Genomic DNA, 144,179 nt, shown 5'->3' with positions numbered 1-144,179 from the left:
GAAGTCGTTAGGTCATTGTTTCATGCAAAGCACTTTATATACATGATTTAACTTAAACCTTATAAAATTTTGGTTGGTGGGATTATTTTCTCCATTTTACAGTAGAATAAACTGATGTATAAGATACTTGTTATTTTTTTCATGATTACCAAGCTATTAGCTAGTGGGGTCAGGTTTCAAAGTCAGGTTTGCTACATTTCAGAACTGAAACTGTTAACCTCTCTACAATATTGCTTTATATTAGTGATGTTGCCCAACTTCTCTCTTCCCTGTAGAATAGATTTACTATTCTCAAAACAAAGATGAAACCGAAGTTCAAAGAGGTTCAGAAATTTTCTCATAGTTAAATTATATACCCAGGTTTGAAACTAGATATGTTTAGCACCCAATTCAATACCATTGCAATGACAATGCCTTCCCAACATTTGAATCCATCAATTCTGATGACAGTGGTCACAGTGCTTCATGAAACTTCAACAGTTGAAGAAAACCAGATCAAAGCACAATTTCCTGGATTTTAGAGGAAAGATACTCCAATACAAACATCTGGCTTTTAAAATTCAACTTTCTCTGGGAAACGAGCACTATCATTCTCAGCACCTGTTCATTGCTAGGCCACATAGACATGATTAGAAATATTTGTGTCATATGAGAATGCATTTATGTATATGTGGTAGACTAAGGAGTTGAGATTACCAAGCGGTTCACTCTATTTAGTTTTATCCAGCTAGTTAGTAGACCAAAGTAAATGAATACAGCACGCCTGGGCTATCAAACCAATCTCTTTGTTCCAAAGCACCAAAATGTGTATTATTTTTCTCTCTTTCCTCTTCAGTACTGGTCAGAGGCTCCAATAATGCCAGCTGATAAAGAAGTCAAGGTCTTTTAAAATTAATGTTCACATGCTCTAAGATATCTAGTTCTCAGTTTACTTTTAAAACAGAAGTTCTTTTCTGTCTCCTTTTTCTTTCAAGGACTTTTCCTATTCGAAAGCAGTCAAGTGTGTGTTATCATTATACTGGCGGTTTCTAAATGATTTTGGAAAAGATCAAAGTCCTTTGTTAATTGCTAAGGGTAAGATATTTAATCATTTAATTTCGATTTATTGGGTGAAAATAGAATATGACAGACTCTTACAAAATTACAGGTTAGTAAGTGGATGAAATAGCAAAATGTAATAAGATTTCCAAATGCTGAATCAACATAGATTGTGGAGAAGCTTGTTAAATTCGGTGCCTTACTTTCCTTTTCACTTCCAAGATTGTGAGATTGGTTCAGTTGACCCTGGGAAGATGACTTGTGCAAATACATATTTCTTTGTTGGATCAAACAGATCACAATAAAAAGGAGATATTATTTTGCTTCACAAAATCAAGAGTTATTTAGTTGCACAACAAGAAGTTTTTTCACGAGGAGTTCTTTCACTCCTACTGTCAGCAGTCAGGAAACAGTTGGCTGGGAAGGTTTTACACGTCCTCTGCTTTCTTGTATTTTTAGTTTTGATATTTGAATCTATGTAACTGAAAGCATACTCACCACAGTGTACTAAATCCCAAGTGGATTTCCATTTCTTTTTCACCAGAAATTTTCCAGGGAAGCTTGGACTAATGTCTTAAATATGGGTTTTTGATCCATTTAGTCCTGTGGTTTGATGGGGCAATGTCTGTATTATGCTATCTACAGGGATTTATCTAGATCAGGCCATGGTTGGCTTTTCGTACTTTTTCCACTGACTCAATCTTGGATCACTGAGGATAGGATGGAATCGGTCTTTGAAAATAAACTGGCCATTCACTTCCTATAGCCTGGCCTCCATGGTTCAGACATTCTAACCCCCATGATTCTTATGGTGATAATGATAGTATTATCTCAGAGGGTGGTTTTGAGCCTTAAATAGAATAATGTGCATAAAGTACTTAACTTAATACCTGGAATTTATTAAATACCCAGTAAAGGTTAAGTATTATTATTTACAATATTGTGAGTAATACCTTTTTGTGTCATACCATTATTACAATTTACTTCAAACTTTCACATCTATTATTTCCAACACTTCAATTTGGAGAAACAATTCTTCTCTGCTGGGCTTATTTAATTGGTTCAGACTTGAATGTATGAAAATGAGTTAAATAATGTAAAGCATTAATTAATGGAAATGAAGAAAACTAACATTTTAATTTAACTGGAGTTCTTTGCTCTCAACTTGCAGGAGAAAGAGAAAAGGTGAGAAAGTATACTCAGATAAAATACTTATTTAAAAATATAAGTTTTAGAGACATGTACTAAAGATAAGACAGATTCATTCAACATTGCTGTTTCACATCCCTGTTTAAAACACTAGTCAATGCAAATTATTGTTTACAATAAATGTTGGAAAATTAATCCATTTACTTATTCATTTTACTATAACTCTTGAATACCTACTATGTGCCCCATGTTGTCCTAAACATAAAAGTATGTCCATTTTTATTCAACTAGTAAGTTAGGAAGGTAATGTATTTCTTAAAATATTTCAATAATAAAAGATAATCCAAAAGTATTTTCAAGATACCCTTATTTAATGAGAAATGACATTAACAAGAATTCTACTCCACCTTGACTATTCTAAATGGTTTTATTATAATTAGGGCATACATTAGCTTTTCCATAAAGTGAATAATTCAGATATTTCTAGGACAATCTCATTTAAATGAAGAAGCAAAATTTTTAATGCTGTAGGGTCATTTGATGAAGCCTGTTACCTAAAATAATGGTACACATTAAAAAAATGACCACTGATATAGAGAAACAATAGTTTCCATAAGTAGGAAACATAGAGATTTGCGTAAACTATTCTGTAATTAATTTTTAAAATAGCTTTAGTGATATTTATGCATTTGAATAATTGACTCCTCTTGTCAATCAATCATCTTTTAAATAATAAATTAAATTCTAGTGATACAGATATTACTTCAAATAGTATTTGTAAACCTTTTAAATAATTGAACATTAAAAAAATTCTCATTTGTAGAAAATTTTCACTCTTTGAGCCCAAAGTATCTGTAACTAACATTTAAAAATAATACATAACTAATATATATGATGTCATGCTGAAGGAATTACTCTAGAGTTGTTGAACAACCTCAAAGAGTCCACAAGCTTTGTTAGAAATAAATGAAAGAGATTTAATCAAGGATCTTGTAGTTTGCAAACTGGGAACACAGCTAGACAAAAACCCAGAAGTGTTCCAATGAGGAAAAAATAATTAAAAGTTTTTATAGTATAGAAAATACATTCTTAAGAATTATTAAGCCTGCATTCCTAACCTTAGGATTGGTCAAGGATGGTTATCAGTCAGATGTCAGGCCGTTAAGATGACACATACCAGATGGTCCGGAAGATGGGAGCCAGGAGGTCTGATCATGTGCGGTGGTCTGGGTAACGGATGTCAGGTGGATGTGTGAGTTCTTTAGGAGGTAATCTGGTGGCCTGGATACGTGGGTCCTTCAGGGGATGATTGGAGCGTTACCTGGAGGTCCGGGTTGTCTGTCCAGGCCTTGACGCGGGTCTGGAAGAGTCAAAACATTTTAAGTTCCCTGGCTAGTTAGAAAAAAAAAAAATGGAGTTTTTCCCTATGTTGAACCTTCATAACATTAATAATAATTATAGCAGCTTGGTTCAAATGACTTCGTTCCATATATTCCCTATCTTCATTCTTTCCTCAGAATAATATAAATCTGTAATTATATTTAAAAATAGTATGTAACTAATATATGAGTTATTATACTTGAGGAATAATTCTAAAATATTTTATAAAATATGAGTAATGTTCACTTTTCTCCTGCATTTAAAATATTTTTTAAATTTAATTTTTGATTTCCTTGTGATTTGTAATGCAGGATAAGACTTCATCATGTTCCTTCTAAATTTCCTCCTCCCACAAAATGTATTGAATTAGTTATTCTGTCTTTAGTGGTTTAAGATGTCACCCATAGAACAGGTTTTGGGAAGAGACTTCCGAGCTCATGATGATCACACTTCTCTGAAAAGTGCCCCCTGAGCTGTACAGGTGAATCAATGTGTTCTGTCCGCCTGAGCCAATCATATTTCTCCAGGGAATGTGGAATTGGGACTGACAATTAGGTGGCCCCTGTGTGCATCTGGAACTGAGAACATCTAAATAGGAACTGAGGATGCCTGTGTGCATGGAGAAGGTGGTCTGTAGAGAAAAAAGAAGAAAGCAGAAAAAAGAAGCAGATGTGCAAACACAGTGGTGCAAGGCCACATTGTAGGAGTTAGAGGTTGAGGATAAAGTAAGAGTCACTCAGTCCCAGTCACTGCTTTTGAGTGTCAGAAGAGTAACCTTATGGTAAAATGTCAGTTTCTTTCTCAAGTTAAATAGAATTGTTTTCTTCAACTGCATTAAAGAAGTATATCGACTATGGTAATGGTTGAATTGTGTTCTCTCATACTTTATGTCCAACTGGAACCTGTGAATGTGACCATTTTTGAAGTAGGGTCCTGGGTAGATGTAATGAAGTGAAGAAGAGGTCTTACTGGAGTAGGATGGACGCTAGTCTCATGAAGAGTGTTCTCACATGGAGAGAGAGTTTGGACACAGCACACAGGGAGAAAGCCACGCGACTCTGGAGGCAGAGATGGGAGGGAATGATGCCTTCACAAGCCAGTGAACGCCGAAGATTGCCCCAAAGCACCAGAAGCTAGGAAGAGGCGAGGAGGACCCTTCTCCTATAGCCTTTACATGGCCCTGCTCATAACTTGATTTTGTACTTATGATCCGCAGAACAACGAGGCAATAAATTTCTAATGTTTTAGCTACTCAGTTTGTGACAATTTGTTATGAAAGCCCTAGGAAACTAATAAACTAATGAAGTACTTTTAGCACACAGTAAACTCTAGTTTTTATAGCTGTTTAATTGCTATTTCTGATTATTCCTACAAGAACATAACATTGCTTTGTTTTTGCTTTTTAGTATTTTAATATATGGTTGGGCAATTCTCTCTCAGTATTCTTCAATATTTTCTTGACTATTATCATTAGCTTATCATTTTACAAAATTAGACTCACTTTGACAACATCCAGGGAGCTTTTAAAAACGTTAAGTGGTTCCATGAGTTTTTGTTTAGTTTTTTACTCTTAATTTGTAAGATGATTTCATGGTGAACCGAGAGAATGACAGCCACAGTCCCTGCTTTGGGGCATTTATTAAGGTTTTTCTGAGGCCTTCTATTCAACTATGTTGGTGAGGGAGGACTAAGTTTGCCACTCCAAAATATGCCTTTTGGGATATTGATTTTAAGCTGATTAAGAAACAAAAGACTCAGAAAGAAATTTTGACACTCCCCCTTACCTGCCTAAAAAAATTCAGATAGAAAAACCTGCTTAAAGAAAGGGAGCATCACCTTATCATTATAATATAAACTAAATGTGGCATACAAAGAGAAATCTAGCAAAGCCTGTTTATTGGGCTCCTTCCTCTCTGAGTCTCGTTGTTTCTGGCTGACCCAGCAAGAATTTGTTTACCACATATTTGCTCTTCCTCATACGCCTGTGAATTGCCTGCTTCCCTTTGAAATGCTGGACAACTCCTTCCTGCTCTTTGTCCAGAATGGCATATAAACCTCAACTGCCCAAAACATCCTTGGATCTCATATTTCTGTGACACCACCGCATGTACAGTCATAATAAATTAGGGCATTTTGTCCTGTTAATCTGTCTCACATTAATTAGATTATTAGCCCAACCAGAAAAACTTAGAAGGGTCGGAGGAAAATTATTTTTTGTGCCCCTACATTGGCATATGTTTTTGCATGTTTGGAAAGAGGGTGTATCTTTTCTAAAGGATACAAACTAGACTCATTACTGGTAAGCATGTGACTTATTAATTAGAGTCCTACTTTGTGCTGTTATTTCTTATTTCCCCAGTCTGTCAAAAGCAGTGAGGTGAGTAAATATCTCCTAATATAACTATAGTTTTCCTAAGTATACTTTAAATTTTGGTTTATGTATTTAGGTATTACGTTATTTAGTGCATAATATTTATGTCATTTATTTTGGATTGCACTTTTTATCACTAGAGGATATTTATCTTTCCTTGATTGGCTCCTTGGCTTGAATTCTGCTTTGTTTTCTATTAGTATCATCAGCATTTGTTTTGTTAACATTGGTTTACTGTTGTCCATTCTTTTATATATTTTTTTTGTTTTTAATAACAAAGACATGCGATCTTGTTTTTAAAATTCAAACAACGTGGAGTGTGTAGAGAAAAATATGCAAGTTCCCAGTTCATTAGCCAGCCGCTGCATCCTCTGCCTCAATGCTAACCCTCTCCCCCAAGGTAACTAATGTTAATAATTTGGCAGGTATCTTCTCAGATAATTTTCTGTTTATTTACCACTATATATTTATTTCTTTGTCTACACAAGGATACTATAAAATAAATAAAAATGTTACATATAAAGTGTACATTTCTAAGTATATTATAAATAATAAACATACAAATATGAGCTTTTACATACATTTAGTCATACTGCTCCACTTCCATATGGTATGAAGTTGCTAGAGGCAAATTGGGGAAGAATATCTCTAGCCCATTTGTAATATATAGAAATCACCTCAGAAGACAGAGGAGAGCAATTTAGACAGTTTGAACTGAAAGACCTTAATTTTTGGAGAGGGGGAAACCTCTAGGAGACAAGCCAACCTTTGTAGCTTTAGCTCTTTGGCGTTTGCTAATTTGGGGAATAAAGAGGAAGCTGAAAATGTGAACTTCTTACCTACAAAGAACTACTTCTGGGGAGTGGAGCTTTTTATGTAGACTTGTTGGGTCTCAAGCATAAGGCTTGTGGTTCGGGAGTGTTTTTAAGTGTATGAGTAATGTTACTTTTAGAACACATACTAAATGTTGAGGCTCAGTCTAAATAAAGTAGGAGCATTTCCATGGTTCCATCTCAATCTCAACTCAGCAGAGTTCCTCACTGGGTTAAGGTAACCAGCCACTACTCTATTGGTCTGAGAGAGGGAGAGTGAACGTTTTCTACAGGAAGAAAATATCTATAATTTTGAACACTCCATATGCAGCATTCAAAAAAAAATTACTAGACATGCCAAAAAACAGGAGTGCATGACCAGAACCAAGAACAAAATATGGACAGTAGGAACAGATTCATAGGCAATCTAAATATTGGAATTAACTGAAAAGAACTTTGAAATTATCATAATTAATACAGTCAAGAAAATAGAATGATGGAGAACATATATAAAAGATGGTAAGTTTCACTGGAGAAGTGGTAACTTAAGATCCAAAGGAGATTCTAGAAATTAAAAAAATGGATCTTGCTAAATAATTTTTTCTGAGTTATATTCTCATTCATTAATTCCTAATGACACTTTCATGTCAATAAATAGTTCAGTACTTTTTTCCATCTTTTGTTTGTCAGAGGTCACTGTATAACAGTATACATAGGCATTACTTATTATGGCTGCACATCATATGGATACACTATAGGTGTATTTAGTCCTTTATTGAGGAATATTTGAATGATTTCTTATCTATTGTTATTACAAATATCAAGGTAATAAGTAACTGTGTCTTTGTATCTTTTCCTATTTTTTACTAGTATATCTTTTCTTTGGGATATATACAAAGGAGTGGGATTGCTGAATAATAGAATTATATTTTTAATTTTTGGATGAATCTCCATATCTCCATAATGTTTCCATAGTTGCTGCACCATTTTATGTTCCCACCAACAATCATAAGTGTTCCCATTTCTCCAGAACCTCACCAGCAGTTTTTATTTACTGTTTCTTTATTCTTCATAGTGGCCATCTTAATGGATGTGAGGTACTATCTCATTGTGGTTTCCTTGCATTTCCCTGGTGATTAGTGATATTGAACATCTTTCATATTCACTTGTTTACTTCTTTTGAAGAAATGTCTATTCAAGTCTTGTTCAATTTGAAGTCAGGTTATGTTGGATTTTTTTGGTCATTGAGTTGTAGGAATTATTTATGTATTCTGGAGATTTCTTATCAGATATATAGTTTGTAATATTTTCTCCTATGCCTTTTTACTGTTTATTGCTTCTGCTACTGTGCAAAGCTCTTTAAAAATTTTATTTATTTATTTATTTATTTATTTATTTATTTATTTATCAGAGAGAGGGGAAGGGAGGGAGAAAGAGGAACATTGCTGGCTGCTTCTCATATGTGCCCTGAATGGGACCAAACACATAACTTAGGCATATGTCTTGACCAGGAATTGAACCAGAGATCTTTCACTTTGTGGGCTAACACCCAGTCAACTGAGCCACACTGGTGAGAGCATGCTGTGCAGAAGTTTTTAAGTTTGATGTAGTCTTATTTGTCTGCGTTTTCCTTTTTTTTTTTTTTTTTTTTTTGGCCTGTGGTTTGGTGGTGTGCCAAGAAATAATTGCTAAATCCAATGTCATAAAATTTTTTCTCTATGTTTCCTTTTAGGAGTTTTATAGTTTCAGGTCTACATTTAGGTCTTTAGTCCATTTTGAGTTTATTTTTGTACGAGGGGTATGTTGCAGCCTCCCTAGGCTGGAAAGGTCCGCTTGGGGCTCATGTAGACGGATGAAGATGCATGGAGCCTTGGGGATGCTTGACATGCCTTTATTCAGGAGAGTCACACAGGCACGAGCCCAGGTCTGGGGAAATCACAAAGGCCACAAAGCCTGTGTCCACACCACACACAAACCACAAGTCCGTGTGGAGGGAGTCACACAAGCCACAAGCCCATGTCCAAGTCGCCTCCTCGACTCCCCACCTCTTCCAAAGCTCCTATACCTTAAATACTAGCCCCGAACAAAGCAGGCAACAAACCAGAAAGGGAGGTAACTATCATGAGCTGTGCATGCGAGCCTACTCAAGGCTACAGGGCAGTTTATCTCATCCGGGCTCAAGGCTCTGGAACACTGCTTTATCAGACTCCTTCAAGGTTGTGAGGAGCTGCTCCCTCTGATTACCCATGCATCTGGATGAGGGAGCCAGACCGCCTCCACATACCCTTGCAAGGGGGGACCCAACAAAACACAGAATGATCTTCTGGGGGGTGGGCCCTTTGTAGTTCAGGCTTCCCCTACTAGGTGAGTGTTCTAGGAACCCAGCTGTATCCGTGTACCAGCTGGCATTGTTGTGAGAGGCTACATTGAGCTTCAGTGAATTTTTCTGGAAGACTTTCAACATGTTTGCCCATTTCATGATGGATGATTTATGAGCACACTTGCCCACACTGCACTGAGTGTTTAGCAGTTTTTGACCAAAAAATGGCATGACCCCTGTGCCCACCCTCCTTATTCATCTGATCTTGTCCTGAGTAACTTTTTTTGTTTCCCTGGATGAAAAAAGTCCTCAAAGGGAAATATTTTGCTGTTGTGGAAGTGGTAAAACAAACAAACAAAAAAAAGGCAGCAGCACCAAAAGCATCAAAATCAATGAGTTCAAAAACTTTTGAGTAGTGGAAAAAAGTCTCAAGAGGTGTATTGCATCAAATAGAGAGTACTTTGAAGGTGGCTGAAGTTTAAATGTGTAAGAATAAATACACAATTTTTAATAAATAAATTCCATTTTGGAGGGATCCTCCTATATTGTGTGGTAAGATCCAACTCATTCTTTTGTATGTGGATATCCAATCTTCTCAACATCATTTGTTGAAGAGACTATCTTTTTCCCATTATGTAGTCTTGCTGCCCTTTTAAAGATTATTTGATGATATGCAAAAGGGTTTATTTCTGAGATCTCTATTCTGTTTCATTAGTTTATATGTATGTCTTTATCCATACTGTTTTGATTATTGAAAATATGTTTTGAAGTCAGAAGCATGACATCTCTAGCTTAGTTTTGCTTTCTCAGGCTTGGCTCTTAGGGATCCTTTGAGATTTCATGTAAATTTTAGGATGGTTTTTCTATTTCTGCAAAAATGTCAGCAGGATTTAGGTAGGGATTGTGTTGAATATGTTGATTGTTTTGGGTGGTATGGAATAATACATTTTTATTTTATTTGTACCTTCTTTAATTTCCCTCAGTATTGTTTTACAGTTTTCACTGTACAACTCTTTCATTTCCTTGGTTAGGTTTATCACTGTGTATTTTATTCTTTTTGATGCTGCCATTGCAAATTGGATTTTTTTCTTATTTCGCTTTTAGCTTTTTCATTGTTAGTGTATACAAATAAAACTGAACCCATTAAGGTTCCCTGTTGGTGTTATACATTCTATATATTTGGACAAATTTATAATGTATTTATTCATAATTATAGTATTTTAAGAAATACTTTCAGTGCTCCCTGTTTCACCTATTCATCCCTTCCCCCACCTCCAAACCCTGGCAAACACTGTCTCTATATAGTTTTCCTCCTCCAAAATGTCATCTAGTTGGAATTACAGTACATAGTCTTTTCATATTGGCTTATTTCACTTAGTAATACGTACTTAAGGTTTAAGGTCCCTCCAGATCTTTTAATAGCTTGGTAGATTTTTTTTTAAGCATAGAATAACATTGCATTATTTGGATACACCACAGTTTATCCATTCACCTACTGAAGAACATCTTGATTGCTTCCACATTTTGGCAGTTATGAGTAAGGCTTCCATATACATCCAAGTGAAGGTTTTTTTGTGGGCATAAGGTTTCATCTTTTTTGAGTAAATATAAGTCAGCACGATTACTGAATCTTATGGTAAAAGTATGTTTAGTTTTTTTTCTTGACATTTTTATATTCTTTTTTTTTTAATTTTTATTTTTTTATTTGTAAGGGCTATCTACTTCTTATTTATTTATTTATTTATTTATTTATTTTTATTTACTTTTTAAATACATTTGATTTTTAAATCATGTTTATTTTATTACAGTTGTCTCAATTTTTCCACCTTTGCCATCCCCACCCATCCCACCCTGCCCCCGTCTCCCACAGTCAGTTCCCACTCTGTTGTCCATGACCATGGGTCATTCATACATGTTCTTTGTTTAGTCCCTTCTCCTTCTTTCCACCATTGTCCTCCTTCCTCTGACCCTTTGGTCACTTTCAGCCTGCTCCATGTTTCCTTGCCTGTGGTTTATTTTGTTCATTAGTTTATTTTGTTGAATAGATTCCATTATAGGTGAGATCATATGGTATTAGTCTTTCACCAACTAGCTTATTTCACTTAGCATAATATTCTCCAGTTCCATCCATGTTGTTGCAAAAGGTAGGAGTTCCTTCTTTCTTTCTTTTTTTATTTTAATAAAGATTGATTTTACTTGTTTTTTAAATGTCAAGATCCCTTATAAAATATTAAAAAATTTACATGCATTATAAAATTTCAGCAATTAAAACAACATGACACCAGTGTAGAAATAATCAAGTAGATCACTGAAATAAAATGAGCATTGTAGAAACAAATGTATATGTCCGTCTAACAATGTAATGTATGAGTAAACTGATATTTCAAATCAATGGAGAAAATAGGCTTATTCAACAAATAAGGGGCATGAACCACTATTACTTGAAATAAAACAAATATAGAGCCCTATTTCACACATTATACAAATAATATTCAGGTGAGTTAAAAATCAATATGTGAAATCTAAGGAGTTTTAGAAGAAAATACAAATTAATATTTTTCTTATCCTGAAGTAACATATTCAAACTTAGAAGCTATAAAGTAAGATATGGACGATATGACCATATTAAACATTTATGACTATATAGTAACATACATATAAAAAAAGTTAAAGGACAATTAAAGGATAGGAAAATATTTGCAACACATCTAAAAAAGGATTAGTAGTTTTGATTTTTTTTTTGTAGGGAAAAAATTCTACAAACATTTAATCAAAAAATGGATAAAGAATACAAAATAGTCATCTAAGACTTTAAAAATAATAGAAATAGGTAAGAAATATACAAAAACAGGTTTAGTTTCAACAAATAATAAAGTAACAATTAAAATAGCACCTTATTGTCACAATCAAATTAATAAGTATTAAAAATATTGGTATTATCAAGTATCCATGACTGTGAAAGGAACCAGGTATTCATAGACTCTTTTTCTTCATCCTAAAGCAGTCCCTTTAGCACGTCTTGCAATGCTGGTTTGGTGGAGTTGTATTCTTTTAGCCTCCTTTTGTCTGGGAAACTCCTTATTTCACCTTCCATTTTAATTGAGAGCCTTGCTGGGTAGAGCAGTCTTGGTTGCAGGCCTTTGCTTTTCATACCTTGGAATATTTCTTGCCATTCCCTTCTAGTTTGTAGTGTTCCTGTTGAGAAGTCAGCTGCTAGCTGTATCAGGGCTCCCTTATGTATTACTACCTGTTTCTCGCTTGCTACCTTTAGGATTCTCTGTTTGTCTTTGATATTTGCCATTTTAATGATGATATGTCTTGGAGTGGGCCTCATTGGGTTCCTCTTGAATGGGACCCTATGTGCTTCCTGGACTTGGGTGATTTTTCTCTCCTCCAATTAGGGAAGTTTTCCATCATTACTTTTTTAAACAGGTTCTCTATCTCTTCCTCCTCTTTTCCTTCTGGTATCCTTATTATATTAACAACATTTCAGGTTGTCCTGCATTTTCCTAAATGCCAGTATGTTTAGTTTTATAAGAAACCACCAAACTGTCTTCCAAAATGGAATGGCTATACCATTTTGCATTTCCACCTGAGAATTTCTGTTGTTCCACATCCTTACCAGCATTTGGTGTTGCCTGTATTTTGGGTTTTGGTCATTCTAATAGGTGTCTAGTGGTATCTCATTGTTTTAATTTGCATTTTTTGATGACATATTATGTAGAACATCTTTTCATATACTTGCTTGTTATATGTATATCTCCTCTGGTGAGGTGTCTATTAAGGTCTTTTACCCAATTTTTTATAATCCAGTTGTTTGTTTTCTTATTGTTGAGTTTTAAGAGTTTGTATTTTGAGTTCATGGTTTTTTATAAGATGTATCTTTTGCGAATGCTTTTTGTTACTCTGTGGTTTGCCTATTCATTCTCTTAACAACGTCTTTCACAGAGCAAAAGTTTTTAATTTTAATGAAGTCCAGCTTATCAATTATTTATTTATGGATCATGCCCTTGGTGTTTTATGTAAAAAGTCATCATCATACCCAAGGTCATCTAGGTCTTCTACTATGTTGATTCATCCTTTTAAAATAAGAAACATTAAGTACTTTTTACCTTTCTTAAATGTCTCTCCAATCCTTCTGACTTTTAAAAAATAATGTGAAGAAGTTCTATACCTAGTTTTAAAAATATAGTTTCTTCTCTTTTGAAAATAATTTTCTACATTATGTATTATCTCAATTATGTATACATTAATGACCTTATTTAATAATTTCAAGGATGCATTTCTTCACTTGTATCATCTTTAAAATCAGGATACATTTCGGAGTCAGTAACTTTCAAAATTCATGTGCCAATTATGACATACCTGTGTGGAGAACTTCACGACATTTTGGTGAAATCAAGAAGCATTAAATTTAAGCTTGCTTAATTATTAATTGGTTGAATTTTTCTTTTTCTTTCTGTTTTACTTCTACCATTTTTTCCTAATTCTCTTCTCACTTAACGTCACTTTATTTTTAATTGTTAACTAAAGTTTTTGAGATGTCCTCCTCTCTTTTAAAGGAAATCTATGTTTATGGACTACTAAGAACATGATTTTGTGTCTGAGAAAGTCTTCTGTCTGTTCTCCTATATAAGTAGCTTAACTAAGTGTAGAAATCTTATATTATAGTCTTTATTCTCAAAATTTTATAGATTTCACCTTTTGTCATTTTATATTGAAGAGGAAATTTTGGTGTTAATGAGTTTTTCCCCCTATCATGTAGGATTTGATTTTTTCTCTCTAGCTCCTCATATTTTTCTAATACGTGGAGTACATACAGGAAACACCTGGAGTCCTGATGAATGAGTATTTTATTAATGTTCCCCAAACTTGGAATTAATCTTTTGATCTAAAGAATTAGTCCTTCTTCAACTCAAGGACCTTTCTTTCTGTTATTTCCCTGATTGTTGCTTTCATCCACTTACTCTCTTCTTACTTATTCTATATACACTCTCTCACCTGATGTGTCATTTATTCCTTTTTCTTTTGTTCATTTTCTCATTATCTGCAACTCTGCTGAATTAATGGGAAAAAAAATGTTCATATTCTAATCCTATCTTCTGAAACTTGAAATTCTCTGTCATCTTTCTTCACTGTAATTTTAATAACTACAGTCATGTAATTTTTAAATATGAAAGTAAAATTTGCTAATCTCATGCTGTTTACATTTCTTAAACTATTTTTCTGAATTTCTTGACATAATTGAGATATAATTTTTTATATAAATCTATTTTCTTAGAGCAATTTTAAATTATATATACATATATGTATATATGTATATATGAAATAATATATGTATACACACATAAACTTATGTGCCTATTTTTGTCTATCTCTATCTCTCTCTATCTCTAGCTTTATCTTTATCTCTATTTTTACCTCTATCTCTATTTTTACCTCTATCTCTTTCTCTTTCTTTTTAACTACTGAATTTTTTTAATATGATTGGAGCTTTTTAACTGTTTGTCCATTCTCATGGGAAGAAGATTTCTACATTTTCCAACTAATAAGAATTGAGGTGAGTTTTGTGAAAGATTATGTGGATAAACTCTCGAATATTTCAGGCCCAGCTAATGGATAAAGGAACAATTTTTATTTTCTGTGGTTTTATTTTCACAGGTCACGGGTCCATTTTATCCTGTTAGAGAGTGTGAAGGAAGCAACGTTCAAAAGTAGCTAATTGGCAGAAAGTCTATTATGTGCCTAACTGTTTGTTTTACATGGCTGTCCCTGTGGCCAAGTTAGTTGGAGCCAGCTGCTCCCATTCTCCAACTGCTAAATTTCCCTTATGAGAGCCATCTGCCTGGTGGACCTGGGGTCACTTCCTCAGAGGTTCAGGTAGGACTGGATTCACTGGATTTTCTCCTGCCAGACTTTTTTAATCCCCACCTCCATGAAAACAGTTTCACTTATAGTAATCCCACAATGTTCTGGAACATAGTGTCATTGTTGAAATGATATTATAGCCTCTTAATATAATAATTTCAAGATAATATTCATTTTGATAAGTTTATCTGAAGTGTTCATTCAAAATATGTCTCATTATTTTGTGGTCAGATTTTTTTACACCACTGAGAAAACTATATACCTATTATTGAACCAAGTTATCAGTTATTAAGGCCAATGAATTTCCTACTGATTCCATTGGATACCTCTCAACCAGAAAAATGGAGAGAACTAAATAATGGCAAGATATTTGCTATTTTCCCAGGTACTTCCCCAGTGCTATATGACATTCCCAGTCATTCTTTTATACAGTAAATATTTATTAAGTGCTAATAGTTCCTATATATAAGGCATATACGGTATAGGACAGATTCATTTCAACCAGTTTAGATGTTTCATATGATTCTTCGTCTCATTATTCATGACATAGTGACAATAGCTTAAGGGAGGCTTTTTTTATACATCTTCAGAAAATGCACATTTATAGAAGCTATTCTGGACAAAGTAAAATGGCAAGATCTGGGCATACTCTACCATTTAGGGAAAGGAAACCTTCAATATCTTGAAAAAATTACTTTTGATATAGCAAAATATAATATCTATACATGGATATATTTAAGAAAATGATATCTTTGGTTGGAAATGGTTCAGAAATTAAGACATGTCACCATGAATTGTTCTCAGTCAATTTAAAAGAGGTAGACAATGATGAAGTAGGAAAAAGGTAGGCATTGGAGCCATAAGGGTCAGTTTCAAATTCTGGATCCATCATTTTCTGCTGTGACCTTGTATAAATGTCTTAACCTCTCAATTTTCTTCTCTGTAAGATGGGAGTGATGTTATTTCTGTCACAGGGCTCTGGAGCAATGGCTAAAGCACAGTCCCAGAGGCTCCAGTACAATTTTCTTGCCAATAGCAACACTCAAGGGAAGTCTTTGTTTTAATTCCTACTTTCCCCCTACCTGCCAAATCAACAGTTATTTACTTACTAACAATGCTTTTCCTGGAACTTCGAGCAAGTAAGTTGCCCCTGTGATACTTGAACCTCATATTTAATTAATAACACCATCTCAATACTTAGTCCCTTGTTATGTAAGGCTGCTGGAAGAGGTTTGACAGTATTTCTTCTCTGTGCAGGTGAGCCAGTGTCTATTTATATTCATGGAGAATTCTTTCATAAGCACCTCATCCTGTAACTGTCTTATAATAACCACGCATATACCCACCTATATGAAGGCTGTGACTTGGACATATGACATATGCTCCAATTAATGTAAGGCATTATTGTGAGTCATCAGTCACCTGAAAGTCCATTTATATAACATCTCTTCTAACCTCTTGTGAGAATAAATGTTCTTGGCATATTTAGTAAGTCCCTTGTCAAGGAAGAAAAAAGAGAGCTCTGTACATGGAACTGATGAACTGAAATAGTTATATTCTTCCTATTATTTATTGGTCTTAGGTTTTAAGAAGGATTCATTCTTTAACTGACCAACAATCATTGTTTTGCAGGGACAAGAAGCCTTAAGTTCTGTGTAACTTCATTGTTTATTCTCCCCTAGGAGACTTCGCTCTATCATCCTGTAGCCTGGGAAGCACAATCAGATGTTTTTTTGTTTTTGTTTTTCTGGAAGTAGGAAAGAAATAAATTGATGCTCATTAGCCCAAGAGTCTCAATTCCAAATAGAAATATAAATGCTTCTCTCCATGGGAAATTTGAGAATTTGATAGACATAGCCAACCTGGGCACTGAGACCAAGGTATTCTCCAGATTTTTCTGTGACTTCTATTCAGATTTTAATCTTATCTATACCCAATAACAGTCACCTAATGGCTTTCTTTTCTCATAGGGCACACAGCCTAACTACACTACTCATGCTTTTTTGTAGTCAAGTATGGCCATGTGACTGACTCCTGGGTAATTGAATGTAAGAAGTGATGCATACCGCTTCCAAGCTGGGACCAAAAAACCTCCTGTGAGAGTTCCTATTCTTTGTCTTTCCCTGTCTGACACTGAGAATACAGAAGGTCACTTTGTGGCACCTAAATGATGTTTGAGGCACAAGATAGAAGAATCCTGGGTCCTTAAATTAACACATAGAAGTGTCACATGAGTTATAAATTAATTCCCCTTGTGTAAGTCCATTCAGATAGCAGGGTATTTTCCAGCAGTCCGTCTATGATGACTAAAATACCACCCAGACGCACAGTAGCTTCATTCTACTCAATCCAGATTCCAAATGGAAACCACTTGAACTTTATGATCTGAATCCAATCATCACTGTTTCCTTTTATTTCCCTCCCTCTCTTCAGTGATAGCTTTCATGTTGCTTAAAATGCATTCCATTGAACTCTAATATCTAAGAATGTTAGACATTGTATGTGTAACACTGGCTCAAATACAGATTAACTTGTTCATTTAATCTGGGACATCTCAGAGCCTTTATATTTCTGAGTCTCTAAGAGAGACCACAATAAGCAGTATTTTTCAAGCATATTTTGGAATTACATCACTTCCCATCTAGCTTCTTTTTATTAATGTCTCATGGAATATACTTTAAGAAACACTAGTCTAAACAATTAGAGTTATATTATAGATTTTCCATATGAATTTTCCTCTGCCTCTGCATTGTTCCTTTCAAGCTCAGTGTGGTTAGCATTCACATTGTTTGCCATATGTGAAGAGGCACATACAGGCAGTTGGTACCTAAATTGTATAGCAATGTTTTTTAAAATTAAAATGGGATGTTGATAGAAAAGTACTTTCCATGTGTGTTGGTTAGATGATGGATGGAGGCCTCTCTGCTTCCCAGAGATAAACCCAAAACTGAAATATTTCTCCCTCTGATTAACGCTGGCTTCTGAAATCCCCTTGGGAATATTTAAAGGCTGTCATGTATCCAACCTGAATATAAGACAGTATGCTTTTGGTGGAGAGGTGACAATTAGCTGGCTAACATTTTAGTTGGGATAAGTTGCTGTAATTAATTTATTGCCACAGTACTAATCAAACTTTTGGCAATAGGACACAGCATAGTGGTTTTTTGATTACAGGTATGAGAGAGAAGAGAATGACAAGTTAAGTCTACTGTTACTTTGGTGTGAGGTCCAGGCAGCCAGGAGAGAGGCAGGCTATGAATTCAGACACATTCATACTGTTTTATCACTTATAATTTGGCCTCAGATAAGTTGTTTTACTTTCTTAATCTTCAGTTTTATGCAAAAGAAAGATAATAAAAATATCTTACCCCATAGGGCTTTGAGGATTAAATTAGAAAGTACATAAATCACGTCAGCTTTCTTTTTGTTATCACCATTAATCCAGTCTTCGGATGGTATACCAAAAATAAGGCAGTTATTTACCCATGAATTATATGCTTTTGTTGAACAAAGGAGACTCAATGGAACATTGTTGGGAAGAGGAAGTGAATTCTTTGTCAATGATATTCAGTCTTTCATGTACTCCAAAACTGTGGTCCATACAACTACATTTATTAATGTATCACAACAATCAAAAGGGAGAATAGGATTTTTTCTATTGCCTAGAAAATTGATGGATCTTGTGATTGATGTAACCTCTTCAATTTGGAGCAATTCAATTTTGATCATCTCTTTTTGGAGTTCAGGAAAGATAAGCATTACTTGCATTGTGTTTCCTAGGTTTTGTTATTAGTCAATATTTAATTTAATGGAATTTTACCCTATCAGTGATTTTTGAAAGAAGGTACTCCCAAGCTGGAACTAAGAATTATTCTTGAAAAATTCATCCCCTCACTTGTTAACACAGCTGTTGTGTTTTATCAAGGACTTTCTGGTGAGTACATTTTCTTTGTGAGGCTGACATACCTTTTTAGCTCTACTTTAAAGCTATTAAGAGGAGAATCTTGCTGACATTCAATACCTGATATAGAAATACACTAAGAAAGAAAAAAGTCCTTTTGGAACAAAAATAAAGATGAAAATGTCTTACGGACAGTTTGGTAAAATATAGGATTATTTTTATTGATGTGTCAAATAGTAGGCTGCTTTGAAAATATTGTCTTCTTTATCTTCCCCCACCCCTGACTACTTCTCTGGTTTGTATTCATTTACACATTCATCAACAAATACTTACTAAACACCTAGCACATGCAACATTCACTGTATAACTCCAAGTTTTGGTTTTGGTTTGGAAGATGATTAAAGTATATATCTATCATCTGGTTGGGGAGTTAAAACAGAGAGATGCATTAATAGACAAAGTATAAAAACCAAAGGAGGAATATATGACTAAAATAATAGTTATCATTTATTGAGCACCTACTATGTGCCAAACATTTTTCTGTGATTTACAATTTATTAGCTCATTTAAACCTCACATTTTATCTGATAGACTTTTTCACATGGTTCTTAGAATATGTAAATGCAGAGAATATAAGAATATCAAGATAAATAAAATTAATTTAGGGATACTATAAAAAGCAAAGAGAAATATGTTTATCAAACAATATAACACTATTATTCTGAACATGAAGGGGGATCTGAGAATTTGGCAATATCATGTTTCTACAGTTGACTCCCAACCTTGATGATATGGCAGGATAATTAGATCCAGGTACATTCACCTCTGAACCAGACAACAGAAACGAAAGAGAAGGCCTGAAATCTGAGGAGAAATATTTATGTGACTTCATCTCATAACTGAACACTCCTTCTTAGCTACTAACTTTGAAAATGTTCCCTTTTAGGGACATTTAGGCCATTTACGAGAAGTGAGCTCTACAGTTGCCTTAACTATATGCCTGGAAGCATTTTCAAACCACAGTGTAGGGAGTGGGAATCCAATCATGGTCAAGAAGCATAGGAGCACAGGTTCACTAAAGGTCTGAATCCTAATGATAGGACTATAGAATGCTTTCTCTCCCCCTACGTGTTATGAGGGCATCAAAGAAGACTATTTTCCTTAGTTCCTTTTCTTCAATTCATCATGTCCAACTTTCAGGAAAAAATTACTAGGCATTCTAAAAGAGAAAAAACACAATTTGAAAAGCCAAAGCAAGCATCAGCATAGACTCAGATATGGCAGAGGTGTTGGAATTAACAGATGAGGAATTTTTAAAATCTGTGATTAATATTCTAGGGGTCCTGTTGGGAAAAGTAGACAATATACAAGATATGGACAATGAAAGCAGAGAAATAGAAAGTTAATATTGTTAGGACAGCAGAAAGAATCAAAAGGAAATGATAGAAATCAAAGACTCAGTAGTGGAAGTAAAGAATGCCTTTAATGGAATAATCCATAGACTAGAAGTGGTCTAGGGGGAAAAAAAATCAGTGAGTTTGAAGAAATGGCAACAGGAACTTCTAAAATTAAAATACAAAGGAAAGGAAAGAATGCAAAAGGTAGAATAGAATATCCAAGAATTTAAAAAAGATATGATATGTGTAATAACAATACCATAAGGAAAAAGACAAAAAAAAGTAGAAGCAATATTTGAAGTAGTAATGATTGCCAAATTAATGATAGATACCAAGCTGTATATCCAGGAAGCTCAAAGACTACCAAGAAGGATAAATACAATTAACTTAAGCATAGCATATTCAACTGCAGAAAATCGAATACAAAGAAAAATATCTTGAAAGAAGGCAGAGGAAAAAACACCTTGCCTGTAGAGAAGCAAGGTAAGAATTTTATCAGAACCATACAAGCAAGGAGAGTAGAGTGAAATAAAGAAGAAAAACAAAACAATAATTTTCTCTATAGTGAACTTACTTTTCAAAAGTGAAGGAGAAATACTTTTTCACACAAAAATGGGGGAATTTATTGCCAGTAGACCTGCCTTGTTAGAACTGTTGAAAGAAATACTTCAGTAAGTAGGAAAATGTATGTCAGAAATTTGGATCTATATGAAGAAAGAGAGTTAGAGAAGGAAAAATGAAAGTAAACAATTTTTTCACTTTATTTTTAGTGTTAACACTATTACAGATGTTCCCATTTTCCCCCCTTTGCCCACCTCCACCAAGCCCCCACCCCGCTCCCTTCTCTCTGACCACCACCACACTTTTGTCTGTGTCTGTTATGTACATGTTCTTTGGCTAATCCCTTCACCTTTCATCCAGCCTCCCCTCCACTCTGACAGCTGTCAGTTTGTTCCATGTGTCCATGCCTCTGTTTCTATTTTGTTCATCAGTTTATTAGATTCCACATATACATGAGATCATCTGGTATTTGTCTTTCTCTGATTGGTTTATTTCACTTAGCATAATAATCTCCAGGTCCATCCATGCTTTCGCAGAAGGTAGGAGTTTCTTCTTTTTTGTGGCCACATAGCATTCTATTGTGTAAATGTACCACAGCTTTTTTTCTCCGCTCATCTAATGTTAGATATTTAGGCCATTTCCAGATCTTGATTATTGCAAATAATCCTGCTCTGAACATAAGGGTGCATATACTTTTTCTGATTTGTGCTTTGGGATTCTTAGGATATATTCCCAGAAGTGGGATCAATGGGTGAAAAGCCAGTTTTAAAATCTTGTGTTTTTCTTATTCTTGTGACTTAACAGATAACAGTTTGTTCAAAATAATAATAGAAACAATATATTAAGTGTATATCTTATAGGTAAGTTAAATGAATATAGCAATATTATGAAGGCTAGGATGGAGGAATTGTATATACTCTATTTAAGGTAATTATACTACCCACAAAGTAATATAGTGTTACTTTGAGAGAGGAATTGGATTATTTTTAAATGTGTGTTGCAAATTCAAGGTCAACCACTAAGAAAAGCAAAACAGAAAGCATAATTGGTATTGATAATTGGTATTGTGGAGTTGACATTCTAATGGGAGAATCATAAGTTAATGAACAAATAAATTAAATATGTAGTATTTTTGAATGGTGATTTGCTATGAAAAAAATAAAGCTATGTGTATATTTTGTTTGGTCCTTTGTTCAAACATTTTAACTGTACCAAGGTATCTCTGAGACAGGTGGGAGATTAGAATATGGACTGATAACATATGACAACATTAATTTGTTAGATTTGATGACTGTGTTTCCAAAAATGAAAGTGCTTATCATTAAAGATATAGTGTGAAGTACTTACGAATAAGGTAGAATAAGATTTCAAAAATATTGATGATTCTTTTTGGATGATAAATATGTGGGGAAGGGTTTTTATACTTTTTTTTTTTTTTTTTTACTAATTTTGTGAATTCCCAGAATACAAAGTTTATTTTTTTTTTAAGGAAAGCAGTGGATGGGGGTACGGGATAGTTTGTGAAAGGAGTGTTGCAAGGCCAAATAGATCACTGAGAAAGTGTCATTGGAGCAAAGCCTTGAAGGAGGTGGAGGAGGGAGTTAGGTGGACCTCCAGGGGAAAAGCTGTAGGCAGAATCAGACTCAGTGCAGATCCTTGAATTGGGAGGCATGGGAAAGGAGGAATCTACTGCAAAGAAGGATGGGCAAAGCTGTAAATAAGACACTAAAATATGATAAAAGTTTTTAAAGCATTTTGCCCCATTTGAGGCAGAGCTTGTCAGACTGGATAAAAGTAAAAACCAAATATATGCTGTCTATAAGAAACTCACTTTAACTATATGGAAAGAGATAGGTTAAAAGTAAAATGACAGAAGAAGACATAGCATGCAAACAGTATATATAAGCTATATTATGTGGCTCTTCTAACATAAGACAGAGATAACTTCAGGACAAGAGTCATTATAAGGGATAAAGAGGAACTTTTAATAATAAGTCAATTTATCAAGAAAACTCAATAATCCAAAATATGTAGGGACCTAATAACAGATATATAAAATACATGGAATAAAAAGTGATAGAATCATAAGGAAAAATTGACAAGTCCACAATAATAGCAGATTTCAGAACTCCTTTATTATTATAACAAGTAGTCAGAAACATCAATAGGTATTTAGAAGACAATGCTATCAGCCAACTTGACCTAATTGAAATGTATGGAACACTTCACCCAATTACAGGAGAATGCTGCTTCTTTGAAAGTGCACATTGAGCATTCAACCAGATAGATTCTATTATGGACCATAAAATAAATCAACTAATTTAAAATATTTTGAAACTAATCTAGAAGTTATATATGAAATTAAATTAAAAATCAGTAACAAAAGAAAGACACCTAGGAAATCTCTACATACTTGGAAATTAAGCCATACATTTCTAACTAACTTATAGATAAAGGAAAAAATTCCAAAAGAAATTAGGAAATATTTTTATTTTTTTTTTGTTTTATTTTTTTTTAATTAATTTATTTACTTTTTAAATACATTTGTCTCTGCCTTCCCCCCCCTCTTTCCCTTGCAAATATTTTTAGAAGAAGGAAAACACAGCGTATCAAAATTTGTAAGATGCAGTTAAAGCACTGCATAGAGGGAAATTTATGGCTTTAAAAGCTTATATTGGAAAAGAAAAAAGGTCAGAAAGCAATTATTTAAGTTTCCACTTGAAGAAGACAGAAAAGGAGAAAAGCAAGCCCAAAGTAAGTAAAAGCAAGGAAAGAGTAAAGAGAAGAGATCAGTGAAGGTCCCAGAGGAAGACTTTGTGAATTCTGAGAGCAGCCATAATTTACACTGCCTGCAGGTTCTTTATGTTACTATTCTTGTCTGCTCTCTCCTGTCATCAACACATGTGAAGAGCTACATCTTCGTCTTGTCTTCACAGTCATGGGGAGCTGCAGGAAAGATCTGTTACCAAGGTAGAGGTAAAATGGCTCAGTGTTAAGCAACAGCAGTCTGACAGAAAATGATTTCAAGATGGCGAGGAGAGATCTGTGGAGGAACGGAACAGTAGGTGAGGCCAGACGGTTGGTTGCAATGGAAAGCCTTAATTAGAACAGATATGAGAATCACATGAAAAAGTTTTAAAGATTCCTAGCAATATATAGACAAGGAGACCTGGGAAAACATTGGACTTCCTGCAATCAGTTAGGATCAAGACTCAGATTTAGGAATTAATGAACCCTGTTACCTCATAGGCTACTGAAGCATGGAATATTTGAGTCCATAGTTTTGGTAAAGATGTTTTATCTTTTATCAATGGTTAAGAATGGGCATCATTAGAAGACATTTTCACTGTGAGGACAATGGTGATGTGCTTATTAATTCAGGAAAAGATTGATTGGTAGGAATTAAAGTTCAGGGAGAGGTAGCAAGTAATGACGTAGCTGACCTAGACTGCCTCAGCCATATAATGCCATCCAGGAAGCAATATTTTAGGCCATGGTCACGTTTAGATAATGGAAAGTTTTTCTAGAATCCAAGTCTTCTGATTTTCCATTCTGGAGCTTTCCCATATATGAATTTTTTCCTGATTAATTGTATACTATAAATTATTGGGAAGTCATTTAGTCAACAAATATTTATTGAAAACATTCAATGTACCATGTACTATTTTAAATTCTGGAGACCCTGGTATGAAGAAGAGAGACATCCTGTTGGCTTTTGTGGAACATACCTTCTAGTAAGAAAGATAAAAAACAAACATCAAGAAAAGTAAATAAAAGATAATTTCAGTGCTGTCAAGGGGAAAAGTGTGATGCGATTGAGTGACTGGCAGCGAAGTGGGGCAACAAAGACCTTGTTGCACAGATGGCAGCTGAGTTGATGCTGAATGATGAGAAGACAAGTTCCTTCTTGGCAGACAAAAGGACAGTCTCCAAGCTGGAATATTCTGAGTGAGGCTGGGTTTATCTGGGAGACGTTGTCATGAACAGCAAAGGAAATCTGAGGGATGACTCAGGAGAGCTATTTCTGGTCCTCCTTTCACCACTGTTTAACCTGGTCTTCTATTTTTTTTTTCACCTGTTAAAGGGAGGTAATCAGTCCAGCTTTTATTCCCAAAACTTACAGGACAACCAGAAACATTGGATAAGACCATGTATGTGACGACAAGCTGAAAATCTAAAAACACATCCTCCAGCCAAAGAGAGATTAGGATTAAGATGAGAAAGGCCGCTGAGAGCTGGAGAGCTGCCTGGCACCCACAGTAGCCAAAGGAGCCCCTAAAGCTTTCTTCACCGTGGCTTGCTTGCTTACACATGCTTGAAAAGCAATAGTAAGGAATGGCTTGCCCTTTGCCTCAGGATTAGGATAAATTTAGGAAAACAGGTTGTTAGCTTCCCTGAAAGGAAAGTGCTAGAGCAGAGTGAAATGTGTCTAATACTACATTATTCCTTGGAACAGTGGGGAGTAAGAGACCTGTCACTTGGCAACATAGTATAACCCCAAACCCTACAGGCCTACCTGTGCCCAAACCCAGAACCACATTCTGCTTGAAGTGGGACAGAATGCTTCAACAATATGTTCAAATTGTTTCCTTCAGGCCAAAACCAATACATGCATTAGGGAGCTTTAAAAAGTTGTTTCTCTTGTTTATGAAAAAGATAAATAATTACATTTGAGTTTATGACCCCAGTTTAAAGCCAGTTTCTGGTCTCACAGTGATGGTAAGGGAGCGTGTACGTGTGTACCTGCACACTCACACAAACAAACACGCTGGCATTTGGAGAATGCCAGCCTATTATTCATCCAGGATGAGACTAGCTCAGCGAAATGGAATAGGAAGGAAACAGTTTCCAGAAGACACAGGTACACCAAAAGAAACCCACTACTTTGGGAGAATTGAGGAAAGGTTAGGGAAATTACACAGACGGTCTACAACTCTATTGATGAATAATTCATGAGAAAAGTAAAAATAGAACAGCTACATAATACTGAGTATTTATGAGGCAATAGAACATGTACCATGTACGTAGATCGCTTATTGGGGACATCTCAGGCAGTCTGAATGGTTATCTCATTAAGGGAAGTAGTTGGTATCTGTAAATATATAGACGAGGGTATAGCTCTCATTGAATGGTGTAATTTATGGAACTTAATGTAACATCTTTAAACTAAATCTTTTAGATGGATGGTAGTAATTCTTTCTACCCATTATCTATGAAATGACCTAGGGTCTGTGTACCCATTTAGACAGGTGACAGAGAGCAAGCTGGGCTATAACACTAGGTCCTGTTCTCAAAGGTCTTCGTGCCTATTTAGAGAAGAAGTGGCAAATCTGCAGACCAGCCCTTGGGGGGCATTTCTGTTGCTTTGTACCCTCTTCACCCCCATTTAGGAAGATTAGATTACTTATCAATATTCTAAAAATGGGACATCACTTGAATTTCTCACTTCTCTTAAGTAATAGAAAGACCTATGCTAGGCAAAAGAAGCCAGTAGGCGAAAGAAATATACCATATGATCTCACATATAAAGGACTCTAATGAACAAAATAAACTAACAGACAAAATAAGACCACAGGCATGGAAACATGGGACAGATTGACAGTGACCAGAGGGGTGGGCAGGACAATGGTGGAAAGAAAGGGAAGGGACTACTCGAAGAACATGTATGAATGATGCATGGACATGGACAACACAGTGGGAACTGACTATGGGAGCAGGGGATGGGTTGGGCAGAGGAGGGCAAAAGGGGAAATATTGGGACAACTGTAATAGAATAACAATAAATGATGATTTAAAAAGAGAGAGAGAGAGAGAGAGAGAGACAGACAGACAGACCTTAGTAACACTAGGCTCATGTTCTTGCATGGCTATGATTATTAGGAATTGGGTAGCAATGCCCAATTGCTTTTAGTGTGGACATGTGGGATTTTTCCCCTAGGTTCTCTCCTGGTCCAATTACTTACTTTTCCATTTCCTGGCCCAATTACTTACTTTTCCATTTCCTGGCCCAATTATTAACTTTTCCATTTGATTTTGTAACCCCTAGTTTGGAGGCATTACGTGCTATTGTCCCCTTACTACCACTCATTGCTTTAGGAGAGAAGTGTGAAGAGGCATGGTTTGGTACATTGAGCATATGTCCTTCACGTAGATCATGTTAAAAAATCCAGATGTGTGTAATTTTTCTGGACCACTTACTCACTGTAAAAATATTAATTCAATTTTATAAATATTATTCAAATACCTTTATTACTGGGCAAGGCACATGGGAAGGAGGGTACATGGAATGAAAGACATGGTTCATGTTCCCAAGAAGTCCAGGCAAGATTGCTAATGTTTATTTAACACAATGCATTTGAAATGAAAATGTAGTGGCAAATATAATTTACAGTCACTTACTAGATTATATAAAAAGGACAATTTTATGTACATGTTTTATCCTGAAAGCTGTTTCCTGTAGATAAACAAAGAAAAGAAGTAGATGGTGAATATTATTAGTATTTTGAAGGAAACTTTTGAGCAACTGTGAAGAATTTAATAGTAGTTGTAGTAGTTAATAGTAGTTGTTACTTTGGCAACATTCTTTTAAAAATACTTTTAGAAGATTTTGAATCACTCTTTTTTCTATATTTATTTTTAGGGAGATGCAAAGTGTAGAATGGAAGAAAAAGAGAAAGGTGGATAGGGAAATAGAAACTGGAAGAAATAGAAAGAAAATAAATAAATAAAGATAAGAAAGGGTTAAAAAGGATATGACTGCCCATGTAAAAAATAGATTCCTGTGTTGGAACTAATTGAACTGTGTGTGTGTGTGTGTGTGTGTGTGTGTGTGTGTGTGTGTGTGTGTAGAGAGAGAGAGAGAGAGAGAGAGAGAAACCTGTGAATAGGTTTTTGATCTGAGTATTAACAAAGAAAGATATAGACACTTCTTTCATCAAGATCAACAATGTCTTTCATATTAGGAGATCCAAAAATCAATTCTCAGTCTTAATCTTACTTGATTTATCAAAGCCGTTTGACACAGATGGTCATTCCATCCCTCTAGAAATACTTTAGCTTCCAGGGTACCACACACATCTGGTTTTCCTAACTTACTGGCTGCTCCTTTTCAGTTCCTTCTGCAGATTCTTCCTGAGATCCACACCCACTCCCCTGCCTCACCTAACATCTTAATGGTAGAGTACACCTAAAGCTCACTGCTTGTTCTCATTTCCTTTTCCACATAACTGTATTCTTGGTGATCTCATTGGCCTCAGAGCTTTAAATACTATCTACATACTAATGATCCTCAAATATATACCTCAGCTCTGAACACACATTCTCAATAACTTGACGTGAGTGTCTAATAGGTATCTCAGTATTATGTTGTGCAAAACTGAATTCCTCAGCTTTTGTCTCAAAGCTGCTACTCCCTCAGTTTTCTCCACTTTGGTTTAGGCCAAAAACTTTCACAACCATTTTCCACTTGTCTGTTTCTCTCACCCCACATCTAATCTGTCTGAAAATTATTTATGTCCTTAAATAATCAAATTCATCTAACCTCATCACTTCCATTATTGTTACATTGGTATAAGCCACCAACATCTTCTCCCTGGTTTATGGTATAACTTTCAGGCTTCCATTCTTATCCTACCAATAGTCGTATCTTCAGAGACCAAATCAACTAATTTCACGTATAAGTAAGATCATGTGCATCCTCTGCTCACAATTCTCCAATGGCTCTCTATTTTACTAAGAATGAAATTCCAAGATTTTACAATGGCCTCTAAGCATAAAGGTCTAGTAGTCCATATCTTTCTGAGCTTACCTCCAACAACTCTTCTATGTCACTATAATGCAATTCTACTGGGTTTTTTCCCTATTCTTTGAACATTTTAGGCATGCCCACTGCCTTAGGGCCTTTGCATTTGCGGTTTCTTCTCTCTAGAATATTAATATCACAGACATGTGCTTCAATCCTTTGCTTAAAAGTTTACTTCTTGTTGATGTCTTTCCAAACTACCTTATTTAAAACTGGACTTCTGCTCACCTGCCAATCCCTCTTACTTCTTTATTTTTCTATATAGCACTTATCACCTCTGTATATGCTATGTCTTTGACTTGTTTATCTTTTATTCCCTCCCCACAGAAATGTAGGCTTCTTGAAGGAAATCTGTTTAGTCTATTTTGTTTATTGCTGTATTCCCAATACAAAGTAGAGGCTCAATAAGTAATTGTTAAATGCATGGAATGAAAGGAAATTAAAGACTAAGTCTTCAGTTAGGTAGCAACTTGGTTTAAACTTCAGGTGGCATCATAGTACCAAGATAATCAGCTTCCTAGATCGTCAATTAGCAGAGGAGGTGGGAAGTACAGAGCACCTTGATGTATGTCATCAGAATAGAAACAATTTAGCCTTTTTCCCTTCTTTATTACCAGGTCATGTGCCATCCTCCATCTCCTCCCCACCCCCATCATGGAGACAAATGTGGAAGCTCAGGGAAGTGTCCCGCAAAACAGTGGGGTTGGGCATGGGGGCCTGGCCCCATGCCCATGGAACTCACTGGTGCGCACTGAACTTGCTCACATCTGATAACAACGGTGCCACTTCCACCTTACCATGTATCACTGCCGAGCCTTCTGAAACTTATGACTTGCTGGATCTGGCAACCCAGTTTCTGATTGGTCTCTCTGGCCAGGTGGGTACTTGATGTTCCATGGTCCAGTGCTCCATCTCCACTAGGGCTCAATAACATATGAAAAGCTATTTTAAATCACCTAGAAATCTGTGCAGTAGGTGGAATGGTCCTGGCCACAAACATAGACAGAGGGGTCTATATTATCATTCTTGTATTAGAACTTACCATAAACTAGACACAGCATAAACTATACACAGTATCTATTCTCAGTACAGATACTTCTAAAGCATAGGATCTGCTAGATCTAATGTCCCAAGTGACAAGGCTGCCTAAACTATACTTTGGACCTGTTGCATACCTCTTTATTGTTCTGGCACACATTCAATGCTGGAAGTCTTCCATGTTTCTTAGTAAAGGAGTGGAAGCAGTATTCCCCAGCATGAAACATGCTACACACAGACCTAAAAAGGCCTGCCAAGCCTTGAGCTTCCTTCAGAAAGGTGGGATTATGACATGCTAAAATTCGTCATTTGCTCTGAAGGGGCTGTCCCAGCATACTCTCTTAGCTGGGGAGGGCAAGACAGTTTCTTAGTCTCCTACTTGGCTTTTCCAACTACAATAGTATAGACTAAAGAAGCTGTATATAGGTTGAACTACCAAGTGTGTATGTTCATGTCAATTTTAAATTCAGGGGCAGAAATGATGATGGAGTAAGTCAATGGACCCCAGAAGGTCCACAGTAAGCAGGACCTGGGCCAGAACTCCATTTATCACACCCATACAGCCCCAACGTAACAGAAGTCCATGATGATGCTTAGGGTCACCAGGTGTCAATGTTAATTTGGACTCTGTATCTAACAGTTCTTGAAATGTTTTGCCATTTCTCTTTCTCTGGTGTACTGTCTTTTAAGTAAATGGACAGAGGTCCCTTATGGAAGAACTGGAGGGATCATCGTTAATTAACTTTGTTATGGTGTCATAGGATTTTTTTCCTAGGGACATGAACTTTCCATCAGTCAATGTATCCCAGATCTGAGAATGCCTCAGGCCTAAACTTTGGACAAGATATTATGAATTTTTATTTATTGAGGTATCCACCCCAAAACTCTCGATCATCCATTCTTGATTTCTTTTCACTGTAAATCTCGAGCAATACTCTCAAAGACAGGCCATTTATCTTAATATTTGGAATATCGTATTTTATTAACCATCTCTGTAGCTCTTTGCAGGTCTGCTTCCTTGATTACCACTTTGACCTTACTATTCATTATGATAATTGTATTCACCTTGTTTTTTTCAGCTAAGTGCAGCCATCTGGTTTCTCTTATTTCAGGATCCTCTCATACCCATTTTTAGCATGGAGCCCATGTCTTCAAGAGAATCTCTTTTTGCTACGGTCTACTAAGGGCAGCTGTCACTGAGCTTCTCCTTGATGCTAGTACCCTTCTCACTGGCATGTTTCTCAACACTTAGGTAAATGGATTGTCCTTTAGGTCCTTGCACAGAACATTGTTTTGGGTTTATTTTTTAAGATTTTATTTATTTACTTTTAGAGAGAGGGGATAGGAAGGAGAAAGAGAGGGATGGAATCACGGATGTGAGAGAGAGACATCAATCAGTTGCCTCTCGCATGTGCCCTACCCGGGACTGAACCCATAACCCAGGCATATGCCCTGACCTGAAATCAAACCGGGGACCTTTTGCTTTGCAGGACAAGGCCCAGCAACTGAGCCATACTGGTCGGGGCCATGGAACATTGTTGATGGGTGGGTTTTCTGTAATATCGCTGTGTTCTAGCAGGCTTGCTTCTCTGAATCTTTTGATTACTGCCTCCAACATCTGCTACATTTATACTTCATTAGGTGTAGGTTATTGCTTTGTCCCAACTTCCAAGAACCATCCTGCTGGCATAATAGCACTGTCTCCTGGGGTCCTTTATGGGGTGTAAATCCTGGATCACAGGAGAGTGCTCACATATTGATAAACTCTTCCCTTTCCAACTCATTTTGTCCTCCTTGATACAGCGTCCTCAGAATGCCATCACGTGTAAACTCTTCTAGCTTCTGCCAGTACAGGTTGGCTAGGTATTGCAGCTTCTTTGATATACAGTCACTAACCTATCTCTATATAGTCTCTAACCTGGTTCACCAGGCCCATACCTTTCTCAGATGGATTATGTTATAACTTTTCCCATGATCTGGTGGCCAGAAGGGACGGTAGGATAGATCATAAAGGGATTTGTATTATTTTGCAAGACAAAAGCTTCTGCACCATCTTCAAGGAAAAGTAGGGTGGGACATGCAAGCCTGTAAAGCTTGAAGAAGAAGTGGAGGACCACTTCTGAGTAACTACAGAACTCAGGGGAATCTGAGGAATCTAAAGATTTAAGATTTTCTAGAGCAGCAGCCAACATGTTCCCATCTCATGTCTCCACGTACTACTCCTTCCCCATCGGGTCCCTGCACTTACTGTAGAAGACATGCTGGTGTTGAGAATTAGCCTTCTCTATAGCCCTGCCAGATTTAAGTCTCAGCTATTTATGCACTCTGGCTACAGGAGATGAGTATCTGTTTTTATTTTTGTTTGTTTGCTTGCTTGTTTTATTACCAAGAAAGCTCTTAGGTTCTCACACTGCCTTATGTTGGTGATATTTCACTCTTAGGCTCTCTTTTTCATCTCCGCTCTCCATTAGCGGGATTTTTAACAATTGCACCACAACTGCACACAAGCGATGAGATTTTCATGTTAGAACTAGGTGATCCAGCTTCTAAATCCCATTCTACAGTTGTCATCCCAGAATCTCATTTGTCAGGAACTGTCCCAGCTTGTCTTTCTCAGGTGACAAACTCTCAGACTTTGAGATTTGCATGCAGGAGGTTTGTTGAGGAGTGCTTTTGGTAATGTCATCTGTGATGAGTGGCAGTTGCAGGACTGGGCAGAAGGAGAAGGTGAATTTTGATGGTTGCAAAAGAGGCTTCAGTTGATCCTACAGTAAGATTTGGAGATTTGATAATACTCACAGTTGCCCTAATTAAGTCCAGAGCCTTTGTACTCCAGTTCTTCCAGTCACTGGATTCAGATGTCTCCAGGAAAGGAGGTGCGTATTCTTTTGCCTGCACCTGTTCCTGGAGAGGACAGAATCAACTGTGAACTATCAACAGTTTCTACTTCCGGCACCTGGAGAAATCAGTGCCTCAGTTTTGAAGGTCTATTTGGGCAGCAGACCACAGAAGCTACCAGAGTTGCCAATAGAGACCTGAATGGATGACTGAATGGTCCTTTTGGGGTTATAAGTGTTTCGATAGTGGATTCCTTTTCGGATTCCTTTTGGATTACAATATAGGAATTAGCATAGTGCCTTTCAAATAATAGTTGATTGATCAACATCTGTTGAGTGAATAAAGAAGGAATGAACTTTAGGGTTCTTATCCATCAGCAGGTATTCTAAGACCCAGTCAATAGTTAGACTATAATCCTTCTGCATGGCAATTTTATAAAAATTTGTCACTCCCACATAACATGATGATGTGGGTTTACTGTTTGTGTGGAATAGTGACTAGAAATATCCTTTTGAAATGTGGTGGTGTGAGTGGGCTCTAAGCTGAGCCCAATTTAATGACTGCTCTGCTCCTCAACCATGTTATAGGACTCATTAGTGCCTGGTTGATGGCAATTTATTGGCATCCACTGCCTTAGATGGAGGTTGAGTCTTGTGTGCTGTGGAAATGCCAATTAGCTTCATTCTGAATACTTAAGAGTATACTAGACATGCTTAAAAATTCTTTCTTGGAAACAGACTGTTGGTAACTGCTTTATTTTCTCTCTAAATACATAGTTTGTCACCACATTTCTTCATTAAACGATGTCAATATTCCACTCAGTAGAAATAATTGTACCCTTTTCTTAGGTGCAATTATCCTGATGAAAGTAATTAGTCAACACAGCTACTTAAGAAGGAGCCCTGCATTTGGAAGAGATTCAACTCACATGTACCATGTGGTAGGGATTTAGCTTGGCACTCGATTCATCTTGGCAACATGCACAACTTCACAGAGGATTCCTTGGGGTGTTTTTTCCCTGTACATAGGTGATGTCCCAAGAACACCCAGTACAAAGAAAACATACTTACATTATTATGACCCAAAGCATACCTGTTATTCTGACAAAAATCAGTTCTATGTATTATTTTTTAAAAATCCACAAAAGAAATCAGGATTCTAATTTTGCTTTATTCTCTCCTGCCTGTTTGCCAACTTATCGGATATTTAGCTAATGTTGTACATCCACATAAAGCTGTCCCCTGCCATCAACTGTGCATTTGGAGTGTGTATTTTGCTAAAACAAATAGAGGAAAGCAACTCTATCATGGCTTGAAATCTGAAGCGGTTTGAGAGATTTAAACTCTTTAAGTTATCCCCAGACCCATCTCTTTCTGGGTAAAGAGGTAAAGAAATTAATTCAATGGCTCTCAAATCTCTACTACTAAAATTTCTGGGGTGGTGGTAATGTTCTGTATCTTGATAGGGGATTGAATTACAGAAGGGTTTGCATTTGTTGAAATACAATGAATGATCACTTTTACATCAAAGGAAAAAATTTAAATATTGAGCATTGAAGATATATATGATGAGTATCTGTGGAGAAGAGTACCAGTGTCTGTAATTTAATTTGAACTGCAGAAAAATAATATGAGTTGTTAGATGAATATAGAGATGGATAGATAGACAGAGAGTTGGGTGATGAAATCAAGTAGGGTGAAATGTTAATGATAGAATCTAGGTCACAGGTATAGGGGTGTTCCTTGTAAAATTATTTACACTTTTTTATGCTGGGAATTTTTATAATGCAGTATAAAAAATAAACATTTTATAATAAAAAATAATCATCACCATTGGCAGTCCTCCTGCAGTGCCCTTGAAGCAAACTTTAATCAAAGTGGGATGACAATTCGATGTATCAATATTTATCAAGAACCTACTGTGGCAAAGCTTCATGCTGGGTACAAGATTTCATTGGAATTCCATGCTTAGCAGACTTGCTCTGCTCTTAACTGGGGCTAGTGGAGCAGTTCCAAGTTCTCCTCTAATTCTAATTCCAGCAGAAAAAAAATATAGGCAACTGTATCCCAACCCTCTGGAATTCATGGATTGATTTATCCATTCTTCTATCCATCTGTCCATCCATTTATCTTTTCATCCATCCATTGGTGTTTACTGTATTTCTCTGTTTGGTGAAAGGGATTGTAAAAGTGATCAAGACTTAGTTCTACAATCAAGAAGCTTAAAGTGTCACGGGGAGTGTCAGCATGAAGTCATTATTACTTCAAATTCCACTCTGACCTTGTTTATTCATTCAGTCAGGAAAAAAAAAAATCGCTTCAAGACCAGGGATGTGATGTAAGATATTGAAAATATACTTGTCTGTGTCTGGAAAACTTCAAAAGTAGCATTTTTGATTTTTTGTGGTAATTTCCAAAGCCACAAAATATTCCAGTCACAAATAAAAAAACCAAGGCTTTCCTGTGGGAAACTTTAGAGGAAACCTAACAAAACTTTCCCCAATTGGAATAAACCATTAAATACTTAAAAGCATTTTAGTAGCCTATAAAACCAAACCAAGTCCTTTGAATATCATGGGGCCAAATCAAATGTTAAGTTTTGAAACGTCCCAAAAGAATGCAGCTCACCCAGGTCCTATCAAGAGACTCACTGCTCCCTCTAGAGCTGTCTCCTTTTTTTTATTGGTATTAATTAAGTCTTACAGAATAAATTAGTTCACCATATTTGAATCACATTTGCACGCAGGGATGAAAAGGTCTTTCCCTCTTCCAAATCAGTGCTTTCCCACTGAAATAGCAATCTGGGTGATGCAACTACTACTGAAATGCCAGTCAATAAAAACGTCCAGTAAAGCGGGAGGGAGAGGGTGTGGGAAAGAGAGCCAACGAGGAGACAGCAGAAACAGAGGAAGCAAAAGGAGGAGAGAGAAGACAAATGGAAAACAAAATCTAGGGAAAGTGGATGAGGCCAGAGGGCAGCCAAAGTGAGTTGGTATTCTCAGTTAGAGCCAAATGCTGGAAACTCCCTGTCGGATCCTAAATGTCTCAGGTCCTCCTTGCCTCCACTCCACAGTCAGTGAACTGTTAGCTGAAAGGCTTCACATCCCACTGCTTGCTGTTTGAACCAGGAGTGCCAGGAATGCCTCAATCTGAGACTCAGCGACCTGAATACCTGGCGCCTGGTCCTTTTGTATCATCTGCAATAGGAAAAAGATTTCTCTCACTTCTGTATTGGTATTAGAATTCCTGGAGGTTTTCTTTACCTGCCTTGCTGCATTTTAGGCACAGAATGAGAAACCAAAGAAATAAACACAAAACAACAAACAAGCAAAACGCCCGTGTTACACCAAAGAGAGAACTTGAAACTTAACAGTGGTGTGTCCTTCCACAAGATGGTGCTCATCTTTCTCTGTTTTTCTTTTCCATCTTGAAAACTGGAATGACTGTGACTTTGGTTTCAAAATGATTTCGATGATTATACATACAGATTTCTGAAAGCATCATAGGATTTTAGTCATTGAGATATCCAAGTCCTACAGTACATTAGGGGAGTTGGAGATGAAGGGTGTAGAGGAGTTTGGGCATTCCTGGAAACAGACTGAGGTGGAGACTAGCGAACAGGGAATGTATTATGAAATGCTCATGAGATTGACTCTTGAATTAGAAAAGGGAAGGAAGAAGGATTGGATTGGGCATAGGATGTTGTTGCGATGCAGTTTAAATGCAGGTCTAAGCTAATTCACAGGGCTCTGAAGCTGGGATGACCCCCTACAGCTGTTCTTTTGGGCACTGGGGGCCAGTCCCTTATACTTATATAATGACCAGTTCCTGGCTGTGGGCTGCTCTGTGAGGCAGCATACTGTTCAGTGAGATCGCTCTCTTCAGCAAAGGCGCTTCCTGAAAAGGGCTGAGGGCTGAGAGCTGTCACCAGCAACATTCCCAGGATTGTAGGAATAAATCCCGCCTTTCTAGAGGGAGATTTCCTGGCACATTACAGCATCCCCTACAGGGGCACCTTTTTTTCCTTTTTGTTTTCTTTGCTTATGTCCGCTAGCATGTGGCAGCCACGGTCCCACATGGTTTTTCTCTCCGAGTTTCCCCATAGTCATACAGTTAGCCTTGGCTAGTCCATCTTTTTTTTTTTTCCTCTCTGTTTCAGCTTGGTTCCCTGAGCAGCTATAGCTATGGCTTCAATTTTCCTAGCAGCTTATCTTTCAACTTTGGTTTGAAATTGAGAAAGACCAATGTGCCTCGATGGGGAAATTTCACCTATCTGATTCCTAGGCTTGGGAGGAGCATACCATAACCCATCAATGAAAAATGTCCAGGCACGGGATTGGTTTCTGCTAATTCTTCTGATCTGTTTGCTAGTGCAGAAATGGATGGTGGTTGCTTTTCTGTTTCTTGTAAGGAACGTTAATAATGAGTTTCAAGTCAATCCACTGGTGGATCTATACATTTTCCTTGGAGAGCTTAAGAAGGGCTCACTAAATAATATTCTTTTCCACCCATCAATCTGTGTTAGGAAGATGTATGACTGGTATCTAAGGTGCTGTCAGTGTGTTATTTTCCATGTTCCTCTCACATGTCAAATATAAAAATACAGCCTGTCAGTGTAAGTGTGATATGGGGCATTGTTCAGAGAGACTGTGAAAAATCCTGCAGCGCTCCCTGATTCATCATTTCAACAGCCTAATCATTTCATAGCCCAGTCTAAACAAAACAGTTAAGGGCATTCCGACTTAGGGGGTACGGAATCAGGGTCGATTCAGAAAGGACTGAAAAATCCCAAAGAGAAAAATGTTCTGGGAAAAATAAGAGGAGCCTTGTCTTTGTACCCAATTTCATAGTTACTGATCTTTTTCTGAAGGTTGTTTATTAGTTAATTATTCTCCACCACACCCTGCACCCTGACATTTTGCCAAAGCGGCTGGGAGGCCTCGTTAAATCAGAATTTCTACTTTCAGCTCACCTGTCACAGCTAAAGGCTCCCTCAAATGCATTGACATCGATTAATATTTAATGGCTGAATAGTAGAAATATTGGCTCAGCACAAACTTTTCTTCCTTTAAATTAAAAAGCCTTTAGAATGGACTCGGCTTCATACACACCTAGCTCTATATTTTACAGTGAGAGATTTATGTGGGTGTCAAAAAGGGGAGAAGAACCTCACCCTGTGTAAAGCAATATGTGCTCCAGGAAAAGGCTAGACTCTGTGTGTGTGTGTGTGTGTGTGTGTGTGAGAGAGAGAGAGAGAGAGAGAAACTAGCATTTAATGAGCACTTACTGTGTGTCAGGCACTGTATAAGTTACTTTCCATCATTCATCTCCAATACTCACAAGCACCTCTCCAAGGCAGATATTATTATCAACAGTCTCAGAGAAGTTAGAAAATGTATCTGAGGTCACAATTCAAGTGGTAGTCAGTATTTGAATCTTGCATTGTTGAGCTACACCATCCATACTCTTCCGAAACACATATTGCCTCCCTGGGAGACAGGAAACCTGAGGCCCATTTAACCAGTGCCCTGTTTGACTCCAGCAATCATTTTGTGTCTTTGTGACTTCATTTTTCATCTGTGAAATGAGCTATAAGTCAGATCTTGCAGTCTAATTGGGGCTCTTTTAGGGCTGAGATTCTGGTTTTAAATCAGTCAGGTTAGCTCTTAGTTTATTTATATTAGCAATACCCTAACAGGCAGATGGAAAAAGAAATTAAGAAACATTTCCTCCCAGGACAAAGTAGTACAATATATAAAATTGCTAAAAATATTAATATATGCATATGTACATTTTTAGAGAGATTGATCAGCATGACAATGACAGTGGAGAAGAGGTATGCCTAAGTGAAAAGAGAATAGACTTTGGACAAGACAGATATGTTAAATTCTGCTTCTGTTACCTGTGGGATCTGTAAACTGGGGCAAGTTTTGTGACCTCTACAAGCCTCAGTTTCTCCCTCAATGAAATGGGGATAATAATTCTTACTTCACAGAATTGTTATGAAGGGATAATATATTTAAGGAGCCTAGCATAGTGTTTAGCACCTGTTAAATAAGAGATTGGTGTTATTAATACTAAAAAGGAAATATCAGTCATAATCAATCTTCATATGTACCAGCTTAGTTCAACTTTGTCATTTGTTGCTAAGATATACTAGACATATGCCAAAAGAGAACATATAACCAAAAACACAAGGAGTAATTTCAGTAACTCAGCATCTTTGGTATAGTGATAGTTTCCTGAGTAGTGGGTTTCAGTGAGCTGAGGAAAGACAATTCAACTCTGTGGGTCAGAATAGCTTTCGTGGAGGAGATACTGTCCCTCAAAGCCTGTTTCCTTTTCTGTGCTACTGGAGATACAGCTTTGCAAGTAGTTCCCATTTTGAGAAAATGTTATCCAGCCTCTTTTGAAGCCTGGTGTGACCTTTTGACTAGACTTTCATTGGTTATTTATATGTTTAAAGTCTGTATCCATGGCTTAAAAGAAACAGCTTATTGATTCACCTATGGATGGACATTTGGGTTGTACGTGAAGTTTAATGTATACTAAGTATACTTCAATAGGTATACACCAAATATGTAGAAAAAAAGAAAATAGTTTGCCCTTCAATTTTTCTCTTTCTCCATATTGGTGGGCTGGACTACAGATGTGGTATAACTCATATTTGAAAATGAAATCAGAGACAACATTCTAGGAGACAACAGAGCAACAAGATAGCAAGAACCTGGGTCTTGACAACATTATGGCACAGAGTTGCGGTGCCTTCTTGAAATCTCTATCCTCAAACTGGTCAGTGAAGGAGATATCAACATCTATCTTATTTATGCCATTCTGTTTGGGGTTATCTTGATTATAGCAGCATAGTCTATGCCCTACTTGTACTACACCAGGAAACATTGCCCACATAGTCATTTGGTCAGTAATGAGAGTGGACATCCTTGTCTTGCTCCTGATCTTTGAGAAAAGGCTTTCAACCTTTAACCATTGAGTATGATGTTAGCTGTAGGCTTATCATACATGGCCTTTATTATGTTGAGGGACATTCCTTCTATATTCAATTTGTTTAGAGTTTTTATGCTGAAAAGATGTCAAATTTTATGTGCTTTTTCTACATCATTTAAATTTTATTTTTCATTCCATTAATGTGATGTATCATATTTATACATTTATATATGTTAAACCATCCTTGTATCCCAGGGGTGAATCCCATTTGATCATGGTGTGTAATCCTTTTATGCATTCCTGAATTTGGTCTGCTAGTATAATGGTGAAAATTTTTTGCATCTATATTCATCAGGAACATTGGCCTATAATTTTCTTGTAGTGTCTTTCTCTGGTTTTAGTGGGTATCAGGGTAATGTTGGCCTCATAAAATGAGTTTATAGTGTTCTCTTCAGTTTTGGGGAAAAGTTTGAAAAGGATACTATTAATTTTTCTTTATATATTTGGTAGAATTCACCAGTGAAACCATCTGGTCCTGAGCTTTTCTTTGTTGGGAGGTTTCTTATTACTGATTCAGCCTCTTTATCGGTCTGTTAAGAGCTTCTACTTCTTAATGGTTCAGTCCTGGTAGGTTGTTTGTGTTTAGAAATTTATATATTTCTTCTAGGTTGTCCAATTTGTTTGAGTATAATTGTTCAAAACAGTTTGCTTATGGTTCTTTGTATTTCTGTGGTATCAGTTTTAATGTCTTCTCTTTCATTTATAATTTTATTTATTTTAGTCATATTCTTTTTTCTTGGTTATTCTAGCTAAACATTTATCAATTTTTATATTTTCAAAGAACAAAATTTTGGTTTTGTTAATTTTTCTAATCTTTGTTTTACTTATTTCTTCTTTGATCTTTATTTTTTACTTCCTTCTGCTAACTTTTACTTTGTTTTTTTTTTCCCTAGTCCCTTAAGGTATAATGTTAGGTTGTTTATGTGAGATTATTCTTTTCATTCTTAAAGTATATGTTTATAACTATAAACTTTCCTTTTAGAACTACTGTTGCTGTATCCCATATGTTTTGATATGTTATGTTTCCATTTTCATTTGTCTCGAGATATTTTTTGATTTCCCTTTCAATTTATTCTTTAATTAATTATTTATTTGTTTTTAATTTCCTCATATTTATGAGCCTTTCTGATTGTTACCTGTTATTGATTTTTAGTTTTATATACTTGTGATTAGAAGAGATATTTTATCTAATTTCTGTCTTTTTTGATATTTGGGACTTTTTCATGGCCTAACTTGATGTATCCTAGAAAATGTTCCATGTGTGCTTGAGAAAAACCTACTGGCATGTGTGTTTTTTTAATTATACAATTCTAATGCATTTTCCCATGGATGTTTGGAACTTTTCTTGTATGCAGCCTATAGTTATGATATAATACATTACCAAATGTACATACCATGATGTACTAATGGATATCCTAGGTATAATACACTAATTTCCTACTCATGCAGAATTATTGTCATTGTTTTAAAAATAAATGTTTTTAAACACTTATTTAAGCAAGTCACAGGGTGGCTAATTGATAATTTTTTGACTCTATTCAATTGTTTGGTTTCTCCAATGGGACTAAGTTACCTAATGATGCCCTCTTTTTAGTAGACCAGGCAGGGGACAATCTGGCTTATCACTTAGTGGGTGTGGGGTTTGGACAGTTGAGGAAAGATCATTGAGATTCTCTCTTCTCTTTATTAGGAGTTAGTGGTATTAGAGGATTAATTTAGAAGTACTACCTGAGGTGGTAGAGAATAGTGGGTTAATATGAATTAATTTGTTGTTATTAATAATAACTTCCACAACTACAGCCATAATAACACAATAGATCATTTAATGAGCACTTTTTAAGAATTTTACGTATATTACTCCCATTAAATTCTTTTTAAAAATCATGATAAATTAGGAAACTGAGGCTTGGGAAAGTTAACTGATTTGTCTAAGATTATACAGCTTGGTGAGTGGAGCAGTCAATGTTTGCCTCCAGATTCAACTGATTCCAAATACTCCCTTCTCACCCCTTGAGATGGGGCCTTTCAACAAGGCATCCATAGCCAAGAATGCTAAGCTGATGACCAATTTTGAGGTATAAGACTAACAAGAATTCAACAAATTATGATGTGAGGAAAAAAATGGAATGAGCCAGATGTAAGATGGAGTGGATGAAATCTGAAGGTACAGGTTAATGCTCACATGTGGTGGAGGTCCATGGAATTTGGGCCTCCCAGGGTCCATTTTCCCTTCTTACTAGTGCCTTGTTTTCCATGGGGCAATTCCACCTTCCCTTCAGTATAGATTATGGTGGGATCCTAATGAGAAACCCGGCTGTCACTGATAAAAGGATTATCCCTGAGTAAATAAAGGACTTTTAGAACATCGAAAATGGCATAGCAGAATAAAATTGTACAGCAGTAAAGAATAAAATAGACACTATAGAAAATCAAATTAATGATGCATTAAACACACTCTAGATCTCTTAGAATATACAAAGAAAAGGAAGGAAAGCTAAAAATGATGAAGGAGAATGTGGCTGTACAAGGCAGAGAATGGAGATAAAACCTAATGACTTTAGATATTCAAGAGTAGAAAACAAGAATTGGAGATCAAGCAATAACCAAAGACATATGCTATGTAAAAAGTAACTTTTCTGAGTCTTAAGTTGAGTCACAAAGACTTAAGTATTGAGAACAGAAGGATTCACTGCATGCCAGACAGAAACCAAAAAAAAGGAGAACCGCACTTGACCATGACTAGCCAAAATGTTTGAATTAGCAGAGTAAAAATAAATCCTACATTCACCCAGGCAGAACGAAAAATGTTGCCTACAAAGACTGACCCTAACCTTTCTGTAATAGCAAATGCCAGAATTTGAGAAAAATCTAGTGCTTTTGCGTGAGAAGTTTGTAACTCAAGAATTTTAAAAGCACCCAGATTGTCTTTAATGTGTGACTGCAACAGAAAAACCTTCACCATTATTCAAAGGCTCAGAAACTACTCATGGATGCTATCTATCTATTATTTGAAAGTATTATTTAAAAATATACTAGAAACATGTAGGAGATAAAAATAAGCAAAAATAGAAATTCTAGACGCTGCACTGATTATATTACATTTTACACCCTCACCTTGAAATCAATATAAATTGAATTGTCTTATTTGAAGCCTACCGGGTTATGTGGCTAAGTTTAGCCTTGCAGCATTCCCTTGAACTCTTTTTTTTTTCCAGTTTCTTGGCACCAGATGTAACTCTTGAGTTGTATCATTTACTCCACTGTGCTCCTTTTCAGATGAAACTCCTTGCAGTATTCAAGGTTTGCTTCTCTCTACAAGTGCTTGTTCACAATAGATGACCTATGTACAGCGTTAGGTTAGAGAGCCTAGAAAATGACTAAACAAAAGATTCGCTTTTGTTCTTCACAAAGTAAAGCAAGTACTTATATTCTGGCCATTTTCAATGATAAAGATCTTGACTAATAGTGTTCTGTATTTTTCAAACATTGAATGACTCCAGTCCTTGATATTTAATCTGGAGAGGATTATAAACAACCCGATGGAAAATTTTACCACCAAGGCCCTCTTCACAGCTTCTTCTCACTTTCACTATGTAAAACAATTATGTATACTTAAACGTGATAAGGAAAATGTAGCTAAATGTTAATAATATTAACCAGTGCGTAGTAGGATTTGAGGTGATTTCATTTTCTTTACAAGTTTACAACTGAGCATATATTACTCTTATAATTAGCAAAGAAGTTAATAAAAACCCACAATATTCAAAGGATACAAACAAGCATCTCACAAAAGCAGAAACCTGAATGACTAGTAATATGAAAAAATATTTTTCCTCAGTAATCAAGGAAATTCAAATTAGAGCCATAACATATGTTTTTGTAATCATCAGAGTGGGCAGTGATTTAAAAGTTTGGCTACATCTGTAATAGTGAGGATGTGGTGGGAAAGTCTCTCTTCTGGTGAGAATATAAATTAGCACAATCACTTTGGAGATTAATATGACAATATCTAGGAAAGTTAACAACATATATACACAGAAAATAGACTTTTAGATTTTCTCAGCATTGCTTGTAATGGCAAAAAATGGATATAAAATCCATTAAAAGGAAAATATGGATTAAAAATTGTGGTATATTCTATACTGTAATTGAAATAATTGTGATCAACATAGAACAATGTGGAAAACCCCCCAAAACATAATGTTGCTAGAGGAAATGCGAGTTACAAAGAAATATTTATAGTATGATTCCAAATTTATAAGTTTAAAACCATAAAAACCAAACACTATTTTGTTTATGACATAAACATATGTAGCAAAATTAAAAAAGCAAACCAGAAAATGATGACTCCAGGATCATGGTTAGCTCTGAGGAATGAAGGAATGGACTTGAATTTGAGGAGCGGTTAACACAAAAGGTGCTGGCCATTCTACACTGTTTTTCCCTTGGGAAAGCATAAAAATCTAAGGCATACTATGAAGACGATAATATCTGCAAAGCTAACAGTAGATATGATTTTATTTTCTTGAAATATTTTGTAGTAAAATAAAATATGAATAAAGTGTATTCATAATATATATTTTTATAAATATAAAAAGTTTGTGCTCATAATTTTAGTGTGCTACATTTTCACAAGCAGAAGAAATATAACAAAGACTGAAAGAAAATAAAATAGAAATCAAAATACTGCTTATATTTGGATGGTAGAACTGTATATAATATTTTACTTTCTTTTTTCTAGATTTTTATGATGAGATTATACTATTTTTATAATTGAAAGCATTTACACATTATAAAAGCATGATAATAATGTAGGTTTGGGCTGTATTGTGGAGGGCCTTGAGTATTATGGTATGTTTTGGGTTTTATCCTATGGGTTAGTACTTCCCAAATTGTAAACTGTGGAATGCTGATGACCTTCAAGATGTTAATTTATGTTGCTATGAAATAAAGTTTCCAGGGTCAATACACTTTTTAAAATGATGTTTCCCATCCCTCCTGCTTAAAGAAGCACAATACACATTTATACAGTCAAGGCTCTGAGAAGTTCTGTAGTAAAAAATGCCAAACTACAAAAACTTAGCATTCATTCAACTCTGTGTTTCCCAATTACATATAATCACAGATTCTCTTATGAAGGCATATTTATTATCATTTGAGGGATATTAGTTTTCAGCAGACACATTTTGCAGAACACACTCAATTATAAAAATATCCATAACGTTATATAGAAAGTAGTATAATTAAAAGAGAGATTTTAGATGTTGAAAGTGGCAGTATTGGACAAGGTGGTTGGAGGTGACAGAGGCTGGTGTCAGAGAGGCCAAATGGGCAACGACTGCGGTAGGTCATTAACAGACGCCAAGGGCTTCAGTACATTACTGACTGCCTAAGCAAACTATCGTCACAATTACATTCCTGGCACACAGTAAACTCTTATTTCTCACATGTCGGTGGGCCTGCTGGGATTGAGCTGATGTGGCTCCAAGCTATAGTTTGGATCAGGGTCTGTTCTGTGTATCTCATTATCCTTAAACAAGAGCGTACCCAAGGTAAGTTATTCTTATGACAAATGCAAGCTTATTTCAAGTCTTATGCCATTTCAACTAATATCCCATTGGCCAAAGCAGATTACACGTATGGCCAAACCCAAATCAAGAGATAGAACATTACACTGCTTACCATGAGGCCAAAACATGTCACAGGGCCAAGCTCAACATCAGTGGGCTGGGGAAGTATCTTCCTCTCAGGAAGCTGGGTATGGGGAGAGGAGTTGAGTATTTGCTGAACAATTCTTTCATTTATGGCCTTTCTATCTAGGAAATGAACCCAGCACAGCTATTTGCTAGCTATTTGAAATCTACATGTGTTGAGTCCATCAGTAGGGTCTCTAGTCCTGAAAGATGCCAGAGATGAAAGGATGGTTTTAGCATGGCACAAACCTGAAGAGAGTTGTGTGACCGCTGAACCTTACCTGCATTTTATTTGCTCTGTAGGTGTGACAACAAGTGAGTGAGAGTATAAAATGTCTATAAAGAAGAAAATTGCTAAGAAATTAAACCAGGATTATAAGAGATTAGTCCAAATTGATGTGCCTGGCAGAGATAAGCATATGAGTAAGAAGTCCATCTTTCATAGTTCACACAGCTTTTCTCATTTAATATTAATTGATATTTAGTATTCAGAGACATGACTCAGTTTAGATCTCAGAAAATAATTTCAATTCCCAAGGGAATAAAAAGGAATAATCTTGAATATTTTGAAATGATGGGGATCAAAACTGCAGGATTGAACAAGCTGTTGCATTTTTAGACCCTTAATATTTTTACTCCAGAATGGTTCGGTGCTTGTTGTGTTCTCCATTTAGTAGGCATAAAAACCATATTATATGGATTTTTTTGAGTTATCATCTTCATATACTAATTGTGTAACTATGATACATAAGCAACTCTTCCTACATTAAAAAACATGGCCTCTTGCTCTAAAGAGTGATAGTAAGACATGTTTTTTGAGGTTTTATTTTCCAGCCAGACTACTTTAAAAGTGTAAGCCTTATGTCTAGTTGTGTTGTAGGAGAAGCTGGAGAATGAATAAATGATGGGAGGAGAGTGAGAAGGGTCTAGCCTGTGGCCACATTGTGAATATGACAAAACGGACCACGGTACTTGTTGCATTAACACCCGGACTGCTCTCCTCACTGTCACAGCTCAGTGACCTCATGGTCTTCATACTGGTTCTGGAGCAGGGAACCTGAAACTCATTGCAATCATGGCATGAATGACTTATAAGGATTCCTGTTTTAAACATCAAAGCGAAAGTCTATAATGATGAGACAAGACTGGGAATGGTAGGCAGGGAAGCAGTTTGGAAAGTGGGGATTCTCTCAGTGCTCCTAACAGACCATCAGGAAGGACCAGATATGTTCTACCTGCAGAAATACATGTGTACATGACATGTTTAATGCCATGCTGAGTATATATAGAGTACTTGATGCATAGTACTAAAAAAAAATAGGGGCCTAAGACAAGATATTCTAGACTTATGGTATGTGTCTCTTCTTTGGACTATGATCCTATTATTTTTAAAAATGTAACTCAAAATAAAAAAAATTCATAGATATTAGAGATATGAAGCTCTGTGATAATTATTAATATTTAGTATTCAATTTTATACCTGATCAATCACCTGTTGAGCATCTAGCTGAATGAATAGTTGTGCCTAGAAATATTCCTCAGTGCCGGAAACCAGGTACATAAGTTAGATTGTTTATTGTTGTCCATCCAACACCAAGTCCCTAATTAGTAATTATTAGTAATAATAATGATGATGACTATAGTATCATTCATATAAAGTAATCTTAAGAACCCATTACTGTAGTTTTGTTTTAGAATCATCTGGTCTCTGACACTTTCCAGAGGTATGAATTGTGGATGACCACCTTACCTCTTTAGGGCTCAGTTTTATTCATTTACTTATTCAAAAAGTATTATTGAGGGTCTGCTCTGTGTAAGACTTTGCTAGGTCCTACAGGATGTGCCAAGGAAAAATAAGCAAACTTTGCTGACAGTAATATTGCAATATAGTAGGGTATAATATAATTATATCATAACATAATTTAAATACTAAAATACAAGTATATCCAAAATATTAAGCTCTTCAGAAACACAAGAGCTTAACACATTTTTTTGATGAAATCGTTGGGGAGAAAAAGAGGAAGGGAAGGCTTCTTGTACAACAGAGCTTTGGGCTGGCACTGGAAGCATTGTGAGGCACTGCAAATTGAGGGAGTGGTCTTAACAGATAATTGAGAAAAAAAAGGAGAGATATTTGTCAAATGGTGAAGGTGACCACTTGACTTCATTGCCTGTTATGTGTAGGGGAGTAGAGGGCATAAAAGTCAAGAAGATAAATCGTGGACAAAGCATAGAAAACTTTGAATTTCCAGATTGAACTTTATTTATAAGGGACCGGCAAGTCACTGGATTTCTTTGAGTGGCTGTTTGGCATGATGTGAGCTGTGCTTTGGGAAACTTACTGTGGCATCATGGGTAAGATGATTTGGCCTGGAGGGAAGGGAGAGTTGTTTCAGGCAGACCAATTAAGAAGCTACCACAATAATTAAGTCACAGAAACTATGGCCTTGAACTAGGGGATGGATGGTAGGGGAGAGTAGTGAATAATTTTTCCGAATAAAGAGTTGATTAGGCCTTCGGGAGGCAGCTGGGAAGATGTCAGTCATAGCTAAATTCTTGAATCTCTCCAAATTCACACAGAGCATGTTGCCTTAACCTCAGCACTGTTGATAATTTGGACTGAATAATTCTTAGTTATGGGGGGCTATCCTGTGTATTATGGAATGTTTAACAGCATTCCTGATCTTTACCCATTAGATGCCTATGGTACTGTCCCCACCCCCATCTCCAGCTGTGACAATCAAAACTATCTATAGACATTGACAAATGTTCCCCGGGGGACAAAATTATCCCCAGTTGAGGACCACTGCCCTATATAAAACTAATAGAGCAAACAGGATATAAAATCCAACAACCCACAGACTATATCTGAAGCTCTTTATCTATCTATCTATCATCTATCATATATTTATCTCTCCATTTCTCTACTATTACTAGTTTTAAGGTATCTCTACAAACCCCAAATATGAATGGGTTAGAAAAAACCCCTGCAAGCCAGGAGACCTGTGCAGCATCAGCATCTCTGCAGATGGAAGTAAAGGGATGGCAATGTGGATTCTGGAGATCCCTAACACCAGAGCACTCTGCTATCCCTAAGGGGTATTCACTGGAGCTATGGCTGAACTGGTGGGAGTTCTACAGAATCAAATCACAAGTGGGAGCAAGGGGACTTCATTCGAAAGGTTTAGTGGTGCTAGAGCAGTCTGGGCCCTATAAAACCATTGATAATTAACAAGTCCTTCCCTTCCAGGAGAAACTATTGGGAATAGATTCCAAACTGAGCAGAACAAGAACAAGAGGGGCAAAAAAATCCAAATGAAAATGGGATTGGAGAGTAGAAAAGAGATCTCACAAACCATAAGACCATATTTCTTTTTCTTTATTTTTATTATTGACACCAGTACTGAGGTCCCCATTCCTCCCCCCGACTTTGCCGCCTTCACCCAATCCTCGCCTCCCTTCCCTCTGCCCATCACCACACTGTTGTTTGTGTGAATCATTTTGAGAGAAACAATGGCAGGACTTTAGAATCATGAGTCTAGAAGAGCTATTTTGGTCTCTCCTTCCTAAATATAAGACAAAATCTCATTTACTTATGTGTGAACAAAGGGAAAGATATGCAGCCTCAGAGAGAATGAGGAGCGGAAGTTCCCCGTGGCCGGGACTTCTTCTGCTCCTGGCACATGGAAAGACACGCCCACAGAGCGGGCGAACACCCAAACCCAGAATTTCACACTGAGCTACAGAAACCCAGCAAATAGTAGAAGCCGTAACGATAAATTAAACATAGAAAAACTCAGAAATGAGGTGCTTAAGGAAGGTCTAAAAAGAGAAACAAAATAATAAAATCATGTCTATAATGCAGTTGAGCCAAGGGCACACAAAAGCAAGTAAACAGAGTAACGCAGTGAGAGAAATAGAGCACAGATAGGAAGAACATTTTAAATATCAAAAAGATATGAAAAAAACATTTAAAAAAGCATCTGAGGGAAAGGGATGCATTGAGAAGTTTTAACATATGTCTAATACAAGGATTCGTTATCTGGAGTTGTGGCCTTCAGGGCTTTTGGATAAAATTCAGGTGGTTTATTGATTTGGTTGGGAAAATATGAGGTCTTCATTTTTACCAAGCGCTAGCTGAAATTTAACATTTTCCTTTAATTATTATTGCATACACCAGAACATAGTGCTATTAATAGTACCTGTTACTTTGTCACCAAAACTAATGACAAATGTCATTATATCAAATTACAGTTTTATAAAATGTCTCCAAATATCACTTATGTTCATCATTTTTTCAAACTTATAGGTGTTATTAATCTGCCACCAGAACTTATTTTTAAAATATATTAATAAAGAAGTAAATATATTACTATACCACAATTTAAAAATATTTTGAGAACTCTATTTCAATATAATTAATTTCCTTTAAATTCTCTGTATTCCATTTGATGCATCTAAAATATTGTTCTGAGAAAGGATCTAATGGTTTCACCAGACTGCAAAAAGTTTCCATGGTACAATGAATATTGTAATCTCTATTATATAATAGGAGTCCCTGAAGGAAAATTTTAATTCAAAAAACTTTTCTGAAATAAAAGACAATTTGAAATTACATATTGAGGGAACTAGAAATTGACTCATAATGGCCAACATTATCCTGTAAAGAAAAATCCTTTGGACATCCCAGCAAAAAGACCAATAGAAAGAAAATTAGATTGCCATTAGAACCTTTAACAGTAACACTTTTATGACCAAAGAAAATGTAGTAATATATTTAAGAAATCTAAGGAAAGAAAATGTGGGCCAAGAATCTTATGTTCAGCCAAATTGATCTTTAAGTATAAAAAGCCTCTGGTAAACTGATGTAAACACGCAGGACACAGAGAATATTGTTCTCATGTGCCTTTCCTGAGGAATCTACCAGACCACAGTGAAATGAGAATGGAATTTAATAGTTAGCAGTTTGAAACTTTTACAGCACTTTGACATTGTTATGACATCCAAGCCCATGAATCACTTCTCTAGTAATTTATTTTCATTGTACTCTACAAAAGTATTGGTCCATAAAAGATTGGAAAATTTTTTCACTCTATACTAATAAATGGGCTTCGACAACCAAATTTACCATATGGGGGACAGTGAACATTAAATATAAATTTACCTGTACAATTAGGACTAAAAAGCCGCTATAAGGGAGACAGTGTAATAGTATGTAATGTCTGTATGCTCCGGCAGTGTAGATAACATGACTACTTTAAAAAAGAGGGAGTTGGGAATAGGGAGATTATAAATAAACTGTCTCCTAATTTTGCTGACTGAAAAGACCTAGAAAAATTGAGCAAATTATTAGCAATGAGCATACATCACATGCAAGCTGTAGCCTTGAAATACTATTTCCTACTACTTGCATTTGTATGATTCTAAGTCTGAAGTAGGAAATGTTTATGATTGATTACCTGCAATGTACCAGCGTGCAAGGAAGCTCTCAAAGATTACCAAGATTGTGTCAAAAAGACTCAGGGGCTAACTTGAAGAGTCTTCTAGTGGCCAAATATGGGATAAGCAAAATGAAGACCTTGGAGACCAGAGAGTTTCACAGGCAGAAGGGAAACAAAGACCAGAGAAGAGTGGGAAACATCAACAAGATAAGGGGAGTGAAATGATAGGTGGAGGATAATTTATAAAGATGGGACCTTAAATAGAAGATCTATAAAATGCCTTCCCACAATGCCATGTAATTCTGTCCCTGCAAACATTTTTGGCCTCTTGCCCAGGTTAGTTGAGGCATTTTCTACTTCTAAGGTAAGAGAAATAGAAAGAGAGACCCCCATGTTGTGTGGAGTGACTAGAATGGATGGCAGTTAATTGATGGGCTATTGCTGACATCTCTCTTAAAGCTACAGCAGGCCCCAATCTTTATCATTCAGCCTTAACTCTTTTCAGAAGGGCTTTCCTTATGATTACTGCCATATATCATAAGAGTGATAAATCAGCTTGAATGATGGTTTACCTATATTTGTCTATGAACTATAGTCCTATTGCAATTTACAGCATAGAATGGATGACTGTCCTTAGTTTTTAAATGGGATATTTAACAAAAACCCAAAGAGTAAGAGTTTTTGAAAGACTCAAATTCATGTACTATTGAGTCCTACTCCTGAAGAAAGAAATGTGACTCTTTTTTGATACTACAATGTTCATAATTACTCTTCTCTGAGAAGATGTTAAGGGATATCTAAACACATTGTGTATATTTATCTTCCTAGTTCTTCTGTTTCATGCACTGCTACTTTTAATATTCTACTATTTTAAATCAAGATTAAAACAGGCCTTGAGATAACTAAAGAGCATTGCCCTTAAGTAAAAGGGCCTTGAGACCAAAAATCTATATAATAATCATCTCCCATTTGCATAATGCTTTTAATTTTTTTTAAACCTTTTTCCTATCTATTATTTCATTTGATCTTCACAACCACCATACTAGGCTGTTCACTTTAAAGAAATGAACTTTGGAATGTTTTACTACATTCCAAAAAATGTAGTAAAACCACAAAGAAAATTCCCAGAGCATCTATACCATAGCTCTAACTTAAACTGTATTTACTGCAAATTGTATTGACTCAGAAGAGATGGCGGCTCATAAATACAGTTTCTCTGTCCTGAACCACATTCAAACTGCAGTTGTTATGAATACAAAAGAGCTTTCCGAGTACGTAACTGTAGTTTTGCTGCATTAAAGTGAAAGGCTGGCATTTGGACTAGAAAACAGGCTGTAAGTGTGTCTGTTCTGCATGGCAAGCATCTCAGTGCCTGCCAGCAATAGGATGGATTTACATATATTGACTCAATCCAGCATATGAGTAACGATCAATTTTCTTGATCTATTCTATTCTGTCAATCTGTGCTTTTGCTAGCAAATGAGGAGACATTGCTGTCAGCCAGAAATAGAGTTTCCTGGGCTTATGTGAGCTTTTAAGATCTCTTTTCTACTTAATTAAAAGATACATACAGTGGTTGGCAGAGAGCAGCAGGCAAGTCAAAGTAACAAAATTTGCTATGTATAGACGGATTCCTGGAAGAAATTCATGAAAGATGGCTAAATAAATGCAAAGGAAGACTTATGTTTCTGAGGATAGTATATTTTATGTCAATTTTATTAATAGCAAAATAAATACAAAGGGACAAATACAATTTGTCAAAAGTAGCCAGTAAAAAGCATCCTTTTCAGGAGTCACAAATTACTCTTCCAGGTAACAATATGTAACCTGCCAGATAAATTAAGAGAAAATGCTTTCCTTTTTAGTCTCTCATATTAATGTCTCATGCCACATTAATTCATTTGGGTTTGGCCCAGATAATCTCTGCCCCTAAATTGTAATGGAGTGGTAAGTGGGAGCAGATATTATATACAAAGCAGGCAAGAAATATTCCCATAAGGGACACTAAGAAAAGCTTGACACATATTAGGCCCCTTAGGTGACCTTTAACCTCAAATGAGCTGGTGATCTCAGTGAACCCACGAGGCCCCCAGGCAAAATCTGGGAGGGTTAGTTTTACAGTAGGTAAGTAATGCAGTGTTTCTCCTGGGGGGTGCAGGGGTGCTATCCTACAGTTTCTCCTTCTCTGACTTCAAGTGTCTTGGCAACCGAGATTCTGAACCTGTACATGAAGTGGGATATCATTATTTACACATTTTTTTGCTTTCATTAAATACTGGGCTGACTGGGCTTGGCTTCTGTCTGTTCCCTAAGAGCTTCTTCAGTGCTCCTAGCAAATACCTGCAGAACTGTCTAAACTTATCAGGGGACAGATTTTAGCAATGGCGCAGCTTAGGAGGAACAATGGCCAAGGTTCTATGCTCCAGTGAAGGGACCTGGCCTTTAATCAGCAGCCAGGAGACCCCAGCTCTGGCTGGCTCTTCATGGGTGAGTCCTATGATCCTGAGAAAATCGTTGCCCTTTCTGCACTTCAGTTTTCTCATCTGTAAAATGAAGATGTTGCAGTAGGCACCCAATTTTCAAGCTGAGTCTTCTCAGGAACTATCACTGGGGGAGGGTTGGTGGGACTCTAAGATCCCCACTCCTGTGACAATGTTAGCAGCTCTGACTGTAACTCTTTTATATATTGTGCTTCCAATAAGATTTTGTTCAAACCAAAGCTAAAAGGGTACTAGAGCATCTTGAAGATTTCTAACCGTTGTAACCATCTGTGATTAATCTGAGAACACCTAAGCCTTTTTGTACATTGGGTTTTGGATTAAGATTCTCTTTTACGAATCCCAGAATGGACCTGAGCCAAGTCACCGCCAGTTCTCAGTGGTCCATCTCTCCCTAGTTGTGTCTGACAATGACAGCCCTCGTTTGGTTAGCTCACTGGTATAGCAAATGGCGCAGAAGATGAATGCAACCAGTGGTCATCAAATGGCTCTCTGGTCCCCATAAGGTTCATACTTTTAGATTTTAGCCAAAGGAACCGGTAAGAATTGGCTAAAATGAGAATGGGTGTTCGAAAGGGCAAGCATTTGGTGTAGGAGCAGACTGAGAAGAAGATAAAAATAAAATTAAGTTGTCTGATCCCTAAGAATCAAGAAATTGACACAAATTCTACATTTATTTCCTAACCCATCTCATTTGGTTTGGAAATGAAAATAGACATACGGTGCTCTTTGAAAAAGCTGCGTCTCCTTTTTGATCTCCGCCTGCACTGCCTCCCCCTTGGCACATGGTGTTAACTATCGGATGCTGAACATTTGCCCTGTGGAGACAGTGGGATGAAAGAGTTCACCTGAACCAGAACCACAAGGATTGCACCAGTAGCAACTGAGAATACCTCAGGGTGGAGGTGCAAGCACTTCCTGTTAGCCTCTACAGCCGCGCGGGCCTGTGACCTAAAATGTAAACTTCCTTAGGGCAAGACTGTCCTTTTCCCTATTGTGTCAGGTTGTTTATACTCACACTCAACCCCTAATGTGTTACAACTAACCATACTAGGAACATCCCCATTTTAATCCATTCCCACTTCTTTTAGAATTAAGGAAATTGAGACTGATGGTGGGTACAAGACTTGTAACAGGGAAACATATGTAGGGTGTGGTACCAGATAAATGTGCTTGCCCTTATGAATGTTTCTTTATGAAGAGGTTATTATCTTTAGGTTTTCAGATGCAAAATGGGTCCATGAGTCAACCATTCAACCTATATTTATTGAGAATCTACTTTGTGCCAAGGATGATGGTGCTAAGTTATTAAGATCCAGTCTGAAACCAGACACGCTTTCTACTTTCACAAAATTCACAATCAAATGGGAAAACTCTCGGTAATGTTCATTTGAGAAAGGTCTGAAAAGTAGTTCAAAGCACTGTAAACCTAATACAGTTAAGAAGAGGATCCAATCTTCTATGGGTGATCAAGAAGGGCTTCTCTGAGGAAGCAATGGTAAAGCTGAGAACTGAGCAATAAAAAAGAAAGATAGACCAGGCTTTTTCTAACACAACTCTATAAAAATCCTTCTCTTTGAGTTACCACAAATTTCCAGGCTCCTTCTCTTGGAGATTTCAATTCAGTAGATCAAGGGGCAAGACCTAGGAATCTGTATCTGTAACTCCCCGAGACTGTTCTTGCAGTCCATAAGTTTGGAAACGCTGAAGGTGGTGACGAGCATTTCAGGCAGTGTGCCGCATGGCGTGCAGGGAGGACCTGAGACGAGCTCTTTTGACTAGAGGGTAGACTGTGAAGCCAGGTGAGGATCAGAAATGCGTAGCTGGAAACATTTTTAAGATGTTGAAACCTTGCACAGTGGCTGAGAGCCTGCTATTTAACACTTACAGCACACCACTGCCTGAGAGGAATTTACATTTTTGAAATTGTGGCTATTTCTACATGAGAGTGACCCGTGGAAGTTCCTTCCTCTCTGCTCTCTTTCTTATTGTATTAGGGAGGAAAGTCTTCCCCAGAATCCTCAATATACTTTTATCCCTTCTCCTTAGTTAGCTCTGTGTCCCATGGTCATTCAAGGGAGGCTGGGTCAGTGTGTATCTGGCCAAGGAATGCAGCTTCCATACTTGGCCTAAGCAAATCCTGACTTGAACTGTAAAGCTGGATATAACAAAAGACAGGGGCTTCATCCTTAACCAAGAAATGAATAATATTTCCACACTAATAATATAAGAAAAGGATGTATGTGTTTTTCAAGATCCAGAAGCCTGAATAGTGATGGAACTGAAATAAGTCCTCCCTGTTTTGTTTGCTTTTGTTTTAACAGCTGTTGGCATTTTATACTCAGACTTTTACAGCAGTGGTCCTCCAAGTGTGGTCCTCACATCAGTGGCCTTAGCATCATCGGGGAACTTGTTATAAATGCAGATTCTTAGGCTCCAATCCAAACTCCTGGATCGGAAGCTGTAAAGGGAGGAAATAATGGGGGAGAGGTATGATTAGGGGTGTAATGTAGCAATCTGTGCTTTATAGGTATTCCAGATGCTGGCAATGGGTACTGAAACTTGGGAACCATTGTCTTAAGAGGTTTCTAACTTAATCGATGTGTCAGGTATAAAGTGAATTTCAATGAATAATGAGCACCTAGCTGGTGTTAGGCATGTAGTAAGCACAGTCACCCATTCATTTATTTACTCTTCATTTTTTGGGCACTTGTTATTGTTACTCTGTATCATACGATCCATTGCCCACTGGCAGCCAGAATAATCTTTTATTAAAAGGGTAAATCAATTGTACTATTTGCTTGCTGAAAACTTTTTAGTGACTCATAACAAGATGAAATACAAGCTCAAAGTCCGTCCCTGGCTTGGCCTGCCTTCCTCCCCCAACTCCTTCCTTACTACCCTTCCCTCCTGGAGCCTCTACCCCACTGACCTTCTTTCTGTGGTTGAACCTATCTTGTCACTCTAGTTCCAGCTCAAATTTTCTTTTCAGAGATGACTCCTGACCACCTCATCAAATGTACCCCAACCTGCCCCCACTTGTCTTCATTATGTTAATCATTTATTGCCTTTGTGGCATATAAATTTCTCATGTCTATTTATTTAGTTACTGTTTGACTCTTCTACCAGAATGTAAGCTCCGTGAAGGATGCCCTCTGCTTCTCAGTGTCCGAGTGGACCACGGAACACTGGTCTTGACACGTGTTTGTTAAATGAATTTCCAGGCATTACCTTCGATGTGCCAGAACTGAAATTTGAATTACTAGAGGAATTGAACAGCTGGAATCAGCACTTTGGCATAGGCGTAATGTACATTTTTCACACGTAAGTTATAATCTATTTCACTTTTAGAAACTTAAATTTACTTACAGGAAGCTCTTCAAAGGATCATGAAACTCACTTGTCTGGACAAGATCAGTATGCTTTGGTTGAGTAGGCGGTATGTTCATGTATTGACAAGAGATTGCCAGGAACTGGAAAAAGAATATCACAATGTCTTCTTATACCTTGCACCACATCAGATAAACAAGTAACTGACTCAGAAAATTTATGATAGTTTTTCCCACGGACTGTTCTGGAAATAGGAAGATGAAATCAGACTCCAGTGCCATCTAGTGGTCATATTCAGTTCCTCTAGAAATAAAATCCAATGTACTCTAAAACTGATTTTTCACTTCTTGTCTTGGAGGGTGTGTGATTGTGTGTGTATCTGATCTTACACATTACTTTAGTTATATTAAGTGGTGATGTGGGTTACTCAAATGCTAGGAAATTCAGAAGGAACGTTAATCCTTCATATTGTCACATTGTGATAAACATATGTTTTATAAATAATAATTGTTAGGTGACAATTTATTTTAAGCTATGCAATGCCTAAGAGAGTGACACCATCTGATGCTCCCATCTGGTGGTGGACATTGGTGGACACTCAGAGGCAACATGTGAATCCAGAATTTCTGATCTCTAATCACCAGCTGCTTCTTACTTTGTTATATACACAGATGTTCCATTCATCCTTGTTTCCCATTTTCGCCATTGGCCCATAGTAAGGCCCTTTGCAGAAGATGTCAAAACTTCAGTTGAAGAAATAAAACAGAGAAGTAATTTTAAACTAAATTACAACTTCCAAAATTTTATTTTATACAAGCATTTTCTCCTCCTATAGCCATGACATGATTTCTGGGGTCTACAGAAACTAATGGCAAATTAATATCCTAATTGCATATAAAACAGATTATGCCCTATGCTAACCATTTTATGGACATATATCTTGACACACTGAACAATCCCACACAACATGGATGGTTATACCCTATTTTAAAAAGAGGGATAGTGCTCATAGAGATGTCATTTTTTTGAGCCCCTAAAATGTGCCCAACATCATGCCAGGCATTTTTTGTGTAATCTTTATTTAATCCTACCAACTTTTCAGAAGTAGTATCATGATCAAGTGAAGAAACTGAAGCTTAGAGAAGTTGTTGCCCCAAATCCCATATCTGGTGACTGGTACTATAGTTCTAGTTGGCTCCATGCTGTGCTTTCTCTGCTTCTCCAGCATTTTAGAAAAAGTTTTGACATTTACTTATTTTTGAAACATTTCTCCCTTCCACTCCCACTCTATCAGATGATCAGCAGTTTGAGAGCAGGGGCCACATCTGATGCATGTGGCACATAAGAACACAGTCAGTATTTGTTGAATGAGTTGAAGGAGGCAGACTTGGAAAGGTTCCAGTTCTCTGGTCAATCACTTGGTTAGCATCTGTATCAGTTGTTTCTTGCTGCATAAAAGATTACCCCTCACACCTAATGCCTGCAAACAACAAATGTGTTATTCCCTAGTTTCTGTAGTTCAGGAATCCAGAGCAGGTTACCTGAGTCTCTCACAGCCTGCAGTCAAAATTTGGCCAAAGTTATTGTCATCTCCAGGCTCAGATGGGGCAAGATCTGCTTCTAAGTCCATTCACATGGAAGTTGGCAGGCTACAGGAGAACTGTACCCAGGCTCATTTGTGAGGTCCATGACAGACCTCAGTGCCTTACCAGATCAGCTTCTCCACAGTGCTATCTCACAACATGACAGCTGGCTTCCCTCAGAGTGAAGTGATCCAGGAGAGAGTGCCCAGCAGGGAAACCCCAGTCTTTGTATAACCTAGTGTCGGAACTGAAGTGACATTTCTTCACTTCTGTGTATCCTCTTCATTAGAAGTGACTCATGAAATCCTTCTTACTTAAGGGGCGGGGGCATTACACAGGGGCATGAATACTAAGAAATGGAGCTCATTAGGGGCCATCTCAGAGGCCACCAACCATGACGTTGGACCTTGAAATTACTATGTAACATTTTAGATCAATGCTTTGCCCTATTAACCAAGGATGTTTTATAATCTTGCCAAGGCAGACTCTCTTAATGCATAGGAGAGCTAGTTCTAGTGTTAGACAAACTAGATCCAAATCCTAATTCCCTGACTTCACAACTGTGACTATGTTGATATCTGCATTCCTTAGCCTCAAAGTAGGCATTATATTATAACAGTACCTACCTCGTAAGTCTGTCATGAGAATTGATGAGATAGTATCAGTGGATTGCTAAGTACAGTACTTGATGCATGAAAACAGCAATATAGTCCAGCTAATATGGTCTAAATATTTGTGTAAATTTAGTTTGAACTCTCTAGAGTGCTTTCTGGTGTATTTCATACTTTATTTAATTCTCATTGTAATCCTAGTAAGGTGGTGGGTTTGATACAGTTGTACCCATTTTAAATATTTAGCATTTCAGACATGTAAAAATTGAGCGATTAGCCAGCAGATGTTGAAGTCAGTCCTGTAATCCAAGTTTTTTTCCCAACTAATTTCTCCTTCCAAATTTATTCTATTTTTATTTAATATGTCAGAAGGATAAGCAAGGAACATTCTCACTACCCCATGCTTATATATGTGGTATTTGTTGTCACTGAGCTGTAAGAATCACAAAATTAATGAACCCAAAGTTGTCTTAGAACAGACAGAGTTATATTTTGAATGTCATAAAAGAACAATCTATAAACTAGCTGTGATACATGCACTACATTCTAAACTACACCGTTATGGTAGCTTAGGAAACCCACATCTTGGCTTTGGTTCCTCACTCTGAAAGTATGGTTTTTCTGTTAAGTTAATGAAAAAAACCACCTCATGAGACTCAAATTCTGTCCCTTAATTTGACAATGGTCTCCCAAAGGCCTAGAAGAGCTTTTTATGATAAATTCTAAATGATGTTTTACCTAAGTCAACAATAAAACTCAAAGACTTGAACCACAGATACATTCACATTTAATTCCTATTTTTCTCCAAGTCCTCAACCACTTCTCTCCTTTTCCCTCCCAGAAAACCCCAAATTCAGGCCAAACAATAATGAAGAAAAACATTGTTGACTATATGTCATAATCACATCTGTCTTCAAAAACACAGGATTCTATTCCCCAGATATCAGATTCAGCCTTGAGTCATGCTCACTTATGAAGCTGATCTATTCAGAAGAAATACCATCTTATTATTGAAGCTCAGTGTTTCCATTTCCTCTTTACAAAATAAATAAACTGCAGCTTCTCTGATGAAGCTGTAACAGACCTGTGCTGCTGATCTCTCTTGTAAATGATTATAGCCTTCTTTTAAGCCCTTGGCTGTTGGGTCTCACATAGGCATACAAGCCACCCTTTTTAAAAGACTTTTACTTATTGACATTTATAATGTACTTTGGCGGGGTTAGAAGGAGGAAAATATGGGGGAGAGAGAGGTTATTATAGATGAACAAGGGTGAAGTAATGCTTGGTGGATGTATGTCCAATTTTTTAATTTTTGGAAATCTAAGAGGAAACAAAGTTCTTAACACCTTTGTAGAGTATCAGACAAAATAATTGGTGCCACTGTAATGGTCTAAAGAGGGAAATCTTTCAAAGTCAGGATCTGTGAGTCCTTCTCTCGCTAAGAGACAGTCCTCCTGGGAGGCCTCCAAAGGCAGCAGGTCATCACTAGCACTGGTATCCATGTCCAGCCCTACAGCTGAGCAAGAGAATCATGTCATCAGTCTGACCTTTCTTGGGGGCTGACCTAATGGAGCATTGTGTTCTTCAGAGCTGTTAAAATCTAAAGAGCATGTGCATCAAAACACCAGTGCTGTCATAATAAAAAGTGGCTGGATGGACGTGTGCATGTATACCTGTTAAGTCCGTATATACACCCAGAGATACATAGATAAGCATATGTATGTATGTATGTATTTATCCTCAATAAACCAACTTTAGGCAATGACCTATGAGCAGACCACATCTGGAGTATTGTATACAGGCCTGTATCATACATTTTATGAGGGTTATAAACAATTTAAAATATATCCAGGAAAGGAATCTAGGCTATGGAAGGATCTAGGCAGCACTGGGTAGAATGAACAGAGGAAAAAAGTAGGTATTTTTGTCCCAGAGAAGTGAAGATGAAGTAAAAGCAGAGTCACTTTCACATGCTAAAGCAATGTCACCTCATGAGAGAAAAGACTGGCAATGCTTCACTCCAGGGGCAGAGCTAGAACAACTGGAAGACATGCCAGACAGGAAGATCCATCCTCAGTGTTTGGATAAATCTTCCAAACACTGCCAACTTGAAAATATGCACCAAGGCATTCAGACCAATCAACTCAGCTCTCCCACCAACATCCAGTTGAGCCAACTAGAAAAGCTTGCCCATGTGGCAGCCTAAAAAACCATGCTGGATGCAGTCTCAGAAACCCAAACTCAGGCTGTCTACCATAAATAATAATAATAATAATAATAATAATAATAATAATGGCAGTTATATAGCATACTCTGTGCCAGGCCTCATGCAATTACATTACCTATCAGAAGATAAGAGCCCTGGAGAGATCTGTAACCCCTGCTGTGAGGCAGAAAGTAGGAAAATCACTCCATTTTTTGACAGTGAAACACAAGTGGAATGTCAGATAATTCAATCAGGCAAAAGAATGTATCTTAGCTCTTTGGTTATTTTAAAATAATCTTGTTCTTTAAACAAAATGTGATATATACATACAATGAAATAATATTCAGATATTAAAGGAATGAAGTTCTGATACATGCTACAGTATGGATGAACCTTGAAACCATTATGCTAAGCCAGGCATAAAGGGACAAATATTGTGAGATTCCACCTATGAAATATCTAGACTAGGCAGATTTATAGAAATAGAAAATATAGATTAATGATAACCAGGAGCTGGTGAGAGAGTAGAATGGGGAATTATGACTGTACAGGTGAAAATTTTCTATTAGGTTGCTATTAGCCCAATTTGAGAGAGTTCCGCTTGGCCCCTCCTGGCCATGCCATCCCCAAGAGGTGAGTAATAGAAGGGACTGACAGGTCTAAAATTGCCCTCTTTCTTTTTGCTTCTCATGTGGTGAGAGCCAGCTCAATGCAGTAAGTACAAGAGCCATGAAAAAAGTCCATCTGAGTTAACTTAAAGGTATTTGGAATTAGAGGCATAAAAAGGAAGAGAGGCGTGTAAGAAGCTGACAAGAGTTGACTTTGATACTAGCAAGTGCAGGCATGAAAGAGGCCTTGGTTGATGACAGAACTGAAGTTGTGAGGAGGAGAACAGATGGAATGTAGTTTTGCACCCATGTGGTCACCTTGGATGACATATTTCTTTCTGGGGACTTAGGAGAGAGGGGGATTCTTTCCACTCCCATTCAACAGTGAGGGAAGAATATTCATATTTTGGAGGAGGATAGGAAGTTCCAGGTTTGGGTGCAGCTTAATCTATTAGGGACAGGCCTTGATTGTGCATAGCTGTGTTGGAATTCATAATCGATTTGAAGATGGTCATGCAGAACTAGTACTACAATAATTTGCCCCCCAAGAAAACTATGGCTTCTAAATTTTCACCTCTTTTCATGTATTTCTCCTTCCTTAAATTCTGCCTTCTCTCTAAGGAAATCAAATTCACCCTCCCTTTTCCTAAACTGTGGAACTGAATCAAAATCAGGGAACCCTAAGTTTGGCTGAATCGATGTCCCAGTAAATATGGAAACAATGAATTATCCATCCTCTCATTGCTGATTCGTGTGTGTGCATGCACACACGTGTGTGTGTTTGTATGTAAAAAAAGCCCTTCATTTACTCTGTCATGGCAATAACTCAACTGATTCTGAAAAATTGTACCTTAAATTCCCCTTTGGAAATATTTGCAACAATGAAGAGGAGAATTTACTCTCCTGAAGTCAGAGGGCTGCCTTGATGTTTCTGTACAGTAATGCATTAGTGAGCCACTGAGATGCTGCCACTGAAATCGGCTCCTGTGGGAGGGGAGTAAGAAAAAGCACAGTCCTTCTCACACCTTGGCTTCTTACTGAATCTAAAGAGGAAAGAGTATAGTTCTTCTGAAGCACATGGCTAGCCCTGGATAATGATAAGATTTTTATAAGAATACCATAGAAAATATAGAGATGGAAAAAACAACATTTAAGCTAGTATAAGTTGAGGGTCTACTCCATTCCAGGCATTTCTCATGTATTTGCGCTCTAAGATCCATTAAATCCATGACTAAACATTTGAGGTTTGGAGAAGTAAGTCACTTGTCAAAGGATGCAGAGCCAAGATGTGGACTTAATCCGGTCTAATGGCCAAGGTCATAAATGAGGTGATGCTTGTCTTTCCCTTCTAAGTCCCAATTTTCTCAAGCCCTTGGGTACTTGACATTTTCACTTATGAGGGCTTCCTCTAGTGTTACATGCTTGCGTCTCCTCTGTCCCCATATACCCCATGTTCTGCACCTGACCTCTTTATTTTCTCCTATTCCTGAAATCTGATTGGCCCTGTTCTTATTTCCTCACTTTATTTTCACTTTCCCTAACTGATATGAAGAGTTTAATATACTACCCACTCATCACAACAATATTTGCTTATTGAGAGAGGGTATCTGTGGACAGTATTCCCCTGGTCCAAAGGAATGATTCTCTAATATGGAAAAAAATCAGGCACCAAGACAGGCTGATTGAGAAATAATGCTTGTACATCTGAGTGTGCATGTGTCCGCATGTTTGATGAGGGGATTGCTGCTAGGGAAAGATTTTCATAGTATCCTGCTAACAGGCCTCATAAATTAATATTTTTCAATCTTTTTTTCATTATTGCTCCCCTGAGAACAGTTTTTTCCTAATGATCCCTTCCTATGACATAAGGTTATTTGTTTATGTACTAACGTAATCTATGCTTTATGCATAAAAAGAGTAAGGCTTTTTAGACTCCTACTAACCAATTTTGCCCAGTTGTGGGCGATATGCTAACATACCAATGTTGAGAGACAAAATAGCCCAGTGTTAAGAGCATAACTCTCTGAGTTAAAATCCAGGCTCCATTATTTCCTGGCTGTGTGACTTGAGCAAGTTATTTGATCCTTCTGTGCTTCCATTCTCCCACTTATAAAATGGGCATAATAATAGTTCTTATTTCATGGGTTTGCTGCGGGTGTTAAATGCATATAAAGCACTTAGAAAAGGCCTGGAGGCAGTGTTGGTAAAAAGGGTTAGATGTTACGTTTCGTGTCACAGTGCACATAGACAGAGATGTCATTTGCACTGCACACTGGAGGAAACTAGGGGTGGGGGCCATTTTGGGTTATCCGTATGAGGCTTCTTGGGAAGAAGTTTTTGTATTGCATAGTTACTATAAGAAAATATAAACAGGAAAAACAATTTTAAATTTTATATAACTTTCTTAATTTAATCTTTATTGTATTTTTTCCATTGCCATATAGTCCCTTTATACCCCCTGCTCCCAGCAATCACCACACTGCTGTCCATGTCCATGGGTCCTTTTTCATTTTCGCTTGATTCCTCCATCCCTTCGCCTCTCTTATCCCTAGCTGTCATCCTGCTCTCCATCTATGAGTCTGTCCTCATTTTCCTTGTTAGTTCACTTTGTTCATTAGATTCCACGTATGAGTGAGATCATATGGTACTTTGTCTTTCTCTGACTGGCTTATTTCACTTAGCACAACCTTCTCCAGGTCCATCCATACTGTTGCAAAGGGTAAAATTTTCTTCTTTTTTTATGGCCAAATAGTAAATTTGTACATAACTCTCAAAGAAAGTAATTCCGAAAGTTGTAACAATGAGAAACTTGAACTTATTTATCATAATTAAAAGAAACCTTTCCACAAATAGAATGTGGCAAATGGTTTAGAAGAGATGTCTGAGGGCCTTAAGTATCAAAATAACAATTCTAAATTTAAGAAGTGTTTAGAGAGAGAGAGTCATTCAAATTGTGCCTAAAGATCATCTTAACCATTGTAACTTTTTTGAATGGTTGCTTTTAAAAAGATTGACTAAATGGTAATAAAAAATACAATAAAAACTATTAAATGAAAAATAATTTTTTAAGAAAAAAAAAGGTTGAACACTTTAGCACTACGAAGGTTCACAACCCATCCTATCTCCTGGCTAATTTGTTTTTTTTTTTTTTAATTTATTTACTTTTCAAATACATTTGTCTCTGCCTTCCCCCCTCCACTTTCCCTTGCCCCTTCCCTCCCCCCCACCCCTTCCCCTTTGGTTTTGTCCATGAGTCCTTGCTATATGTTCCTTGAATTCCCCCTTCCCTTCCCATTCCCTGGCCCCCCCCTTCCCTCTTGTCTCTGTTGATTTCTTTTCCTTTCAGTGTTGCTGGTCATATTTTCCTTGCATCTTTGCATTATTGGTTAGGTTCCGCTTATAGGTGAGATCATATGGTATTTGTCTTTCGCCCCCTGGCTTATTTCGCTTAGCATGATGCTCTCCAGTTCCATCCATGCTGTCGCGAAGTTTAGTAGTTCTTTTTTCCTTTCTGCTGCGTAGTATTCCATTGTATATATGTACCATAATTTTTTGATCCAATCATCTACTGATGGGCATTTAGGTTGCTTCCAACACTTGGCTATTGTAAATTGTGCTGCTATGAACATTGGGGTGCATAGGTTCTTTTGTATTGGCGTTTTGGTGTTCTTAGGGTATAGTCCCAGCAGGGAAATCCCTGGATCAAAAGGCAGTTCCATTTTCAGCTTTCTGAGGAAATTCCACACTGCTTTCCACAGTGGCTGCACCAGTCTGCATTCCCACCAACAGTGTACTAGTGTTCCCTTTTCTCCACAGCCTCGCCAGCACCTGTTGTTTGTTGATCTGTTTATGATGGCCATTCTGACTGGTGTGAGGTGGTACCTCATGGTGGTTTTGATCTGCATTTCTCTGATGGCTAGTGATGCTGAGCATCCTTTCAAATGCCTCTGGGCCCTCTGTATCTCCTCCTTAGAAAAGCATCTGCCCAGGTCCTTTGCCCATTTTTTGATTGGATCGTTTGTCTTCTTGGAGTGGAGTCAAGTGAGTTCTTTATATATCTTGGAGATCAAACCTCTATCTGATGTATCATTAGCAAATATATTTTCCCATACAGTTGGCTCCCTTTTCATTTTGCTGATGTTTTCTTTAGCCGTGCAGAAGCTTCTTATTTTGATGAGGTCCCACTTGTTTATTCTTTCCTTTATGTCCCTTGCTTTAGGAGACATATCAGTGAAAAAATTGCTGCGTGAAATATCTGAAAGTTTCCTGCCAATGTTCTCCTCTAGGACTTTGATGGTGTTGCGTCTTATATTTAAGTCTTTTATCCATCTTGAGTTTATTTTTGTGTATGGTGTCAGCTGATGATCTTTATGGGTAGCATGCAGTGTGGACCACGTCCTGGTGGCTGGCAAGCTCTGACGTGGCCCATCTCCTCCCCTCTTTGGTGTAAGCCTGGCCCAGAACAAATATGAGAGGAATTTTTTGAAGAGAAGGTCTTTTTCAGGAGAATTTTACTGAATTGTCTTAGTCTGAAAAAAGAAGAACCAAACTAGGCCTCTTGGGTCTAGGAACTATTTCAGACGTCATTCAGTGCAATCATTGCATGTTTCACAAATGGAAGGGCCACAGAGGTAGCAGAAGCAGCTACGGCTCAGGACAGGAGCAAAGAGAGAACAACCAAGGGCCAATTTAGTGGGAACACCAATGGCCAGGCTCTGACTGGATGGGACAGGAGGCTCCTCTGAGGCTTGGAGACCTGTGGCTGAACCAGTTCTTGCGTGCCGCGGGAGTACAGGGTTCCATTGTGCTCCTGTGCTATCTTCTTCCTCCCTGGCTATTGGGGAGCCACTGGTAGATTTCTGAAAATACAGAATTACCGTAAATCTCCTCTCGCCTCTGTTTGAATAATTCTATGCTTTTTATTATTGTTTCCCAGCAGTGAACTCAGAGAAGAACTGCATGTTCTAGCCAAGCCTAATGATTGTTTTATAAATATTTATAAATCAGATACTATCTTTCTTTCTTCCTCCTCTCACCCTGGCTATATATTATTTGAAGGCCCATTCTTCCCTTCCTTGCAGCTACTTTGACGTTTTACTGAGCTGCGAGGGCATTCGGGTTTGGACATTTTTCTTTGATTTGCTTGCCTGTACTTTGGGAGTCTTTGTTGAGAAGCTTCATTCTGAAGTATTTAAAGGTGGCCTCCTGAGGCTACCTCATTGTTCACATGTGCCAAACCAAACTGAAGCCTCTTAGTGGAGATTTATATTCTTTTGCAGAAGAGAGAACTCGTTTAGTAAATTCATTTATCAACAGAGAAAACCTTACTCTGATTGGGACAATGTCTTTTGCCTATCCTAAAAAGTGTCAGGAAGAAAGGGGAAAGGAAGGAGGAAATATCTCTAGTAAGAAAAGGCAAAAACTGGTGTCAGTGACCAGTTCCATAGGTCAATCTGTTCCTGAAAAGGCTGCATTCACATTATGAGAGTGGATGACACTCATCTGTGGTTCTAGGAGATGTCCCCAGTGGCCCCAGCTTTCAGAAAGTGGTGCCAGACTAATTAGATTAACTGTGCCCAAACTATTTATTATACTGGATTGATATTATTATTTTTTTATTCTAAGCATAGAATCACTATAGAAGGTAATAGCTAAATAAATGTAAGTTTCCTGTCTGGTATCAATAGGTCTACTTGATCTTCACTGACTGTAATGGGACAGTGTCACATCAGAGAGCAACAGTGAGACTGATGGGTCCTTCAAAGTGGGCTCTGACTGAATCAGAACTTGCTTTCCTAGTTTCCGGAATGCACTCAGAGCCAAGGCTATTAAATCAAGATCTTCCAGGAAGCTAATCGTGATGACAGAGGAAGAAGTGCGAGTCTGGCTGCTTCATAGGAGAGCTCTCAGGGAGCTGCACTGCATAATCTCAGTAATCATAACCCCCACCATGAAGAACGGCAACCATCATGGAGCTCTATGTCACTTTTCTCCTTTGTACTGAAGCAAGCTTCATACAAAGTGCTTTCTCACCTTCTCTAATTTTGCATTGGTATTGGGGAAACACTTTCACATTTAAAAATGTTTGGGACACCCTATGGGTTAGATGATATTATTCTCAACCTTCTGAGAGGTGAGACAGCTGAGGCTTAGTAGCTGAGGGACTAAATAACTTGCCCAGGGTCAAGAAGTGGCACAGCCGAAACCTTGGGGTGCTCTTTACTTGCTTGTACTTTGTCACCTGATAAAGAAGGACATGTAGAGGTATTTTCTGATTTCTTTAGTGATCCTGTAAAGGCCTCTCTACATGGAATTCTTTGCCTTTCAAAATATCTCCAATACAGGCCAAGGTAAGAATTAGTCCCAAGAATATGCATATACTTTGGAGAGAGGGACACATTCCTCCTGCTGTGCTGTCTAAATGGAGTCTCAGTGAAACCTGGATCTTACAGAACTGCCCCAGGTGCCAATTTGGGGTTGAAAATCACATCTGAGACATGCAAGTTGCTGTCTGACTGAAACTGGAGCGAAAGAATCATGGTGTGATATATACCAGACAACGTAGAAGTGTGGTTGTGAGCAAGCTACCAACCTACATAGCACAAATCCAGGAAAGCTCCAAAATGCAGCCCTCCCTAGCCTTTGTGGGAAGGCACAGGAAAAGGGGCCTGGGATTTAAACTTATAAATTGTTAAATCCAAAGTAAGTCAGAATAATGAAGGACTTTACCAAATTATGACCAGCAGACCACTTCCATCTGGGTGAGCTGCATGGCATATAGCAGTGTTTTTCGCATTCTTTTATTTCCAAACAGTGAGACCCTTTTTAAACATGAAGTCTCGTGTAGATATCCACTCTGCTAAAGAGTGTAAATTGGAGATTCTCAGATTGTACCTGCAGCTGCAGGAGAGGGGGCAGGAGCCCAGCTGATCAACTGCCGTTCCGAGGGCCACTAATGCCCCTGCAGGGCCCCTGAGGATCTGTCAGTTCTCTTCTGCTATATTTGGGTAGACTCTAACTTTACCTCAACTTTGAATATATTTTACTAGCAAAGAAAATTTTATGTTTAAACAAACCGATATATTGTGCTAATGATCGCAGAATTTAAATTGGTGAATTTCAAATAATTAAAATTTGGCTGACTCTATGTATTTCAAGTGGGACTTAAAAATAAAACTTTTCAAACATACACATAATAAATAGACTATATAATGAAATTCTAGGTATTAATCACCACGGTTCAACAATTATCAACATTTAGCCAATATTTAATCTATCTTATTCCCTTCTTCTTCCCTAAGAGTATTTTTTTTAAATCTCAGACTTCATATAATTTCACCCATACATACTTCAATATGCATTTCTAAACAACAGGACTTTTAAAAAACAAAAACACATGCCATTATGATACAACAAAATCAATGGTCACTCTTTAATGTAGTCATAGGATTTCAACCTGTGACTCCTGACACACTTATTTCAAGTGACAGGACAAGCTTCCACAAAATCTGTAACAGTAGGAACCCCATCTCAGCCCCTCGTCTGTAAATTCCTCGAGGGCCTTACTGTTTGTGTTTCCCAGAGAGTTGAGGACCCAGCTTTGCTCCTAAAGGGCAATAAATAAAGGTGGTTGATTAATATCAGTTGTCATCATACCAAACATGAAATGCTACTCAAGAGCAGTTTACATTCTAATCATGGAGAAAGACAAATGCTATTCTAACAACTCAAGAACCTTTGATATAGTGCTCTAGTGAATGCTATGGCTGCGAATTCAATAGGATTCCAGAAAAGAACAGATCCATGTAACCCTGCAGAATCCCTCTGTCTAGAAGGTATGTGATGAAAATGAAGCTTGGGCAGGGCCTGGAAAAATGGAAAGGAGGGCAAAAAACATCTGGAATTTGACCGAATAACATGAATAAGAACACAAAAATCTGAAAAAATGTGGTGTGTTCATGGGAGAGTTGGGAGGCCAGCCAGGCTAGGGAGTGGTGGACAATGAGATCTGATAAGGAGAGTGAAGTATGAGAACGCTGAAGAACTTGACAGTCCATTTGGAATATGATCCAGGTGGCATCATGATACGCTATTTGACAGCAGATTGTGTCTTTTGTGGCATCCTTCCAAGTAGAATACCTTAAATATGGCAGATATTAACACCTCAAACAACCAGATGTTTATAAATGGAATTCCATTGAATGAGTGAACCACAAGTTCATCCATCTCAGCATAAACTTATTGATTAATATAACTAGTCTATCGATTACTCAAGACAAGACCCTAAGGAGGTATGTCACAGGATGGATCTATTTTCATGGAAATTAGGAAGGAAAGGAAAGATCAGAAACATGGATGTTTGGGGACAGAGGTTACCAAAACATAGAGCTCTATGTGAGGATGAAGGACAGAGAATTTGGAGGAAGGGATGACTTGGGAATCAAGAGCCTAAGTGCATTGGGTTTCTGGGACAGCAAGGAGGGAGGAAAAAGTGATTATCAAAGGACAATTAAAAAAACTCTCACTTGAGTAGGAAGTAGAGTCCGGTTTTCAAGCGGGTTTTGGGTTTAACAATTGGCCCCAGTATTAAAATTGGTAACCTAGACCAGTGCTACTCACAGGGTGGTTCCTGAGCTGGCACAAGTCATTGAATTATTTGTTTCTGGTCAGCAATGAGATAGTATTAAAATTGTGAGAAAGCCAGATGGCATGGCTGGACACCCAAGCAAGTGCTTATTTTCTAGTAATTAATTCTTATTCTATTTTATAAAAGTGATAGTTTAAAAAGTGTTGAGAAAAAAATAATGGTTCACCACAGATGGTTTCACAACCTAGATTATTCTTGAAAAATGCCCTGAGGAATATGTCTTCTCTCACAACCAGTTTTTTATCTGCATTAAAATGAGTGGCTAATTGTTTGTCAGAGAGCCAGGTGCCTTGCATTTATTGGACATCATATTAGAAAATTATGCACCTAATTCATATAAGCTATACCCAGCATGGGGAGATGCTTACACTTGGAAAGGTACAAGAAAACTGGGAATGACTAAGACTATCCATTTCCTCTTCAGTGGGAGTTTATTCTCATTGAGTAGACTAAACAAGAGAAATTATTGGCTCTGTTTGAATGATTTTCTCTTACTTTTTATTTTTCTTCCATGTTCCTTCCCTCCCTCTTTGTCCTGAGCACCTACATTTGATATTTTACAACTATATGACATGACTGTATCACACAGGAGACCACTCTGTTCATACATATAACTTTATTCTCTTCAATATTTCCTGTCCTGATATGCTGCACCTAACTGAAAAGTGAGATAGGCAGGAACTGTATTCTTGTTCCATTTTGCAGTGAGGAAACTGGGGATGCAAAGAGGTTTGTGATATACCCCATTACACATCTAAAACTCACCTTCTGACCACCTGATGAATGTTCTTCATTTTTGACCATGGTAGGAGGCTGCTGAGCAGGGTCACAGAGCAGAGCTTCCAAAGTGTTTTAAAAATTTTAAATGAAGCAGCATGTACAAAGGGCCCACATGGAAGGTGGTAGGAAGTAAATGCTCAATTAATGTTAGTTTCCTTTCCTTAAGAAATGCCAAAAGGTAGCATGAATTGAAGGAAAGAGGTTGTACTTTGAGTAAGGCATGTCCCCAGACTCTTTAAAACCAGGAATTTCAGAGTTGCACTGTATAGATAATTGAAGTCAACCCTTCCAAAAGTGTTCTCTACCCCATGTTAATTAGGACTCAGTCTCTGCCACTTACTCACTGCTTGGCTGTCTTCAACTAACTGTTTAATTTCTCTGAGCCCCAGGATTTGTTTTCTTTTTTTTAATCATAAAAAAGGTTGATAGAATTTACATTTCAGAGAGGCTGTGAGCTTTAAAAATAATGTGCCTAGCACATAATGGGCACTTGATAATTGATACTCTTGTGTTATATCCACACAATTTTGCATTGACGTTGTCCAGCATAAAACTGTCAAGTCAACCAATAGATTAAGCCAACCAATAGATTTTGAATATCACCTTGACTGAGCCTCATGTGGAGTAAGTCTGCCACCCTTAACTACCTATTTTTTAATTAAAAAGTCAGGTAATTAAGTCCAGTGTCAACAGTATGCATCCCTGTATACAAATACATATACAAAATGCTTATTGTGTACGCACTTAAAATATGTATCTTCCCCAAATTTCTCTTGTATGGCACAATATTTGAGGCCTACAGGGATTATTTGTTAGAGCCTGGAAGCACCACTTCTTTGAGGCTGAATACACTGGAGGAAGATTAAGAGGGAAGACAGAACCATTTGACAGTATAATTACACACACAACTTTTAATGTTATTGTGTATGTATCAAATATATTGTATCAAAATTTAAAGAGATAAATATTTTAAATTTAGAAAATGAGAATACTTTCTGCTGGTGGAAAAGAAAAGAAGAAATTTAATAATATGCCATTCAAATTTGCTTTAAATAATTATGTTATTTCAGATCTACAAGATAAACAGTCGACATCACAAAATCAGGGCATGGGCTATAATTTAATAAACACATGTCCCACAAGAGTGATGAGGAATATGGCCAGAGGCTGCAATTGGATGCATAGATGATCTGGGGATGTAACTTCATTTGTAAAATGAATCACAGTTTAAACTTGGACTCGGTTGACTTATTGAAATCATACTTAGCACAAAATGTTGTTTTTCCTATAGGGACACTTTCCCCAGTTTATTTTTAGTTGAGTTCTTTTGAACAAGGCCCTCCAGTGTTCATTACGGGCCAGCTAAGGATACTTTTTAGGACCCTTCTGTCTATATTAGACTGTCTTTGACCCACCTTCAAAGCCTCTCTCACCTCATTGAGTCCAACTTTCCTCCTTTCCTTTGAAATTAACTACAGAAAATAAACATCATGGGAGTTTTCAAAATTTATGTCCATGGACTTTGTAATCACTCTTTAACCCCAAGCAAGGGGCAGTGTAGTGTGGCAAGAAAATTACAGGAGCAGGCTAGTAGAAAGTAGGATTCTACATGCAGCACTGTCATTAACGATCTGAGGACCTTGGGCCAGTCATTTTATTGGTCTTGGCCTCAGTTTTTATCATCCATACAAGGTGGGATGAACCAGAGAATGAATCTTAAACCAAGGAATTCAGGTAGAACATTCTATGATGCAAAATTTCTACTTTCATTCAGTCAGTGAAATCATAGAGCAAATTCTCTACTTCTACTACTTAACTATATAATCATAGACAAATTCATTAGTCTTTTACACAGTTTCCATATTTATATAATAAGCAAAATAATAGTGTTTTCCTGAAAAGTTTGCAGTAATAATTAGATAAGATTACCTAAGGAACTTATCCAGTACAGTGTCTGGCACAGAGTAGGTATTCAATAAACATAATCTATTATTTGGCTTTCAAGAAATAAGGTTTTTGTTCATTTTGATTAGAAATCAATAGATGCTGCTACTTAATCAGAAGATATTATTTCCAGCAATTGTATTTCTTATATCACCTTTCCTTTTTGAGTCCCACCCAGCTTATTCCTCCTAAAGAGAAACCAAGCAAATAACAGTCTATTACACCAAAGGGTCAGCATATAATACTGCCACTCACCTTCTGGAGACATACTTCATGTGTTGTCTCTTCCTAAGAACCATCTAACTTCCTACTTTTGTCTTTTTCAATCCTAAATTCAAAGGATGAGTTGCTTGAGATAACATTTTAGATTGAGTTCTGGAGTTAAATTAAACTGATGTGTATTTTAGCATATTGATTTCAACTAGAGGTTCTGGGTTCCACTCTTGTCTTCGCTAATATCCACTTGTGGGTAACTTTGGGCAAGTTATCTCATCCTTCTCTTCCTCATTCTCTCCATCTGTAAAAGCAAATAAGAGTACATAGTTCATAGGGTTGATGTGAAAATAAGTAAGTTATTACATAGGACAATGCTAAATCTGTACAATTTATTCTTTTTTTAAATCAAAAGTTTACCTATGCCACTTTTACACCCCCAGATAATTTTCTCTAAGAGCCTTAAATTTACTGATATCATCTTCCTGGATACTTCATCATAAAGTAAATTTTTTAGGGATGTTTGAAGATTGACAGTATTTTTTCCTTTCCTGACAATAATTTAAGTCTTTATTTTTCAGCTAGAATGAGGTTAAAAGACATTGCTGCTAGAAACTGACTGGTTTTACATATGTTTTTTCAAAAGTTATAGTTATTCTTAAGTGAATATTAATTCAAGACAACAAAATTGTATAAGGTGGTGTGCCAAAATTACTCATCGATGCCTTAGAAATAAAGAGCACCAGATTAGTCATTTTTCTCCAAAGCACTTTATTATCTTTTTAAAGCCAAAAACCTTAACAAACTCAACTATTGTTGAAATGCAGATTTTCATTTTTTTCTGGAGTGATTATTCTTGAAAGAAAATGAGTCTTCTAAGAGTAAGGCTATAAAAGTGGTGGAAAAGAGGCAAAAAAAATCAGAAAAACTTATTGAAAAACCCTAAAAAAAATCAAAGAGTAACTTTCTGGTCTGGCTATAGCAATGTTTTTATTATGAGTTTAACGTCTGACCCTACTGTCCCCCTTCTCCGAAGGTGTTCAAGTTTTTATTGTATTAATTTCAAATTTATATGTGCATAAAGAAATAACCTACTTTCTCTGGAACATGTTCCATTATAGATTATAAAATAACACACTGAATCAGTTATTTTCAAGCATATTTTTGTTCTCCACTTTAGTTCATTTAGAGTATCAAACCCAAAGATGATCCCTTGAAACAAAACAGAACTTATTTTTCACTTACTAAAACCACTCGTCTTTTTTATCACACTTTCATTGAACACTTTATGAATGTGTTAAACAATATTGAGGCCAACATTAGAACTCTCTACTCTCATAGCAGAATTATGTTCCTTCATTCTTCTCACTCTGTGTGTCATGGAATGGTCCAGCCATACTGTGAAATGTGGCCTTTGTGGGCCCCTGAGGTTCTAAGAGTAGACTCCAGTGAGAAAAATACCAAACAATGATATGAAAATATAATAAAAACTGGATGAACTATTACAATAGCTGCTGCTATGAACCTCATCTTGAAATTTCCAAGTGCCATTTAAGTTATGAATATATTCATTTATGTAATTAACTTAAATATTTATTGAGGGCTTTGCTACATGCAGACATTATTATATATGTGCTATATCAACGAACAAATAAATAATGAATCTACCCCCACAAAGATTACATGATAGAGGGAGATAAATATGTAAAATGCAGTTTATTTGAAAATGGTAGTTGGTATAGAGAAAGAAGAATCTACAGAGAAGGAGGTCAATTAGCACTGGGTAGAGTTGAGAATTGCTGCTTCCAACAGGGTAGGCAAAGAAGGACTGACAGAGAGATTAATTTGAATAAGGAGACCTAAAATTGGTGAAGGAGGTAAGAATGTGAACATCTGGCTGAACAGCTTTCCAAGAGAGCAGCGAGGACATGCAAATACCCCGAGGTAGAAATGTGCTTCATATGTTCAAGGAACAGCACAGAGCCTGTATTTAAGACAATACAGAAGGGGCAACTTTTGAGTACTATAGGTGAAAAATGATGATGGCAGTAGCAGTGGAGATGATGAAAAGACCAAACGTGTAAAATGTTGGTAACTTGTTATTTCTTTTGTCTCTCAAAGTAAGCATCCAAATGAGAGAGATATTGTTCAACATCTGTTTCTAATAAAATTGATCATCTACTTTTTCTTAAAAATAAACTTACCAGAGGCTTTTTAGAATATCTGTTTACATTTCTGTGTGAAATTTGGTAATTTCCACACACAAAAAATTATCCTGGGATTTTGATTGAGACACCAACTTATGCATGTTGATCAAAGTGAAGAAAATTGATTTAAATACTGAGTCTTGTAGTTCATGATCCTTATGTAGTCATCCATTTTTTAAATTTTCTTTAATGTTTCTCAAAAATTTTTTATAGTTTGTGTACATCTTAAGCATACTTGTAGTTTTATTTCATGTCTATTTTATTTTATTTTCTAATTGATTTTTTGCTAGTATATAGAAATCCAGTTGGTTTGTATGTTAACCTTACATTTAATGACTATGTTATAGTCAGTTTATCTGAAGGTCCTTTCAGATTCTCTGCATATGCAATTATGTCTTCTGGAAGCAATTGCAGTTTTATTTTATTCAGAACAACTGAAAAAGATCACAAGGAGAAAAAATGTACAAAATTTAACATGCCATAAAATAAGGATATATTTCTTCTGTAGGAATGTGCACGCAAGCAAGCGCGCGCGCGCGCGCGCGCACACACACACACACCCCACCCCCACCGCCCCCATGCAGAAAGGTCTGTGAGAATCCTCTGAGAATACCTAGTGTTGGATTTATTACTTAGCTGAACTAGAACAAATGGGTAATTTTGGAAAATCTTTGGGCACTCAACTATAACATACACCTTTCTTATATTCACAATGTCAAATATTAACATAATTGAACTAACATATAGCTGTAATTTTCATGCCCATTTCAGGATTGACAATAATGTATAAGAAAGAGATAGATCCAGTTTATTATGGAAAATTCAAGAGGAAAAAAGTATTTCACAGTAATACAAAAATTAACATTGGAATTTTTTGTTATTTACAGTCAGCATCCATGTACAGACATGCTTGCGTTGGATATTGGGTTTGGTATTTCTAAGAAAGATTATGATTGACAGAATACTGTTAGAAATCATCAACTGATATCTACACACTCGTACATATATGAATGTTCAGATATTCCTCTGAATGAGTCAAATTATTGATATAAGAATATACACATTCCCAACCCTCACCACTATACCACCTATCTGTCAATTCAAAAACGACTGTGTATATAATCTCTGCTAAAGGATTTGGTACTCGAAGAAAAAAAATATGGTTAAGGCAAAGAAGAAAGCCAAAGTTTAATACTTAACATATTTCTAGTTTATTTTACAAAAATGTCTGTATCCTAAATTATGTTTACATGAATTAGAAGTAGTTATGTTTATAAAAAGTATTAACATTTCACTTCCATGTGTGGTTTTGAAAGGAGCAACAAATTTCTCACTGTTCTATGACAGATTGCCCTTAACACCTTTAAATAGTCGAGCATCAAATGAGTGATACTTGTGAATCTTAATATTCAGCTTCATTTTGTCACGATACAAGAGATAACACACACAAATCTACTGAATTACCAGCTTGTGGATTTTAAAACCATTAGTCATGTCTATGATTATTATGATTACAATTATATGGCCTATAACAATTTATTTAGGAAAGTTGTAACTCTGACAAAGAAAAAAAAGCAATTTGTGAATTTACAAACAAGCGACAAGCAATGAGAACCAAGAGTACACCTATTCCCACATCCACAATATCTAACCACCTTTTGATCTGTCTTAAAAATATTCTATTTAAAATCATTCTATTTATTGGTTAAAAAAAATCTACAAGAGCATTAACAATTTTTAAAGATTTTATTTAATTATTCTTAGAGAGAGGGGAAGGGGAGGAAAAAGAGAGAGAGAGAAACATCAGTGTGAAAGAGAAACATCAGTAGGTTGCCTCTCCTATGCAGCCTGACCTGGAACTGAACCTGCAAACCAGGCACATGCCCTGAGAGGAACCAGCGACCTTTCGCTTTGTAGGGCAATACTCAACCAACTGAGCCACACTGATCAGGGCTGGCATTAGCTTTTTAAAAGTAATTTTGCAACACATTCATGGGTTGAAGATTACATTGAAATTGTGTGGGTTCATTATATTTTTTGGAAAATTATGGACTCACCTTGAAGTTGCAAGTTTTTCTACACTGTGGCCTTCTGGCATTTATTTAATGGTACAATTATTGCATACCATTTAGTTCACAATAATTTTTATTTCATTATGAATTTTTGTTTGACCTGTGAGTTTTTACAAATATATTGGTTATTTCTCATATTTGTGGATTTTCCAGTTATCGTTTGGCTATCAATTTTAGCTTTATTTTACTCTAGTTAGGAAATGTACACTCCGTGACATCAATCTTTCAAAATTTGTTAAGATTTGCTTTATGGCCCAGTATCCCGTTAATTTTGGTAAATGTTCTATACTATTTTGAAAAAAAAATGTAGCCTTTGAATGTAGAGTTCTATGTAGGCTAAGTATATTAATTGTGATTTTCATGTCTATTATTAATATATTCTTTTGTTTTGATCTACTTATTGTTACAGAGAAAGTTTTGTTAAAACTTCTACCTATAATTATTCATTTTTTCTCATTTTATTCTGCCAACTTTTGCTCCATATATTATGGGGATTTTTATTAGGTACATACACTTTGTTTTTATTCAACTTCCTGTTAATAGACCATTGTATAATTATGAAAAAAAATCCTTGGTTTATCTTTAGCAATACATCCTGCTTTTCTACACACTTTTTCCAACAATAATATAGCTTTTGGAGTTTTGTTTTTCAATTTAAAAAAGTTTACTTACAGTTGATATACAGTATTATATTAGTTTCAGGTGTACAACATAGTGATTAAACACATATAATTTACAAAGTTATCAATCTGATTAATCTAGAACCCACATGACACCATACATGTTTATTACAATATTATTGACTATATTCCTTATGTTGTACTTTACATCCCCATGACTGTTTTTTTAATGTATGCCTGGCAATTTACATCTTAACCATTTTCTCTTTTTTCACCCATCTCTTAATCTCTCTCCCATCTGGTAACCATTAAAATGGTCTCTGTCTCTATGGATTTGTTTCTGTTTTGCTTGTTCATATATTTTGTTTTTCAGATTCCACAGATAAGTGAAACCACATGGTATTTGCCTTTCTATGTCTGACTTATTTCGCTTAGCATAATACCTTCTAGGTCCACCCATGTTGTCACAAATGACAAGATTTCATTCTTTGTTATGACTGAGTAATAGTCCATTGCATATATGTACTGCATATTCTTTATTCATTCATTTACTGATGGTTGTTTCCATAAGTTGGATATTGTAAATAACAGTGCAATGAAGATAGGGATACATGTGTATTTTTGAATTAGTGTTTTGAATTAGTGTTATATACATATTCACAAGTGGGATTGCTGGGTCATATGTTCTGGTTTTAATTTTTCGAGGAAACTCCATACTGTTTTCCATAATGGCTGTACCAATTTACAATCCCACCAACAGTAGTGAGGTTTCCCTTTTCTCCACATATTCACCAACATTTATTACTTGTTGATTTATTGCCTATAGCCATTCGGACAGTAGTGAGGTGATATCTCATTATGGTTTTAAATTACATTTCCCTGGTGATTAGTGTTGTTTAGCATTTTTCATATGTCTTTTTGCTATCTGTATGTCCATACTACCCAAAGCAATCTATGGATTCAATGCAAATCTCTATCAAAATACCAAAGGCATTTTTCACAGAACTAGAATAAATAATCCTAAAATTTACATGGAGCCAAAAAAGACCCCTAATAGCCACACCAATGTGGAAAAAAAAAACAAAGTTGGAGATATGCTACCTGATATCAAACTATACTACAAGACTATAGAAATCAAAGCAATATGACACTGGCATAAAAACAGACACATAGATCAATGTAACAGAATAAAAAACCCAGATATAAATCCACATATATCTGGTCAATTAGTCTATGAAAAGGAGGCAAGAATATACAATGGAGTAAAGACAGCCTCTTCAATAAGTGGTGATGGGGTAACTAGATAGACACATGCAAAAGGATGAAATTGGATTATTTTCTTGCATAATATACAAGAATAAACTCAAAATGCATTAAAAACTTCAATGTAAGACCCAAAACCATAAAACTCCTAGAAGAAAACAGAGACAGTAATCTCTTTCACATTACTCTTAGTAATATCTTTTTGGATGTATCCTCTTGGGCAAGGGAAACAAATACAAATAAACAAATGGGACCACATCAAACTAAAGAGCTTTTTCCCAGAGTAAACCATTGACCAAACAAAAAGACAACCTACTGAATGGGAGAAGATATTTTGCTAATGATAATCTAATAAGGAGTTCATATCCAAAATATATATAGAAGTCATACAACTTAACACCACAAAACCCCAAACAATTTGATTAAAAATGGGCAGAGGACCTGAAGAGACATTTCTCCAAGGAGTACATATGGATGGCCAATATACCATCTTTGTGTTGACTCACTTTGCTATGGTTTTTCCATTATTTTACTTTCAAAATTTTGTGTTTCCTTATATTTAAAGTATATCCCTTTAAGCAACCAATAGTTGTTTTAAATACTAGTTGATTTTTAAAAAATTACAGAGATTAGTGTAATTACAATTTGTTGCATTGTTATATTTGGATTTAAATGTGTTATCTAATTTGTCATCTATTTGTCCCTCCTATATTAAATCCCTTTTCCTTCCTTTGTTAGCTTCTTTTAAAGTGGCAGTTACTACAATTTTTAGGGTTTTTTTTTTCTCAGTGGTTATGATAGGGGAACTCAAGAGATAAAGATTTTAGCATCAATCATAGCTGATAGGCTTAAGTCATTTATGTCTGTGGAAACCTGTTATTCAAGGAACTGGCACACATGACTTCAGTGACTCCAGGAGGTTGACAAACAATTCAACCTTTGTGCCCCAGGGGGTCTGCAAGTGATGGAGATGGTGTCTGAGCCATTGTGTTCCAAGGAGGGGATGCCCTTGACACAGACAAAGAATTGTGGATCTGAAGATAAAGAAATACTGGGAAAATCGCTGCTGGACTGCAACTCTAAACTGATTAACCTATTGTCCAAACCCTTTTCCTACTCTTTTCTTCTCCTTATAAAAAGATTGGTTTGAGCCCTAGTTGGTGTGGCTCTGTGGATTGCTTCTAGATTTTGTGCTTTTGTTATAATATATTTAAATATATCCATGTGCTACATATATGTGAGTGCATGTTAAGCCCCACAAGAAAGGCTTTGTTAGTATTCTTGTGTACACTCAATATTCATTTAGATTTTCCCTGTGTGTTTATCTTTTTTCTTGTTCTTTAATTCTTCCAGCTTTCAGTGCTTCCATCCATGATCATTTACTTGGGCCTAAAGAAGTTTTTACAGTATTTCTTTTAGTGTAGTTTTGCTGGTTATGAAATCTATTTTGGCACAAGATTATATCTCTTTCTCTCTCTTTAAAAGATTACCATGAGATCTAGGAATCTAGGTTGGCATTTTTTGTTTGTTTGTTTGTTTTCTTTTCTCTTACAATTTGAAACTGTCATCCCATTATCTTCTGGAATATACATTTTTATTGATAATTTTTTACTATCTTACCTCCACCTCCATTTTCAAATTGAGAAGTTCTTAATGTGCCTAGATATTGTTGTTTTCATTTGTAGCATTTGTACGTTTTTCAATTGGTGATACTCTATTTTCACTTATTTTGGAAGGTTCTCAGCCGTTATATCTTTGAGTATATCTTTGAGTATTACTTCACATTCTCTTTCTTCTCCTAGGATTCCAATTATATGTATACTATCCTTTTGACAAAAAATATCCTACTGACAAAAAATAAAACATGTGTTTTCCATTATTTCTCTCTCTATGATTCATCTTGAATATTTTTCTTCTGAAACAAATTTTACTTTAGTAATATTTTCTTCAGTTTTGTGTAATCTTCTCTTAAACCCATCTATTGAGATATAATTTCAGCCCTGGCCAGGCAGCTCATTTGGTAACATTGTCCTAATCCACCAAGGTTGTGGGTTTGATCCATGGTCAGGGCACACACAAGAAAGAACCAATGAATGTATAAATAAATCAAACAGCAAAATGATGTTTCTGTCTCCCTCCCTCTCTCTCTAAAGTAAACATTTAAAAAAATATATAATGTTTTATAATTTTAAAAAGATGAAATTTCAGTTATATTTTTCAGTTCTATGAGGTCTATTTGGAAAAAGTTCAGCCATTGTTAATATAACAAGAATGGTTTGCATGACATTGATATACCCTGGCAGCCAAGGAGAATGGACTAGAATGTGCATGCATGAATAATGACAACATCACTGTACTAGCCCATGGGGAAGGTAGGTGCCATTGAGTGAGCATGTGTACTGTGTGGTCATCATGTTCAAAATGACTGAGTGAATAGAGCAATGAATCTGCATCAAATTTTGCATTAAGCTTGAACATTCCTCTGCGAAAACTATTTGAATGATTCAGAAGACCACAGCTACGGGCAACTGGTAACTGGCAGCTTCATCATGACAACTTGCCCATTCATGAATCATGTCTCGTACAGAGTTTTTTTGGTGAAACATCAAATCACCCAGGTGACTCAGCCCCCCTATAGCCCAGATTTGGCACCCTGTGACTTCTGGCTTTTTCCAAAACTAAAAGTCACCTTTGAAAGGAAAGAGGTTGCAGATCATTGATGAGATTCAGGAAAATACAACAGGGTGGCTGATGGCAATTGGGAGAACTCTGTGAGATCCCAAGGTGACAACTTTGAAGGGGACTGAGGTGCCATTGTCCTATGTACAATGTTTCTTGTATTTTGTATCTTCATTAATAAATGTCTCTTTTTAGTATGTAGCTGGATATTTTCTGGACAGACCTCATATAGGTCCTTGATTCTTTTTCATAGTTTTTATTTCTTTTCTGAAATATTTCTTTGTCTTTTTTATTTTTGTATTATATTAATCATGTATTTTAATGTTGAGTCTGAAAACATTATTTGTATTTTAGTATGGATCTGTTTGTGTTTTTTGCTTTTTATCTTGGATTTTGGGTCCCTGTTTTTGTCTCTCAGATACTGGTTAATTTTGTATTGAATTCTGGACATGGTATATGAATAATTAGGATTATCTTCCTTCAAAAAGGATTTACTTTTTCTTCTGGAAGGCACTGTCTTGGCTAGATTACCTTAATTCAATCATGGATTGAATAGTTTGGAGAATGGCTTTATTCTATGTGAGGAGTGGTAAATTTCCAGAGTGTAGTCCCAACTGAAATCATAGGTTGTTTACTAAGGTCTCTCCTTCTTGATAGACCTTGAACTCCAATTTCTTACTCCAGGTCACATAAAACTTCAGGTGCTCTATAGGCTCCTCAGCTGCTGCTTGAAAACTGACAAATGCCTCAAGGGGAAATTGCATGACTTTAGATTTATCTAGAAACTTTACTTTCCTCTAGAATCTTGGCTCTTGAAGTCTTTGCTAATTTGGTAAGTTTCCCGATACCTTCCAACAAATGTTTTAAGACATTTTCTGCATTCTGTAATTGTTCTTAGCAGGAATGTTGATCTGCAGTAAGTTTACTTACAGTTACTGTAAGTGAAATCTCTTACCATAGCAGTTTTACTCTTTTTGATATGCCAGCAATATCTTCTTTCCTTTTCTGATTTCTTTTACTTCATCTTTTGAGACTCTGTGTGAGGGTCTGTGTTTTTATTCCTTTAGTCTTACTCTTTTCATGATTTCATTTGCACCATGAGTCTCAAATCTATTCTGTAAGACATATTTTGAGTTTGATCACTCACCATATCTTCTCATTTCTCTCAGTTACAGTCTATTGATTAAAAGCAGGGGCATTGGAGTCACACGTGCTAGCGTAAAATCTTGATTTCATAAATTGCTAGCTGTGTCTCTTTGGTAAATCTGTTTTATTTCTGTAAATCTCAGTTTTTCCATCAAAAATACAAATAGGGTGAGAATAGTATTATTATGAGGATTATATAAGGTCATGTACATAAAAATGCTTGACATAGGCCTGACACAGGTAAGCACTTAATAATGCTAGCTATTATTATTCTAAATGCCTACTAAAAGTGAGGTCCAGAGGCAGGTATTAGAAATTCAAATATATTAAATCTATTTTTAGTATAATACCTCCCATTCACTAAGAGAGGTATTTTCATTAATATGTTTCAATAATTTTAAAATTAAAGTGTCAAAACTGAAGTCTACACTTTCTTGACACAGAGTCAATTATTCCTGACATTAGCGGAAGCACCTTAATATATACAGAATATACAAACAGAAAAATTTTACACTTCCCCTAACCCTCTATCATGTCTGTCACCATCTCTAGTCAATTATTTTTCTCTAATGTTTACATTTCTTCCCTTTCTTTCTCCCTCCTATTCTTTAATTCTAGGATGGGGCCTGTCTCACTCCATGCATAGATAGCCCTAACTAGCTGTTCTTAATCACCAAGACTTTTGCTTATTTTCCTGTTATATGCTGCTCCTTAGTATGAGAATCAGCATCTTATAACGAAATTTTATCACCCGCTCACCTGTTTAGCTTTACAAAATTTCTTTCTATTATCAATGATACCAACTGCTTAGGTTGGTATATAAATCACTTGAAAGTCCTACGCAAAGGCTCTGTTCACTCCCATCTCGTCAAAATTAATTCTTAAATAATGAGAACAAGAGTCAAAGGATGGTAATAAAATACTGATCTGAGTGTATATAACACCCAAATTTTGGTTTCTAATCACTATTTTTCTACAAAAGAGAACAGATAATCTTGGAAAACTGTTTGATTCCAGGGCTAGAGCAAGATATATACAAGATCAACCTGGAATAGCTTACGATACCATAAAGCAAGGAAATGCTTAAAAAAAATTGAGACTTGTCACAAGAATACAGGATCCAACCTGAAAGAACTCTCAACAGCCAAAGGTGGAACAATTTAAGCAATGAAATAAATAATAGTATTGGATTTAACCCTGCAATAAAATAAATATGCATGATCAATATTTGTACATAAAATCAAACATACAAATAGATAAGCAACAGACAAGAGACAGCTCTTCCTTACAGTAGAATTCAATGTAACAGATGTAGAAGAAAAGAGAGAAATAGAGCAGCATTAGGGAATCACTACATCCATGATAAATGTTGCAGACAAGATCCACCAATTGATACTAAAATTAGGGGACAATTTTGAAGAGGAACAGGATTCACAGAGTCTCAAGGAATCTCCCTTCCCCTCACCACCAAAGTCTTTTCTTAATGCAGTTTCTTTAAACGCTGTATACATAATGGCTAGCACATCAGCTTCTGTGTCAGACCAACTTGAGATTAAATCCTGCCTGATCTGTTATCAGAGGGGTGACTTTAGGTATATTGTCTTAGTTTTCTTTCTCTTGGTTTCCTCGTCTTTAAAATGGGAACAAAAATAATACTTTACTAAAGGACGATTGTAAAAATCAAATGAGATAATGCTTCTGCATTAAGTGCTAAGAACAGGGATTTGCACATAGTAGGTACTCAACAGAAGTTATAACTTGTAGTACAGATGTGATTTCCTTTAGAGCTTGCTTCTGATTAATTTATAAATCCTCCTTTACTGTATTCCCTCAGTATATACCAATTGAATTTATATCATTTAAATTTATATTTGATATTTAATAAGCTGCTCTTAAGTTTGGATAATTTCCTCAATTAAATTATAAAATCGTTTAATGCAGAAAGAGTCTTGTAGTTCTTTTATTGTGTCCCAAATGCCTACTTCAGTATTCTGCACACAACACAAGATGAATGTTCACTGACTGACTGATTATAAGTTGGCAACCCTGTATTCCTTCAGCTTCCTAATGAGCTGAAGCTTTCATACACTGATAATATTTAATAAACTGAAAATACTGCAACTTTGAATGTTGGGAAAAATATTTAAACCTGGCAATAATTTCTACATTTTGAATTAAATTTCCCATGGTGGAACAGTCATGTTATGGGAAAAAGAGTAAGGAGTAAATATGTAAAATATCATAGGAATACACCATCATATGACAGTTTGGAACACTAGTGACATAAGCGTTCCTTATCAGAATTCATTGTGACATCTTCAGTCTTAGCTACTTAATTTTTCTCTGTTCACTGAATGATCATGATAACAAACCAAAAAAATGCCTACGTGATTTTTCTTAAAGCAGATACTGATTTAAAAAAAAAACGCTTTTTTTCAAGAAAGGCGTCAATTTCATTCTTTGGCTTGGTGGGGAGTCTTCTAGCTAGAAATGAAATTCGTGTGGTTCAGTTTAACAATGATTACTCTTAGAACTTTAGGGAAGACTAAAGGTGGTCAGCTGGCTTTGAGGAATCCAGAGATGCAGAGTGATTGGCCAAGACGGGGTTTTTTGCTTCAGGCTACAAGGATTTCCATCTTAATCCCATGACTCAGCAGGTTAGTTTTACAAAACTTTAGATATGTGTGGCTTTTGGTTTTTCATTTATTTCTGCCTCAGTTTGGTTTTTTTCAATATTGGAATAATAGTAGTAGATACCTAATCAGGTTGTTGTGAACATTAAACAAAATACTTTGTGTAACATATAAGGCATCATGTACTTGATAACTGCACAATAAATGTTAGGTTTTCCTACTATAGATAAGGTCCCTCTCTCTCCTTCGGGCCCTAGAATCTTAGAGGGTGACAGGAATCAAAGATTTTTAAGATCAGCCTGGTTATTTTCACAGAGAAAGAAAATAGGCAAACAGCAGTCCTTACTGAAATGAACTCTCCCTAACTCCAAAGAGCAGTTCTTACTAATGTAGTCAACACTTCTTCCTTTCCTTTTAATTGGTTTCATGACTGTGTGTCTGAATGATAGAAGTAGTTTAAAAAAAAAAAAAAAAGCACTGGGTGTTTGCTGACTGATTATTGGTTAATATACATTTTAGGCAAGGCAGTAAGCAAAATGTGGAAATAATCCTAATGCCCATTGAAAAAAGAATGGCCAAATAAAATGCAGTGTATATATGCTATGAAATACAGTATAGACTTCAAAAAGAATTAAATATAACTACACAAAACAAAATGGATTAATTTTAACAATGATTTTAAGTAAAAGCAGTAAGTCCCAGATATCACATACAACATTTTAAAGGTTAAAGATAACTCACACAAGAGAATGTAAGTTTTAAACATGATAAAATGATATAAGTGGAAAGCAAGTTTATTATGGACAGTAATTTAGGGGGAATAGAGAAGGGATGAGGTGATACCAATCAATAAAGTATATGTAAATAATTGCCGATGTTCTATTTTCCACAGGAGGTGTATTTTTTGGTTTTTATTTTTTGTAATTTGATATACTACTAAAACAAACAGAGTAAAGTAGGCCCTGTGCAAACCAACAATAAGGGTATGTCATGAACGAATATATTTTAAGCATAATAGCAGATGTGTTTATATATGTATATGTGTGAATGTGTGTATATACACATAAAATATGGACATATAATGTATATGTAATTTTTTGTGGGGGGAGAGAGGGAGAGAGAGATGTCTACATTATGCTTTGTGTCTCCTCATATTAGGAAGTTAAGATGAACATATCACATGTTGCTTTGTTCTCACAAGACTCTTAGAACTTCCTTATTTACAGCTGAACAGTCAGTACCCAGTGAGAATAGCTATGTATAAGGCAATTTTTGCTTCTTTTTCTGGCAAAGAAGGAAGAGTAGTGAACAAGATCTTGCACATAAACATGATGTCTTTTGAATGTCTTCCACTGACACTCAAAGATTCGGCAAAAATCTGAATTCTTTGCTCCTTGGCTATACATTGGTGTTAAATTGTTCTATAGCTTGTTAAACAGCATGTCTTCCCTGGAGGAGGGCAATGCATTCATATTACCCATCCCCAGATTTTATACATGTACTCCTGAGCTTGTAAACTCCCTTATAAATACTTGAGCTGAGAGGTTCATCAGATCTTGGAACAACCATCTGTGCTCCCCTATTTCTAATTACTTTTCTATTTCTTCATTTTACTTTTGTCTTCTCTCTGTCTTTAAAAGGGTAGATGAATGGGTAGGACATGGCCTGGGTTAGTGAAGAATATCTAGAGAGAAAAGGTGAGAATATGATGAAAACAATGACATCGCCAACAATAACAAACATCTTTCAACTGTTTACTGAGTGCTAGCCACAGTCCTGCTTTGTGCCTAGTACATACTTTGTGTTAGAGAATATATTACATTACTTAATGGTCAGGACAAATATTCAAGAGATACACATTAATTACTTCATCGGAACAGAAATCTCATCCTGTTTCTTTCTTTGCTCTTCACCACGCTGTACACATGGCAAGTAACACAGCTTCATATTCATTAAGAAGCCACTAACACATGGGGGTGAAAACAATTCCCTATATGATAGTATAGCAATAGTGAAAGGCCTTGGCTATAAAAGACTTCTGATAATTGAACGTCTAGGTGTAAATGTTTTACTTGTCTGATTTTTGGCAGGCCTCTGCGATCCTAAAATGCTCATTTAGTGTTCTGCTATGCTTCTTTAATCTCTAAGATGATAGAGAATTTGTCAGCCAGACATTTCACCGATCTGTTTGGCCCAGCAGAGCAGGTTTGAAGGATTATGACTTTTCTTCTTGTGATGCAACACCTTCAGAACTCCATTATTTTTGCTTGTGACTCAAATATTTGGAATAATTGGAATAGACATGTGTGGACCTTAATTGGTATTGCCTTCTGAAGCATAAAGTCACAATTTTCAATAATAAATGGCCATTTGATGATGCATGCTGGACACACAGTCAAGCTATCACAAATGGAATTTATTAGATAGCTTATATCATTATTCCAACCTCATTTTATGTGACATAGTATGCCTGGATCTTTATTCCTTCTGTGCTGCCAAACGTTGCCTGAAAACATACCAAGGGGCACGAGAGAAGAAGCCTCTAGGCATCAGGGCTTTTGCCTGATCCTAAAGAGTGTGCAGGGCCACAGAGAGGTGGGAGGTGTGAAATATTAGAGGACCCCAGAAAAATCATATGCATAGTACTACATTCTTCCAGTCCCATTGCACATTTTTATCAATAAAGTCAGTTTAAAATGTACACAATCTGAAAAGATCCCAAACCAGAAGGTCAGAAGGTATATAAAGAGAGATGGGGCTGATGGTTTTGATGGGAGGAGGCTTAATGAGTCCCATAATCAGCCATATGACTTTGGACAAGTTAATTTCTCTGAGCTTTTGTTTCCCTGGTAAGGAAGACAACTGCATTTTCTTCATAGGATTATTTTAAGGATTACATGAAATAATGCATAAATCACTTATCACAGAATATGGAATGTCCTGTGTAGTTAATAATTATTAAACATTATTATTGTAGAAGAGAAGAATGACATATTCTTTACAATACATTTTTTGAGAAATAAATAAGAATTTGTGCCTGGCATTATGCCTGACTTGTGGTAAGGTCTAAGGACAGTTAGTTTTCTTCCTTTGCACTTTAAAATAACACAGGGATCCTCAGACAATAGGCCCCAAGGCTCTGATTCACCATTTTTATTATTTGTCAAACTATAATTTGCAGGGTGTGTTCCAATCTTCAACTCACTCAGCTCTTACCAGAAGCTTATTGCTTCCTCTTCTGAAAAGAGGCTTTGCCGTTCCCCAGTTTTGCTTAAGAGAAAATTATAGCTCGGGAAGTTTAAGGGACATGTACAAGCTATGCAGTGGGAGAAGAAGAGTCTGAACTCAGGTGTGTGGGACCCCTATACCGGCATTCATTCCATATTACCTCTTTAAAGATCATAGTTCCTATTGAGCTAACTAGATTGAATTACAATGTTTTGCCTAGCTATTACCTTACATAATTCATACAAGCTGTCTTCATGGCTGTATTGATACAACTGGGTTTTTTAACTGGGTCCCTCAGAGCAATGCCAGACTTGAAAAGCAACTATCAGCCAAGAAGCCAGAAGAGTGAATGCCATGTAAGGATTTTTTTTTTTTTTGAAGATTGCTGTTTGTTTAAAGCAAAAGAACTTTCTGGAGTTGTAACAGCGGCAAATGTATCAGCTCCTTGCAGTGTCATCAATCACAGAAGCACAGGAGAAAAAGCAAGCTGGACCCAGGACCCATCCTTGTAAATTATTTTTCAGGAAATCCTGCAGGCTTGGTTTTTTACCAGGAAACAATTACAGTTTAATATAGAGGACCACAGAATTCACATGGAACTGATTTCTATTTCTTTTTGTTCTGCTTACACAAAGGAAATGCAATTTTTCAAAAACAGCGGAGAAATACACAGGCGCTGGACTAATATAGTGGTGCCTGTCACTTTCAACTGAGGGATTGTGTCATTTCTCATTGCCAGTCCTGACAGCGCCTCAAATAAAGAGGTGTCTTAGCAAATTATGTTCTTGATATCACTTACTGAAATGCGACGGTTCCCTTTTAAATAATAAAGTGACAATGCAAAGACCTGTAGCTGGATATGAAGAAAGTTTACCATAGCTTAACTGATGGTTCATTATATTGCTCATGCCATTATCATAATCTCATGTTTTTATCATGTGTCTGTAAATGTGCAAAACTAAAAAGCCAGAGGTAATTTTGTATTTTATCTGAATCCAGAGGAAGAGATTGTTAAATTATCATTGCTTTGATATTAAATAGCTTCAACCTGTACAGTGACCTTTGAATATGCAAATTAGGTAGCTCTGTTGCAAAAATTAGGTTTGCTAATTGTTAAAATGATAAATGACAAAAAAATGGAAGAAAGCTGGCATTTACTTTGAAGCAAACCTCGTTGAAGGTTTATGTGATAAGGATAAAGAAAATGTTTTATATCTATGTGCAGGTTCAGAAGAATGATTGTTTAGAGCTGTTCAAATCTGTGACTTTGCAGCTGTAATCAAAACCAGCGGGAGAGTTTCTGACTTATATCCCTGGCAGAGAACTCGTGGAATACATAATACATGCCCAGAAGAGTTAAGAGAATTTCAATAGTTTCTTAGGTAACAATTTTGATTCTTTGCTCTTAAGATGTTTGAAAAATGAAAGGCTGTAACTCCAAACCAAACAATAATTAAACATCCGTCTTCATTTTTAAATGAGCTTTTTAACATCAACATGCTCACGAATCTAATGCTCTCAGAAATGAGGGATGACTACAACTTCTAAAAATGATGATGTCAGTGGGCACAATTTCCCCTTGGCAATCGACCATTTTAACCTTGAGTTTCAGCATCTCAAATGTATGAATGTCAGGATTACCCCCGAGAGAGTGCCTGTAGTAGGTTGGGCTTGAACAAACACCTATGGGGACTTGGATGTGGCCCCTCATTTGGTTTTACTCTTGGGAGACTTTGACTTAGGTCTCCAGGCCAACTGTGATTCTGCCACATTTCAATTGTGGAGCCCGTTTCCTTTGCAGAGTTGGAGTTATGAGCACGTAATTCTCCAGGAGGCAGTTCTCTACAGGTGTTCATAGTGAAAGGAGAAGGCAGCACATTTCCTGAATTCCATTCCTGCTGCCCTGGACTCCGTGGTGCTGAATGATCTCCACTGCTTTAGCTGCAGGGTGTCACAATGATACATATGGGCTCTGGAGCCATTTAGTAGCCATGTGCTCTTAAACAAGTCATTTCTCTGTGCCTCAGTTTTCTCATCTGTAATAAAGTTTTAACACTACTACCTCCCTCAAAGTATTATGCAAGCAAGCACTTCAGTTAGACATTAATACTCTGCAGTAGAACCAGTTGGGCCATTGAGAAAGCAATTCATAACTCTGGGGTCCTTTTCACAAAAATGAAGGTGGATATAACCTACACTATCTCAAGAGAAACAGTGCAGTGCAGTGAGAAAATGTTCATTCAGTGCTAATAAGCCCTAGGTATTCTACTAAATGCTTCCTATCTCACAGGAATGCCAGGAATTGGATAGTGTTTTTAATCCCACTTTACAGATGCAGAGGGTTGGTCAGTGGTAGAGGCTGAGCCCCTATTTGAGTCTTACCCAGTCTTAGGCTCTAATCACTCTGCTGGCATGTCTCCCTTGGAGGTTAGCACTGGGAGTTCCAGTGACTTGGGACCTAAACCTACTTATGCCATTAAAAGCTTTGTAGCTTTGTGACTTTCTATAAATTATTTCATTTCTCTGGAACTTTATTTTCTCTTTTGATAGAATTTTATGATCTCTATGGCTTTTTTTTCTTTCCGGTTCTGACAACCTATGACTCTATAATAAGACTTTATATTTGGGAAGGAAGGAAAAGGAGAGGGAGAACAGAGAGGCAGGAGAAGAGAGAAGAAACTTCAATATAAAATCATGATTGAACACAATGATATCTTTGTAGCCTACAAGAAAGCCAAATACTTTCAGATATTTCAGTACATTTGTACAATATGTCTATATATCATCACCATCATTTTATAAATGAGGGAATTGCTGTATAGAAATTTTGTAACTTGCCAAGGTCACATAGCTAAGTCATAGAATCTAGCAATTTTACTGCCAATATGAAACAGAATTCTCTGGATTAGGCTGAAAAGTCAATATATAAAACACTTCTGAAAACGTCTATTGCTTAATAATGCAAATAGTAATGTATTTTATATTATGTAATAAAAGAGTTATTTGAAAGATACAAATAAAATGTCATTATATCAAATCCTATTTGTCACTGGCAACTGTTTAATTTCAATTGGATTTAATGGGTGGTATCTTCTTTAGATATTTTTTTCTCCTTCCTTATTTCTATATTATCACCAACCTACATCCAGTTATTCCATGAACAATGGACATTCTTATTTAAATTGACCCTGCAGTGAATACACTAAAAATTCTGTGACTATATATTTCATAATGAAATTAATTCATTCTGCTCTACCTCTATATATTAAAGTTTCTATATTTATCAACTGAGGACAATGGTCTTCTTCTTGTCAAGGTTTTTAAAAAATTTAATGAGGTATCTGTGACAAAGCTTGAACAGGAGTAAGTACATAGGAATTATCATCCCATTTGTACATCTGAATTTTTGCTTATTAAAGTTTCTTAAAGAAGGCAGTTTTGTACACTCATGAATATTCTTTTAATATTATACAAACTGGATGTTGAAAACTGGTTTTGAAGATGCCAAAGTTTTTGTGAGCAAACAAATTCCACCCTATAGGTAACTGTAGAGCTATCCTTCAAAAAGAATGATGCAATCAAATCTGTTAGTAATAATACAATAATAAAATTCTGGTTTCTATTTTTATCAGAAACCAGGGTCCATTAATATTTATGCATCTTAATGTGAGACTGTATACGTAAAACTTGTTTAAAAAATCTCAATTATAGAATAAAATCAGAAAACTCATCTCTTTCTTCTCTCTTCTTTTCTCTTTTTAAATGTTTCTATTCCAGGTAATTATTCTTTGAGGAATTTTTGATGGCAAGCAAATTTGTTTCTTAATTGGGCCATTGGTTTTTGCAGTTCTGCTGGAGGGCTGGAGGAGATTAGAATGCTTGTTTGCTTCATAGATTCCTGTAAAATCCAACTTCTCCCAGTCATACATCTCTCTGATTACTGCTTAGCCTATATATATTTCAACAAGGAGAAAAACAGTCTCGAGTTGTTAATACCAAAAAGCTTTAAGAGTTTTTTTCAACTGCAGCATGTGGATATACTTATAAAGGCTGAAATCCTTCACATATTTTGTGCTCAGATTATAACTTTATTTGCTAAATCATTAAACATACTTTTAGAGGGAGAGTTTTCTTATTGAAAAAGAAAAATCCCTAGAGATTACACACACACACACACACACACACACACACACACACACACTCCTGTACATGTATGAGTATATGTTTTATATAGACATATATACACATGTGTGCATAATGAGCATCTACAATGTTTAGTGAAGGATTTTTCTCTAAAACGACTCTGTTAAAACAATCACATCTCACAAATCTCAGACAGCCACAGTGTGCTGGGTTTCTAACCTCTGGAGAGTATGGCATTGTGGTTTACTCATGATAACCAGAGATGGTGGAACAGTTAAGTACTTGGCAGTGGATCATGTTTCTGTAATAATCTAATACATATTGTACATTGATTCATTTCAGATTTGGCACAAAATTAAGCAGCAAATATAGATATTTCTTTAGTCCTCTGACAACCAGGTTTGACCATAAACTTCATTCAGATGCTACTTTTTTTCTTCTTTCCAACTAATTTCAATAGGGAGTCAGAAGTCCATTTGCAAAAAATTCAACCTCAAAATTTACGGGTTCAGAATTTTGATCAAAATCCAAATCTTCTGGCATTGAAGCTCATTTGCCTTTGGCGAAAAAGAAAAATCTTGTTTTTAAAAAGAAAGAAGTCAGAAGTGAACTTTATTAAAAAAGGCTCAACCAGCTGTTTAAAAGGCTATTTTGATGATGTCAGTGCAAGTGAATAAAAAACACATGGATTTAAATTCCCTTAAATTATACAAGCCTCTAAAAATTAAAGAACTGTGTTTTGAGAAAATGTGTTTTCAGTTTATTAACTTAGGAATCAGTCTTTCATGGTTTCTAAACAGTTTTATATTGGAGGGACACTACAATTATTTGTTAAACTTAAAGACAAGTGAGAACAGGGAACATGGTTCAGTAAGAACCAAGAGGCTTGTTTGTGAACCCACATGGAAGTGAATCCCTAACAGCCAGTGAAAAAGCATGAAAATCCCCTTTTCTTCCTCCCCTTGCCAATAATACAGTAGTAACAGTGGGAGAATGAGGGGTACACTTTCAACTTGTGACTACAGTTCTCTGTGATGTTTTATTTCCTGCTTAAATGTTTATTTTCCTATTGTGTAGACAAAGCCCTGGCTGTTGAAGAGCTGTTGGAAATATACCAATTGTTGAAAGCGATCTGCCAACCTAAAGGTTTCTTCATGTTTTCTGAAAATCATAGGCACATTCTTCTAAAAGTGAGGGCTTTTTTTAGCTTCTATAAATTGGGCAGGAAGACAGACCATAAACAATTTTACCGTTCAATTCTTAAAGCAACATGACACCTCTTTGCAGAAGAAGATGTGGTGAAATTTTGACAAAGGAATACATTCATACATAGAGTCTATAATAAAAGCATTTGGAAAGCATGATTGATGCCTCCCAAACAGTCGTTTCTTGTTCTTCATTTGGGAAAAAAATAAAAGTTCATATCTTCACCTGCTAGTCCCCCAGTCTCCTCTAAGCTGTTTCTGTCATGACACTATGACGTGATATTGGGACTTAGAGCCCTGAAATAGCAGACAGAAATAAACAAATCACATCTGCCCCAACAACGTCTTAATACACTTTCTGAATGACTACAAAGTACCAGATTCCACCTCCTTTTGGGAGATAGAACAGTCCAATCTTCTGGGATCAATGGCAAAACTAACTCAGGATCTCTGCAGGAGGCTAGATGTTTTAAGTCAGATGGTGGAAGATGTAGCTATTATTACTGGTGTTGCTCATAAGTGCTATGTCTTAAGCTTACAGGTATAGGGTAAATATGTAACATAGTTGTAATGGTAGATGTTTAAGAAATAATTATTATTATTTCACACACATTATTTAATTTATCATTTGCAATTCTCCTATGTAACAACTATTTTTATAGCCATGTTGCAAATAAGAAACAAGATTTAGAGAGGAATCATGACTTGTTGAGCTATGAACTGCAAGAATGTGACATAACAAGTCACATCTATCTAATTCCAAAGTCCATGCTCTTCAAATGAAAAATACCCACTAGAGCAGCTACAATTAAAAAGACAGATTGCAGCACTATTTAAAATTGCCAATATATGGAAGCAGCCTAAGTGTCCATCAGTAGGTAAGTGGATAAAACAACTATGGGACATTTACACAATAGAATGCTACTGGGCTGTAAAAAAAGAAGAAAATTTTACCATTTGTGAAAGTATGGATGGACCCAGAGAACACTATGCTAAGTGAAATAAGCCAGTCGGAGAAAGACAAATGCCATATGATTTCATTCATATGTGGAATCTAATGAACAAACTAAATAAGCAAAATAGAGACAGACTCATAGATGGAGAGCAGGATGACAGCTAAGGTGGAAGGGAGGTCGGGAATAGAAAGATTGAGCAAAAAAAGAAAAGGACTCATGGACATGGATAACAGTGTGCTGATTGCATGAGCAGGGGGTATAAGGGGACTAAATAGTAATGGAAAAAATAATACCACAGTAAAAAAAGACGACATAGTAAAAAAAAAAGACATAGTAAAAAAAAAGACATAATAAAAAAAAAAACATGGAGCAATTGGGCCTTGCATGCTCTTCTGGTGGGAATATAAATTGGTACAACCACTTTGGAGAACTATTCAGAGATTTCAATTAAAGCTGAATATTGTCATATCTAATGTCCCAACAATTCTACTCCTAGATATGGCAACAGAAATATGTACATAGCTTTATTAGAAGACATGTGCAGGAATGTTCCCTAGCAGCATTATTTATAATTTTCCCAAATTAGAAACACCCATTCTATCAGCAATAGAATGGATATAAAAATTGTGTTACATTCATCCAGTGAAGTGCCATACAGCTGTAGGAATGAACAAACAACTACAAACACACAGATGAATCTCATAAACATAAAATACAATGACAGAGGTCATATTTAAAGAAGTATATTCTATAAGAGTCCTTTTATATAAAATTCCAAAACAGGAAGAAGTCATCCATCATACTGAATGGAGGGATAATAGTTACCCTTGGGGAACAGATGGCTGAAAGCAAGCATGGATTGTGCTTCTGGTATAACTAGAAATGTTTTGTCTCTTGATATGAGTGCTAGTTATATGGGTATGTTCACTGTGTAACATTTATTGAACTGTACTTACAATTTCTGCTATACAAAGCTTACTTGTAAGATCTACTTTCCAGTGCAAAATTTACGCTCACAAATTTAATGCCTGACAGCCTTGGGAAGAGAAGAGTGAAGCGAGTGTGCACAGAGACAGACACCCTATCCTTCCCCCCACCCCCATGTGCCAGACCCCTACAGATCTCCTGCACTCAGTCCCCTGCATCTCTTTCAGAGGAACCCACACTTGAGATAACCTCTGAGCAGAGAGGTCTTAGACAACCTGTGTATCACCCAGGCAAGAGGGGAGGGAACACACAGCCTTCTACCCACTGATGCAGCATCACTCATAGAATAATACAACTCTAGTTATCCCAATGTGAGAAAATTTTCCCCATACTGAACCTACAAAAATTGTGATGAGCTCACTAAGTTTACTCCCATTTTACTGATGTAGATGAGCATTGTAAAGCCTGCTTAGCCACCAGCCTGTTTTGGTGGCCATGGAAACATGTGCATCTACACATGGCAACTGAATTGAGTGTTTATTTTCAAAACCCCTCAATCTTCCAGGCTAATACAAACATTTCCAGCAAGAAGAGGCAGTCCTCGATGCATTTTGTTTCTAGGCTTGTTGCCTGATTTCTTTTTGGCAGTGCTGAGCATGTGGCCATAGCATAATTTGCATGGTTTATATGCACACCCAAGTTTAATTTGGAATCACCAAGACCTCAGGGGCCCTGATGCTATATAACCTGGGACTTCCATCTGTAGCACAGCATATGTTAGTCTGATGTAGTAAAACTGGGCAAGAAATCCAAATCTAATTATAAATGTACAAGCAGAATGTCAGGTAAATTATACTTCCTGCAAGTAAATTATTACCTTAGGACACAGTGGACTTGAGTATGCTGGGCCATCTTCCCCACGACACCCTCTGCCTGTAAGTGCCCACAGTAGGGCGTTGACAACCGAATGGTCATTTAAGGAGTTTTGGAACCCTTAACAAGTATTTTGCTGCATCTACAAGGAATATGTTGTCTAAACCCTATGAAATGTACAGAGACAGATGAACGAAGGCAAAGTTTACATACAGTTAATATTCAACTGCATCTTATGATTATGAAGTGCCCTGGGGCAGGGTTTTCAAACTGTAGGTTACAATTCACACGTAGGTCATGAAACTAATTTAAAGGGTCACTACTTGCACTTTTAAGAACGGAAACAGAAGAGATTAGAAAATTTTAGAGTGAACTGTACGTAATGACTGCCAGCATTGTTTACAGTAACATTTTTTGTTTCATTTTGTATATACATGTCATGTCAGGGCATATAAGGTATTTCTTACAGGATGACTTTTTTTAGAAGTTTGAAAAAACTGCTCAAAGGTACATTATAGGCAGATGTAATATTATAATGACTGTAACTGTATCATTGCAGTAACTTTATAGCTCTTTCATTTAACAAAACCAGCTCCATGTCTGGCACTGAAAATAGAATGGCAAACAAGACAGACAAGGTGTCCCCCTTCGTGGAACTTGCATTTGAAGAGGAGAAATACATTAAATATGAATTGCACAATTAATTATGCAATTATAATGGCCACAAGAAACACTAAGGAAACAAATTCAGGGGTTATGAGAATGACCAGGAGACTGACAGCTTTTTGGGGGGTGTCAGAAAACCCTTCCTTAAAGAAGTGGTATTTGAGCTAACATCTGAAGAATGAGTCAGAATGAAGTTCAGGATCAGAAATTTTAAATATTTAAAGATGGCTCTTGTTATTCCCAAATTCCTTTTTGGTATCTCAAGGTATTTCATGCCTCACTTGGACTCCAGAAAAACCCTTCTTATACCATCACTATTCTGCGTCAATTCTATGCTCTCAAAATTTCCTTTTCATAGTCCCTTATTTTCCATCCAGACTGATTCCTGCTTTGCACTGCTCATTGACAGACATCAGCCTGCAAAGTCATCATCTATGGCGCTTTTCAATGAGTATCTGAAAGTGTTAAGAGGAAAGGTTTTGGGGCTGAAGCAAGGGAGGGCCTCTAAACCACTGGGCGTGTGTTGGTTAGCTCTGCCCCCAACTAGATGCTTCTCTAAGTGTCCTCCCTTTGTTCATGGGAGAAAGGCACCAAGACAATACCTGCTTTGCCTCATGAAAAATCTGTCCTCCAGCTATTCACATGATCCCCTTTCCAACTCTGATAATTAATGAGAAAAGTCCATGTAACAGATTTCTTTGCTTGGGATGGGGTTGGGGAGATGGCAAGATGTCAATCTGGCACAAGTTGGAAAACTACCTTCTGAAGAGGGCGGGCTCATAGTAGAGAACTAACTTTTCTTTCTGAGGAAACTGAGTGTGGCATTATGATGGGAAGGACTGGGTCAGAGCTGAAGAGCTCTGCGTAACAGAGGAGAAGCTAACATTTCCTGGGAGAGATCCAGGAAGCTGTGTGCTGCAAAGAGGAAAGATAAGAGATGAAAACCCTTGGGGCATTTCTCTTAGCTTTTGGCCCTTGTGAGTTTCCTTCACCCCTGAGCTCAGCTTTGCATTTACAGAGGTGTTTGTATCTTATCTATTATTTCCAAGTGTTGGAACAAGAGGCTTTTTTTCATGATACCTGCTTTGACAAATGGCTAACAACAGAAGTCACTGGTATGTTTAAATTGTGAGCAAAAGCCACTCACTGCACTGTATATACAAATTATATTTAACAATATATTTTCCTTCCACCATCCCAAATGTAATTTCTAAGGTAACTGTTAGACTTGAAAATGTCAGCAGCACAAGTGATGTTATCATTTTTCTAGAATGTGTGCAAGATATATTATTAAAAGAACCAGGACTTATAACATTAGTGAACTGAATCAGTTCTCTAAACCAGTAATCTCCACATTTTAACTGGTGATTATAGACTCTAAAATGCAATGGTGTGGTCCTCTACTCTTCTCCAGAAGAAATGGAAAACTAGAGTAAAGGCAATTCTGGTTTAAAAAAAAAAACAAACTTCCTATTTTGCTTCCTCTCATTTGTCATGGTGATAATTACAATTGGTAAGAAACTTGTACTAACTAACTTTTTAACAAATTTCAAGCAAAAAGAACTCTGGAGAAAGTTTTAAAAGGAACTTTAACATTGTTTACTAGGGGAAATGTAATGCCTCTCATCCACCTGTTCCCTCCCCAGAAATGCTTTGGTGGAAGTCTGCATTGCTCTGTGATACTTCCCATGAGTGAATTCTTTGTGAGAAACAGAAAAAAAAAATGTTTTGTGTCTCAGTGGGTGCAAGTTGAAAACAGAGACATAGTAGTCAAAGTTGAAAAAAAGTAGCCTTTTATTTACCTCCAAAGTAATAGGACATGGTGTTATCTTCTACAGCAACATCAAGATCTCACTTGGCTTTTTGTTATACTGACAAGAAATAGTGATATAAATAGTATGAGGTAGCTAGTCAAGGGACCAGCAAAATTTTTTATGTTAATAGCCAGATAATAAACACCTTAGGCTTTGTGAGTCAGATTCTCTCTGTTGAAACTACTCAGCTGTCCTTGTACCTTAGCCAAAAGCAGTCATTAGTGACAGATAAAGGAACAGGTATGGCTTGTTCTAATAAAACTTTATATACAAAGACATGGTGTAGGTTAGATTTGACCTGCACGCTGTTAGTTTGCCAATCCCTAATTTATGTAAAAAGGCAAAACTTTAACAGTCAGAAGTCTGAAACCTATTGATGCCCACATTAATCTTATGCTTTCCCAATAACTTTCTTTGCAAAGCAGTTATTGTAGGCTTTTGTTTTTTCTTTCTTTCTTTCTTTCTTTCTTTCTTTCTTTCTTTTTTTTTTTTTTTGGTGGTGGTTTGTAAAGACTTTAAGGGCATTATATATTCTTTCTTTAATCCTTTCAGCAAGTAAAAACTTCAGAGTGATTTTTGAAACTATTGTGCTTTTTCTTTCTCCTGACAGTTGTGCTGATATTACTGTTTTTAAAATAATGTTTTTTTCCCAGAAGAAAAACTCTACATCTGATTGCCATGTGTTATTAGAAAGGAAATCAAGTGCCCTATGACTAGAGAGTAACACTCTGAAGCAATTGCAGTCAGGGCACTGCCCATGATTCGGAAGGATAATATTGGCATTCACTAAGTTTTATCCCAGTAAGTCCAATAATACAAGTATGTCAGAGACCTATGTTTTAAAATTCAAACTTGTTTTCCAGTTAGCAGAGTGGTCACTTCATAGCTCCAAACAAAATGATTTTAAAAAGCCAATTTCACAGATTTCATGAAGTTGGGGGAGGCCTTGGTGATCACTGGTCAACTCACCAGTCAGAGCTTGCCTTGGACTTCCTGCTGCGCCCGCACGTCCAGGAATGGGAGTCTCTCTTTGCCCCAGGGAAGTGCACTCCTTTTTGGGTTGGCTTATTGTCATTCAATATGTTAATGCTACATTTAGGCAGTATTTGCCTTCTTCTAGATCTTCCTGCTTACTGAGGCAGCAGTACTTTACTACTCTAAACGCTTGCCCTTTTGCGCAGGAACAATCTTTCGTATGTTGGAGGATAACTAATTGTCTTTCATGATTATTTATTTCTCAAGGCCACACACCATCAATGCTTTCCTAGTACTTCGTATGACATAGAAGAGGACTCTCAAACTGAGACATCTACAGGGTGCAGAGGGAAGGTTAACAAATGAGAGCAGTTTGGATAGGACAGAGGTGAGCTAGACAGAGAAGGAGCCCGCGAGGGAAGAGGCAGATGCCACCTGGCCTTGAGCGGCTGTCACTGTGGGGGACAGGGCTGCTGGGGGGATCTCAAAGAACCTGAGGATCAAGATTTCTATTTGAAATCTCCCAATTTTTAAATGTTGGCAACTGATTAAAAAAAATGTTTAAACACTCTCTAAGCCAAACAAAACACATCTGCGGGCCAGATTTGGCTTGTGGGACACTCGTTTGCAGCCTTCAGTGTAGATTCATCTTGCCATCCCGGTTGCCACATTTTGTACACATTTCAATTTAGTCACTTGTAACTTGAGGAACATTAACCATTGCAAACAGGGAGATAATTCTTAATTGAAAGGAAAACAGAGAAAACGTAACTTCAACACAGATAAGCACCAGAGATCAGCTTTACTGCATAATCAAAATTTAGGTCACACATAATATAAGGTTAAATTTTAACTTTTTAACCATTGTGAACTCTAAAAGTAAAGACATGTGTTAACAGTTGATGTGATTGGTCGACAAGAAAACATATTGCTCTTGTCGAGAAGAGGTCTCCTAAAAACAGGAATAAAACACTAAAGGAATATAATATAAAACCATTACCAGACCATATGTTTGTGATATAAAATGAGGCATTTTCTTGCCAGGATATCACATAACCATGGCAAACTGCCATTAGCCTCATTCTCCCACCATAAAAGAGAAGGGGAGAGAGAGCGAGAGATCCAACAGACATTCTTGGGATCAATTGGGTTGATGTTTTATTATAAGTATTTAATTTATAAAATATATTCCTGGAGTTTAGTGCCACTCACCAAAGTAAGTCATTGTATCGTTGGGCTGAGAGGATAGTGTGTTGTCCTGTGTAAGTCTGCCCTTTCCACGACATGTTGGGTTGCTGATTTTGGAAGGACTGATCTGGAATCCATTTTTTGTTCCTGTGCTTGTTGCCCTCTGTTGTATGTTCTGATTTTCAAGCCAGTTTGCCCTTTCCCCCTTATTTCCTCAAGAATCTGTTAGGAACTTAATTGAAAGAATGGCATGAGCTCTAAGCCCCAGCTGGACAGCCCCTGGCGTTAAGGTCAATCCACCAGCACCTTATCTAATTGCTGACCTCTTCCTCATGGAAAGGGTGGTCTTGGATGATTCTGCAAGTCAGTTGCTGCCATAAAAGTTTCTTTGTCCAAAGCTGTCAACTCACAGAGGAGGAGAAAAAGCAGAGTAGCTTTGTGGGATATTTTATATGTGACAAATCCGTTGATTTCAAAATTGCCTCTTTTTTACAGTCCACACAAGCATTTTGTGAAACCTTTTAGAAACTCTGGCAAGAGAGCTGTGAATACTCTAGGGCATATTTAATAAGTTAAAAATTTGGACATTTTTTCTAGATGAATATTAAGATGGTATTTCAAGTAAAATATTGAAGTTATAGAGACAAAGTAATTTTAGAATTTAGAATATTTTGTTATTCCTGGAGTTAAGTCTTTGCAATTATAAAAAGAAATGCCAAGGAAAACTATTTCCTTTCAGCAAATAAAGATTAAGAGATTAGACATGCATAGACTTAAATTAGCTTCTTCTCTGGCCAGACAGTAATTAAAGCAATACCATTCATAGTTATAATACATAGTTAATCTATTAGTTGAAACCTAGAATTAAAAGCACTGAATCTAATACAAAGAAGGAAAAAATACCCATCTTCTTGTTTTATGTTCATACTCCTAAAGAGATTTAAACCAATCAAGAAAAGTAAACAAATAATATTGAGACATCTTAAAACGCTAGACAATTGCCTTTAGTTTCATTTTATTACTACAATAAACCTAGTCACCCCACAGAGTTACTTTCTCTAAGGATAGTTCTCAAATGTACATTATGGAATCCAATTCTTCAAAGTTTAGACTTCGCTTTCCAATGTGTGTATTTAGATTAATCGACTGAAATGTAACACAGCTATTTCCTACAAACTTTGATACCTTAAGAAATTGTATGAAATTGTATTTTATAACTTCTATCTCCCTGAATGCTGCCTTCCAATTTCCTTAATCTCTGACTCTGAAAAGCCTTCTCATGCAGCTTATGAAACAGTTAGTATACTGAATGGAAGTGTTTCGAAAATGTAATAAAGTATAGACCACCTTAATGTACAATTTACATGGATTAGTAGCAACTTGTCCACATGCCTGTTTGCATTTTGGATGCATACTAAAGTGCCTTATATAGAATAAACCATGACATTTGCTATTTCATGTGTATTGCCAAGACACGACTTGTAAACACTAGCAAAATTTCTGATCAAAATGACTTTTGTCATTGGAAAAGACTTCCTCGTTGATCTCTCTCAGTTTTATAATAAAAATTATATAAATACATACAAATCATATATTATGTAGATATATGCAATTAATTTAAACAATTTGCTCTGTGAGGGACCCTGTTGGGAGAATGAAAAGACAAACTACAGACTGGGAAAAAATATTTATAAATCATATATTTGACTTATACCTGGAATACATAAAGAACTCTCAAAAACTCAATAGTAAAAAAAATATAATTAGAAAATGAACAAAAGACATGAAGAGATATTTTGCCAAAATAGATATATACATGGCATGGCAATTAAGTACATGAAACGATGTTTTACATCATGTTATTAGGGAAATTAAAATTAAGTCCATAGTAGAATATCATTGTATACCTATTGGAACAGCTAAAGTAAAAAAATAGAACACCAAATGCTGCTGGATTTCTCATACATTATTGATGGGAATTTAAGGTCATACAGCCACTCTGGCAAATAGTTTGGCACTTTTCTAAAAAAGAAAAAAAAACTGAATATATACTTACCATACAAACCAGTAATTGTTCTTCTGGGCATTTATGTCAGAAAAATACAAAATTATGTCCACTAGAAAACCTATACAAGACTGTTCATAGCTGCTTTATTTGTATTAGTCCAAAACTGGAAGCAACCAGATGTCCTGTAAAGGTGGATGCTTCAGCAAATGGTCAAGTAAACAAACTGTGGTGCATGCATAACACGGAATACTCCTCAGTAGTAAAAAGGGATGGACTACTGTTATAAGTAACAACCAGCATGGATCTCGAGGGCATATGCCCAATGAAACAAACCAATCTCAAAATGCTCCATACTGTATGAACCTATTTACGTAACACTTTCAAAATGACAAAATTATAGAGACAAGTAACAGAGTAGTGGTTGCTCGAGGTTAGGGCTGTGGGAGAAGAATGGGTGGTGGAGGTGACTCTATAGGGATGGCATGAGGGAAATACTTGTGGTGATGGAATAGTTATGTCCTTTGATTGTCATAATGGTTACGCCAAATCTACTGATGTGATAAAATGAGAGAATTGAAACACACATGTAGCAATGTCCACTTTCTGGCTTTGATATTGTACTATAGTTATGTAAAATGTACCCACTGGAAGAAACTGGGTGAGGGGTACCTGGGATCTTTCTGTATCATTGCAACTTCCTGTAGATATATGGTTATTTTGATACAAAAAATATATTTAAAAGCTTTCAAGAGAGATGTAGAATCCATAGACTATGTATTAATTATTCTTAACAAGGTGAAAAACATTGTTGTTTTAGTAAGTTTACACCCTGAAATGTATGTCAAGAGCCTGGGTTTTTTTGTGTCAAATAGACACGACTCTCTGCTCTTTCATTCACTAGTCATAGGTCATAGAAAATTACTTATTGTCTCCAAGTTTTCAATTTCCTTTCCTGTTAAAATGTAATCATGGGACTAATACTTACCTTGTAGCAGAATGAGTATGTATTGCTCTTAGATTTCTGACATCTAAATATACCCCAGTAAATGAGAATTGAAATGATTTCCGTTCTTTCAGGCCTTCAGAGAGCTCTGCACTAATTCTTTATTTTATTGCTGTATTTAAATTGATATATGTTTATGGCTTGACTCTGCAGCTGGTTTGGAAGCTTCATGAGCTCAAGAACTGAGTTACCTGGATGCCATTAGCACCTAGTAAATTACTACGTAAAGTTAAGTTATTAATACATACTTATCATGTGCATAATATGCTTTGGACAATTCAATGGTCATTTTTTAGTGTCCCCTGGAACTTATCAGCACCATTGGACAGAGTTGACCATTTCCCCATTTTAGATCCTGCTATGGACTGAACTGTGCCCCCCACCCCACAACTAATTAATATGTTAAAGTTAAAACCCCAATGTGATGGTATTTGGAAATAGGGACTTTGTGAGATAGTTAAGTTTAGATGAGGTCTCGAGAGTCCCACCCTCATGATGGGATTAGTGCCTTCATAGGAAAGGATACCAAAGCGTTCTCTCCCCATCCCTTTTCACCAAATGCAGACACTGTGAGAAGCTATCTGCAGGGCAGAAAGAGAGCTCTCATGGGAAGCATGCTGGCACCTTGATCTAGGACTTCTCATTCTCCAGAACTATGAGAACTGAATTTCTGTTCTTTAAGCCACCTAGTCTATGATATTTTGTTATGGCAGCCCAAGTCAACTAATACAATTTTTTTTCCTTTCTTATGACATCCTTTTGGTTTCTCTTTTATCTCACTGGCTAATTTTACTTAGTCTCTTTTGCTTTTCCACAAGTCTTTAAATATTAGAACTCCTCTTTGCTCTCTCTTAAGCTTTTTCCCCCCTCTTTGTACTGTATACTCCTTCTTAAATGATCTAGTCAGTTGCCAAAATTCCAGTTGTTATCTCTATGTTAGTAACGTCCACATTCACATCTCCAATTTACCCTTTGCTTTTGCGCTCCAGACTCGGGTAACTAAATATCTCCTGGGATATCTTACAATCGCCAATATGTCTAAACTGAGCATATACGAGTCAGATTTCTTGCAGGAAATATAAGACATTTTAATAAAGGGTCTATTTGTAAATTTCTGGACACAGTTTAGAAAAAGCAACAAGTGTTGATGTATTATTGTAGGCCTAGTAACAGCAGGAAGCTATTAGCACTCCCAGATCTGTAGGGCCAGGGAAGGAAGTGGTTACAAGAAGAGAGAGAGACAGAGCAAGAGAGCTAACTGTATGGAGAGGACCGTCTGATAGATAGTGGGACGAAGCCAACCCAAGAAAACCCTGCAGGAAGAGACCCCATGGAATAAATATCCAGTCCTAACTCTCCTCTCTTCCTTTCATCTCTTTCCTATGCCCGTTCACTGAACCCAATTGGAGTAAGAGGGCAAAGTCACCTACTAGTACAGGTCATAACGATCAGCCTCCTGGGGCAGAAAAAAGGGTAGCGAAAGGAGATTAAATCTGGAAGAGTAAAAAAAGCTATCGAATATAGAAAGCATGAAGCACAAATCAACTCCATCTCCAGTAGTTCTTAGCTCAGGAAATGTCATCACCATCCACACAGATCCTGGAACCAAAAACTTGAGAGTTGTTCTTGATTCCTCTTTCTTTCTGTTTCTACATCTACACCAAGTACAAATACAACCCAAACATCACAACTACCGCCCCTCTGGTTTGCACTCCCCCGATGCCTCTCCTGGTCTTCTGGAATGACCTCCAATACTGTCTCCCTCATTTATAATCACCTCTCTCTATTCATTTTCCATTGGCAATCAGTATGGTTGTGGTAGGCTGAGTAATGCCCCCCGCACCCCAAATACATGTTCTAATTCTTGGAACCTGCGAATATGTTGATTTAGAAGGCAAAGGGGACTTTGAAGATGTAATGAAGTTAAAGGTCCTGAGATAGGAGATTATGGTAGATGATCTGGTGGACATGGTCCAATCACAAGTCTTTAAAAACTAGATAAACTTTCCTGGCTGTAGGCAGAAGGATATGTGACTGTCTTCCTCAGAAGAATGGTCAGAGACATGTAACCTTACCAGTTTTGCAGATGGAGAAAGGGGATCATTACCCAAGGAATGTAGGTGACCTCTGAAACTCAACAAGACAAGGCAGCAGATCCTCCCCTAGAACATCCTAAAAGGAATGCTGACCTGTGTTCCTTTCTGGAAAAAAATGACCTTAATTTTAACCTACTGTGAGCATATCATATTTCTCATCCACTGAAAAGTAAGGCAATTAATTTGTGCTGGTTTAAACCCCTTCCTTCCTTCCTTCCTTCTTTCCTTCCTTCCTTCCTTCCTTCCTTCCTTCCTTCCTTCCTTCCTTCCTTCCTTCCTTCTTTCCTTCCTTCCTTCCTCCCTTTCTCCCTCCCTGCCTCCCTCCCTGCCTCCCTCCCTTCCTTTTCTTTCTTTCTCCATTGGGGTGACATTGGTTAATAAGATCATATAGGTTTCAAGTGCACATTTCTGTGATGCATGATCTGTATTTTGCATTGTGTGCCCACCACCTAAAGGAAACCACCTTCCACCACATATATTAGGGCCCCCTCCACCTTCACCCCCCACCCCTTTCCCTCTTGCAACCATCACATTGCTGTCTATGTCCATGAGTTTCAGTTGTATATCCTACATATGAATGAATGAATTATGGTTTTTAAGTTTTTCTGACTGACTTATTTCACTTAGCATAATGTTCTCAAGGCCCAGTCATGTTGTTGCAAATGGCAGTATTTCATCTTTTCTTATGGCTGAGTAGTATTCCATTGTGTATAGGTAGTGCATCTTCTTTATCCAATTATATGTCAAAGGACACTGTTTTTTTCCATGTCTTGACCACAGTGAATAATACTGCAATGAATGTAGGGGTGTATATATCTTTGTGAATATAGACTTTCAAGTTTTCTGGGTAGATACCCAGGAGAGGGATTGCTTGGTCATATGGTAACTCTATTCTTAATTTTTTGAGATACTGCCAGACTGCTTTCCATAGTGACTGTACCAATCTACATTCCCTCCAGTAGTTAATGAGGGTCTCTTTTCTCCACAACCTCTGTAACCCTTGTTGTTACTTGTTGATAATAGCCACTCTGACAGGTGTGAGGTGGTATCTTATGGTAGTTTTTATTTGCATTTTCCTAATACCGAGTGAGGTTGAACATCTTTTCATATATCTGCTCACCATTTGTATGTCTTCTTGGGAGAAATATGTGTTCAGGTCCACTGCCCACTTTTCAATTGTTTGTTTGGTGTTGAGTTTTATGAATTCTTTATATGTTTTGGATATTAAACTTTTGTCAGATCTGTTGTTACAAATATCATTTTCCATTCCATTGGTTGCCTCTTTGTTTTATTGTTGGTTTCTTTTGCTGTGCAGAAGCTTTTTAGTTTAACAGAGTTCCATTCATTTATTTTTGCTTTTACTTCCCTTGCTTTTGGGTTCAAATTCATAGAATGTTCTCCATGACCAAGGTCCATAAGTGTAGTACCTAAGTTTCCGTCTATGTAATTTATTGTTTCAGATCTTATATTTAGCTCTTTGATACATTTTGAGTTAGTTTTTGTACATGGAGACAAACTGTAGTCTAATTCCATTCTTTTGTATGTGGCTTTCCAATTTTCTAAACGCCATTTATTGAACAGGTTTTATTTTCTCCATTGTGTGTTTCTGGCTCCTTTGTAGAAAATTTCCTACTCATATATATGTGATTTTATGTCAGGTTCTCAAGTCTATTCCATTGATCTGTGTGTCTGTTTTTCTGCCAACATGCTGCCTTGATTATTGTAGCTTTGTAGTATGATTTGAAGTCAGGTAGTGTGATAACTCTTTCTACCTTCTTTTTCTCAGAGTTGCTTGGCTATTCAGGTTTTTCTGTGGTTCCATATAAATCTGATGATTTTTTTTGTTCTATTTCTTTAAAAAATGACATTGGGATTTCAATGAGGATTACATTAAATATTATATTGCCTTGGGTAATATGGCCATTTTAATTATGTTGATTCTTCCAACCCATGAACATGAAATATCTTTCAATTTTGTTGTGTTTTTTTTTCTATCTCTTTTAATAATGTGTTGTAGTTTTCAGTATATAGGCCATTCGCATCCTTTGTTAAGTTTATTTCAAGGTATTTTATTCTTTTAGTTGCATTTGCAAAAGAAATTGTTTTTTCATTTCTCTTTCTGGAATTTCATTGTTAGTATACAGGAAAGCAGTAGATTTTTGCATATTAATTTTCTATCCTGCAACTTTGCTGTGTTTGTATATTTTTCCTAATAGATTTTTGGCAGAGTCTGTAGAGTTTTTTATGTACAGAATCATGTCATCTGCAGAATGTGACATTTTTACATTTTCCTTCCCAATCTGTATGCTTTTTGTTTCTTTCTTTTGCCTTATTGCTGTGGCTAGGACTTCCAAAACTATATTGAATAAGAGCAGTGAGAGTGAACATCCTTATCTTGTTCCTGATTTTAGAAGAAAAGCTTTCAGTTTTTCACTATTAAGTATGATGTTGGCTGAGGGTTTGTCATATATGGCCTTTATTATGTTGAAGTACTTTCCTTCCATTCCTAATTTATTGAGTGTTATAATCATAAATGGATGTTGTATCTTATCAAATGCTTTTTCTGCATCTATTGACAAGATCATATGATTTTTATCCTCTCTTTTGTTAATATGGTGTCTTACACTGATTGATTTGTGTGTGTAGAACCATCCGTGTACCCCTGGAATAAACCCTACCTGATTGTGATGTATTTTTTTTTTTGATGTGTTGTTGTATTAGATTTGCTTGTATATTTTTTTTAGGATTTTTGCACCTGTATTCACCAGACATATTGGTCTTAGTTTTCTTTGTGGGTATGTGTGTTATCCTAGATAGGTTTTAATAGCAAGATTTTAAGCCACTGTTTGTGGTAATTTATTACAGAAGTAATGACAGTGGTAGGCCAATTCTATCAGTTTTGTGCTTGAAAACCCTCAAGTGCTGGCCATTTAGACAGAGTTTAAAATCTTCCACCTGGATTCCAGAGCCTTGCACTGTCTACCTGTGCCACCCTTTTCAACCTCACTGTACCACTCTGCTCCTCGGTCAGCATATCCCAGACAGCTCAGACTTCATTAAATTCTTGTACCATGCCACACTGTTTCTTGCATAAAATTCTTGCACTCATAGCTTTTTTTTGGCTGGAATATTCTATCTGACCTCAACACTCTTTAAATTTGTGTATTAGTTTTTTTATTGCTGTGTAACAAATTAACACAAACTTGGCAGCATAAAGTAGCACACATCTATAATATCACAGATTCAGTGGGTCAGAACCCCAGTTGTGGTTTAGCTAGATGGTCTCCTCAGGGTCTCACCAGGCTGCCATCCAGGAGTGAAGTGAGCTGCAGTCTCATCTGGAGAATAGGGAGACTCTCCTTCCAAACCCACAGAGGCTGAACTCAGTTCCTGGCACTTGTGTAACAGAGGTCCCTAGTTCCTCACTAGCTGTTGGCTGGACATCGCTCTCAACTACAGGCTCCCCTTGGGGCCTTGCCACATGATTATCTCATAGGATGGCTCGCAACAATGCAGTTTGCTTTTTCAAAGCCAGCAGGAGAATCTTTATTTATTCACTTAAGACAGAGTCTTACATAATGTAGCAGAATCACAGGATTGATTATCTCCTCACCTTTTCCATATAATGTGGTCAAGGGAGGAGCTACAACAGTATATTCACAAGTGTTTGTCTATACTCAAACGGGGTGGGTGTTCACAGCAGAGAGGAGGTGGCAAGAAACTCTTGGGGACCATCTTAGAATTGTTTACCATGTAGGATAATACCTATACATTCTCCTAATACCAGTTTATGTGTAACTTTTTGAGAGAAAATTCTCACAATGCCCCTCTCTCAGGTTTCAGGTTTGTCAAGTCATTCTCATACAAATCAGAACTCTTACTCAATATCAAGATTTACTAAGAGTTTCTAGAATGCAAGCAATCAAAAGTCACAGACAAGTAAGAAGGAGGTTGAGAGATCTCATACACCAAGTCCTTCCTTCCTGCCTCAGGCATCTACTCTTTAACACAGAATATTAAATGGGGTCTACATGTGAGATTTGCATTTAAGTTATGAAACATATCTATTTTGTACCCTGAGGTGTGTACATTCTCTGGAGAGCATGCCTCATAAATCTATACATTGTGGATTTGTTTACCATAAGTAATCCTAAATCTGAGATATTCTTCTTTAAAAATGCCCTAAATAAGGGTACTTATTTATGCTAGCAAATACCATTGGTCTATTTGCCTGGAGGTGTAGTTGTCCTCCTTAAAGGAGATTAGAAGATTATAAAGACTGCCTGTTTTTTTTTTTTTCTTTCTCAGCACTGCCTCCACCCAACCCCCACCCTCCAGCTTGGTGATTGGAAGAGAGCCAGATCATAGGCCATGTATTAGTGTCCTGGAGCTGCTATAACAAATTATCATAAACAGAAAGGATTAAACAACAGAAATTTATTCTCTTACAGTTCTGGAGGCCAGAAGTTCAAAATCAAGTATCAGCAAGGCCACAATCTCTCTGGAGGCTTTAGGTAGAAGACATTATTCTTTGCCTTTGCAGCTCCTACTGCCTGAAAGTATTCCTTGACTTTTGGCCACATCACTCGATCTTCTGTCTCCAAGGCCACACATTGCCTCCTCCTCTTTTCCATGTCTTTGCCTCTTTTGGCTGTTTCAAAGCTCCCTCTGCATTTCTCTGATGAGGGCACTTGTTGAATTTAATGTCCACCCAGTAATTCAAATTAATCTCCTTATCTCAATATTCTTATTACATTTGCAAAGATCTCTCTTCTAAATAAAGTAAGATTCATATGTTCTCAGACTCTCACCTTTGGGGGTGATGATCCAACCTACTGCAAGTCAACTACTTGAGTGCCCTGCCCCCCAGGTCCTCCCATTCCATGCTCCACCTCACCCTGCTCTTCTGTACAATCACAACCGTGCTTCCTTAACTGTGATCATGCAATATCTGTCTTATTCACAACTGTGTTTCCAGCACTCAACACAATGATTTGCATATATCAGGCACATAATAAGTAGATTTTCCCTCAAACTAACTGGATTATAGGTTTCTCTCCCACTTTACTGGATAGAAATAGCCTAAGTCATTGGTAGTGAAAGTTCTTCCTATTAATGGTGAACTGGTTGTCTCTCAAGCTGTATCACTAAAAAAAAAAAAAAAAAAAAAAAAGAAAGGCATTCATATATGAGGATATTTCTTTTATACACCATGGCTTTAACTTCAGACTAATTTCACTGTGTAAGAGGGGCATTGATATTTATATGGTAAAACTCAACTCCTTTGTTATAGTTCATGGTATATAAATGTGCCGTAAAACACCATATCTATTTTAAACAGTTTCATAAGGCTGTTAAAACTCTTTCTATAACATGAATATTTAATTCTGTCGAGTGTGAACTCTGTCTTCCTGCATTCTGTGCCTTACACAGTGCAGAATGCAGAAGTGGTACTCAGCAAATAACAAATAACAACCACAATGATGATTGTAATGCATACTGTAATATTGTTACTAGAAATATAATTATATGAACAGACAATTTACAGAAGAGAAAGGACCTCAGAGCCCTTGTGTTGTCAATCTGGACTCTCTCTTAATCAGGGATAATAATAATAAAAATATCCCCCTCCCCATCTGCAGTCAGCTTGTCAACATAGCAATATTTATAGAATGCTCTATATAACAATGCCATCTCCATGCAGATGGATTAAGATCGAGGAGCAGCTGCAGATGGCTGTTCATTAAATGAAAGAAGAAAATGAATTTGAACAAAGGCACTTATGGAACCCCTAATTTATTAGTGCTGTAATAGGGAAGAGGAGCTCTCTGGAATGGTTAACTGACTAAGACCGGTTACAAAGATAATTGTGAAAACAAGACACAGATTCAGTACAACATACTGGGATGTTTTATTGCTTGTAAGTTCTGTAGAATTACAAGGTCAACAGATATCAGACTCAACATCTAATCCTTCATATTTATTAATTATATTCAACAGAACACTTGCCATCAATGTACAGATCAAAGCTAGATTAATATTCTATCACAAAAACCTGCTCAATTTATCCAAAGAGAGGTTAGATTTCTTTTACATCTCTGCTGTATTTAATACAGCAAACACATACACATACATTCTTTCCTCTAAATACTCTTTGACTGTGGCCTTGAGAATGCCCAGCAAAATGTCATATAGAAGAAAGTACTCTCCAGATATTGTTTTATTTTTCTTTTATGTCACAGCTGCCACATGACCAAGAGAACTGTCACCTACCTCACAGCAATGATTTCTACTTCTCCAAAAGAGTCCAGAAGCATCTAAAGCTGATACCAGCCAGAATTCATGTCAGTGAGTTCCAAAGTGAAACATGCTCCATCAAAGGTAAACAAAAATATTCATTAATAGGTGAATGATAAACATGTTGTGGTATTTCCATACAATGCAATAAAAGGAACCCATTAATAAAAGGAACACACTACTGATGTAACATGCAGCATCATGGATGTGTCTCAAAGACTATGCTCTTTGAGTGAAGAAAGAGAGAGACCCAAAGAGTACATGCTAAATGACTCCATATATGAAATTCTAGGGAAAAAAAAAATCAGCCTGTAGTGATTGAAAATAGACCAGCAGCTGTCTGAGGCCTGTGCTGGGGAAATTCTCTAGGGAGGGGGTGCTGGAGTGAGTGCTTCTCCGGCGTGGTTAGAGTGCTGGCTCTATTTGTCCAAACTGTTCTCTTAAACCGAGTTTACTCACTGCATGTAAATTATAGCACAATAAATTGGTTTTAAAAAACTTCTTTGCTCGAATATGTTTACATTAAATATTACATCCTATATTCTCCTCAGAGAAATTCATAATTAATCAATTAAAGACTCTTAATCCATTAAAGGCAATTGAATCATTAAAACCTCTGAGAAATCCTGTAGAGTAGAAAACTGATTAACTGTTGATTTCCATGTTCCCTGAATCTATATTACTTATAATCAATCCCTCCCATTTTGACAATTAAATCCTATTAACATCTTTGGCTTATTAATTTATTAGCTGTGTGATCATGGATGAGTCACTTAAATTCTTTGTATTACAATTTCCTCACCTGAAAAGTGGAATATTAGTCCCTGTCTCACTAGCATAATGAGGATGAAATGAGCTAAGGTCTGTAATGCACTTTGACCTGTGCCAGGGACAATGCATTTGTCACCCCTGAAGCACACTTTGGAAATGGAGAGTCTTCCTTCAATCATCCACTTAAGCAAACAAAGTCTGGATGAATATTATTGCCTTACAGAGCCCTGAAATTGGAGGAAAAATGTGAGTGATGCTTGTAAATGAACAAATGGCTCAAATGACCTACATGGCAAGCGATGCACAACGATGCTCTAGAGAGAGAAGCAATCTTGAATTGACTCCCCAGTTCTGCGGTTTACTGACTGTGTAACCTGAGAAGTCAGGTGATGTTTCTAGATCTTAGTTTCTCTTCACTAAAAATAAGGTGGCTGATAGAGGCAGAGAGTCGGAATAGTGATTGCCAGGGACAGAGAGGAAGAGAGGATGGGAAGTGACCTTTCAGTGAGAACAGGGTTTTGGGGTGGGGGGGAGACGATGAGAGTAATCTTGGGTTAACTAGTGTTGGTCCTACAAGATTGTAAGTGTATTAAAAGCTACTGAAATGTACACTTTGAAAGTGTTAAAAGGGTGAATTTTATCTCAATAAAACTTTTAAGGTTGTTGTAATTGATGATATTCAAGATCCTTCATAGTTTGTTTATTCATTCATTTATTCAATAAATTTCTATTAAATTTCCACTCTATGACAGGCAGTGAGTTCTACTTTGGGAACACAATAATGAACAAACAAACAAACAAAAGACATGGTCGCTAATCTTGCAAAAGTTTTATTTTTGGAGCTTTCCTTTCTAATGTTGACACTACTTTAGGGTATCATGCTTTGTTCTCTTTAAATCAAGGACTAATTTAAGAGGTTGGAAAGCATGCTAAGGGTCGGATAGTATGGCATCAGTTATTATTGATATTATAAACAGAGAGAAGAAAAGGGCTACCATTTATTCAGCCCCAAGTAGCAGTTACCATGGACTTCACTGAGCTTATATTATTTAATCCTCACCCGATTCATGTAAAATAGGTGTTATCATGCACATGTCAGATAAACTAAGTCTTAAAGAAGTTAAAGCAATCTCATTTAGATTGCAGATTTTATAAGTAACATAGTAAGGAGTTGAAATACATAAATCGATGGATTGCATATAATATGACATTTGCTCCCATAATGTAATTCTTATAAACCTGACATCGTTTCTATAAAATGTAGAGTACATGTGGCATTAAGATTTGCAATGTCTGCTGTGAAGTTTGGTCTCACTGTGACAAATGCCAGCAGAGTTAACAAGGTGAAGAAAACGAATTAGATGCCAAAGTGCTGGTGATGCCTAGAGAAGTATATTTTGTGGTATGTACATATTTAAGATAGTTGTTAATATTTAAAGCCATTGTTTAAGGGTTTTGTTTTGTTTTGTTTTGTTTGCCCCCAAGGGAGGACATTGTTATAACATTTCTTGCGCAACTCCTAAAAGACTCTATTAAAATAAAATTTTGTGGTTATCACAATTTTTAACCAGATACTGGGCAGACTATTAAAAAAGACCTTGACAGGCATGTTTCCACAGTCATTTACCATTTGTATGAACACATCAAATAACTACTGAAATGCAACTGGCAATGAAATTAAAGACAGATTGGATAGTGAAATATACTGAGGAAAGACAAACATGGGCCATTTACTTTGGTTAGTAATTCACTGACACAAAACAATTGTTACATTTAAGTTATACTATCATCTGAGGTGCTTGGTGGGTCAAAATATTTGCTTTACTCAGCCTCTCAGTTGGTATAAAAGTTTGATTAATCCTTTACTATTCAATAATTTGATATCTGGAAAGGGAATTTTCTAAGCAAAGTACAGCCCCTACTATTTTTTTAATTCTTCTACCTTCTTTTCTTGTTTTTTCTTTTAATTTCTTGGCTATAACTGCCATTGTAATGTTAGAAGAAAAGTGGTGATAGACAGCATATTGTTTCTGACTTTAACAGAGGTGTTTCTCATACTTTAGTATTGAACAGGATGTTTATTTACATTTATTGAGAGAAGCCCGTTATGAAGTTAAGGAAGGGTTCTTCTGATCTCAGTGTGCTAAGAAAAATTTTCCTGAATGAGTGTTAACTTTGATCTAATACTGTTTTCTGCATCTGTGGATATGAACATACTGAGTCATCTCTTTTATTCTGTTAAAAATTGTGTATTACGTAATATATTTTTTAAGATCAAACCATCCTCACATTCCTGGGATGATGCTGGTCCTCATATATCCCTCTAGTCTTACTTCTTGCCAGTTCTCCTAATAGCCCCAATCAATAGCCTGGTCCTATCTGAACTACTTTCAGATCTTTGAATAATTTTACTTTCATACCTTCTATATAATGTTTCTTACCCCTGGCACAGTCTTTTGGACTTTTCTGTTCTTTCCAGTACACTAACTTTATTACATTATTGTCTAATACCTTTAGCTTAAAGAAGCTTTTGGGAAGGGAGGGATATATCTTGATACTTTATACTCCCTAACTCCCCACCACAGCACCCACTATTTGTTCCTTAACAGCAGGTATATTAAATTGTAATTATCTATTTAATTTTCTTTCTTTCTAAACATATTGTACAGTTCATGGAGAAAATACTAGGTATTTCTCAGTAAAGCTTTCCCTATACCCCACGGAGGACCTGGAACAGTAAGAAATCAATACAGAATAGTAAGTAATCAATAAATGTAAAAGAAAGAGAGAGAGAGAATAAGAGTAATAGTGAGAGATAGAGTCAGGGCAGGGGAGAAAGGGAATATCTTCATATAACCTTTCTGAGGTGACACTAAACATGAAAAAGATTGTATTTTTAAAAATTAGTGTCAGAATTTTCTAATTTTATTCAAAGTATGCCATATCCATATATGAAAAGAATACTTCTTGAGCCTGTTGGCCATCATGAAGAAGCAACATTGATGGAAAAATGGAGAAAAGGCACTTTCATGAAACGTTCTCTTTCCTCTAATAAAAACAAAGCTGTATTTTTTTCTTTTTAGTTACCCCATGTGAAGAATCACAAGGCACTGAATCATGTTTAGGATCTTGAAAACTATCATTTTGTCATATAATCCTAGCAACTGTGATATACAGACATTGCAACTTGGGTAATTCTGTTAAAAATGACAGTATTACTGAGATTGTCACGGAAGGTCATAAGCAACAGCAGAATAGGAAGACAAAGTAAGAGAAGAGAGAAAAAAAAAACAGGACAATCACTTCTAGGACAACGCTAGTGAGAATAAAAATCAAGGGTGTTGAAAGTAAGCAAAGAGTGAAATAGACATGAGCCTGCTGCTTGACCATTTCTAGATTAATAGAGTTATATTTCAGTGCCAATAACATTTAGATTTCCTTTCACTTCCCATTCTGTTCTCATCAACCGTCCTTGATAGATACTCTCGTCAGTTTATGCCTGTGCCCTAGGCTTCCACCTCTTTTGTTTCCATTTATTTCTTCCTAGCAATACCCCTATTCATGTACCTCTTCTTTCCCGCTTCATCTAGGTACATGTATTTGCCTCCCCTGTAAGTCTGATCAGGGTTTGTCCACGACATAACAGGAAGCACATCGAACAGTTTGGGTTCAGTCATTGCATTGCTTCGGCTTTAGACACCTTTCTCTCCAAGAAAAGAAGGGAGTGGGATTTGTTACATTCTTGCAGTCCAGTCTTCTTTCTTATCATATTTTGGCCCAGTCTCCTTATATGAGTTTCTAAGTTCCAGATCAATCTCCCTGATTCTTCTTGCCCATCTCTTGTTTCTCCCACTCTTCTCATCTCCTTGGTTACAAATATGCTGACCAACTGCCAGATTTTCCTGCCAATTCATCACCTTGGGCACAGAGTCAAATATTCTGCCTTTTCATTCATTTCTGCCACAGAAATTGTCTTGACCTCATCGCTTTTGTAAGCACCTTAGTTTGTTTCAAGAGGCAGGAAGGACTAATTATTTATTAGATAAATAAATAAACAAGAGCCAATATTTTGGTAGAATTTTATGGTCTTATTAACACAAATACAATGTGTGCACAAGCTCTCTATTCCTTTTCTTTGCTATGGCATTGGGATTGGTGACTCTGATAACCACCTGGGGCGCTCCTTCCATGACGGCTTTGCAGTTATGAGAGGAGACTCTGTGAGCAGCCTCAGCACAGAGACGTTTGTCGCACATCCAGCAGCACTTGAAGCTCCCTGACGTTGTGGACCAGGAACTTCAGAAAGCCCCAGGGCGGCATGTGATTTGTTTTCTTGTTGCTCCCATAAGCAATGTTTCTGCCAGTCACACTTAATTTTGATATATCAGTGCTGGAAGAACATCTTGTTCTTCTTTTTGACAATTTTGGGCTTCACGGGGGGTCTGAGGGCAGCCAATATAGAAAGAGATGACACAGACTCTGCCCCGATCTGTGCACGCTGACTCACAGCTGACATATCGCATTCTTGTTGCTGACTCATACTCTCCTGGCTGATTGTGCTTTAGATCTTAACCCGTCTTTACCTCCCAGCCACCATGTTCTCTTTAGTTACCATCCATGATCTGCAACATTCACACCTACTTGCTGCAAAAGAGATCTGCTTTCACTATTTTGTTGCCTATCCTCTTAAGGATGCACAAAATTTTACTGCTTAACACAATGACTCTCAAATTAGGCTTCTCTCTCACCGGCACCCTTGCGTTCCACTGCAAACTACAAATCAGGGGAATCTTGTTCGTTACACAGAAAAATTAAATGAATGAATTGAATTTTCTCAATTTAATGCCCTCTGGATTTCTATTAGTCATAGCAAACAACAAAAGCCCAAACACTCAATGGGCCAATGAATAAATATTCATTGATTTGACTCTACCAATGTTTGTAGTTTGGGATTTACATGGAGTTAAAAGCAGGATCCCAAAGAGTGAAGGGTTTGGGGATTCTTATGGCCACACTGTGATTTTTTGAAAATTTGGGAATATGATATAATATAAAATAAAATGTCAAACAGCTATCTGATATATATATATATATATCTTCTGCATATATAGTATGCTATGTATACTTATATAACATATTTATCTACTACATGTAATATATACTTGTGATCATGAGTATATACAAATAAATACTTTCACCTACTCAAACACATACAGAAGTATTACAGTTTGATACCTTCTGCTAGTGAACATTTATAACTCCAAAACGTTTTACTTTATAAAGGAGAGCAATAATATTCTGTATATCTCTCCAGTCATTTTCCACTTTTCTTCCTTCTGCTCTTTAGTTTTTGAAATATAAAGTCTGTATGTTTTTGATTAAAATAAAGTCTCTGTTAATAATCAGAATTAATTTCAGACAAGACTAAGACTAGAGTTCCTTTGGAAATATGCCTAGGAGGCCCCATGAGTATATGGTAACACTTAAACCTTCACTAAATATCCTCTTATATATTTATCAAATAACATATCTGTTTATATCAAGCTTTACAATAACTCACTCTCCTGCATTAGGCAGACATGTGGATTGTTTAATGAATGGCATTGGCAAGTCTTCTGTCTCCAGAGCTGTTTCCGGCCATGGCATACCCACATGATAAAGAAATTACAGATATATTTTTGAGCAAGGAATTAATTTTAGAATGACAGCCTGGCTCAGCTACATGATCTAAAAATAAATGATAAAGCTTTTTTTGAAAAAGAAAAAAACCTAGGTTAAAAATTAATTCTAAGCTACTGATTTCCAAAGATCCCTGAATTTATTTAGGTTACTGGAAATTTTGCAATCTAGGTAATTTATTCTGGTGACCTAACTGATGCTCACTATTCTATTTGCTGCTTTTCCTAAACAATAATCTGGGGAGATGTTTATAATCACTGTTTTCCTTAATCCCCAGCTAAACTGATAAAGGTGATTTTCTGAAATCAGGAGGAAAGAAAGATTCCAAGTAATCTGTAGCGATAACATTTGCTGGACAGACTTCAGATATCTAAAAATAGAAGGACATTGGTTGCTACTTCCACAAAAAGAATCTGATGTCAGTAGTGTCAGGAAGTGCGAGCTAACCAGAGTGAAAACGCCCCATGGGGTTATATAACTCACTGGAGTCATTTTGAAGTTCTGCATGTAAATTGTATAAAACTCCCAACAATATAATCCTCAGGATACGGAGATGATTGGCAGGCTGCAAAGCTCTTTCTTTAGACTCAAACAGTTCTTTGATACAAACAATATTTTTCATTTCAAAGGTAATTGTTGGTAGCCAATAAGCACTGATAGTCCCATGTGGGTAGCACAATAAGTACATTGCCTTTCAAAAAACAGTATTGCTTTTTATGTGATAGAGACCATTTGTGCAATTGAAAACCCATTCAGAAAGCACACTGATAGCAGACCCTTTAAAATTCCAAGATGTAAATGTATTGAAGTGCACTATTAGGCTTTCACACAAAAGCTCCTTGGAAAATGATTTAATATATATATTCAGCCATCATTGTATTTACTCTTTTGGCAATAATTTCAATTCCCTTATTTTCCACTACACTTGGCGGAAAACCTCAGCTGTGTCTCAGCTGAAACAAAGGCAAAGCCACAGCCCCAGATTTCAGTTTTCATCATTGCATCAATTACTGTCCCATTTTTGTTTCTTACCAGAAATTTGTAAATAACCCACAGGACACAGAAATGATAAATGATTGCATAGCCTATCCCCAGCTAGATATGTCCAGGAAAGTAGATTTTTCAAGCAAGTCTTGCAAATTGTCTTTTTTTAATCTCCCCGAGTGAATTTCTTTTACAACAAATAAGAAATGGTTTTTATCTTTTCACTTTATTTCTACTAATACTTTTCAGAGAGAAAGCAGGCCAGTAAGAAATCTTCAGGCCCTTCAATATTTGTACTTATTTACAGAGCCAAAGAAAACATGTAATAAGAGAGTGTAACAAAATGAACTATTAAAAAGCATAAAGCCAAGAATAAAGGATGTTGCATTACCGTTCAAGAGATTAACCATACTCTTATTAAGACATTAAAGTAGAGTTTTAAAAGAAATCCACACTCAAAATTCTGAGTGATCAATTGCCTGAAAGATAATTAATTCCTACATCGCATCAAGAATAATCTTTTATAAATTTCTACATAACTATTGATAACTATGCAATAAAAATAATAAAAGTGTAATGACAGTCTTGAGCCATTATTAAATCAATTCTTATAAAATGAAAAATGAAAAGCTTACTTAATGGGGTCTTGGTACCTGGGAAAGATTTGGTGTCGGAATAAAGAGGCACAGTCATTTTCTTTCTCTTCATTGAGTCACTGTGTGATCTTCAAACAGTTGCTTCATCTCTCTGTTTCATTTTTATCTTGTGTGAAAATGAGAGTTCATTTAAACTATAAAATCAGCAAAGATGCCATAAGGACTGAAGGTATAATTTTCCTCAAAGTGCCTACACTAATGAGGAACATAGATCTATGCACTGAAAATTAAAAATCTATATTTCAAAATTAATGCTTTTACTATTCTATGTGCTAGAAAGGCTGCATGTTCTCTAGTATAGACATAGAGATTTCAAATGCTATTTTTCTAATAAATATTTTCAAGCTTTTTCAGTTTTTCCAGTATGATTTTAGCTAATCTAGGATCTCATGGGCTGTATTTGCTATACCAAAGTTATCATCATAATCAAATAGTCTTCTAGATACTTTGACTAAATTCCAGAATGCTTATTAATAACAACACTATGATAATGCTTTGTATCTGGATACACTTTGCACTTGATGGTCTAACTAACGTATATAATGCTCTTGGTTAGTAAGTGATTCTGTTTTAAGAGCGAGGATACACTTAATTTTAGTCTTTCTGAGCTAGCGAGTTGGTGGTGTTTGTCATCCAGAAATGGAAAATTTCTGAGATTTTGCCACTTAAGCCAAACTATATGACTCACCAGTATAATCATCTTCACTGGATATAATAACACACATTTGGCTAGAGCAAGGAGTGTGAACGCCAATGCCCAAAGGTCAAGATACTAAAATGAAGTGAAACTAGTGTTGTTGAGACAATAAGGTTACAGGGCTTTGTCAAGCTGGCAACTCAGTTCTGATTGTTGCCATGTGATGACTCAAGCCCATTATCAAACTGCAAATATGTTAAGAAAAACAAAAACTCTACACATACATGTAAAATATCCCAATTTTAAAAACAGTAATCAATTAAACTACTTCAGGAACTCTGAGAGAGAGCTCTGTGCTATCGAAAATCTCACATTATCAAAAAGTTCATTATAAAAAAGTATTATTGTAAAGATTTTATTTATTTTTACTTTCAGAGAGAGGGGAAGGGAGGGAGAAAGAGACGAAGAGAAACAGGGATCGGTGCCTCTCACACGCCCCCAGCTGGGGACCTGGCACACAAACCAGGCATGTGTCCTGACTGAGAATTGGGACTCATGACCTTTTGGTTTGCAGGACGATGCCCAACCCATTGAGCCTCAAGAGTCAGGGCTATAAAAAAGTATTTTATTTTAATGGGAAAGTGGAGATTACTTACTTGAGAATTTTAGACTCCATGATACAAATCTTTATCCTGTAGGAATTTCACAATAGTGGTGGTTTTTATCATGATACAAGTATAGAGCTATAATTACTAAATATCGTGGAGTGTTGGCTTCTTACGGATTTTTGCTGAAGAGCAACATCTTCGACCACCACAAGCGCTGTCACTCACGGAGCTCTTCTTATAACCTGTCACTTTCCTTGTCACTGCTAAGATAAACAAATCACAAAGTCGCTCAAACAAAAGAGATGGGTTATAATTTAAAGTGTAAATTAAGTAGCATTAAGTACTTTTACAATGTTCTGCAACTATCATCATTATCTAATTCCAGAAGTTGTTTTTTGTAATTCCAAATGCAAACCATGCACTCAGCAAAGAGCCACTCTTCTCTCCTTGTTTTCCCCAGCCCCTGTCAACCAGCAATATAGTTTCTGTCTCTGTGAATTCTGGGAATTTCATATAAATGGAATCATATAATATGTGACCTTTTTTATACCAAATTTACTATAATTGCCAAATGCAGAATATAATTTTTAAAAAGGATTTAATATGTTTAAAGAAATGAAATAGGCATTCAAAAATAGGAACTGGTAACAGATATGAAACCAAAAAACTAACATTTTTTTTTTCCTTTTCTGATCCAATGTGGTTTTATTCCTCTCTCTCTGTGTCCAAAGCTCAACTTTGTCATGGAAAACTATTTTCTCCTCAACATCACTTTAAAAAAAGTCAAAATATATACAAAAGTGAAAGAATAATGTATCAAATGTCCATCTACCCATCAATAATACTCAGCAGTTTTTAAATCATAGGCACTCTTGTTTATCCCCACACTCTTCCCCAAACCTTCCCCCCATATTCCTAAGAGATTTTAAAGTGAATCCCAGACATTATTTTGTTTAATCAGTAAACATTTCTGTCTTATCTCTAAAAGATACTCTTTTAAAAATACAGGGTCCAGCATATATAATGTCCCATTTTTATTTCGTAAAAATCTTATACTATAAAGTCATAAGCATGTAATTCTGTAACATAAAAATATCACACTCAAGCACACCATATGACAATCCAGGTGAAATGTTCAAATTAAAACTATAAATTATTACACCCATATTATTGCCCTACCAACCACACTCAAGCAGGTGTTAATTCTGTCAGAACGTGTTTATAACCATTATACCATTATCACCCTTAAAAATGATTCCTATTTTTTTTCAATTTTCTCATAATGTTATTGCACAATTTGTTTTCATCAGGATTCAATGTATATTGTAATTGTTTTTATGTCCTTTAAGTCTGTCTTAATCATTAGATTCCTCCTTCATCTGTTTTCCTCCTTTCCTTGTAATCTGTTTGTTTAAGCAACTAGGCCATTTCTCTTATATAGTTTACTACAAACTAAATTTTATTGATTGCCTCTTTGTGGTTTCATTTACTATGTTTCTCTATTTCTGTATAAACTGTAAATTGGTAGTTAGCTCTAAAGGCCTGATTAAACGTTTTGTTGTTTTTACTTTTTAATTTTTTTGGCAATAATGTTTTATGAGGGATTTGCACACTGTCATGAAGAGACATATCTTTTTTTTTATGTTAACGATTCATAATTACTGCCTGTGTCCATTATTTTGGTAGGGGTTGCAGAAATAGTAATATTCAATTCTACCATTCTCTCTTCATTTGTTTGCCAACATGCATCCCCAAAGAAAACTTTCTCTCATCAACATTTGATTACCCTGAGGCATAGTCCAGAAAGAAAAACAGGATAAAAGTTTTATTCTATTCCTGTATTCACCAGTTTACAAAACAATGCACTGGGTCCCCTGGCATTCTTCAAAGGTGTCCAATGACACCATTCTTTTTAAAGTTATTATTATTATGAGCTCATACATGTAAACATATTTGATATATTTTAATCTACTATATTTGTTTTACTTAATGATTATCAAATTGTCCCAGCTTTGGCCAGTGGCAGCTTTGTTAAGTTGACGCCTGAATCTTTTAGATATGCCCTGATAATCTTTTAAATCATCCTTGCTTTTCAGTTTTGTTTTGTTTTTTAAACACACTTTTCAAAAAGTTTTAAAGTTTCTCGACTTTATCTGTCCCAGCCGAGTCTCACACTGGAGAGGGTAGCCATGGTGATAGCTGTTAATTGCCATGATACCTTGCAGGAAAATAAAGAAAAAGAACTACCCAATCAACCCATGGGAACACAAGAAAATATTAAATAATTGTTGTTTTAAGGCACTACATTGATATTTTTAATAAAGTAATATGTAATCTTTAATATAGTATGCTCACTTAACTTTGTCATATTTTTTTAATTTTTAATTTTCACTAGCACCACTTCATAGCATTATATCCAGATAGTCAACATTCGTTTTTAAAGTTGTACCAGTATTTCATTATATGGACATATTGTGTGGCCTTTTATGTATGACTTATTTTACATAACATGTTTTCAAAGTCTATTCCTTTTTAATATCTGAATAATATTCTACTTATGAATGTATCACCTTTTGTTCATCCATTCACCTCAATAGAAATTTGGGTTGTTTCTACCTTTTGACTATTGTGAACAGAGCTGCTATAAATAATTGTGCAAAAATTTCTGTTTGAAGAGGCATTTTAAATACTTTGGGGTCTAGACCCAGGAATGGAATTGCTGAGTCACGTGCTAACTTCTATATTTACTCCTACTTTTGCTGGCGTGCAGATCTCTTTACCAACTACTTCCTTCATCTTACCCGTAGTGAATTATGTCCGCTTTGTAGCTTTGATAGGGGGACTCAAGAGTAAATATTTTAGCCTTACTTGATAGGCTTAAGTGGTTAGTGCACGTAGAAAGCTCTTTTTCTAAGAACTGGAATGCATGACTCCAAGAGGTCAACAAGCAATTCAATCTTTGTGCCCCAGAGGGTCTGCAAGCCCTGGGGATGGTATCTGAGCCACTGTGTTCCAGGGAAGGGACTCTGTGACACAGATAAAAAATTGTTGATCACCTGATAAAGAGAGACCAGGAAAATCAATACTGAACTGCAACTCTACTCTGATTAACCTTTTGTCTAAACCCTCTACCTACCCTTTCCTTCTCCTTATAAAAAGGTAAGCTTGAGATGAGATATTAAGACAGGTTTTAGGGTACATAACCCACTGTCTTCTCATATTTCCTGCATCTGAATAAAGCGCCCCAAAAGATTCAATACTTGTCTCACTTGTTGGTTCTGGTAATGACAGGCAGCACAAACACCAACTTTTCTTGTTTTGATTTCACCCTGAGGAGACTTTGTCTCTTTGTACAGAAGCTCCATGGCAGGACTGCAAACTTGCAGCTTAGACTTCTGGATGGGGAGAGGCACCTTGGAAATTTCTGAATATCTTAGGTACCACATGTAGGTATTAGAAAACAGAGAGACACTAAGAGGCTCATTCCTCACCTCCCACCTGTTATGCAGTTTTGCTGCTCCTGAGCTTTTGGGTGTGTTGGGAGATTGAAACATCTTGAATATTGTCATACTTGTCCTTCATCTCTTTGAGGATTCCAACAGGTATTTTTTTCTTATTACTCATTCATCCCTTGCCCCCACTACTCCTACACACAAATTATACACACATAACCTGTCTGGATAATTCTACTCTTTTCACCTGATAGGTTGTTTTGACTCTGAAGAGGACAAGACATGTCTCTGAGACTGTTCCCTTTCTTTCTCCATCTCTTGTCCTCTTTCCATAACTGAAAGCACTGTCATTTCTCAACTAGCAGGCACTTTTGTTACATTACATCTTAGTCTTTTCTGAAGTGTTAATTGCCTTTATTTCTTGGTACCATAATGGCCAAAAGGATGCAGAGCGATATGATTTAGGGGGAAATAAAACATCTAATTTAATGTTTTTAATATTAAATTTTCCTGTTTTTATGTCTAATAGGACAAATCATATTCCTTAATTAATTGGTTATTTTACATTTATTTTTGCTTTAGGAATTGTGATACTATAAGAAAAATTGTATTCATCTTAGGCATTTCTGAAAAAATGAAACCCTTTGGAAAATTCCCACTGGGTCCACATATCTCATACTCATGTTCTCCAAGTTGCTTATTCTTCCCATGGCTTCATTCTTGATAACTCCTTCAGTGTGTGTCAGTAACTTTTACTACAGCCATCCATTTGACTCCATGGAAGCCTGAGCCCTCAATGCTGTGTTTTAGCTCCTGTCTTGTCCACGGTTTGCAGCCACAAGCCTGGCCTGCAATAACTCTCTTAACTTGGCCTGGATCCCAAAATTCCTTGTATTACTTTGGAAGGTAGATAAAGGGCCACCCACCCTCCCCCCCACCAAAAGAAAGAAAAAAGAAAGAAAGAAATCATTGTGTCAAGGGAGCGAGGATCTTCCAGAAGGAATGAATTGTTAGCAGTGTCAAAAGTTAAAAAGAGTTCAGATAAAATGAGGAAAGAAATGTGCCCTAGTGACCTTAATGAGAGAACTTTCAGCAGAGCAATAGAGAGAAGTCCTAGATAAATAGCTGATACTTCCAAATTTTTTGTAGTGCTTATACAGTTGTTATTAATTTTGTAAATAAATAGTTTAATGTTGGTTTTCCTCAAAGACTATAAGGCTCCATGAGTTCAAGGACTATGGTTTGTATATTTGTATATCGTGTACCTTAGGACTAAACATAATTCTTGACACATAAAGTGCTGAATACATAATTGTGGAATGAATAAAAATTAATAAAAAATTTAGAAGCACACACTTCTAGGTATTGAAGTTGCTAATGGAAATTCCAGGAGATGTCAGTTCTAGTCCTAGCCCCATATTAATAAGCTCTGTAAACCTGGACATGCCACTGAATTCCTGTGATCCCCAGCTCTCTTTTCTAATAAGATGATTGAATTTGCTGAAGCTCTTTCCATTATTGAAGAATTCTCACCTAATTCAGCCTTGTTTTTCATTTATGAATGCAGTTTTAAGTTTACCTTCTTTATAGTTACCCATTTTATTCATAGCTCTAGGAAATTTGTTGCCTGAAGTTTAGCTTGTTGAAATGAAGATATTGAGTAACTATCATATTTATCTTAACTTTTTGTCTTATTATCTGGTTTTGAGGATTCTAACTTCTTTAATTTCCATCTCAGTTTTAGATCTCTAGACTTATTTGTTTTGTTTTTAAATTTTGTTTCTGCTTGTTTTGTCCCCGCTTCATGGCAAGAGAAAAAAAAAGGAAAACAGAAAATACTCTGGTCAATAGTGGGACTCTTTCTTGATGATCTTTTTCGAGTAGTGAATATTTTTCTCTGGGAGTCACACTACCATTTTTTAAAAAAATTTCCAAACTAAATTCATATCTATGACTTATTAAAAGCTCGTTTGCACTAAATGAGTCTTTGTTGAACCTCTATTTGTATTTGCCTCTGTGTATGTGTGAATTTATAGCTGGATTTATACCATAGTTTCCTTAAAGGGTGAGCCCACTTTCTATTTGGAAACCATTAAACAACACGTAAAGTAAACACAGCAATAAAATAAAAAAACAATTATGCTTTAGATATACAATTTTATTTCAGAGAGAGATGCTGTACTATGGTCAAGGATAGAGACAAATCCCTCTTGATTATAACAAAGCATTCTCTGCCACTGTCTCCATGGTTTCTTAGCTGCTAAAGAAATGTAATATCAAATAGGAACCATGTTCAAGAAGCTTTAAAGTAGAATAAGTTTAATATGCAATCCAGTTTTCTAGTCTCCAATATTATGCTATAGATGAAATCAGGCTCTGAGAGGACTCAAATGAAAGATTCCAATTCTTATTAGAAAATCAGGCAATTAGGCAAAGAGTGTGGTTTGAGGAGGAAGAAAGCTTGAGTTATGTTAAATTAATTATGTGAGCTGAAGCAAAGATGTTTGAGTTGAAATTATTTTTACAACTTCCGTCTTTTTTCTTTGACAGAATTAGAAGGTTGTACATGGAAGATCTGGAAAAGAACATAAAGGAAGGGTTTTGTTTTTTGTTTTTTCCAAGGGAAGAAGTGGTTAGTTTCTCCTTGTAGCCCCATAACTCTTAATTATTTTAAATTTTCCTGCTGTGGAGCATTATTTTCCTTTATAAAAATGTCCTAAATTCTTGCCAATAACAAGCACCTATATTTTATAGTCTATTGACTCAAGACTGATATATGGTAAGTAATTTACAGAAGATGCATTGAGGCCAATCCCCAAAAGGGATGCTATCATTTCATGCAAAAGTGACTCAAGAGTAAAATGAACTCTCAGAAATGTTATTCTTTCACTGGCCAACTCCTGTCATCCTATAGTCAGGCTCTAAAGTTGATGGGCTCTGAGGTAGGAGGTTGCTATTGTAGCTATGTTTCTAAGTCTAGGGAGTTACTGCTCTTATATTTTAAATAATAAAAGGATGCTGCCACATTTAAACTTTTTAATTGGGAGTTTTGCCTGCATCAAAGAATTTGAAGATACAACTTATATTGAAATGAAACTTCTACCAGAGGGAATTCCTCCCCCTCAGACTTTTATTCATGAAGTATTAAGAATTCCCCTAGTTTTCTAAAATACAGTGATGGATACATTTTGGCAGAGTGAAAATTGAATATAAAATGTTATGATGAATTATAAATACAGATATATTTCACTCGCTCATCTCAATACTTTGCATTAAATATGAGTGTTGTATTTCTTTCAAGTGACTGAGTTAATTTTATCTGAGAAAATAATAAAATGATCATTCATTTCAGAAAGGCCTTTGGAAAGGTTTACACTCATTTCCTTTTTATTTTTACATACATATATAACCCACTCTTGAAGAGCCAGGAAAATGCTTTACACATTTCATGAACTCCATCAAGTGGAAAAGAACTTTAAGCAAATATTGACATAGAGTAGTGACTTACCATATTACCTAGCTGGGAGAAATTTAAATTAGCTTCTTGAAGGATAGATCAACAAAACCCAATGGTAAGTGAAGTCGGCACTGATCTTTAAGAAAGCTTGAACTCTAGAGTAGATTTTGAAAATTTTAATGAGACTGAAATGGAAATCTGGGTGTGAAGTAGTTTACAAATCATCCATGGTTATTTTAAAGATGTGTGCATATGTGTATTCATGTACAGATGAAAGGAATATAGGAGGAAATGGACAAACCAGAATATCTATCAATTATGACTTAATTGCAATAAGTCAATGTAATAAAAGATAATAACATGATAATGAAATAAAATCATCCTAATAAAATAAAATATAATGACACAAATGTAATAAAGCTGCAAACATCATCATATCAATACAAGATACTCAGAAACGAGAGTCAGAAAAGTTGTTTTGCCTTCCATGTCAACTACATCTAGATGTGTAAATTTCCTCCAGTGCAGAAGGCTTTTGGGGTCCTAATGAAGGTTCATAAAGCTGCTTATCTGAGAGTCACCAAGATTTTCCATTTCCCTATAGAGAACAGAATAGTTTATCAGGTTACAGAATGGTATGCTGCTCATGAGTGGAAAAGGAACTTATTGCTAATTGTCATGACAGTCTCTTCTTGTTTACAAATAAAACATAAATGGTTGAAAAAAAATTTTTAAGAAAAATCCCTGGATCAAATTCATCATGTATTTAATAATTTTAACTGTTATATTTTAGGAAGGCTTTAAGAAGGTGGTTGATTCAATATTAAATAAAATTTAAAAGTACATAAGAGCACACAATAATTAATGTTAAAATAAGTAATTAAAATCAATGAAATTAAACTAAGATTTAATTTCTGACTCTAAACACATACTATAGGGAAAGAGCCACAGATCTGGCTCTGAAGTGTCTAATTAATAATACAAAAGTAAAAACTGGAACAAATACGATCATTCAAAATGTTTCCCATATGGGAAGGGAAGACCAAACGTTCCCATAGGGGAAGGGAAGAACTCAGGCCAAAAGTTCCTCCTAAGGCTTAAAAAGTACACTCTGTGAAATGTAGTAAACACAGTCTTCAACAACCTTCACATGCTATGATTCTAATCTCTGAGGGCAACTTGGAGATCATGTTGGGGTATCCTGGCAGTGTCTTTTGTATTTGTGAACATACTAATAATGATAACCTCGCTGAGTGGTATTTGTTTGTGTGGAAAGGATTTTAAATTTACAGAAATGTATACAGATTAATAGTAATATAACAATATGTGTACAGCAAACTCTCAGCTTAGTTACATCTTAATATTTTGCTATATGTGCATTATATTCTTTTAAAATACAAAAGGCATAGATGGACACTCCCACCCACCATAAACTCCTCCCAAATCTCAGTGACCACCTTCTTTCTCTAGAAGTGACCACTATTATGATTTTAAATTTTTAAAGAAATGTACTCACTTGTTGAATTTTAAATGTTACAGAAGTGTACAAGTGTTAAATATACAGCTCAATCAATTTTTACAAAATGAACAGGCTTATGGAAACACTATCCAGTTTAGAAAATAGGATGTTATTAGCTCCCAAAAGTGTCCCCCATAATCCAAACTTGTACTTGTTAACAACCACTATCCCTTACCCTTCTCCTTGAAAAGTGACCAAAATTCTATCTTCTACCACCATAGATTAGTTTTACCTGTTTTTTGAACTTTGATATATTTGGAGTCAAACTGTGTCTGCTTTCTTTTGCTCAAAAATGATGTTTGTGAGATTCATCATGTATAACATTTGGTTATAACTGGTCACTTTTATGGCTGTATACTATTCAATTGTATCACTATATTGGAATTGATTTAACCACCCTATGGCTGATGTCACTTGCATTGTACCCAGTTTCCAAATATTAAAAATGCTTCTGTGAGCATTCTTCTCCATAGATTTTTGTTAGGTATGTATTTAAAAAAGAAACTAAGCCAGGGGGCGAAAGACAAATACCATATGATCTCACCTATAAGCGGAACCTAACCAACAATGCAAAGAAGCAAGGAAAATATGACCAGCAATACTGAAAGGAAAAGAAATCAACAGAGACAAGAGGGAAGGGGGGGGCCAGGGAAAGGGAAGGGAAGGGGAAAGTCAAGGAACATATAGCAAGGACTCATGGACAAAACCAAAGGGGAAGAGCTGAGGGAGGGAAGGTGGGAGGGGGCAAGGGAAAGAGGTGGGGGGAAGGCAGAGACAAATGTATTTAAAAAGTAAATAAATTAATAAAAAAAATAAGAGAAAAAAAATAAAGTTCTCTACTTCTATCAAAAAAAAAAAAAAAGAAAGAAACTGTGGAATTAATTGCTAATGCCAAACAGTTTCCAAACTCAATTTAACAATTACACTCCTACCAGCAGTGTGTGAGTGTTGCCATTGGTCTCTATCCTTGCCAGTACTTGGTATTATCAGTTTTTTTTAATTTTAGCCATTTTGATAAGTATAAAATATTATTATTGTGATTTGATTTGCATTTCTCTGATGATGTGGTTGGATACTTTTCTTCTATGCTCTTAGTTCATTCGGGTGAAGTGCCTTTTAATCAGGTTGTCTGTTTCTTGGCTTATTGACTTCTAGGAATCTTTATATATTGTGTATGTGAGCCCTTTGTCAAATTACATATGTTAGAAATATATTCCACAACTTGCCTTTTCACTCCTATAATTTTCTCTTTGATACACAGAAGTTCTAATTTTAATATTCACAGTATATTATATTTCTCTTCAGAATATGGCTTTCTCTCTTATTCAAGAAATATTTCCCTACATCAAAGTCATAAAGGTATTCTCCCATGTTTTCATCTAAAATCTTTACTGTTTTTCCTTTCACATTAAGATCTTCAAACTACTTGGAACTGTTTTTTGTGTACAGTGTGGGGCAAGGGTAAAGTGCCATGCCCCCCGCACCCTATGGACATCCAATTGACTCAGCAACATTTTTTGAGAAGACCATGATTTATCCAGTGCTCTTCATTGTGTGTTTATTGTAAATCACAGATGAGAAGATTTGCTTTCTTTATTCTGAACCATTTGTCAATCTTTGTGTTAATACATAATATTTAATTATCTATGAGACAATTTCCCTTCATGACTCTGTGGGCTATTCTTGGCATTTGTATTTCTGTATACATTTTAGACTATCCCTATCAATTCACACACTCACACATACACACATACCCAAATCCTATTTGCAATTGTTTGGAATAAGTTAGTATACTTGAGGATGATTTAAATTTTTGCAACTTTAAGTATTCTAATTATGAACATGGTATGCTTCTCCATTTTTAGGTTGTCTTTAATTTTCAAAAATTTTCTATGTTTTCCACGCCATTGATATTTTGTGTATTTTACTAAGTTAACATAAATAATTTCCATTTACTCTTCACTCAGAATTACCAATTGTTAGTATTTTCCAGGCACATACACCAACATGTGTATACACATAGACACATACATTCATGTATAGTTCTTCTATCTGTCTACCTATCTAGTCTCTATTTCCCAGTGCATTACATCAGGAGGAACATAAGTATTTTGAATTCTAGTTGTGTTAACTTTGATTAGATAAAATAAAACTTGGAAGAATAACTGAATGGGAACAAGTATAATTAAAAATAATAATTCAAAAAGGAATATGTAAGAATCATGAGTTTGTGTGCAACTAAAAATGTAGTCTTTATTTATATAAAGCAAAAACTTACAGAATTTAAAGTTAAATTTTACAAACTAACAATATGATGGGATATTTTCTCTCAAGATGATAAGAAACTCCACAGGCCAAGCCACCAAAAGTAATTAGGATATAGATGATTTGAAGGAAACTGTATACAAATACAGAGAGGGAGGGAAATAAAGAGAGAGGGAGGTAGAGTAAGAGAGAGAACAAACTTTACACCAGAAAATAGAAGGTATACTTTCATTTCAAGCACACAGGAAACATGTATTAAAATTGAGCTCATATATTCCATAGACCCTGGCTAAAATTAAATAACTTAATAATTCAGTAGTAAATTGATAAAATTAGAAGAGTTAAAAATTAAGAAGGCATTTCTAAATTTAAAATTATTTAGAGTTGAAAATAAGTATTAAATATAAAATTATAACATCTAAGATTTTAATTATAATAAATTTATACTTCTAAGTGCCTTTATTAAAAGAACAAAAATATTTGAAAATAAATGAGTTGAACTATCAACTCAAGAAGCTAAGAAAGTAATAAAGAACAAATCTTAATTAGAGATAAGAAAATTTCCCAAATAAAGTAAAAATTAATGTAAAATGAGTCAAAGGAACAAAAGAAAAGATCAACAAAACTGAATATAGCTCTTTAATGAACTAATAAAATGGTCACACTTCCAAAAAGAGTGATCAAGATGAATGAAAAGAAATTTAAAATATGAGCTGAAGGGACACAACCACAGATGTTGCATCCATTTTTAAAAATCATAAAAAAATTTATAAAGAAAACTCAAAAAACAAACTCTTGGACTAAATATAAATATTTCTAGAAAAATATACAAATTTAAAGAAAAACAACAGAAAAGTACAACAAACCAGCAGCTTTTAAATAAATCTAATTTATAATCAAAATTATTGTCCTCATTTCTATTGTCCTTTCTTTCAACAAAACACAAACTCTAGAACCTGATATTCTCAGGGTGAATATTGTCCAACTTTCAAAATACCAACAAATACAAAATATTTAATAGAATGGAGAAAGAGGGAAAGTTGATTACCAAATAATTTTATATAAGTAGTAACTTTGAAATCAAAACTGGACCAAAACTGAAAAAGAAAGTGAAAATTATGAACATAGATATTAAGTTCCTAAATAAAATACTAGAAAAAGCAATTAAATGATTTAATATACATGTCACACTTAATACTTAGTCCAATAAAAGAAGAGGAGTTCAACTTTAAAAGAATCCAGTCCAGTAGGAAAATAACATGAAGAAGCAATTCACATAAGAGAAAGCCTATAAACATATCAATAGATATTAAACCCGACTAGTATTAAAGGGAAAATACATAATTAATACCAAAACAAAAATGAAGAACATTTTTACATATGTTGGGTTGGTAAAATTTAAGAAGTGTGGCAATATCAAATATTGACATAAACAAAGCTTGCAAAATTTAGAATTTTCAACATTGGTAAGGAGTGTCAGTTGCTGTAACTATGAACATTTTTTTTAGCAATTGGGTAGTATCCAATGCAATTGAGAAAGTGTATATCTAATGATGCTAGAATTGCTCCTTTAGGCATATTATCTAGAAAAATCTTTAAAAATGCACAGAATGATATATACATGTGAATTATAGCGTGGTTTAGAAGAGCAATACAATTGGAAATAACCTAAAACTCTTTCCAAAAGAGAATGGGTAATAAATTGTGGTTATTGTAGCTATTAACATGAAACAATAGTCTACAAATGGTAAGTACAGCAGTTTAAATGAATGAACTAGAGCTACATATATGAAATTAATAAACATCAAAAACATAAGGTTAAGAAAAAAACAGTGGTAGAAAGACACAAGATGATATATAATTATTATATATCATAAATTTTATATAATAGGATAGTATATGTAATATATACATTTTATATATAATATAAATTATATATAATACTACTATATATTATTTATAATTTAAGAGATACCCATTCTCATAGTTATTTTAATTTCTAAGGGTAGTTTTGCCTCAGATGGAAGTTATTTTCCCAACCCAATTTTATAAACCACAATCCTTTTTTGATTGTTAGCTTCGTTAAATCTATTACATTTATTATATTTATTGATCTATTTAGTGTTATTCCTATAGTCTTATTTTGTGTTGTTTGTTTATATCCTCTTCTTTAGCTTCTGCTTTCTTCTGAATTAATAAAAAATCCATTTTATTTTTGTTTATGGGCTTAGAAGCTCTAAATTGTATTATTATTTACTATGTATTCTCAAATTTTAAAAAATATATAAATGTAGTTAATTTTATTTTCTAACTAATTCTACAATTATGCAACTGTTATTCCCTTTTCTCATGCATAACACAGAACCTATCACACTATGATTATACTTTAATCAGTTCAACCTACCATCTCACTATTTTCAATTAGTTATATTTTACACTTCTAAAAATATATAAAACAGTAAGTTATTTTGCAGTCAATAAATAATTAAACTGAGTGGCATATTTGACCAATTTCTGAGTTCACGTCTTGCTTGATGACAATCTTTAATTATTTTAAGCTGAATATCTGTGGTAGTTAATAATTTTAGTGTTTGTATATTTGAAAATATAAATTAAAAAACTATTAAAAATAAAATTAGCATCTTAAGTTTTAAATTAAATAAATAAAAATAAATTTTAAAAAACTCAAAGAAATAAAAAACTATTTGTCAAAAAAATTTGTTTTATTTTGCTTTTACTCTTATAGTTTAACTGGGTATAAAATTTGAGATCATGGGTATTGTTCTCAACATCTTAAGTAGATGAGTAACTCTATTGTCTTCTGGGGTTTCTTTTTGCTAATGACAACTCTCCTGAGAGTTTAAGTGCCATTTTTCTGCAGATAATGTTTTGCCTCCAGCTTTTGGATTGTTTTTAATATCTTCAAAGTTTTAGTTTTAGCTTTATGGGGTTTTTTGCACACTTTCCAAATTTGATAACTTATTATGAACATTTTCTCTTTCTTCACTTTTGGTTAATTCAGTTATATCTGTTCAGAAATTATTTCTACCACTTTTTCTATTCTTTTATTCTGGATATTCTCAAATCAGTCATCCATATTTCTTAGACGTTTTTCTTTGTCCTTTAGAAATTTATTTTTCTCATTGTTAATTCCTCAGTATAATCATCTAATTCATTAATTTTCTTTTTTATAGTGTTTAGAATTGTTTAGATGCTTTAGAAATCATCTTTAGAATTCTTTCACCTAATCTGTGTTATTTTTTAATTTCAATGTCTATATTTTTCATTTTCAAAGTTTGCTCTTCAGTCTGTTTCATCCCTCCTCAGCCTTGTATAATTTAAGTATATTTTTGTTTCAGAGATATGACTATGGTACATAGGAACTATTTTTTTCATTTGAGATTATGTCATTGCCTTCCCTGTCAATATTATGCCATAGTTCCAGGTAGCAAGTCAGCAGTAGTTCTTTTTGGTTTTATTTTCCCCAGCTTTATTTTTTCATGAGCAGAAGAACTTCAGTCTGGTCCCTATTTTCTGGTAATGATTCTAGACTTGGTTGTAATATCATCTAGAATTCTTTCAATTTCCCATCAGTAGAAACTGCAACTGAATCTAGACACATGGATACAGTTTTTCTTACTACCTAGCTTTTCTGTTCTATTTCTCATCTCTGCAGGGATTTACGTTGAGGAGCCTCATTATGACATTTACAATGCCTAATATTATATTTCATCTCGTCTATGATTCTGGAACTGTTCATGTGGTAAAAATATAAGCTCTGCTCCATTTTACTTGTGTTTGGAAATTTGTTATTAGGTAAAAAATTATGCATATGCTCTCACTCCAAATCTAGTAGAAAATATATTATGCCTCCTGATAGACTATTGGAGAATATCACTGGGCAACTAATCAAGAATTCTTTGTTTAACAATGAGATGATTTGGCATGAAAATAAAGAAACCTTATTGCCACTTGCAGTCTGCAGCTGGAGCAAGCCGACCTTGGAATGATATCTATGACCCTCAAATTATCTGACTAATGGGATTTGCTGTAGATGTATAAAGTGAATAAATTTTCAATACTGTGGACTCCAAAATTCTGATTTAATATCACTCATCTTCAAAACTGGAACTCCATGGAGAATTAATATAGTTTATGAGGAAAAAAAACAAGCATTTCTTGATCATATAAACTTGATATTCCTGATTAAATGAAGGAAAACAATTTGCTTACTGTTAGAAGTCTCAGAACCTGTAATGTGCTAATGGTATTCCTGAGTGAGCCATCCATGCAACACGCAAGCGTTAACCTTGGAGACTCCCCTCCTTTTCTTCTCAAGCAATATATTTTTTTGAGAACTAGTGGTCTATAAAAGAAATATTTAAAATTCAGTGTTTGACTTAATTTTCAGCCGGAACCTCCATCTTCCATTAATTTGCAAAATGACAAACAAAGGGAAAGAGAGGCTCCTGCTATATGTTCTCTAGGGCTTTTAGAAAACAGGGAGTTGTTCATTTGGCCACATGCATGAAGATCTACAAGAAAGGTGGTATATAGACGTTAAGGGATTAGGCACTGGTTAGAAAGAAATGCCCCACAATTGCTCCCAAGGCAAAACTGGAAGAGTCTACAATGTCACCCAGCAGGTGGTGGGCATTTTTGTAAACAAATAAGTTAAGGGCAAGATTCCTACCAAGAGAATTAATGTATGTATTGAGCATATTAAGCACTCTAAGAGCTGAGATAGTTTCCTGAAATATGTGAAGGGAAATGATCAGAAAAAGAAGGAAGCCAAACAGAAAGGTACCTGGGTTCAACTGAAGCATCAGCCTGTCTGCCCAGAGAAGCGCACGGTGTGAGAACCAATGGAAAGGAGCCTGAGCTGCTGGAACCCATTCCCTAGGAGTTCACATCGCATGATGAATGTAAAAAAATAAATAAATAAAATAAAAGACCTCTGTCCTGTTAAAAAAGAATTCAGTGTTTGATTAAAAAAAAGGTAGACTATACTTTCCAATAGAGAACATAGATATAGAAACTATTACTGTCTGTCATCTTAATTTTGATGGGTCACTGGAAAGAACACAACAATAATTTTAAAAACTTGCCTATAAGCAACTCATTGTTTAACCTTATTAGCAACTTAATCTAACCACTTACAGAATTAAAGGTAAAAGGAAACTTGAATGAGGTCTACCATTGCAAGGGCAGGATGCTTAGACGTAGAAAGGGAGAAATCAGCTGGCTGAAGAGAACAGCTTCATCCGACAGTGCTAACGGCCCCTGAAGTGCTAGCTTCTGTTTTTATGGATGGCTACTCTAACCAGTTAATTAGGTTAGATGAAGCCAGGAACTCTATTTCTTAAAAGGGAGCAGATGTCATTTGCCTATTTTTATCCAACATGATGATAAGTAACCTGGACTACAAAGAGTTTTCAAACAGCATTGGTCAGCAGTCTCAGTAATTACAGGATTTGGGGAATAATTTTTAAAATGAAAATATACCAGATCAAAAATATGTGTTTGAGTGGATACATTTTCAGTCATAGAATCAGACACGCCTCATCAAAAGCACTAATGAGGTAAAGAGGTATGACTTAAATATATATATATATATTTAATATTTTTACATCATTTGCATCTTTTTGATAAGCTTCTATTTGGCTAATCTTGTGAGTTCCTATACTGTACTTTCTTGAAATTTAAAATCATTTCTGGGAAACCTTCAGTAAATAGCATCATTATTTGCTCTGAAATGATCTCTAAGAACAGAGAGATAATGCAACACAAGCTGAGACTGAGTTCTTAATTCCTTCTTTAGAGAAACTTTCCCTCTGGTAACCCCATAGACAAGAGACAAAAAGCAGTGTCATAATTATGGAATTTTACAACTGTTATAAGGGACCCAGAGGTCAGTGACTTAATATTTATGCTTTTTTATTATAACTTATAATAATCATTTAAAAGATGCTTGTAGCATGCATCACTATTTCTGATGACTTAAATACAGCAAGCAATATCCTAAGTGATTAGTTTTCATAATATTACTTTTCCTACTTTTTGTACAATTTCTCCCCAGGCATCAGAAAAACATAAAAGAAGAAACCTCTATAGTTGTATAGAGTCATTTATTTAGTTCTTATTTCTTTAATATGTTCTGCTCACTCCCTCAACCCCCCTCCCGCTCCCCCCAATAAAAGAGGATTTGAGTTGGCTTAAGGAAGAATTAAGTTGAGACATCAGACCCCCTGCCATGATCTGACAATAACTGATCCTTCCAGTTGCAACTCTTGGGGACCCCCTGTCTTGAAATTTATATTCTAGCAGCGCTTAATCTCAGGCAGTTGTTCCATCTAACAGGAATGATCTTTCTTCCTACCAAGGCCTTCTAGTCTCTTGGACTGGTGATCTCCCACTTGTCCTCTAAGACTCCCTAAGCAAGACTTCACCAACCCCGTTGGGTTAATAAGTGCCTTTTCTGGACTCTCATAATATCTCATGCAAATACCCACATTTGCAATTTCTGTGATATATTATGTTTATGTGGTTTCTTCTCCCTGCTTGAAAAGAAAGGGCTGCATCTTATTCTTTCTGTCACCATTGTGGAGCACAGTGGGTGTCCAGTTAATATTTACTGAGCTCATGAGTTCGATGTGTGATAGTACCATGTGTGATAATATTAAAATATTTTGGAGTTCGGGAGGAAAACTCCTCTGAAATTAGGATTAAAAAAACTAAAGCTATGTAAAGCAATAGAGAAGGTTTGAAGAATTGGAGATAGAAATTTCTAAAGACTTCGGCGCAGTATAATTGCTCTCTTGCATCAATGAGGCATTGAAGGAAATGGTTTCCATATAAATGATAGTATTTGTCATTTATGACATAGTTGATAAATGACATGCTGAGTAAGATAAGAAGCTGGCTCTGTTCTGGTGCTCTTTAGATACTAAACTGCATTGCCTAATGGTTCTCAACTGTATTCCGTATTTCAAATATAGGTTATTTTTGTTTTCACATATATTCAGGGTACACCCTGCAACAAAATCTCTCTGATTTACAGATTGGTTTGGAAAGTGGGCACACTATAACTGAAATTCTGAATATGATGGTGTAAAAGGAACAAAGATTTTGCGAATTTACAATTTGCTGTGAGTTAATCTGGGAAATATGCCAAATTACAGTCTTTGCTATAAGCCCCTTGAAGGCAGGGACTGAGTCTGATCGTCTTAGCACTGCTAGACTATACTAAGCAGCACAAAATCAGTGCTTTTTAAATGCTCAGTGACTGTTATGCCCATCCAATAATTCATGCATCAAGAATAATTTGTTAATTATTATCAGACATGATCTCTATATTTGTTTTCTGACTCAGAAGTCCCAAGTGTTCCCAACGAATATATTTATAGATATAAGATGCCTTGCTGCTGATAGTATTTTGTTTAAAGATAAAAGATATGTTGAACCAAATTATTTACAGAAAGCCAAAAAAGTCAATCGGGGCTTTAAATAATTCTCTTGCTTCCCTTCTAAACACTTTGATCTTAAATTACCATGCCATCTGTAATCTCCTTAATTCTTAATCCCACTGACTAAAACTATTAATCTTCTAGCAGGCCCATGTGGGGCGCTCCTTTGGTGGTGAAAGGGGGTTGTGAGGAAGGAGGCAGGAATATAAACCAGATCTCCAGTCTAGAGCTCTCTCCTAACCTCCAAACTCACATATCCAAATTCTTACTTTATGTTTCTACATGGATGTCTAATAGCTGTTTGAAATTTACCACATTCAAAATGAAACTCTTTGTTTTCCCCATTTAAATAACTTGTTATCCTATAATTTTCGCCCATCTTATAAATGACAACTCCATCTTTCTATTTGGCCAAAATCTTTACTCTTTCTTTATCACTGTCTTCTCTCAAATCTATCTTGAGACCATCAGGAGCCCAATGGCTTCTGCCTTCAAATGAAATGAGAATCTGGCACTTTCCCATCCCTCGATAGCTGCCATTCTTATCCAAACCACTAATACCTCTCACCTGGCTTTGGAATAGGTTTACTTGATTGCCCTTCCCTCTCTTGTGCTAATCTTAACACAGCATCCCATTTTTATTTTTTTTACAATGGAAGTCAAGTCATGTCATGTCTCTGCTCAAAAGCCTCCCATAGCTTCCCATCTAATCCAGGGTAGAATGAAAAACCTTTACCAGAGCATTGCAGCCATAACAGAATCTCATTTTCTACTGTGTCACTCTGGTCTTCTTTCTGTTCCTCAAATGTAACACGTCCTCTTCTTCCTTGGGGCTTCTGCATTTCCTTTTTCTCTACTGGAATGCTATTTTCCAGATGTCCCCTATCTCATTCCCTGATTTCCTTTATGTCTTAGATATTGCATTATTGAGGCTTTCTCTGACCAACCTACCTAAATAACACCCCCCACTTCCATCACCCTGTGGATTTTTGCTTCCTTTTGATATGTTATATAATATATTTACTTGATTTTTACATGTTTAATTTCTATTTCCCTTCCCAGGACTTCTATTTTCCCTCAGTGCCCAATGCTCACACCTAGCGCAGTGCCAGGCACATAATAGATGTCCTTTAAACATTTGTTGACTAAATCAATGAGCTTGTCAATGATTAATAACAAAGAGTGGCATTGTCTATCAACTCAATTTTCCCTCGCAATGAACCCATGAGTGTGATAATGGGTCAGGGATTCTTAATTCTGTGTTAGAGAACAAAAACCCCAAGATATCAGAGTGTCTTAGGACTCTTGTGATTGCAGGTGACAAAGACCCACAGAATCTAGAAAAACAATAGAAAGAACTCCAGCACTATTGCATAGGGTGTCTCACAAATTGGCCAAACCTCAGCCAAATGTCAGCCAAACCTCAGGTAGGATCTCAGATCCCAGGTAGGGGGGGACACTGCAAGATGACTCTCTCTCCTTCCCAAGGATGGCTCAGGAATGCTCTAACACTCAGTCTCTCTTTCCTGTATTTGTTCTTCTCTTCCTCTCTGCCACATTATTTCCTCCCTGCAGAGTAGTATTTTCTGCTCCTTTGCCCACATGGCAGAATGAAACTTTCCACAGTTTGCCTTTTATCAACTTGCTGGGGATGAAAATCTGATGGGTAAGATCCAATTAGCTATGAGTCAGGAGTATGCAGATAAGACAGGCATAGATCCCAAAGATGTGGGAATCATTTTGAACTGATCCAAAACCCTTAAAATTATCTATTAAAAAATAGGAAAGACATTTTCCCAAAGTAATATATCTAAGGAGGGGCAGAGGCTGGACTTGAACCGGGGTCTTCCTTTCTAAATCTTGGGTTTTTTGAACTTCTCCATACATACTCTTTAGTGAGTTACTCATGAAGCTTCTTTATCCCTTTAATGATTATAAACAAAAGTAATTAGGTTTTTTCTTCTCTGTTTATTTTGAATTTTTTTAAGCAAAAAAAAAAATCTTTAGGGGAGGAAAAAAAATCAGCATATAAGGGTGGGGATTTTGATATTTTGAGAACCCAACTCCAATGATGATGCTTCTGGGAGAATGGCTGCCGCAGCCCGACAGTCTGCTCAGCCTGCTTGTTCATGTCTGCAGTACTGGAGAACTTGGGGGAAGAGAAGTATTTGCTTCTTTTGTGGTTCCAGAGAGTACGCCCAGTGGAGTGTCAAGGACGTTTATCTGGCAAAATTCTACCACTGGTGAGCACAGGTCTACTCTGTAAAATATTTATTTTATCAAATTTATTTCAACTTCATTTCTCTGTGAAACAGAAATGGAGGCGGCTCAGTGCTGCTGTTGGTTTATAAAAAAAAAAATGTAATTTACTTTACTTTTTTGCCCACAGTTAATTAAACCCCATTGTGTCCTTGCCCTAAGTTCATGGAAATGTGACTTCACTGGGGAAGAATCCATGTAAAGATTGTACATTATATTTTAATGTCAGAAAGGTGGATGAGTTGACATCGTATAATGGAGAGTGTATCACCCTTTTACTAAGAGATGTAATAGCAGAAACAGTCTTGACTGTGGCAACTGCCATAATAACTGCTCTGCTCATTTTTTATTGATGATGGATAAAAATTCTCATAATACTGAAGCACAGTAACTTGCTGGAATATAGCTTCAGGCTGCCCCTGGGGCAGACTTTATTAATGCATCCCTACTTTCACTATTTGTAATGATAACAATAGTGTTAATAATAATAATAATAATAAATATCAGTACTTTCTGAATTATAATAAGAACTAGAAGTTTCAGCTATTTGCACCTTGACCTACCCTTCTGAATCTTCTTTTAAAGATGTAATGCAAGAAAAACCATTATAATCCTTACCATTGTTCTGGTTGCTAATAGACCTATGCTAGCAATTTGGAACAGAAAGTGAAATCTGCCCGCTGTGGGTTTGGCTGGTTTTACAACTATTATTGTAGGCTTTTTAAAAATTATTAATTTATAAAGTGCCCTGAGCCCTACAGAATATAAGCAACTGAGCAGGCTGGGGAAATAAAGTTACGTAAATTGCTATTTAGTAACACAAACCGCAGTGACCCTACAATGACTCAATACAGTAGTTTCAGGAGAACAGGCAAAATCAGGAATTTTCAAAACCCTAAAAAAGAACATATGTTAAAAAGTAAGTATATTCGTCTAAAGGCTTATTAAGGGAATGTCAAATGGAGATCGATGGAGATAGCAAAGAATCATAAATAATTCCCGTAAGTTCAGGGGCATATGTAAGATTCTTGTTTAATTTGATATTTTAATGACTTTAGAAGTATTTGTAAGAGAATAAAATTATAAATAGCATAAAAAACACAATTCATGATTGATAATCATGCTTTCCCTGAATTCAACATACAATTCACCCAGTCTCCTCATCACTAGATTTATTATTTGAAAACTATTGAGGATACTGTTCAATACACTATGTACGGTGCAACTTTGTTAGGCACAATGAGAGGAATTCCTTTCTGATCTTAGTGTAAAGCACAGTGATACTTCTGAGTAATGAAGTTTTCTTTCTTTTTCTTTTTTGTTTCCCTCAATGGGCCCTGGGAACTGCATAATTGACCAGGTTTCCCTTTTCAACCTGAGTATGAAACAGAAAAA

At 36.1% G+C, this 144,179-nt stretch overlaps 1 pseudogene; it reads left to right on the top strand.

Moving 5' to 3' along the window:
* Positions 1–29,307: 29,307 nt before the first annotated feature.
* Positions 29,308–138,004, top strand: LOC129069735 (60S ribosomal protein L21-like; annotated as a pseudogene).
* Positions 138,005–144,179: the final 6,175 nt, after the last annotated feature.

The sequence above is a fragment of the Pteronotus mesoamericanus genome, unplaced genomic scaffold (assembly GCF_021234165.1).
Source record: "Pteronotus mesoamericanus isolate MK-2021 breed Mesoamerican mustached bat unplaced genomic scaffold, CSHL_Meso_final contig_24, whole genome shotgun sequence".
Classification (NCBI taxonomy): domain Eukaryota; kingdom Metazoa; phylum Chordata; class Mammalia; order Chiroptera; family Mormoopidae; genus Pteronotus; species Pteronotus mesoamericanus.
This window is presented reverse-complemented; position numbering and strand designations above follow the sequence as displayed.